General features: G+C 51.2%; 10 protein-coding genes and 1 long non-coding RNA gene across 16 annotated transcripts; 5 read left to right on the top strand and 6 right to left on the bottom strand.

The window, feature by feature from the left end:
• The first annotated feature begins 11,006 nt into the window (after positions 1 to 11,006).
• On the top strand, positions 11,007 to 18,450 carry LOC150043632 (sulfotransferase 2A1-like). 2 transcript variants are annotated; one of them, XM_090322110.1, is made up of 6 exons: positions 11,007 to 11,142; positions 12,996 to 13,207; positions 14,846 to 14,972; positions 16,617 to 16,711; positions 17,119 to 17,296; positions 18,338 to 18,450. In XM_090322110.1, the coding sequence occupies exons 1-6, from the start codon at positions 11,007 to 11,009 to the stop codon at positions 18,448 to 18,450; spliced, it is 861 nt and encodes a 286-aa protein (XP_090178236.1). The 2 variants fall into 2 exon arrangements, with proteins under 2 accessions (XP_090178236.1, XP_090178237.1); XM_090322111.1 differs by lacking the exons at positions 16,617 to 16,711; positions 17,119 to 17,296.
• A 2,769-nt stretch (positions 18,451 to 21,219) lies between these two features.
• Positions 21,220 to 26,854, bottom strand: LOC150043631 (sulfotransferase 2A1-like). Its single transcript, XM_090322687.1, has 6 exons — positions 26,675 to 26,854; positions 24,804 to 25,015; positions 23,800 to 23,926; positions 23,252 to 23,346; positions 22,491 to 22,668; positions 21,220 to 21,414 (listed from the first exon to the last, which is right to left on the bottom strand). The coding sequence occupies exons 1-6, from the start codon at positions 26,823 to 26,825 to the stop codon at positions 21,302 to 21,304; spliced, it is 876 nt and encodes a 291-aa protein (XP_090178813.1). The 5' UTR covers positions 26,826 to 26,854; the 3' UTR covers positions 21,220 to 21,301.
• A 9,866-nt stretch (positions 26,855 to 36,720) lies between these two features.
• Positions 36,721 to 37,477, bottom strand: LOC150043630 (binder of sperm protein homolog 2-like). The gene is made up of 2 exons (XM_090322507.1): positions 37,318 to 37,477; positions 36,721 to 36,872 (listed from the first exon to the last, which is right to left on the bottom strand). The coding sequence occupies exons 1-2, from the start codon at positions 37,475 to 37,477 to the stop codon at positions 36,721 to 36,723; spliced, it is 312 nt and encodes a 103-aa protein (XP_090178633.1).
• A 3,307-nt stretch (positions 37,478 to 40,784) lies between these two features.
• LOC150043629 (binder of sperm protein homolog 1-like) lies at positions 40,785 to 46,322 on the bottom strand. The gene is made up of 5 exons (XM_090322506.1): positions 46,253 to 46,322; positions 44,273 to 44,293; positions 42,295 to 42,324; positions 41,687 to 41,818; positions 40,785 to 40,938 (listed from the first exon to the last, which is right to left on the bottom strand). Exons 1-5 carry the CDS (start codon positions 46,320 to 46,322, stop codon positions 40,799 to 40,801), a joined length of 393 nt encoding a protein of 130 aa, XP_090178632.1. The 3' UTR covers positions 40,785 to 40,798.
• Positions 46,323 to 52,366: 6,044 nt separating this feature from the next.
• On the top strand, positions 52,367 to 56,854 carry Elspbp1 (epididymal sperm binding protein 1). Its single transcript, XM_090322297.1, has 5 exons — positions 52,367 to 52,433; positions 53,685 to 53,846; positions 55,260 to 55,406; positions 56,229 to 56,387; positions 56,674 to 56,854. Exons 1-5 carry the CDS (start codon positions 52,367 to 52,369, stop codon positions 56,829 to 56,831), a joined length of 693 nt encoding a protein of 230 aa, XP_090178423.1. The 3' UTR covers positions 56,832 to 56,854.
• Positions 56,855 to 59,008: 2,154 nt separating this feature from the next.
• On the bottom strand, positions 59,009 to 109,019 carry LOC150043623 (calcium-binding protein 5-like). Of its 3 annotated transcripts, none has more exons than XM_090322070.1 (6): positions 108,957 to 109,019; positions 107,593 to 107,623; positions 106,948 to 107,091; positions 59,909 to 60,018; positions 59,529 to 59,676; positions 59,009 to 59,034 (listed from the first exon to the last, which is right to left on the bottom strand). In XM_090322070.1, exons 1-6 carry the CDS (start codon positions 109,017 to 109,019, stop codon positions 59,009 to 59,011), a joined length of 522 nt encoding a protein of 173 aa, XP_090178196.1. The 3 variants fall into 3 exon arrangements, with proteins under 3 accessions (XP_090178196.1, XP_090178197.1, XP_090178198.1); XM_090322071.1 differs by having other exon boundaries at positions 107,593 to 107,620; XM_090322072.1 differs by lacking the exons at positions 107,593 to 107,623; positions 108,957 to 109,019 and having other exon boundaries at positions 106,957 to 107,083.
• Positions 60,659 to 83,870, top strand: LOC150043627 (cytosolic phospholipase A2 gamma-like). Its single transcript, XM_090321921.1, has 19 exons — positions 60,659 to 60,677; positions 63,424 to 63,561; positions 67,249 to 67,272; positions 68,527 to 68,708; positions 69,608 to 69,778; positions 69,962 to 70,098; positions 72,939 to 73,128; positions 74,077 to 74,197; positions 75,348 to 75,488; positions 76,193 to 76,246; positions 77,216 to 77,236; positions 77,689 to 77,742; positions 78,248 to 78,379; positions 79,115 to 79,312; positions 80,691 to 80,786; positions 81,195 to 81,358; positions 81,870 to 82,041; positions 82,702 to 82,852; positions 83,768 to 83,870. Exons 1-19 carry the CDS (start codon positions 60,659 to 60,661, stop codon positions 83,787 to 83,789), a joined length of 2,187 nt encoding a protein of 728 aa, XP_090178047.1. The 3' UTR covers positions 83,790 to 83,870.
• On the top strand, positions 85,489 to 88,884 carry LOC150043626 (calcium-binding protein 5). Of its 3 annotated transcripts, none has more exons than XM_090322067.1 (6): positions 85,489 to 85,551; positions 86,883 to 86,910; positions 87,412 to 87,555; positions 87,872 to 87,981; positions 88,216 to 88,363; positions 88,859 to 88,884. In XM_090322067.1, exons 1-6 carry the CDS (start codon positions 85,489 to 85,491, stop codon positions 88,882 to 88,884), a joined length of 519 nt encoding a protein of 172 aa, XP_090178193.1. The 3 variants fall into 3 exon arrangements, with proteins under 3 accessions (XP_090178193.1, XP_090178192.1, XP_090178195.1); XM_090322066.1 differs by having other exon boundaries at positions 86,880 to 86,910; XM_090322069.1 differs by lacking the exons at positions 85,489 to 85,551; positions 86,883 to 86,910 and having other exon boundaries at positions 87,408 to 87,546.
• LOC150043625 (epididymal sperm-binding protein 1-like) lies at positions 91,024 to 92,930 on the bottom strand. The gene is made up of 4 exons (XM_090322701.1): positions 92,891 to 92,930; positions 92,283 to 92,429; positions 91,469 to 91,627; positions 91,024 to 91,181 (listed from the first exon to the last, which is right to left on the bottom strand). The coding sequence occupies exons 1-4, from the start codon at positions 92,928 to 92,930 to the stop codon at positions 91,024 to 91,026; spliced, it is 504 nt and encodes a 167-aa protein (XP_090178827.1).
• On the top strand, positions 105,898 to 106,704 carry LOC150043624 (uncharacterized). The gene is made up of 3 exons (XR_016533421.1): positions 105,898 to 106,039; positions 106,131 to 106,213; positions 106,558 to 106,704. It is a non-coding gene; the product is annotated as an uncharacterized LOC150043624 (long non-coding RNA).
• Positions 109,020 to 110,359: 1,340 nt separating the features above from the next.
• On the bottom strand, positions 110,360 to 126,273 carry LOC150043622 (cytosolic phospholipase A2 gamma-like). The gene is made up of 17 exons (XM_090322505.1): positions 126,210 to 126,273; positions 124,976 to 125,087; positions 124,656 to 124,792; positions 121,660 to 121,849; positions 120,307 to 120,427; positions 119,010 to 119,150; positions 118,253 to 118,306; positions 117,444 to 117,506; positions 117,260 to 117,280; positions 116,788 to 116,841; positions 116,143 to 116,382; positions 115,151 to 115,420; positions 113,720 to 113,815; positions 113,149 to 113,312; positions 112,468 to 112,639; positions 111,658 to 111,808; positions 110,360 to 110,748 (listed from the first exon to the last, which is right to left on the bottom strand). Exons 1-17 carry the CDS (start codon positions 126,224 to 126,226, stop codon positions 110,727 to 110,729), a joined length of 2,025 nt encoding a protein of 674 aa, XP_090178631.1. The 5' UTR covers positions 126,227 to 126,273; the 3' UTR covers positions 110,360 to 110,726.
• Positions 126,274 to 129,785: the final 3,512 nt, after the last annotated feature.

Here is a 129,785-nt window from a genome sequence, read left to right as displayed (position 1 = left end):
GATCTGATCGTTCCATGCTAACTGCACGAACCCCCCTGTTGTTCTTTTAGGTGGGGGGCTGTGAGCAGGTGTACTGCAGGCTGAGCTTAGCATTTTGCCATTGCTAGCCAGTTGCTGTACTGCTTGAACCACACTGCCAATCCAACCCCTCCCTCTCCTCCTCATCCTCCTTCTCCCACTCCTCCTCCTCTTTATTCTTTTTCTTCCTCTTCCTCCTCTTCTTCTTCCTCTTTCTCTTCTTCCACTTCCACTTCTTCTTCTTCCTCCCATTCTTCCTGTCCTCCTCCCACACCTTCTTCTTCTTTCCTCTTGTTGTTCTGCGAGGAGCTGACATTTGATGAACACAGATCATCCTTTGAATGATTTCACATTTGTCCAATAAAATCCGAGGACAGTCACTCTGTTCATGTCCTTTATCATCCAATTAGTTACACAATGAAATGCAAAACTTTAATCATTGGCTTCGCCACCTAGCATGACATTACAGACTCAGCCATCACTCACCCAGTGGCAGTGGCAGAGCCTGGAACAAGAGCTGCACACACAGGGCTCCGCCATGGCACAGGGCTATGTGTGGTACCAGGGCATTCCTTCAGGTTCTGGATTTCAATCCTGAAGTCCTAACAGCAGTCCATGAGTCGTTCGTGGTGAAAGACGAGGACATCATCACGGTGACCTACCCCAAATCAGGTGAGCAGACGGGGCCCCGGCTGTGCGGGAAGGCCAGGCCTGTGCCCACTCCCATCTGCCTCCCACCTGGGTGCGAGTCAGAGCCCGTTATTGAAGACCTGTGGCCCCGAGGCAGAGCGCCAGCCTTCAGCACAGAAGCTCAGGGATGGCGCTCAGGCTCTGGGCAAGCTCTAAAATTGCCACCAATTTTTGAAAAGGAGTTTGGGAAGTGCCCCATGGTATATTAGCATAAAAAGTGACTTATAGTATTGGAGAAGAGGCATGATTCCAAATAAAAGACTCATCTGGGCCATACCTGGGACCTGGAAAACTTGGGGTACATCCAAGGAGCAGGCAGAGCAGGCCTGGAATCCCGGGGTTCAGGTGTGAGGAGCACTGGGAAGGGGTCGAGCACCCATGATACCCCAAGGTTCATGAGCAAACAAGTCTAGGGGATTGCACCAGGCAGGGACATGTGGGCACTCTGCCTGGGGTGGGCAGGCAGGGGAACCCAGGACTTCAACTGGGGGACAAAGTCCTGGGTGATCTGGGCAGGTATTTATTCACTGCACCGGGTTCAGAGTCAGGTCACCGGTGCCAGATCCCCTGACACTGAAACAATGCGATGTGACTTTGCTTTTTTCTTTCTTCTTTTATGTCAGTCCTGGAGCTGGAAGTAAGAGCATGGTCACTGTTTCTGTGGGTTTTTTTTTTTGCCTAGGGTGGCCCTCTGCCACTAGATCTACAGGGTTTGTTTGTTAGTTTTTGGTGGCTCACTGGAGATAAGAGTCTCCAAGCCTGTATTGCCTGGACTGGCTTCCAACCTTGATCCTCAGATCTCAGCCTCCTCAGTAGCAGGGAGGGCAGGCATGAGCCATGGGTGTTGGCTTCAAATACAGTGTGCTTAGTCTTTGAGTGCATCCAGTCCATGTGTCAGGGATTATCTGGCCATGATCCACAGGTTTGAATGGAGTTGGTATAGAGAATCCCAACCTCATGAAGGAGTCTCAGGCCCTGCCATTTCTTTGAGTATATATTATTTATGTATACATTCCATAGTGCTGAAACATACATAACATAAACCTTACCGCTGCAAATTTTGCCAAGGATACAATCTGGTGGGGATCAGTAGTGTTAAGTTTACTTTATTCACAGCTCACCAAACACCTGTATTTTGACATGTAAATCTGCACTGTTCACAACAACTAATTATTGATTTCCTTTGTTATGTGGGAAATGGAAATGTACTATTGTTTTTTTTTAATTTGGTGCCAATCCTGGGGCTTGAACTCAGGGCCTTGATCACTGTCCGTGGGCTTTCTCAAGACTGGTGCTCTACCACTTAAATCACAGCACCACTTCCAGCTTTTCTGTGTATGAACCTGGGTCTTCGTGCATGCTAGGCAATTACTCTACCAATAGGCCAAACTCCAGGCTCAAAATGTATTATTATTGTAATGTGAAAAATGGATTGTTGCAATGGAATTTCTGGATTTCCATTACAGCTTGGGCTTAGAGCCCATCCCTTCCCCCTGCTTCCCTCTGCCACTGTTTACCCAGACTTAACACCCTTCCCCTGCCATTCCTTTACCCAGTCTAAGGCTGTATCTTGAGACATCTTGGTGCCCACAACCACATGCATCTGGTCTATAGATAAAGAAGTATGCGATTTACAGTGTGAACCCCCTATGAGATTTGCAGTGTGAAGTCCCAGCCTGTTTGTGGGCTTCTTTAAGAACCACATGTGCACTGCACCCCGTCATCCGGACCAGGGCATCGCTCGTCCTGGTCATCAGCTCCTTCCCTGCTCTGCACTCTTCTAACAACCCCAGCGTGTCCTGAGTGGTCTCACAGTTTCTCCACCTCTGCACCCACTACACCTTGCCATCTGCTCTGCCTCCCACAATCTCATCTTGAGGATGTTGGCAGATCGGGGGCCTTGTGCCTGAATGCAATCACACACAACTTCTTTTATCATTCATGCAACTCAGAAAGCAAAATGTTGAGAACTAGCCAGGCGTGGTGGCTCATGCCTGGAATCCTAGCTACTCAAGATGCTGATATCTGAGGATCAAGGTTCAAAGCCAGCCTGGCCAAAAGGACCTAAGACTCTTATCCCCAATTAACCTGTAGAAAACAGGAAGTGTGGCTTGGCTCCAGGGTAGGGAGGTAGCCTTGAGCTGAAGAACTCATGCACACCACCCAGGCTGAGTTCAAGCCCCATGACCCAACCCCCAAAGAAGTTGGGGATCTAGAGGAGCATGGGTCTGAGCAGTCAGCATTTTCAGCTCTGAGTAATACTCCGTTTTGGTTTCTCAACCTGTTTTGGAGTCGGCAGCCATTTCTCTGTGTATGTTTGGGTTGAACCCACCTGTGAGCACTTCCTGAAATCCCTTCAGCTCACCCCCTGGCTCTGGATTCTTGACACATGTCACTTGCAGTGAGTCCTGGGTTCTCAGCCCTCTCCCAGTGCTCCTCATACACAATTCAATCCCTGGGATTCTGGGCCTGGTCTGCCAGCTCCTTGAATGTACCCCAAGATTTCCAGTTCCCAGCTCTGGCCCCAGGTGATTCTTCAATTGGGAATCATGCCTCTTCTCCAAATAACCTAAAGGCATTTATTTTCACATTAATGCACCATGGAGCACCTCCCAAACACCTCTTTAAAAAATTGGTGGCAATCCTGGAGTTTGCCCAAGCGAGAGCGCTGTCCCTGAGCTTCTGTGCTGAAGGCTGGCGCTGTCTCAGGGCCACAGGTCTTCAATAACAGGCTCTGACTCGCACCCAGGTGGGAGCCAGATGGGGGTGGGCACAGGCCTGGCCTTCCCCGAATAGCCTGGGTCCTGTCCGCTCACCTGATTTGGGGTAGGTCACCATGCTGATGTCCTCGTCCTTCACCACGAACGTCTCGTGGACTGCTTTTATGACTTCAGGGTTGAAATTCAGAACCGGGAAAGGAATGCCCTGGTACCACACATAGTCCTGTGCCATGGCGGAGCCCTGTGTGTCCAGCTCTTGTTCAGGTTCTGCCACTGCCACTAGGCTGATGGTGGCTGAGTTTGTAGTGTCTTCCTGGATGGGGAAATCAATCATTAACATTTTCTATTCCATTGTATAACTAAATTAATAATAAACAGGGAAAACCCATATGATTTCTCTTGGCATTTTCACTGTACAATTGGGAAATAATTCAGAGAGCAATCAGTACTCATCTGATCTCCAGTGTCTGGTACCCATCCAAAAAAACAAGAGGAAACAGGCTTCAGTACTTGATTACATTTGTTTTTAATGCACCAAACCTTTGTTTTGATAAGAGGTCAGATATCAAAAAATTTGCAGAGAGGGAGGACTGGACTTCTACCCCAGTGCTCTTAACTCAATCCACTATGATCACTCAGAAGTCTTTGCCAAGCCAAGTGTCCTCATCTCTTCCCATCTCCCCATCCAACTCTTCCCCAAGTCTTTCTTCACTTCCAAGGCCAAGGTCAGTGGGTTGTGGGCAATACCTACTCCAACAATGCCCTTTAATCCTGAGATGGAACACAGCAGGAGCTCTGGTATTCTCCTGTAGTTCAGGTCGGGGAATGTGACTCCTTCATGAGATTGGGGTTCTTTACACAAACCCCATTGAAACCTGTGGATCATGGCCAGATAATCCTAGACATATGGACGGCATGCACAAAAAGACTAAGCACACTGTATTTGAAGCCAACAACCATGGCTCATGCCTGTCTTCCCTGTTGAGAGGTTGGAACATGAGGATCAAGGATGGAAACCAGCCAGAGAGGATAGTCCAAGAGAGTTATCTCCCAAACGCCCTACCCCCAAACCAAGTGGGGTGACTGTGGATGAAGTGGTAGAAGGTCAGCCAAGAATGGAAACACAGGAACAGTTTACAGGCCCTGAGTTAAAATTCCAGGAATGGTAGGAAGAAGAAGAAGCAGAAGGAGGAGGAGGAGGAGAAGGAGGAGGAGGAGGAGGAGGAGGAGGAGGAGGAGGAGGAGGAGGAGGAGGAGGAATAGGAATTGAAACTGAAGAGTGCAACGTTGTTGGTTCTGAGTCATGGAATCTGACCCCTCGGCCTGACTCTGAACGCAGGTGCAGTGAATGATCTCCTGACTCCCTTTCTACTCTGGAGAGAGGTCCCAGGTTGTCCTGGCTGCCCCCACACAGTGCACACACGACCATGGCGCAATGCTACCTAGATTTGTTGGCTCATCACAGAATTGGACTCATGTTTTGTGAACTGTCCTTTCCTGTCTTACCTTACTCCCTGTACACAATCTCCCTATTTATTTATTAACATATTTTCTTGGTGTGCAACTTCTGGGACTTGATTTCGTGTCCTAGGTGTTGTCCCTGAGCGTGTGAACTCAAAGCTGTCACTCACCCACTTGGAGACACAGTTTCACTTGCAGTTTTCAGGTAGTTATTTGGAGATAGGAATGTAAAGGGCTGTTCTGGTGGGATGGCTTCAAACCACAATCCTCACATCTCAGCCTCCTGAGTCGCTGGGATTATACAAGGCAGCCTCTGATGTCTACCCTCTTCAAATATTTTTACCAAATGACTCTTAAATCTATGGTTAGCAAAGGCAAGCCAGCCTCTGATTTCCTTTATTTTCCAGATAAACACTGCAGGTGTGTCTAGACAAGGCTTTGTACCTCCATTGTTTCATTTCTGGTAATAATTTGATCCTAGGATTTCTGGGAAATGTTTGACAAATAATACACAACCAAAAAACTCGCAGACACTGTGTTGTTTGAGAGCAAGTTTCTACAACTTTCTAAACAAGAGTGTGAGAAATTATGGGAATGTTGTGTTTTTTTAAATTCTCTCCTTTCTCCCTCTCATGTGATTTATGTCATCAGAAATCCTAAAGATGTTCTCATATCTGGTTATTATTTCTGGAGTTCTACAAATCTGACTAAGAAACCAGAGTCACTGGAACAATACTTTGAATGGTTCTTGCATGGAAATGATGAGTGGGTTGTGAAGAGGGCAGAAAAGGATATAAATTTGTTGTAGAACCTGTGCCAGGTTAATCTTTAAATCTCACCATCTGGGGGTGCATTGCTTCCTTCTCCCAGAATTCATATTTCCTGAAGGCAGCAGCAGACTTTAACATGATGGAAGTTCCCAAGTTTCAGAGCCATGTGCCTTGGGTCCAGGCTTAGAGCTGACACTGGAACAGCTACTCAGCTGTGGAATGTATGGCTCTCACCCAACTTGCCCTAGGCCTGGGCGCTGTCCCTGAGCTTCTGTGCTGAAGGCTGGCGGCCAGGTCTTCAATAATTGGCTTTGACTGGCACCCAGGTGGGAGGCAGATGGGAGTGGGTACAGGCCTGGCCTTTCCTACAAAGCCCGGGCCCTGTCTGCTCACCTGATCTGGGGTAGGTCACTGTGATGATGTCCTCATCCTTCACCACGAACGTCTCATGGACTGCTGTTAGGTCTTCAGGGTTGAAATCCAGAACCTGAAGGAATGCCCTGGAACCACCCATAGCCCTGTGCCATGGCAGAGCCCTGTGTGTGCAGCTCTTGGTCCAGAGTCTGCCACTGCCACTGGGCTGGTGGTGGTCGAGTTTGTAATGTCATGCTAGGTGGTGAAGCCGATGATTAAAGTTTTGCATTTCATTGTATAACTAATTGGATGATAAAGAACATAAAGAGAGTGACTGTCCTTGGGATTTAATTGGACAACAGTGGAATGATTCAAAGGATGCTCTGTGTTCATCAGATGTCAGTTCCTAGCAACACCAAAGAGGAAACAAGAAGTAGGAGGAGGCAGGGGATGGAGGGAGAAGCAGGGTAAGGAGGAGGGGCAGGAGTAGAAGGAGGAGAAGGAGAGGAAGAGGAGGGAGATGAGGAGGAAGAGGAAGAGGGAGAAGAAGAAAAGAAGAAGGAGAAAGAAGAGGAGGAGGAGGCATAAGAGAGGGAGGAGGAAGAAGGGGAGGTGGAGGTGGAAGAGGGGAGAGATGGAACTGAAAGTGTGGTTCAAGTAGTACACCAACTGGCTAGCAAGGCCGAAATTCTAAGCTCAGCCTGCAGTGCACCTGCTCACAGCCCCCAACCTAAAACAACAACAGGGGTTTGTGCAGAGAGCATGGAACGATCAGATTGCCATGGAGAACACGGGGACAGCTCACCCTGCTGGCTGCTCTAGCTGGCCCCATCTTTCCATGATTCTTGCCTTTGGGTGGCTTGGCCAAATCCTCCCCCCTCCCCACGCCCCAGCTCCCTGTCTCCCCTTTCTTCACTGTGCTCTCTCAGGACTCATGGTTCACACAGAGGACGTTTCCAGTCCACCAGTCACCCTGGGAAGGCGCCAGCCATGCTTGCCTTTGCAGGAGTGCTGCATGGCTGGGAGACAGGTCCCCAGTGCCCATCCCCGGGCAGTGTGCTGAGCACCTGCTTGGTGGGTGTTTCCATTTGTTGGACTCAAGGGTGGGAGCTGTCCCGCGTGGAAGGAGCAGACAGCAACCCTGGGGATGAATGGAAGGAAGGAACCCTTTCCACAGAACATCAGCAAAGCCTCGGGCAGCCTCCTGTGGTGAGGGGCCACTGTCCTCCCACAAGGGACCAACTCCTGGCCTTCCAGTAAGGTCCCCTCTGCACAGCACAACACAAAGGCATGATTGTCAGAGCCCAGTTCCATTGCCTTGTTTATTTCAGCAAGAACACACTCGGGTCCCTTGGTGTGGGTCACTGCATGGGGCTGTCACTGGCCCTGGTGATTGAATCAGAGGAGCAAGGGCAAGATGGAGACCTCCAGATTTGAGTGACAGCTTTATGTCATGATCCCCTCCCCAGAGGCCCTACCGGGTCTGGGCTGGGCTGAAGTGGTTCTTCAGTCCCCCATGACGCCTTGAGGCCATGGAGAAATGTTAGCAGCAGATGTGACCAGAGCAGGAAAGCACCTTCCCTTCATGTCCTCTCAATGTCCAAGTATACACTATAACATTTTTACCAAATAGAATTAAATGCTTGTGTGTGTGTGTAAACATTACAGGTCCTCTATCATACTGAAATGTCTCTGTGTGCATGTGGGTAGATGTGTATTTGGAAGAGTTCTTATATAATAGAGCTGAATATGCCTGCATATATGTGCAAATGGGTACCTGTGTATTTGATAGTTCTTATATAATAAATATGTGTGGCTTCACCAAGTAACTGACAGATCTTCTCCACTGTGTTCCTCGCGTGCTAAGGGGAGAAAAATGGGGAGGCCACGAGTATGAGAGGAAGATAACACGAGTGAGTCTCTGGAGGAGGAACAGGAAGAGAGGGGAGGACAGCAGAAGGAATTGGCAACAGAAAGGATGAAAGGATGAGTGGCATGTGGGATGAACTCGTGGCTCAGTGGGTACAACACCAGCCAAAGAGCAGTGTCAGGAGCTGAGTTCAAGACTCCACCTCAAAACTCAAATAAACAAGAGGAGGGGCCGGGAGTGTGGCCTGCCTGCTCAAAGCACTTGGTTCCCCTGTAAACTACCACATGCACAGAAGAAGCTGGACATGGCCCTCTGACTAAAAGAGCAGAGGGCTAGTCTTGAGCAAAAATGTCCAAGACACTACTAGACCCTGAGTTCAAATCCCTGCACTGAAAAACAACAATTAAAAAACATGACAGTAAGAAAGGAAAGGATGATGAGTGGAATAGAGGAAAGAATGAAACTAACATAATGGAGATTCTTGACAGTATGAGATAGACCGTGTGTGTGTGTGTGTGTGTGTGTGTGTGTGTGTGTGTGTGGTGAGTGGAGTGTGGAAAATCCTTCATTACCTTTTTCATCTCTCATAACAGACCACCAGCACGTTCTCCTTTTCCTTCATGGACATCCAGCCTCACACGTGATCAAACCAGGACCCGTAGCCACTGCAGGGGACAGCGGGGCACCATGAAAAGTCCCCACCATTCCCCTAGCCCTGTATCATGGCACACATGGTTTTGGTCCCTGTCACCTTCAGCAGGTGACACTCAGAAATAAAGCCTCTTCTTGAGGGTGTAAAGAGAGAGCCTGGGGACCAGGACTTGGTTTCCAAACAATTTCCCCTGTGGAGCAGCCTTTGCCCCAGGGGAGGCAGCTCACCTAGAGGCAGCACCCACTCCTCTCCCCAGGACATGGAGCCCGAGGCCCCTCACAGAACCCAAGCTGAGCGCCTTGCAAGCTTCCCTGGCCCTGAGCCATACTTTCCATAGCTGAGTAGTCGTTCCAGTGTCAGCTCTAAGCCTAGACCCATGGCACATGGCTCAGGAGCCTGGGAACTTCCATCATGGTAAAGTTGGCTGCTGCCTTTAGCACAAGTGAATTCTAGGATGAGGAAGCACTGAACCCCAGATGGTGAGGTTTATGATAAAACCTGGTCCAGGGCCTACAGCAACTTTATATCCTTTATGCCCTCTACACAACACACTCACCATTTCCTTGCAAGAAGCAGTCAAAAAATTGTTCTAGTGACTCTGGTTTCTTAGTGAGATTTGTACAACTCCGGAAATAATAACCAGATATAAGAACATTTTTAGGATTTCTGATGACATAGATCACCTGAAAGGGAGAAAGGAGAGAATTCAACAAACAAAGACAATTCCATCCTGTCTCACATTCTTGGTGTTCAGGAAATTGTGGAATCTTGGTGTCAAACATCACAGTATCTGTTGGTCTTTTGGTTGTGTATTATTTTGGTAGTTGCCTTCCAGAGTTTCCAGGATCAAATCATAGCAGAAATGAAACAATGATGTAGAAAGCCTTGTCTAAACACATCTGCAGTATTTATCTGGAAAATAAAGGAAATCAGAGGCTGGCTTTCCTTTGCTAACCATAGATTTAGGAATCACTTGGTAAAAGTATTTGAAGAGGGTAGATATCAGAGGCTGTCTTGTATAATCCCAGCTACTCAGGAGGCTGAGATGTGAGGATTATGGTTTAAAGCCATCCCAGGCAGAATAGCCCATTACATTCCTATCTCCAATGAACTACCTGAAAACTGCAAGTAAATCTGTGACTCCGAGTGGTTGAATGACAGCGTTGAGATCACAAGCACAGGGACAGCAGCTAGGACACGAGATCATGTCCCAGAATTGGCACCAAAAGAAAATATGTTCATAAATCCATAAATAGGGAGATTGTGTACAGGGAGTAAGGTAAGACAGGAAAGGACAGTTCACAAAACATGAGTCCAATTCTGTGAGCTTCGTGAGCCAACAAATCTAGGTAGCATTGCACCATGGTCGTGTGTGCACTGTGTGGGCAGCCAGGACTACCTGGGACCTCTCTCCAGAGTAGAAAGGGAGTCAGGAGATCATTCACTGCACCTGCATTCAGAGTCAGGCCGAGGGGTCAGATCCCAACAACGTTGTACTCTGCAGTTTTAGTTTTTTGTTTTTGTCATTCCTGGAATTTGAACTCAGATCTTGTGCACTGTTCCTGTGTTTCCCTGCTCTGGCTGACCTTTATTGCTTCCTCCACAGTTCCCCAGCTTGGTCTGGGGCTGGAGGGGTATTTGGTGGTTCATTGGAGATAAGTCTCTTGGTCTGTCCTCTCTGGCTGGTTTCCAACTTTGATTCTCATGTCCCAACCGCTCCGCAGGGATGATAGGCATGAGCCATGGTTGTTGGCTTCAAATACAGTGTGGTTAGCATTTTAGTGCATCCAGTCCATGAGTCAGGGATTATCTGGCATGATCCACAGGTTTGAACGGGGTTTGTGTAGAGAACCCCAACCTCATGAAGGATTCTCAGGCCCCGCCATGAACTACAGGAGGACAATGCCAGATCTCCTGCTGTGTTCCATCTCAGGATTAAAGGGCATTGTTGGAGTAGGTATTGTCCACGACCCACTGACCTTGGCCTTGGAAGTGAAGAAAGACTTGGGGAAGAGTGGATGGGGAAGTGGGAAGAGATGAGGACACTTGGCTTGGCAAAGATGTCTGAGTGATCATAGTGGATTGAGTTAAGAGCACTGGGGTAGAAGTCCAGTCCTCCCTCTCTGCAAATTTTTTGATATCTGACCTCTTATCAAAACAAAGGTTTGGTGCATTAAAAACAAATGTAATCAAGTACTGAAGCCTGTTTCCTCTTGTTTTTTTGGATGGGTACCAGACACTGGAGATCAGATGAGTACTGATTGCTCTCTGAATTATTTCCCAATTGTACAGTGAAAATGCCAAGAGAAATCATATGGGTTTTCCCTGTTTATTATTAATTTAGTTATACAATGGAATAGAAAATGTTAATGATTGATTTCCCCATCCAGAAAGACACTACAAACTCAGCCACCACCAGCCCAGTGGCAGTGGCAGAGCCTGGACAAGAGCTGGACACACAGGGCTCCAACATGGCACAGGACTATGTGTGGTACCAGGGCATTCCTTTCCCGGTTCTGAATTTCAACCCTGAAGTCATAAAAGCAGTCCACGAGACGTTTGTGGTGAAGGACGAGGACATCATCACGGTGACCTACCCCAAATCAGGTGAGCATAAGGGGCCTGAGCTGTGCAGGCAAGGCCAAGCCTGTGCCCACCCCCATCTGGCTCCCACCTGGATGCGAGTCAGAGCCCGTTATTGAGGACCTGTGGCCCCGAGGCAGAGAGCCAGCCTTCAGCACAGAAGCTCAGGGACAGCGCTCTCGCTTGGGCAAACTCCAGGATTGCCACCAATTTTTAAAGAGGTGTTTGGGAGGTGCTCCATGGCATATTAATGTGAAAATAAATGCCTTTAGGTTATTTGGAGAAGAGGCATGATTCCCAATAGAAGAATCACCTGGGGCCAGAGCTGGGAACTGGAAATCTTGGGGTACATTCAAGGAGCTGGCAGACCAGGCCCAGAATCCCAGGGATTGCAATGTGTGTGAGGAGCACTGGGAGAGGGCTGAGAACCCAGGACTCACTGCAAGTGACATGTGCCGAGAACCCAGAGCCAGGGGGTGAGCTGAAGGGATTTCAGGAAGTGCTCACAGGTGGGTTCAACCCAAACATACACAGAGAAATGGCTGCCGACTCCAAAACAGGTTGAGAAACCAAAACGGAGTATTACTCAGAGCTGAAAATGCTGACTGCTCAGACCCATGCTCCTCTAGATCCCCAACTTCTTTGGGGGTTGGGTCATGGGGCTTGAACTCAGCCTGGGTGGTGTGCATGAGTTCTTCAGCTCAAGGCTACCTCCCTACCCTGGAGCCAAGCCACACTTCCTGTTTTCTAGAGGTTAATTGGGGATAAGAGTCTTAGGTCCTTTTGGCCAGGCTGGCTTTGAACCTTGATCCTCAGATATCAGCATCTTGAGTAGCTAGGATTCCAGGCATGAGCCACCACGCCTGGCTAGTTCTCAACATTTTGCCTTCTGAGTTGCATGAATGATAAAAGAAGTTGTGTGTGATTGCATTCAGGAACAAGGCCCCCAATCTGCCAACATCCTCAAGATGAGATTGTGGGAGGCAGAGCAGATGGCAAGGTGTAGTGGGTGCAGAGGTGGAGAAACTGTGAGACCACTCAGGACACGCTGGGGATGTTAGAAGAGTGTGGAGCAGGGAAGGAGCTGATGACCAGGACGATGCCCTGGTCCGGATGTCGGGGTGCAGTGCACATGTGGTTCTTAAAGAAGCCCACAAACAGGCTGGGACTTCACACTGCAAATCTCATAGGGGGTTCACACTGTAAATCGCATACTTCTTTATCTATAGACCAGATGCTTGTGGTTGTGGGCACCAAGATGTCTCAAGATACAGCCTTAGACTGGGTAAAGGAATGGCAGGAGAAGGGTGTTAAGTCTGGGTAAACAGTGGCAGAGGGACGCAGGGGGAAGGGATGGGCTCTAAGCCCAAGCTGTAATGGAAATCCAGAAATTCCATTACAACAATCCATTTTTCACATTACAATAATAATACATTTTAATCCTGGAGTTTGGCCTATTGGTAGAGTACTTGCCTGGCATGCATGAAGGCCCAGGTTCATACACAGAAAAGCTGGAAGTGGTGCTGTGATTTAAGTGGTAGAGCACCAGTCTTGAGAAAGCCCAAGGACAGTGCTCAGGCCCTGAGTCCAAGGCCCAGGACTGGCACAGAATTAAAAAAAAAGTACACTTTCCATTTCCCACATAACAAAGGAAATCAATATTTAGTTGTTATGAACAGTGCAGATTTATAATATGTCAAAATACAGGTGTTTAGTGAGCTGTGAATAAAATAAACTTTACTGATCACCACCAGATTGTATGTTTGACCAATTTTGCATAGGGAAGGTTTATATTATGTATGTTTAGCACTATGGAATATATACATAAATAGTACATAGTCAGAATGAGTAATGTTTGCTTTTCTCTCTGTCCCCAGGAACCCATTGGTTGATTGAGATTCTCTCTCTGATTCACACCAAGGGTGATCCCAAGTGGATTAGATCTGTGACTACATATAATCGCTCCCCATGGATGGAGGGTGTAGGTGGATATAAAGCATTACTGGACAGGAAGGAGGGCCCCCCCCTCATCTCCTCACATCTCCCCATCCAACTCTTCCCCAAGTCTTTCTTCACTTCCAAGGCCAAGGTCAGTGGGCCGTGGACAACACCTACTCCAACAATGCCCTTTAATCCTGAGATGGAACACAGCAGGAGATCTGGCATTGTCCTCCTGTAGTTCATGGCGGGGTCTGAGACTCTTTCATGAGGTTGGGGTTCTCTACACAAACCCCGTTCAAACCTGTGGATCATGGCCAGATAATCCCTGACACATGGACTGGATGCACTCAAAGACTAAGCACACTGTATTTGAAGCCAACACCCATGGCTCATGCCTGCCCTCCCTGCTACTGAGGAGGCTGAGATCTGAGGATCAAGGTTGGAAGCCGCCCAGGCAGGATGGGCTTGGGGACTCATCTCCAGTGAACCAGCAAAAAGAAAAACAGAAGTGGATTTGTGACTCTAGTGGTAGAGGTCCAGCCTGAGCAAGAAAACACAGGGACAGGCCCTGAGTTCAAGCTCTAGGACTGAGAACAGAAAAAGAAAGAAAGAAAGAAAGAAAGAAAGAAAGAAAGAAAGAAAGAAAGAAAGAAAGAAAGAAAGAAAGGAAGAAAGAAGGAAAGAAAGAAAGAAGGAAAGAAAGAAAGAAAAAGAAAGGTGACATTGTATTGTGTGTTCGCATGTGGCACTGTCCCCTGACTCTGATTGTGGGTGCAGTGAGTAAACCCCTGGGGACTCTGTCCAGATCACACCAGCATCTCTGTCCTATGAGATTGCAGGTCCCCTGCCTGCCCACACCAGTCAGTGCACACACCTCTGTGATCTAATGGTAACTACACTTGTTTGGTCCTGAACATGACCGTAATGGGCTCATGTGCTGTGAACTCTGCTGATTGTGTTATTTCATCCCCCCTTCCCTCCAGTTTCAATGGGTTTTGTTTTGTTTTATAATGTCTTGGGAGGATTTTTTTTGGGTGGTCTTGGGGTTTAAACTCTGGGCCTGGGTCCTGTTGCCGAGCTTCTCAACTCAATGTTTGCACTCTACCACTTTGAGCTACAACATCACTTCCAGTTTTCTGGTGATTAATTGGAGATGAGTCTCCCAGATTTTCATGTCCAGCCTGGCTTTGAACTGCTATTCTCAGATCTCATCCTCCTCAGTTGCTAAGATTACAGTTGTGAGCCACCATTTATTTGCACACAGACTATGTTTTGATTTTGGTTTTGGTTTTGTGTCACGCCTGAGGCTTGAACTCAGGGCTTCGGTGCTCTCCCTGAGCTTTTGTGTTCAAAGCTGTCACTCCACCACTTTGAGTCACAGATCAACTTGTGGTATTCAGATAGCTAGAGCTTAGGCTGGCTTCAAACCACAATCCTCAGATCTCAGCCTCCTGAGTAGCTGGGATTACAGACGAGAGCCACCAACACAAACTTCTTCAGACATTTTCAGTAAACAACTCCTCAATCTAAGGCCAGCAAAGACTAACCCGTGTCTGCTGTCTTCTGCATGTAGACAAATATTGCAGATGTGTTTAGGCAAGCCACTGTACCTCCTCTGATTCATTCCTGGAAAATGATTTGATCACAAGAACTTGGAAAGTGTTTGACCAAGTAATACACAACCCCAAACCCCACAGGTAATTGGCGGTTTCACAGCAACATTCTAGGATTTCTCTGAACACAAACGTGGGAAAATATGGGAATTTTTCTCCTTTCTCCCTTTCAGGTGATCTATGTCACCAGAAACCCGAAGGATGTTCTTATATCTGGTTATCATTTCTGGAGTTCTGCAAATCTGACTAAGAAACCAGAGTCACTGGAACAGTACTTTGAATGGTTCTTGCAAGGACATGGTGAGTGGGTTGTGAAGAGGGGAGAAAAGGATATAAATTTGTTGTAGGACTTGGCCAGGTTTATCTTTAAACCTCACCATCCGGGGGTGCAGGGCTTCCTCATCCTCGAATTCACATGTGCTGAAGGCAGCAGCAGACTTGGCCTTGATGAAGCTCCCATGGCTTCTGAGCCCCTGGAGCTTCCATAGCATGCAGGGCCCGCCCCCTCTTGAGAGCTGCTGGCCACAGTGGTGACTGACAGCTCCTCACTGGCTCCCAGACCACCAACCCCGACTCTCCTGTAGGTTTATACTGAGATTGTATTTCAGAGTTTGTGGCTTGAATTTGGGGTCCCTCTGTGTCTACAGAAGTGCTGGGTCATTCCTCCTGCTTGCAGTTGTGTCCTGTGTCCACAGTGTTGTCAGGTTCCATGGCCTGAGTTGTGTGAGAGGGGTGGGGACCCCTCCTCTGTGCTTTCTTGCCCTCATCCTCTGCTGTGTCAGGCCCTGTGGATGTGGCCTCACCACCAGTGGAGGTGCTTGCTGAACTGCTTCTCCCTAACTCAACATCTCTGACCTCTGGGATTACAGTGCAGCCTGGCAGCTCACGCTTATCATCTCAGCCACTCAGGAGCTGAGAGGGAGGGTCACAGCTGGAAGGCAACCTGGGGGAGGAGAGAACATGAGGTTGTCATCCCCAGTTCATCATCAGAAGCAGGAGGAGGAGGGGTGGCTCTAGGGGTCAAGTCCAGCCTTGGGCATAAACCTCAGTGATTATGCCCAGGCCCTGACTTCCGGTGCAGAAAACTCTACCCATCAGTCTGACTGTGATCGATGGATGGTGACTCATCAAGATCAGAGAGGGAATCGAATTCCAATAGCATTTCCGTGTCACAATGTGTTCCGGCAGAATATACTAAACCGATGCTTCTAGACTGAGTGGCCTGGTGTCGTGGGCAGGGGTGCTGAGGCCCCTTGTGTGCCATGGGTCTAGGTTTAGACCTGCCACTGGATTTCTACTCAACTGTGGAAATTATTGCTCTCGGCCAGCGTGTCCTGCAAGGCGCTCACCGTGGGTTCTGTGAGGGGTCTCGGGGCTCGATGTCCTGGGAAGAGGAGTGGGTGCTGCCTCTGGGTGAGCTGCCTCACCTGGGGCAAAGGCTGCTCCACAAAACCAATAACAACAAAAAGACACTTTGAAAAGTCATGTCTCGCCTCCATGGTGATCTCGCTGGTTTCTGTAGCGAAGATCCTTTTCATTTTGCCTGGCATTACTTCAGAAATGCATTGTACCTCTCTGCCAGTGGGAAGTGACTGGTTTCGAATATCACAGAGAGGTTAATTACCCTGATTTGCCAAAGCAGACGTGATGGGTATTTCCTTAAGTCTCAAGTATTAGAGTGTAAATAGAGGCAGGACTTTTTTTTTGCATTTTTTATTGTAATTAGTAAAAGGGTTACATGATATTTGCCAGATAGAAGGTGCATTAATTCACGTACATTGATACCCTTTCACATGTCTTGGTACCCATTTCCCTCCCCCCCTGAGGCAGGACTTATATCTGAGTCTCACCTGCTGAAGGTGTCAGGGACAAAGCCATCTGTGTCAGGACACAGAGCTGGGGGAATGGTGGGGACTTTTCATGGTGCCATCCTGTCCCATGCAGTGCCTTATGGGTCCTGGTTTGATCACGTGCGAGGCTGGATGTCCATGAAGGAAAAGGAGAACGTGCTGGTGGTCAGTTATGAGGAGATGAAAAAGGTAATGAAGGATTTTCCACACAGCCCTTCCCACCCAGCCCTCCTCACCCCTTTTGCCCTCTTCCCTTTTACTCCTGTTCTTTCCCAAGGACACACACACACACACACACACACACACACACACACACACACACAGTCCATCTCCCACTCTGTCAGATTTTCCATCACATTGTGTGTCACCCCTCCCTCCTCTTCTCTTTCTCTTGTATTTTTGTGTTGAGGAAATGCCTTGACCTCATTTCATGACAATTGGCTCTTGAGCCTGTGCTCTACCACGGAGCCACGCCTCCAACTCCATTCTGCTGCCACTTCCTGCTGCTGTCCTCCATTCTCCTCCTGCCCCTCCTCCTGAGACCCACTCCCTGTCATCTCTCTGTTGTACCTGGGACCCCGTTTTTCTTTCATTAGGACCCAAGGAACACGGTGGAGAAGATCTGTCAGTTCCTGGGGAAGGCGCTGGAGCCTGCAGAGCTGGACTTGGTCGTGGAGAACAGTTCCTTCCAGAACATGAAGGACAACATGCTGGGCAACCTCAGCCAGGTGCCCGAGGAGTTTGTGTCCGCCACCATCAAAATCCCCAGGAAAGGTCAGGAGTCGTCTGGGTAAGGATTGTCTGTCCGCCTGGCTCCGGAAGTCCAGTGCTTCAGCCACAGGCTCAGGGCCATGGCTCAGCCAAGGACTGGCTGGTGGTTCCCTTCCTGCTTCTGCCAAAGAAAAAGTAGATTGGAAGTGGAGCTGTGGCTCTAGTCAAATAGAGCCAACCGTCAGCAAAAGAAGCTCAAGGTCAGCACCCCAGTCCCTCAGCTCAAGCCTTCAACTTACAGGCAAACAAACAGAGAAGTCAGTAATCAGATAGCAATCAGACCAGAAAAGAAAACAAAGTTTGACTTCCAGCACACCTCTCCTCCTAGCTACCAGGAAGCTGAGAGCTGAGGATCCTAGTTCAAAGGCAGCCCAGGTTGAGAATGTCCATGAGACGCCTTGTCTTCATTAACCACCGAAAAAAGAGAAAATGGAGCTGTGGCTCCAATGGCAGAGCACCAGGCTTGAGCAGAAAATAATTCCCAAGCACCATCCATGGCATCAGTTCACGCTCCCTTAAGTACACATGCACACATGCACACACATTTAACTCTAGTATATAAGACGATCACATACACATGCACATACACAAACACACATGGATGCACACATGCACAGACATTTTCAACTCTATTATAACTACCAACTGCACATACACATGCATGCAGCAATGCATGTTCATTATATAAGAACTCTGTGTGCATACACACACACACACACACACACACACACACACACACACACACACTTAGTTCTGTAGTATATAGAAGCACTATGGCGGGCTCGGGGACACTGCGGTGACAGTAGTCCTCTGAGTCTGAACTTCTGGACCCCCCCTCACCTTGGGCATGAACGCGGCCCATGGTGGCTGAAGTCAGAACTTCAAGGAGAGCACTAGACATGGAGCAAGGTTGATGTGGAGTTCATGTTCTGGGGAGATCTGTGGCTTCACCCCCGGGGCAGGCAGAGGGCCAAGGGGACATGAGTGGACAGTGCTTTCCTGCCTTGGTCACATCTGATGTCAGTGTGTCTCCATGGCCTACAGGCATCGTGGGGGACTGGAAGAACAACTTCAGCCCAGCCCAGACCCAGGCCTTTGAGGAAATATTCCGGGAGAAGATGGCGGGACTTCCTTTGGAGCTGTTCCCCTGGGACTGAGTCCACTGAGTCACTGGCTTGGGGATCATGGCAGAAAGCTGTCACTCAGATCTGGAGGTCTGGATCTTGCCCTTGTTCCTCTGATTCAATCACCAGGACCAGTGACAGCCCCATGCAGTGACCCACACCAAGGAACCCGAGTGTGTTTTTGCTGGATGTGTTCAATCATGACCCGGATTGCACTTCAGAGTGGGAAAAATCCCAGCTGTCCCTCTGTGGTGTATCATCTTCACACATTTCCCCTGCACTTGTTAGTTTCCTCCCGGTATAACTGAAAAACCAATCGTGTGCACATTTCCAGGTTAGACATGTAGCTAGGTGCCGGTTTTTCTCGCCCATCATCATATTTACTCAGGAGGCTGAGATCTGAGGATCAGGATTCACAGCCAGCCCAGGAAGGAAAGTTCATCAGACTCTTCTCTGCAATTAATTGCTAACAAGATGGAAGGAGAGCAGTTTCTCAAGTGGGAGAGTACTAACCGTTAGTGAAAAATAAAGGAAAGTCCCCAGAACTAGAGTCAGGTCTAAGGACCGGCACACACACAGGTAAGCACACACAATGTTCAGGTCTTGTGTGTTAGTTCAGTAGGCTTCTTTGCCATAGCTTAGTATGCTCCTTTCTCAGGACCTAGCAGGCACCTTCCCAGAGAGCTCATCCTGAAGCCTAAGTTCAAGGCTTACACTGTCTGGTAAATTCTTAGATGACGGGTTGGCCTGAGGTGGAGGATTTCAGGTTTAGCAAGTTATTCAGTCCATGCCACACAGACGCACCTATGCCATTGTGCCATGGACAGTGGCCTCACCCTTCTGCAGGTTTGCCCTCCCCAGGGCAGCTAGTGTCCCAAGATTCATCCATGGGTATCCAATGCGTGCATCGCTTTTCACTTTAATTCTCTTGATTTCCAAAAGTCACACCCTGTGGAAAAAAAACAGGCAGCGAGTGTGGCCTGGTGGTAGAGTGCTCACCAAACATACACGAAGCCCTGGGTTCACTTCCTCATAGTGGGGCTCAGGGACAGTGCCCAGGCCCTGAATTCAAAGCCCAGGACTGGCAAAAAAAAAAAAGATTTAAAGCAAAATGCTCACATAGAAATGGCTGCCAAACGTGAATCCATCTTAGGGAAGAAATGGGATAGTGTGTTGATTGCCAGTGCAGAACACTCAGACTCTAAAGGCAGTGGGGAACTCGGTGGGAAAAGTCCTGTGGTCTGTTTTCCCTTCGTGCTGGGGAGCCCGTGTGCAGAGCTCTGTGAACAGGCCCTGGCACACAGCCTTCTAGAAGGATCACAGGGGACCTGGGCGAGAAAGCATTATTCCTTCATCACCCGCCTCAGGAGTCAGAATGGCCCTTGGCACTTGGCCACCTGGTTTACCAGTCCAGGGCTGGTGCGGAGCCAACTCCTCAGCTGTTCATGTGCACAGCCCCGGAGGCTGGCCATGAGGTCCAGGTGTGCGGCGCCATGCCCCACCCAGTTATTGTTTTGTGATTGTTTTGCACTGCTGAGATTGAATCCAAGGCCTGTGCATGCTGGGAGACTGTTCTGCCTCCGCAGTGACTCCTAAGCCCTTTGTTCTTTCTTATCATTGGTGCCAGTCATGGGTTTGATCTCAGGGCCTTTATGCTGTCCTTGAGCTCTTTTGCTCAAGGCTCTTGCCTCCAATTATCTGTCCACCAAAAATCTAGGAGGTGTGCTGTGGCTTAAGTGGCAGAGCACTGGTCTTGAGCTAAAGAGCTCAGGGAGAGTTCTCATGCTTGTAGGTTCAAGCCCCAGAACTGGCACCAATAAATAAATAAGGGAAAGAAAAGGAAGGGAAGAAAAAGAAAGAAAGAGCACTTATTTAATAGTTACTGAGTATGGATCTTAGACTTGGGGAAGATTTGGACGGGGTGGTTGGAGATGAGACAGCGAGGCCCTCCTTTATGTCTTTTTTTTTTTTTTGCCAGTCCTGAGGACTGAACTCAGGGCCTGAGCACTATGATTTTTCTATGTATATTATATATATCTATGTATATAATATACATAGATATATATCTATATGTATATATATACATAGAAAAGTACTTTCAGCTTTTCTATGTATATGATACTACTGAGGAATCGAATCTGGGTCTTTGTGCATGCTAGGCAAGTATTCTACCACTAGGCCACATACCCGGCCCCTCCATGTCTTTGGGGACCAATGTAGTCTGAACACAGATAGGCTCTCCTTTGGCTCCCCATTTGTATGACTGAGACCCAGGGTCTCAACCAGCTAGCTGATTCTTGGAGACAGAAGGAAACCTGAAGGCCACTTATTTATTTATTTATTTATTTATTTCCTCCCCCCTTCTCCTCCTCCCCCTTCTTGTCCTCTTCCCCCTCCCCCTCCTCCTCTTCCTCCTTCTTCTTCTCCTCCTCCTCCTTCTCCTCTTCTTCTTCTGCTTCTGCTTCTTCTTGCCAGTCAGTCCTGGGGTTTGAACTCAAAGTCTGGGCACTATCCCTGAACTTCTTTGCTCCAGGCTAACACTTTGCCACTTTGAGCCACAGCACCACTTTCGGTTTTCTGGTGGTTAATTGGTGATAAGAATCTCACAGACTTTCCTGCCTGGATTGCCTTGAACCTCATTCATCACATCTCAGCCTTCTGGGAAAAGTTAGGAGGGCAGGCATGAGCCACCAGGCCTTGGCTTTTTACGCTTTGCTGATAGCTAGGATACTATAAATGGAAGAATGGCGCCATCAGGATTTATTTAGACAAATAATCAAAAGACGAACATGAAAACTCGAGCCGTGTGAAACAAGTGACAGATTTATTTTCTGATCCCAAGGGGTGCAGGTCTTCATCTCCAGTAACAGAGACAAGTCTGGACTTAGTCCCAAGGGCACAGCTCTGGGGGAAGTCCCGCCATCTTCTCCTGGACTATTTTGTCCAAGGCTTCTGCCTGGGTGACGGTGAGGTGGTTTTTCCAGTCCCCCACAATGCCTGGAGGCCGTGAAGAAACACTGACTTCACACAGAATGGTGGGTATGCAGGGACCAGCCAACCAACCCTGCCCCACAACTGTCCAGGACTCTGGAGTCAGAGCGAACTGCAGCTAGGACCTATCTGTGGGTGTGGTGTGCATGTGTGAATGCATATATGTGTATGTGTTGGTATGTATGCATGCGTGTATACACTTGTCTGCATGTGTGCTCATGCAAGTTACTGGATATAGTCCTATTTGTGTGTGTGCAACTGTGTGTGTGTCTGTGTGTGCATGCCACTACTGGGCCTTGGTACTTTCTTTGAATTTTTTTTTGTCAGTCGTGGGGCTTGAACTCAGGGTCTGGGTGCTGTCCCTGAGCCCTTTCAGCTCAAGGCTACAGTCCTACCCATTGAGCCATAGCGCTACTTTCAGTTTTCTGGTGGTTAATTGGAGATAAGAGTCTCATGGACTTTAGTGCCTGGGTTAGCTTTGAACTGTGATCCTCAGATCTCAGCCGCCTGAGTAACTAAGATTACAAGCATGAGTCACCGCGCCCAGCTTTCTTTGAACTTTTTTTGAGACTGGTCCTCTGCCACTTCTGGCTTTTGCTGGTGAATTTCCCAGCTGTTCAGATTATTCATAATGTGCAAAGAGTTTAAAGCTGTAAAGACAATGGTTAGACAGACAGTGGAAGAAATAAGGCATTCTGAGATCAATAAATAAAAATGTCTAAGAAGTACACGGAGCCAGCTGGAAGCTATTGGCTTCTACCTGTCATCCTTTCTACCCAGAAGGCTGAGATGATGGATCAAACCTTGATCCAGTTCTGGGCAAGAAAAGACCATGAGATTCTGCTCTCTAATGAACCACCAAGACTCAAGAAGTAGAGTTGTGACTCAAGTGGTAGAGCATCAACCTTGAACAAGCATTTAGGAAAGAGCTCAAGGAGGGTTCTCAGGCCCTCGTTGGAATCCCAGGATGAACATATACATTAAACAGTAAACATATAAAGCCTTATTCACAAAGCAATGATCTGTGAAGAATTCCCTTCCCCATGTTTCACAGACGTTTAAAGCACAGCAATTGCACAAACCTTTCCTGGTGATTAAGACTCCAGCATGAAAGAAAGTCTCCTGCAGCTGGCTATAATTGGACATCTTGTTTTCCTTCATGGCCTGGAAGGAACTGTTCTCCAGGACCAAGTCCAGCTGTTCGGGCTCCAGCGACTTCCCCAGGAACCGACAGATCTTCTCCACAGTGCCCCTTGTGTCCTGTGAGAAGGAAAAGCAGGAGAAGGGGACCACAGAGCAGCTCTCAGAAGGAGGGAGCTGTGGAAGAGGACAAGGGGGGCACACAGCCAAGTGCAAGGACAGACTTGGGTGATGGAGGCTGAGCGGGTGCAGGGAGGGAGGAAGGGATGGCAACCGGAAAGGAAAGAGGACCGGAAGGATTTAATCCAAGCACAGAGCACATGGATGTCATTTTACGGTCAGTGGCTGTATAACCAGAGCCCAGGGCCTGGAGACTTACCAGACCTAGTAGAAGGCTTTTGGACAATCTTCACTTGAAAATTTGACAGTTATCAGCAGGAAGATCAATCTCATTTCAGAACAATACACGTGTTTCTTACTGTCTTTGTGTGTCTGTGCGTCTGTGTGTGAGTTTGTTAGTGTGTGGGCGCTGGTTGTGTGGATGAAATCATCGTCTGGGTTCTGTCCCTGAGCCTGGGTACTCAAGGCTGGCACTTTACCACTTGAGCCACAACTCCACTTGTGACACCGCTGTGGGGAGTGGGGTCCATGAGAAGGGGAGACGCGGTGGTGGTGGTGAGGTGGGTGGAACCGTGGTCCTTACCTTCTTCAGTGCCTCATAGCTGAGCAGCAGCACATTCTCCCTGTCTCTCATGGACATCCAGCCCTGTACATGCGTAAACCATGGCCCATATGGCACTGCAGGGGGGCGGGGTGGAGTGGGGGGACAGGAGTGAGTGATCAGCTCCTGGACATCCAAATGAGGTCTCGATGTCCATACATTTCCCCTGTCCCCATCAGCTTCTCCAGGAAGAAATCCTGAAGACAATCTTGAACGGATATACAGGGCACCAGTGACTCACACCCATCATTCTCACTACTCAGGAGGCTGAGCTCTGAGGATCATGGTTCAGTGTGTGAGAGAGACTCTTACTTCCAACAACCAGTAAACAAGATGGAATTGGGGTGGTGTGGCTCGAGGGGTAGATCTCTAGCTTAGAGTTCAAATCCTAAAGGAAAGTTCCCAGGCACAGAGCTTAAGCTGGAGAACCAACCCCCACTACCACACACACACACACACACACACACACACACACACACACACACACACACACACGATGTTCAGATAGCCTGGCTTCACAAACCACCCACCTCGGCCTTCCACGAACCATTCATAATACTCCTGCAGAGACTGTGGATTCTTCATGTACTTTGATCCTCTCAGGAAATAATAGCTAGACACAAGGACATCCTTTGGGTTTCTGATGATGTAGATCAGCTTGAAGAGAAAAAGGAGAAATAGAGGCCATTATTACCATTGTTCGCTCAGCGAGGTCTCCAACTCTGCTCAGTCAAGTTCTACTCGATAGAGTGAACCTCAAAGCATCAGTAATGTGCTCAGTGTCTTACTAGCACACCACTTATTTATGTTTTGGTAGATGTCAGTCCTGGGACTTGAACTCCCAGCCTGGGCACCATCCCTGAGCTTTGATGCTCACAGCTAGTGCTCTACCATTGAGCACTAGCTTTTGATTCCTGGGAAATAAGTGTCTCGTGGACTTTCCTGCCTGGGCTTTCAACCACATCCTCAGATCTCAGCCCTCTGTGCAACTAGGATTACAGGCGTGCACCATAGTGACGCCTGATGGCGTCGAGTTTGAAGAACTGGTAGGCAAGTACTTCTGTACAGAGGAGATTAGCAAGTTCGCGTTGGTTTTGGAACACTGGCCTCCAGTTCCTCTGTGAGGGCCCATCTGCACTGGACCACAGCTTGGGCCTGCTGACTGTCGCTAATGAATGCCACAACAGGCCCATGGTGAATGGCTGAAGGCACATGCAGTGAGGCCCGGTCCCCAGGACAGGAAGCTTAAAAAGCACCGACTGAGTCGGTGACTCACACCTGTCATCACAGCTACTCGGGATGCTGAGATCTGAAGAGGGTGGTTCAAGGCCAGTCTGAGCAGGAAACTCTGAGAGACTCTTGCCTCCAGTTAGCCACCCATGTCTGGCAGTGGAGCTGTGACTCAGACAGGTGGAGCGCTAGCCTTCAGTGCAAAAGCTCGGGGACAGCGCCCAGGCCCTGAGAACTGACGCCACAAGAGAAAAAGAAAAAGAAAAAGCATGGACTGGAAATTTATTCAGAATCAAAACCTGACCTTAGCTTTGGAAGTGAAGAAAGACTTGGGGAAGACATGGATGGGGAGGTGGGAGGTGAGGAGGCGGGGGCCCTCCTTCCTGTCTTTTATACGTTTGAATCCAGGTTCAGTCTCGATCCACGGGGATCGTTCCCAGATGGGCACAGAACGGATCCAGTCCAGATCACCCCGGCTCTCAATGAGACACAGGATCTCAATCATCCAGTTGGTTCCTGAGACACAAGGAAGCACGGCTGTCACTTGTTTCTATCTGAACTGCACGAGAAACATGATGGTAAAACACACATAGGATAAACCTTATTGTCACCTTTGTTAAAGTATCTGTGTGTGTGTGTGTGTGTGTGTGTGTGTGTGTCCTCATACTGAGGCTTGAACTCAGAGTCTATGTGCTGTCCCTGAGCTTTTCTTCTCAAAATTGGCGCTCTACTACTTGAGCCCCAGCTCCACGTCCTGGTTTTTGGTGGTTCGTTGGAGAGAAGAGTGTCACAGGTGCTGTTGCCTGGGCTGGCTTTGAACCTTAGTACTCAGATCTCAGCCTCCTGAGAAGCTAAGATGACAGGTGTGGGCCACAGTGCCTTCCCAGCACAATATTTTTATACCTATAAATCCACGCTGTCCACACGTGTGTAGCTGCCCCTCTCTCCTGTCCAGATCGCCACAGCTCCCTGGTCTCTTCTAGCACTGCGGTGGCTGTGGGCCTTGCACAGGGTGTAAGTCACACACCATTTTTCTCTTCCTCATTACTTCAAATGGCAAAATGTCCTCCATTCTTACCATAGCATGGAATGAGTGTTCTGCATTGACAGCATAATGTTCCTTATATTCCCGGAGACCTGTTTGGATTAAGCAGCTATTTCTGGGTGGATATTTGGGTTTAATCCACGTCATATGGGTTCCTAAAATCTCTTCGGTGCGTGGCCCTGGCTCCTGATCTCCGGCCATGTCCCTCGTCCCGTGCTCAGTGCTCCCATCCCGCCCCATCCCGCTCTGCTTCACACGCCAGCCCTGGATTCCTGGCCTGTTCTGACAATTCCTTGTGTGTACTGGAGGCTTTCCCGGTCCCATGTCCTGCCTACAATGAATCCTTTTTTATTGTGCCAGTCCCTGAGCTTGAACTCAGTGCCTGGATGCTTCTCAAAACAAAGCAAAACCAAACCAATGTACACAATACCTGACATATGAAAAAGTAACCACTATGGAAAGAAGTGTAGAATTTGTCTGAAGTGGATCCCCAAATGGTAGGTGTATAACTTTAAAAATGTTCACAAAAATAAAATACCAGATATCAAACTTCCCCCCATATGTATGCACTGAGAAAGCCAGCATGCCCCACACATGCCAGTCTCCAGTTTAGCTCCGTATTAAACACAACCCCGATTAAAAACACCTGGACTGTAGGTGGCGTGTGCACTTGTGCTGATAGTGCAAGTTACTGGTCCCAGCATGTATGTGGAGGGATGACACTGGCCTGGGCCGTGGGCCACGTGACACTGGGGTCCTTGGGGACAATTGCTGAAAGATCATTTTGAAATATGAAAGAAACCAATTAGGGCATGAAAAGTTTATGTCTAAAAAGAAGAAACCAGATGCAATGCTTCTATGAGATCTGTCGCATTCAGCCCCTCCTCCCCCCCCCTACTCCCAGGAAGTCACAAATACCTAATTCTGCCACAGACCCCACACTACTGAGTTTCTCCAATCCCTTTCCCAGCCCACAATGCACACAGGAATCCCTGTGACATGGCCTGTTGAGGTCCTCTTCTGTGAAGGGACAGAAAGAAATGAGCTACTACTCCATCTCCACCCAGAAGGCTGGAGGGAGTGGGCACAGGCCTAGCCTGTCCCCTGCAGCCTGGGCCCCGTCTGGTCACCTGATTTGGGGTAGGTCACTGTGATGATGTCGTCGTCCTTCACCTCGAATGTCTCATGGGCTGCTTTGATGACTTCAAGGTTGTACTCCACCTTAGGGAAAGGAATGCCCTCGTACCACAGGTAGTCCTGTGCCATGGCTGAGCCTGGCATGCCTGGCCCTTGGTTGCTGCCACTGGGGCTATGGCGGCAGCGTCTGGAGGGTGAAGGCGATCAATCATTAACTTTCATCATTTCATTGTGAAATTAGGCAACTTGCCAACAACGGCGAGCTGGTTTCATTCCGTGGAGGCTTGTGAGTAAGATTAATTCCAGTAGAAGAGCCAGGCTTCTGCACAAGCAGGGAGCTCAGAGCCCAGTGCGAATCTGGGGGAACTCTGCCCAGCTGTGCGCATGGCAGGAGAGGTTAAGAAAATGGCCATGAGTCCTCACGCTGCCGTGTCTCCTGATTTCCCCTCCTTCCTCCGGGATCTCACCATGACACTGGACTCGTGGATCTCTGTATCTTCTTGGGGTCCTGAGGGGAGAGAGTTTCTGTTTTGTTGTTGTTTTTGTCTGACGTGAGGCTCGAACTCTGGGCCTGGCTGCTGTCCCTGAGCTCTTCAGCTCAAGGCTACCACCCTACCCCTTGAGCCACAATGCCACTTCCTTTTTTTCGAGTGGTTAATTGGAGACGAGAGTCTCATGGACTTTAAGTGGGCTTGGCTTTGAACCGCGATCCTCAGATCTCAGCCTCCTGAGAAACGAGGATGACAGGCGTGAGCCACTGCACTGACTGGCAAAGAGGGTTCCTCACACTTCCTTTGCTTGTCTTGACCTGGACAGGTTGGAGAAACACCAAATAATTCATTCATATCACTGGGAGTGCGTGTGTGTGTGTGTGTGTGTGTGTGTGTGCCAGTGCAAGGCTTGAACTTTAGTCCTGGTTCTTGTTGCTGACCTCTTTTGCTTAAGGATACTGCTCTCCCATTTTGAGCCATGATGCCACATCTGGCTTTCTGCTGGTTCCTTAGCAACAAGCGTCCTCGGATCTCAGCCGCCAGAGTAGCTGGGCGGACAGGCCTAAGCCCAATGCTGGCTTCACTTGGCTGTGAGAGCAGAGTCACTGTCCTCCCGATCTCCCGTGGGCATTTCCTCAAGGTAGACAGTGCTCATGGAGGTTGACAGCCAGCAGCAACTGGCTGTGACACTGCGCTGGGCTGACAGTCCCCAGGTGTCAGACTTGCCCCCACCACTCCACCCACACTTTACAGCAGGTGGACAGGAAGACACTGAGTCCCCGCTGCCCGCAGCTGGGAAAGTCTCAGAGAGAGATGGAGAGGGGAGGCATGCGTGCATTGGTCCATTCATTCACCAGTTCTGGACAGCCCCTCCCCCTCCCCCTCTCCACCCCCTCCCCCCTGCCCTCTGCACTTCTTCCACTCCAGGACAGCAAACACCACTTCCTCCGGAACGTCCTCCTTGTCACTTTAACCTACCGTAGAGCTCTCAAAACCTTTTTGTTGTTCCTGTCTCGAGGTTTGATCGCTAAGTGTTTGTGCTCATGGCTGGCGCTCTACCACTGGACCACAGGTCTTTAATAATGAGCTACTATCCTGTCCCCACTGGGGAGGCAGATAGGAGTGGGGCACAGGTCTGGTCTTCTCCACACAGCTGCAGCCCCGTCTGCTCACCTGGCTTCTGATCTTTGGCCCATTTCCCTGGGCTTAGGGCTCCCCTCCCGCCCCATCCTGCTCTGCTTCACATGCCAGCCCTGGATTCCTGGCCTGCTCTGTCTGCCAGGTCCTTGTGTCTACTAGAGGCTTTCCACTTCCCAGCTACTTCCCACAATGAATTATTTTTCTTATTGTGTCAGTCCTGGGGCTCGAACTCAGGGCCTGGTTACTTCTCAAAAAGCGAAGCAAAACGGAACAGAAATAATCAAATGAAATGTACTCATTACCTGTCATATGAAATAGTTACCACTCTGTTCCATGTGATAGGTTTTGCTGAGGTTTGGCAGAGTAAGTAAGCAAGCCAATCAAGTACAAGGTCCTGTGTTCAAATCCCAGTGTTGCCTCTTCCTCCCAAAAGGAAGTAATTGAAAAGTTACATCCTATAGTGTTTTGCATGTAGTAAATAAAAGTATAATTTTTTTCTAAATATGCCCACAAATCCTAGACATAAAACTTTTAAAATATTGAGACATTGAACTTTTAAACTATAGAGTGCTTGCTTAGCATGCACCAAGACCTAGGTTTAATTCCTCGGTATCACATACACAGAAAAAGCCAGAAGTTGTGCTGTGGCTCAAGTGGTAGAGTGCAAGCCTTGAAGAAAGCTCAAGGACAGTGCCTAGGCCCTGAGTTCACACCCTCGGACTGGCAAAAAATAATATTGAGGAAAATAAAAAAACCTTCCCCTATATGTATTGGCTTAGAAAGCCAGCATGTCTCATATGCTAGCTTCCAATTTATCTCAAGTATTAAACCCGATACTGGGACTGCAGGTGGTACATTCGCGTGAGCTGATGGTCTGAAACATTCGACCCAACATGTATGTGTAGGGGGTAACACTGAACAAGATGGTTGGCCCTGAGAAATGGGCAATGTGTCATTGAAATCCTTGGGTACAACTGCTAATAGATCATTTAAAAATATTAAATAAATAATTACATTCAAATTTTATATTTAGAATGAAAAACTGAATGTGATTCTTCTATGGGATCTGTTCATTCACCTTCCCTCACTCCCCGGCCCTCTGGCAATCACAATACCTAATCCTGCCATAGGCCCAACACCACCACTTTTTTCCAACACCTTCCAGGCCCACAATGCACACAGGAATCCCTTTTAAATGGGCTGCCAAGGTCCTTCTCAATGAAGGGAAAGAAAGAAATGAGCTACTACTGTGAATACCTCATTTTAAATATAGCTTATAGAAAGCTATTTCGTCTCAGCAACCTCTAAATCAAGTGATCAGTCTAATTCTGACCACAGATGTTAAATCTCACTCCCCCCAAAGCTGCACCTATCTACAGCCTCCAGCTGCATTGGCGCAATGCTGTATTCCCTGGCATGACCACGAAGGTACCCTCCCTGGGCTACGTCCACTGGCAGCTGCAGAAGACCTCTCCCCCCACCCCGTTCCCGCCCCAGCCCTAATGGCTCCAGGAGTGACTTTTCGAAATTGCTTATAAGGCTAATGGAAATTTTAGTTTCTGTGAATCAGCTTGCTTGCTTGCAAAACTGCCTTGTCAATTGCATTGGTCTGCCCTTGGTTCTGAGATGTCCTTGGGAGTCGAGGACAGGATAGCCACCAGCTGGCTAATAAAACTCCTTTGCCAACTTTAACCATATCTCCATGGACTTCTGGACTCTGAATTGCTAAACAGGCGACCCTGCTGTAGTCCAAGAAAAGATCCGTGCAGTTGTTCAAAATTCAACGTTGTATCTAATTTCCAGTTTGAAGTAAAATATTGCTCTTCATGGCATCAAATCAAATCTTGGCAACACCTTGGTAAAATAGGCTAAAGTTATAGGTTCCTGGCTAGGTGATTTCACTGCCCCGGAGTCATCCTGAAAAAGTTACAGAGGGTGGATCTTTGCCCATCAACCTCTGCCCCCTTTAAGACCATTTTTGGAAAAATGAGGCAGAATTGATGAAAGGACAAGGCATGTGAAATAGTGGTAACAAGTGTGCAAGTGTGGAGCCCACACTTTCTCGAGATGGTCACAAGGCCCAAGCCTTCTATTTTGCCTATGAGCTCCTGGCCTTATCAAAAAGAAATACAATTATGTCATATAGATTGATATGTATCTATGACATACAAACTCTCAGCTTAATTTTAATTTTGTTCTTAAATGTATGTGCCAGTGATTGTATATAGATTCCATTCTTGAATACTTGTGAAACTTGACAATTGGAAGATGATGTAAAAAAAATTCAGTGTTAATAAAATCTTTTAATTAAAAAAAATTAGAACAGGCAGTAGACACATGAAGAGATGTTGAACATCTCTGGCCATAAAAGAAATACAAATCATAGGGCTGGGAGTTTGGCCTCGTGGTTGAGTGCTTGCCTAGCATGCACGAAGACCCAGGTTCAATTCCTTGGTACCACATACATCGAAAAGCCAGAAGTGGTGCTGTGGCTTAAGTGGTAAAGCTCTAGCCTTGAGAAAGTTCAAGGACAATGTTCAGGCCCTGAGTTCAAGCCCCTGGACTGGCAAAAAAAAAAAGAAAGAAATACAAATCAAAACAACAACAGCAAAAGAAGTATGCATTAATAAAACATGTCACCCTGGCTACAGCTGTCCTACAAACCAGCAGGGTCTCGGCCTGCCACGCCTATGCAATGCGTCCTTAACCAACCCAACAGGAGGTGTGAGAATCTATGGAAGCCGGGGGGGGGAGACACCTCCACAGCCCAGGTGAGATCCAGCCCATCTCTTCTGGAGGCGAAAGTTGAAAGTAGACAGGCTCCAGACTCCATCACTCACAACTGCTTCCTGGTGGATGACTGCTTTGGATCCACTGAAATTAAGATTTCTCTACTCCTACAGCTGTACAGGTTCAAGGCGACTCCAGCATGTCAAGCTCTGTCTACCTCGCCAAACATCTTCCTCCTCTGAGTTGACTCTATGGACAACTCTGGCCAGTCTTGGGCACTTTGAGGCACAGGGAACTGGAGAAATCCACTCTATCGTCATGACCTTGGTTGGCTCTGCTTCCTTCTGGGTGTGAGCTTAGAAGTCACAGTGCCACCAGACTTGGCCCCTGATCATCTTTTTCTCTCCCCAGCAGCTTGTGGGTGGAGTCAAAGTAATTGACTTTGAGGCAATTCTGAGCTAACCTGGTTCCGGAAGCCAAAGGGCTGGGGCAGGGGTGGGGAGAGACAATTTTAAACTCCAGTCACAAAGAGAAACATTAGTAAAGAAAGTCAGAAAGAACATTAGTTAAAGGAATTGGGGGAACAAAAAATTGGTTTCCTCTGGATGAGAAAGGATCTGAAATTCAAGGATCATCTTAAAATGTTTGTTCTGCAGTTAAAAGGGAGGAAGACAAAGTCCAGAAAGTTTGAGTATGGAGCAAATCGTGTGAGTAGGTCTTAAAAGGCAGAGTTTGAGAGTAAAGTTGTCATGTAATTAGGTTGGCTGTGATATAAATAGGGTCAGGATTGGTGCACTGATGTGGAACTATTTTTTATGTCTGCAGGATGGTGATGCTTTGATGCAGGTACAAACTGAATACCTAGGACCCAATTATCAATGATTTGATATGGGAATAAAACCAGTGGGGAATGTGAGGACTCAGTTTTAGATAGAGCTTAAAGAAAGCCATTTTTGTCTCAGCAACTTCCATCCTAGGTCCTCAGCCCTTTCCCCTAAATTGAGTGGTCAGGCCACACATGTCTGAAACTTCATGTAACGCCAGCTTCCAGCTGCATTGGGGGAAGTCTGAATAGTAAAGTCAATGAATCATTAACTTTCTTCATTTCATTGTAAAATTAACCAGCTTGCCAGCAATGGCTAGCTGGCTTCCTTCAAGGGCAGCCTGTGATTAACTGAGATTGAATCCAGTGGAAGAGCCCTGGCTTCTGCACGAGCAGCGAGCTTGGAGTACAGTGTGTGCCAAGGCGAATTCTGATTTGTTGTGCACATGGCTGGAGAGATTAGGAAAATTACCAAAGGTCCCCATTCTGCATTTTCCTTCTGATTCCTTCTGCTTCCTCCCGGATCTCAGCCATAAACCTGGTGTCATCGATCTCCACGACTCCTCAGGCTCCTGAGGGCAGAGAGTGTTTCTTACACTTCCTTTCCTTGTCCTGAGCTAGTCAGGTTGGAGAAACACCAAATAATTCACTCATCACTGGGATGGTGTGTGTGTGTGTGTGTGTGTGTGTGTGTGTGTGTGTGTGTGTGTGTGTGTGTGCATGTGAACTTCAGTCCTGGTCCTTGTTGCTGACCTCTTTTGCTTAAGGATAGTGCTCTACTATTTTGAGCCATGATGCCACTACCAGCTTTTTGGTGGCTCATTGGAGACAAGAATCTCATGGACTTTTCCACCAGGGCTGGCTTCAAACCACCACCCTCAGATCTCAGCTTCCCAAGTAGCTGGAAGATAGGTGTAAGCTCAGTGCTTGGCTTTGTGAGAGCCCCAAATCCAAGCTGTGAAATCCCAAATGGGTTGGGAGTTTGGATGTCTTCTCCCAATATACTCTCAGGATGCAGAGAGTTTCCTGGATAGACCAGTCACTCCTGGGTAAAAAGAAGGGCCAGGTGGTGGTGGCTCATGCTTATAATCCTAGCTACTCAGGAGGCTGAGATCTGAGGATCAAGGTTCAAAGCAAGCCTGGGCACAAAAAGACCTGAGACTCTTATCTCCAATTAACCTCTAGAAAATGAGAAGTGGGCTTGGCTCAAGGGTAGAGCAGTAGCCTTAAGCTGAAGAGCTCAGGGACAGTGCCCAGGCCGAGTTCAAACCCCATGACCCTCAAAAAAGAAAGAAAGAAAGAAAGAAAGAATAAAGAACAAAAAAGGTTCATCTGTATTATATAATTTGGTTTCAATGCTGTTCTACATTTAGATACAAATTGTGAGGAGTAAACATTGTTCTGAGAGCCTAAGTTTATAAAGTCTGGATTCTGGTGCAGTGATTCCAACATATAAAGAAAAACTATGCTATTTGAGTTCAAAGGTTTTCTAAGAGCTAACTCACTGCAAGAAAAGAAGACAGATCTGTTTTCCTCTCAGGTGGCCTGGTAGCTTTGAAAAGGGGTTTGGGGAAGAAAAATTATCCCAAATACTTGTTTCAAAGTGGAAAAGGGGAAAATTTGTGCTAAGATCCTTCAGATAAACCTTTTTCCGGTAAAATGCTACATTTTTACTTGAATGCTAATTTGGCAAGTCCTTCTCCAATCAGCTTCTGAAAGGAGCCTCTCAGCAACCACAACAGGATTTCATGTAGGCTTCATTTGTCTTCACTTTGGGTTCAATAAATAACACAACTTCTCTAACAATTATACATGATGAGTAGTTTGAAGCATGGGGCTAATTAACAAACATGTACCAATCATCTGTCCTTCATGTGGGCCTGCTTACTGAAATCCCTTCCGTGCTTGGCCCTGGCTCCTTATCTCCAGCCTGTTTCTCTTGTCCTGGGCTCGGTGCTCCCCTCCCGCCCCATCCGGCTGCTGATTCACAAGCCAGGCCCTGGATTCCCGGCCTGCTCTGCCAGTTCCTTGTGTGTACTGGAGGCTTTCCACTTCCCAACTACTGCCACAATGATTGGCTTTTATTTTTGTGCTACTCTTGGAGCTTGACTCCAGTGCCTGGGTGCTTTCCAAAACAAAAACAAACAAAAATAAACGCCCCAATGTACTCATGAACTGACTTATAAAATGGCAATCTCTCGGGGCCAGGAGTTTGGCCTCGTGGTAGAGTGCTTGACTCACGTGCACGAAGACCCAGGTTCCATTCCTCGGAACCACATACATAGAAAAAAGCCTGAAATGGTGCGGTGGGCTCAAGTGATAGAGTTCTAGCCTTGAGAAAGGTCAGGCCCTGAGAAAAAAAGAAATGTACTCATTACCTTATGTGATTGTAAACCCTCCCCCACGTTGTCATCTTTACAATAAATATACTTAAAAAACGGTAATCTCTCTATACAACAGTGGACATTTGGATCTAGCTGTAGAGTACCAGCTGAATAAGCAAGCTAAGCGAGTACAAGTCCCTGAGTTCAAATCTTAGTACTGCCCCCCCACAAAAATAAATAATTGAAAAGTGACACCCTTAATTGTTATACCAACTAAAAAGCAAGGGGATATAGCTAAAGAATGCCCACAAGTGCTAGATGTAGAACTTTGAAAATACTGAGAAACATGAAATACCTGAATAAATAGCTCCCTCCTCCCCCATATGCATGGACTGAGAAAGCCCGCAGGGCCCATTGGCCAAGCCTCCTGTTTAGCTTCACTGGTAAGTACAACCCCAATTAAAACGCCTGGACTGCAGGTTTTCATGTGCACATGCGCTGGCTGGCCTCATTCAAAGATGGCCTGGGATTCCTGAGGGTTAACTCTGGGGAGGAGCGGAGGCCACTAGGGAGCAGCCAGCATGGAGCCCAGAGCTTGTCAAGGTGAACGGCGCTATGCTGTGCACATGGCTGTAGAGGTTAAGGAAACTGCCAAGAGGCCTCTGCTCCAGGATCTCACCCAAGATCTCCTGTGACGTGGGTCTTCATGGCTCCTCAAGCTCCTGTGGGCAGGGAGAGTTTCTCAGACTTCTTGGCTTTGTCCTGACATTGTAGGTTTGAGAAGCAACTACTTTGGTAGCATCATACCCCAAACTGTGTGTGTGTGTGTGTGTGTGTGTGTGTGTGTGTGTGTGTGTTTATGCTGGGATTGAACTCAGGACCTGGGCATTATTATTATTATTATTATTATTTTGCTCATAGCTAGTGGTCTACCATTTTGAGCCACAGCACCATTTCCGGTTTTCTCATGGTTCATTGGCCATAAATGTCTCGTAGGCTTTCCTGCCCTGGCTGACTTCCTGACGACTGCAATCCTCTGATCTCAGCCTCCTGACTAGCTAGGATGATAGGTGTGAGCCACCAGTGCCCGGCCACATTAGGACAATAGGAAAAGTGACCTGTCACTTACTGTCAGATTATGAGGACATGTCCACATTCTGCGTGAAAGACAGGTGGGGGTTGCTGGTTAGTCTCAGGGCACTAAGGCCAGAGGAATCAGGGACAAGAAGGCATGATAAACAGCCACCAGGAATTCAGAGACAGTGTATTTGGGGATGCAGAGGCAGCTCTCTGCTTTGCTTTAGACACATGCTCCTTCCTTCACTGGCTGCAGTAAAAGCTTAGGAAAAGGAAAAGAGCCAAGAGTGGCTTTCTCCATCTGACCTCGCCTGCTGGCCCCCAAGTCATTAATTCATGTGTTTTGAAGATGGAGCAAGAACAGCATCAAGACAGACATAAATCCTGGAAAAGCAAATGTTGGGGAGGGCGAGGAAAGGATTGCTACTGGCACAAAAGACTTCTTTCGAGAATTTGTATTTATTTATTTACTTATTTTGCTGTTGGTCCTGGGGCTTGAAATCTGGGCCTGGGCCTCCTGAGCAGCTGGGAGGATGGGTGTCAGCCCATCGAGTCTGGCGGTAGGACGGTGTCTGGAGAGGCGGCGGAGGAATCTTCAACTTCTGACTCTTCAAAACCACCTGGATTATCTAAGTACTGTGGAGGAAAGAGGGAGATTAGAAGAGCGGATCTGTCTCTGTGCTCTGTGTGCTATCCTCCTCTTCCTCGTGGAGGAAGCCTGCTCAGTGCCCTCAGGTGCTCCTTAGCACGGGGCCCTGGGACAGGAAGGGGAACATTCAAGACCAGCAGTCTGCAAGAGGTGAAAATGTTTCTCCTTTTCAAGTTAAATATTCTATTACTGACTGTGGGGTTTTTTTTTACATGAGTAATTGGTGTGGCTTTTGTAAATCAAGAGCATTAAAGTGAACGCATACCCGTGGATGAATCTTGGGACGCTAGCTGCCCTGGGGAAGGGAAACCTGCAGCAGGGCGTGACCATTGTCCACGGCTCGTGCCGACTTCGTGCCACTGTGGCACAATGGCACAGGTGCATCTGTGTGGCATGGACTGAATAATTTACTAAGCCTGAAATCTTCTACCTCAGGCCAACCCATCATCTAAGAATTCACCAGACAGTCTAAGCCTTGAACTTCCATCCATCCATCCGTCCATCTATCCATCCATCCATTACCCATGCATAATCTATCCATCCATCCACTCACTATCTATCTATCCATTATCCAGCACACACTCATCATCTACCCATGCATTCATTGATAAAGCATCCACTCACCAAACATTCATCATCTATCTGCCATCCAGCATCCATCCATCCATTATCCATCTGTTCATCACCCATACACCCTATCCATCCATCCATCATCCATCCACCATCCATCCATCCATCCATCCACCTATCCACCCACAGTACTCCCTAATTCCACGGTGATAAAAGCCCCCGCCTTGCTCAGCACTCACTGATGAGGAGAACATTGCTTCCATTTCTTCTCCTGGTTGTAGTTGTGTGACAGTGAACACCAGCTCCGGCCGAGGACGTAGCCAGTCTTGGTGCAATTGTAGAAGGTTTTTTTTTTGAAGGTGAAGGGGAAAACACACTCTGGAGGATCTGAGGGGCGAGGTGGGGGGGCACAAGGTCATACAAGGTCATCCCCGGGCACCACTGCCCAACTCTCACACCACCAAGCTTTTCCTACCCCATTGGTTTCCAAGTGAGAGCTTGAATCAAGTAGGAAACAACACCATTCTGAGACCTGAATACCGGCATCCAGCAGCTCCACCAACGCCTAGGGTTCTAGGTATCCAACACACCTTTGTAAGATTGTCACTTTTGTGTATGTGATGGTCCTGGGGCTTGAACTCAGGGCCTGGGCATTCTCCCAAGCTTTTTCACTCAAGACTTATGCTCTACCAATTGAGCCACAGACCCACTTCCAGCCTTTTGGCAGTTCATTGGAGAATTGTGTGGGCCCCGCTGCCCAGGCTGGCTTGGAACTCTGACCCTCCGCTCTCAGGCTGGCAGAGCTGGGACGGCAGCGGGCGTGCATGCTCACCTTGGGCCGTGCAATAGCGCCACTTGCCTTGGAAGCTGCTGTTCAGAGAGCACCAGGCGTAGTCGCTGTGGATGAAGGTGCAGCTGTAGTGTACGCTGCTCCCATAGCTAAAGGGGAAGACGCAGGAGGCATCGGAAATCACTGCCGGGACAGAACACATGCCCACTGCAGAGCGAGCTCACAGAGACACCCCACGGCCAGCCTGGAGGTCCTCACTCGCATGTACACAACACACAGCCTTGCCAGTTAGTGAGGAACTCCAAGTTCTTAAGCCACAAGTGGCTTGGCACTGGTGACCTGTAAACCCCAGTTACTCAGGAGGTTGAGCTCCAGAAGATCCTGAGGCTCCAGACTCTAAGCCAGCCCAGGCCAAGATGTCTAAGGAGATTCCATCCTCCATCAATTAGCCAGCAAACAACCACAACAAAGCCTGGTTGGAGATGTGGCTCAAAGGGTTAAATGCCAGTTGCAGCAAGCAAGTAGAACAAGCTCTGGTAGTGGCAAGAAAAAGCAGTGGGGGCTGCAAGTGTCACTCAAGTAGCAGAGTGCTCAAGCCTAGTAAATATAAGGCCCTGAGTTCAAATCCTGATTCCACCAAAGGAAATCAATGAGCAAAGAGGGGGAAAAAAAAGCAGATATGATAGCTGATGTTTGCTGCAGTGGAGATGAGATGTTCTTTTTCCTTCCAGGTCCTGGGGTGTGAACTCGAGGCATGAGTGCTGTCCCTGAGCTTTTGTGGTCAAGACTGGTGCTCTACCACTTGAACCACATCCCCGCTTACAACTTTTTGGTGGCTCATTGGAGAGAAGTGTCTCGCAGACCTTCCTGCCTGGTCTCCCTTTGAACTGTGGCCCTCAGATTTCAGCTTCCTGAGTAGCAGGGATTATAAACGGGAGGACCAGTGCCTGGCTCTCAAAGGCTTTGATTGGAGCCTAGACTGGGGCACAGTCAGGGAACAAAGTCATTTGTCCCATGGTCCCCAAGCCCTGAGGGCACCTCCGGACTGGGACCCAGTGCTTGCCCCACACTCTGCTGTGCCATTTGCAGAACAAATCCTCCATCATTGATTTCCAGACTGGGTCAGCCTCTCCCCCTGCTCTGGACTCTTCTCCCTCCCTCCCAGCCTCCCTCCCTGCTTCCCTCCCCGTCTCCCTCCTGGTCTCTCTAGCAGTCTCACCTTGGTTCAGTCCCCATAGCCCACTAGCCAGCAATACCCAGACCGCTGGATGGCCCATCATCTCCAAGGACCTGAAAGTGGCACACTGTGGCCAGCCTGGGCTCCAGCTGATATATAGCCCCCTCCCCTCTCCACCCCTCCTTCTGACCTGTCACATGTCCCCGCTCCCCAGAAATGCCTCTGGCTTCCAGTGTCACAGTGCTTAAACACCACAACATCAAAAAGAAAAAAAAGAAAAACAGCACACAACAGAAAAATAAAACAGCCCTAGGCGGCATCAGTGGCTCACGCCTGGAATCCCAGCCGCTCAGGAAGCTGAGATCTGAGGATTGTGGTTCAAAGCCAGCCCAGGCAGAAAAGTCAAGGAGACTCTTATCTCCAATGGCCACCAGAAATGCCAGAAGTGGAGCTGTGGCTCAAGTGGTAGAGCTCCAGCCTTGAGCATAAAAAGCTCCAGGACAGCATCCAGGCCCAAAGTTCTAGTCCCAGGAAAGGCACCAAAAAAGACAAACAGAGCTGGGCTGGGACCATAGCCTAGTGGTAGAATGCTTGCCTAGCTTGCAGGAAGCCCTGGGTTCCATTCTCTGGTGCCATGTACACAGAAAAAGCCGGAAGTGGTGCTGTGGCTCAAGTGGCAGAGCGCTAGCCCTGAGCAAAAAGTGTCCAAGGGGGGCCAGGGGTTTGGCCTAGTAGTAGCATGCTTGCATAGCATGCATGAAGACCTGGGTTCGATTCCTTGATACCACATACATAGAAAAAATCCAGAAGTGGTGCTGAGGCTGAAGTGGTAGAGCTCTAGCCTTGAGAAAGTCCAAGGACAGTGCTCAGGCCCTGAGCTCAAGCCCAGGACTGGCAAAAAAAAATATTTAAAAAAAAAGTGTCCAAGAACAGTGCCCAGGCCCTGCGTTCAAGCCCAGGAGTAGCAAGAAAGAAAGAAAGAAAGAAAGAAAGAAAGAAAGAAAGAAAGAAAGAAAGAAAGAAAGAAGAAAAGCACATCTCCCAGCACTGACTGCCGGGTTGTGGGCCTGGGCTCTTCTGCTCAAGGCTAGTGCTCTAGCACTTGCAGCCATAGCTCCATTTCCTGTGCTTTGGTGGTTCACTAGGGATGGGTCTTCTAGACTTTTCCTGCCCCAGCTGGCCTCGAACCTTGATCCTCAGATCTTTGCCTCCTGTGCAGCTGGGATTACAGGTGTGAGCCACTAGAAACATTATTATTGTTATTATTATTACAAATTATTATTAATATTTAGTGTGTTTTATGTGTTTCTCCCCCCCCCCCCCCGCAGATAAAGATTTTTCCTGCTAGCCGTTGACTCTTGAGAAGGCAGTGGGGAGCTCGGTGGGAAGAGTCCTGTGGTCTGTTTTCCCTTCGTGCTGGGGAGCCCGTGTGCAGAGCTCTGTGAACAGGCCCTGGAACACAGCCTTCTAGAAGGATCACAGCGGACCTGGGCGAGAAAGCATTATTCCTTCATCACCCGGCCCAGGAGTCAGAATGGCCCTTGGCACTTGGCCACCAATGCCTCAGCTGTTCATGTACACAGCCCTTGAGGCTGGCCCTGAGGTCCTGGCACGGTGGCGGTGGGGAGGGGGGACAGGGTGCATTGCCTTGGTTTTTGTTTGATGATTGTTTTGCACTGCTGAGATTGACCGCAAGACCTGTGCATGCTGGGAAAATGTTCCACCTCTTCAGCCACAGCTCAGCCCTTTGCTATTTATTTATTTATTTATTTATTGGTGCCCATTGTGGGCCTGAACTCCAGGCCTGGGCGCTGTCCCTGAGCGCTTTTGTTCGAGGCTAGCACTCCACCACTTTGAGCTGCAGCTGCGCTCGGGGCTTTTTGGTGAATCTGTGGAGGTGAGAGGCCCACAGACTCTCCTGCTGGGGCTGGCTTCGAACCAGGAGCCTCAGATCTCAGCCTCCGGAGTAGCTGGGTTTACAGGTGTGAGCCCTGTGCCTGGCTTCATGTCCCTTGAGAGCTGAGTCACTGTCCTAGGTGTGCCTGTCCTTCTCATCTCCTCTGGGCACAGGAGAGAGTACCCCTGGGAGTTGACAACCAGAGTGCCAACAGGCAGTGGCATGTTGCTGCGGTGACAGTCCCTGAGATGTCAGTCTCTGGGGTGACAGCAGCTGTGACTCCATGGCCCCACCCACCCATTGCAGACAGCCAGCCTCCTCACCTCCATCCACCCTGCCTGGAAAGAACAAAGAACCAACAAGAGGAGAAGCCTTCCTTCCTCTCCTCCTTCCTTCCTTCCTTCACTGGTTTATTCCAGGCAACCCCCAGCCCCATCCCGCCTGGCCCCTCAGCAGTATTTCCACACCAGGTCCCGGTTGTAGTCGGGGGTCAGCGAACACCACTTCCTCCCGAACACCTCGCCGTCCTCCGTGCACTCCCGGTAGATCACGCGCCGGTACCAGAAGGGGAACGCACAGGGCGCGAAGTCTGTATGGGAGGGGGGGAGTGGGGGAGAGTGTCTGAGCAGCATGCATGTGCACGCCCACATGCACGCACGATGCATGGCGGGCTCCATGCATGCATGTGCATGCACACTCACACGTGCCTGCATACGCACACACATATGTCAGCGCCAGTGAGAGGGTTGAGGGCCTGCCATTGCCCGGCTGTGGGAGCCACACAATTATGTTGTTTGCAGGAACATGAGTGGAATGTGATCTTGTCATAGGGGGAAAAAGTAAGCCAAGCTCAAAAGAAAAGAAAAGTCAGATACTGCACATTTTCACTCCCAGGTGTAACCTGGGTCTAAAATAACAACAATAATAACAATGGCAATAATAATGTAAAACAGGGACTAAGGAAAAAAAATCCAGGTTCTGGTGGCTCACGTCTGTCATCCTAGCTACTCAGGAAGCTGAGATCTGAGGATCATAGTTCAAAGCCAGCCTCGGCAGGAAAGTCTGTGAGACTTTCACCACATGGAATCACCAAAAAACCAGAAGTGGAGCTGTGGTTCGAGGGGTAGCGTACCAGTCTCAGCACTAAAACTCAAGGCCAGCACCCAGGCTCTGAGTTCAAGCCCCAGGACCTGGCACACAGCAACAACATAAAAACTGCCCCCGGAGTAGCCGCAGTGCGTGGCCTTGGAATGGCCTCTGGCTTGTGATGTCTTGTGTCTCTCCCCAGAAGACCACTGCAGAGATGGACAAAGCCCGGGCTCCCTTGGGCCACTCACCTGACAGAGCACAGTACTTCCAGTACCCAGCAAATGTGGTGTTCAGTGAGCACCACTTGTGCTTAAAGTTGAGTTTCACGCAGTCATAGTACTTTTCTTTTCTGTACCAGAAAGGGAAGACGCACTCGCCATCTGTGGAACACAGACTTGTCTCCATCTTTACCCAGAGCTGCCTCCACCCCGCTCCTGCCCAGGCTCTGCCCACCACAGGGCCCCCAGGGGAGCGTGGAGGGGACCACCTCGAATTCAGAGTTATCTTGGTGCCAGTCCTGGGGTTTGAACTGGAAGCATGGGTACTGGCCCTAAGCTTCTTCTGCTCAAGGCTGATGCTCTACCACTTGAACCACATCTCCACTTCTGCTTTTCTGGTGGTTTATTGACGATAAGAGTCTCATGGATTCTCCTCCCCCTGGGCTGGTTTTGAACTTCAGTCCCCAGATCCCAGCCTCCAGGGTGGCTGGGATACCAGGGGAGAACATTTTTTAAAAAGGGTCCGGGGGGGCGGGGGAGATAGCTAGAAAGTAAATTGCTAATTTTCCCATCTCTTTACACAATAAAAAAAAAAAAGAGAACATGCATTAGCCGTGAAATTTTTCTGATCAACTTGCCTTCTCTCTCTGGATATTTAATGGCAGAATCTGGAAAATAAAATTGGTGAAGTCTATTTTTACTGTGTGGTCTTAGGTATTGTCATAGGTTCTGATCTAAAATGACATACAAAAAGAAAAAGCGTGAGGAAAATGCAGTGTTACTGGGCTGTGCCAGGAACATATCATTATGTTTTATTTGCCTGAATTGGTTTCATTCTGGGTTTTTTGTTTTTGCCAGTCCTGGGGCTTGAACTCAGGGCCTGAGCACTACTGTCCTTGGGCTTTCTCAAGGCTAGAACTCTACCACTTGAGCCACAGCATCATTTGCAGCCTTTTCTATGGATGTGGTACTGAGGAATCAAACCCAGGTCTTCGTGCATGCTAGGCAAGCACTCTACCACTAAACCAAACTCCCAGCCCTGGTTTTGGTTTTGTATTCTTCAAGTTGGTTTTGCTACTTTATATAAAACCTTCACATGTATGAATGCTTTCATCTCCAAATACTTTTGGCTGTTTATGTAAAATAGAGTATTTCACCTTTGCTAAATAGGTACTCTAATGTTATTTGGTCTACAGGAAAAAAAAATTAGTGATCATTATATACTTTAGTTTCTATCTAGCCACAAAGCTGTGCTGTCTTTCAAAAACATCTCACTTTTTGCTAGTGCTCCTAAAGTCTAGAATCATAAAATATTTTTACCTGTTCAATAAGGTTACAGACCAGTTTCTTCCTATACTGTCATAAAGGTGAGCCTAGAAATAGACATGCAAGGCTGGAGATTCGCTTAGATCTTTTCATAATATTCTAGTTTCTTCCTATACTGTCATAAATGAGCCTAGAAATAGACATGCAAGGCTGGGAGTTTCGCTTAGTGGTAGAATGCTTGCCTAGCATACACGGAGACCCAGGTTCAATTCCTCAGTACCACATACATGGAAAAAATTCAAGCGTTGAGAAACCCCAAAGGTAGTGCTCAGGCCCTGAGTTAAACCCCAGGACCGGCAGAAAAAAAATAGATGTACAAAGCTTATACTTTATTTTTGTGCCAATCCTAGGGCTTGAACGCAGGGCTTGAGTATTGTCCTTGCGCTTTGTGCTCAAGACTAGCGCTCTACCCCTTGATCCAGAGCTCTACTTCTGGCTTTTTGGTGGTTAACTGGAGGTAAACATCCGATAGACTTTTCTGCCCAGACTGGCTTTAAACTGTGATCCTCGGATCTCAGCCTTCTGAGAAGCTGAGATGACAGGCATGAGCCCCTAATACCTTGACTGATTATCTGTTTCTTTCTGAGAAACAGATATCAGTCAAGGTATTAGGGGCTCATGCCTGTCATCTCAGCTTCTAGAAGGCTGAGATCCGAGGATCACAGTTTAAAGCAGTTGGGCAGAAAGTCTATCGATGTTTACCTCCAGTTAACCACCAAAAGCAGAAGTAGAGCTCTGGATCAAGGGTAGAGCGCTAGTCTTGAGCACAAAGCGCAAGGACAATACATTCAAGCCTGCGTTCAAGCCCTAGGATTGAAAAATAAAGTATAAGCTATAGTACATCTTTTTTCTTTTTGCCAGGTCCTGGGGACTTAACTCAGGGCCTGAGCACTGCCTTTGGGCTTTCCTCAACGCTCTGACCACTCTTCTTTCCATGTATGTGGCTACTGAGAATTGAACCTGGGGGGCTGGGGGGGAGGGTAATGGGTACCAAGACATGTGAAAGGGTATCAATGTATGTGAATTAATGCACCTTCTATCTGGCAAATATCATGTAACCCTTTTACTAATTACAATAAAAAATTTAAAAATATATAAAAAAAAATAAAAAGAAATTGAACCTGGGTCTTTGTGCATGCTAGGCAAGCACTTTACCACTAGGCCAAATTCCCGGCTCCAGGAAGTATGATTTTTTTTTTTATCAGGGTAAGAACTAATGCAATGAGTGGTTACTTTATTACATTTAAAAAGACATTTAAATAAGAGTTTTGTTTAAAGAAATCAACTCACCTATGGTTGGTAGATAATCATCTGAAAGAAACAAAGTTAAATAACTAGTTATTTCACTACATTTGATCTTTCAAATAACGGAAGGGGGGAGAAGTGGGGGGTGGGGAATGGAAGATGCACTCTAACCCCTAAACTGACATGTGAATGGAAATGCTTTTGCACAAATGCTTCAGGATAACTATGAAATAGAAAGAGTCAAACAATCTAACCTAATTCCATTCTAGTCCAGAAATTGTGCAAAAGCCCCTACCCCCACCCCCTTTATTTTTGGCCAGTCCTGGGGCTTGTACCCTGAGGTCTGGACCCTGTCTCTGAACTTCTTTTCCTCAAGGCTAGGGCTCTAATACTTGAGCCACCGCGTTACTTCTAGCTTTTTAAAGTGATTTATTGGAGATAAGAGTCTCCTTGGGCTTTCCCACCCAGGCTTGCTTCTCAGCCTCCTCTGAGTAGCTAAGATTACAGCTGTGAGCTACAGGTGCCCCCTTTTGTAGGACTTTTTAATTCACTCTAGTTGTAATGAGACTCACAGAAGCTTCTTAAGAAACCTAGCTTGATCTGATTGACAAGATTGGGGCTGGAGGGGTGAGAGACTCTGGGGAGATTTTCAAGATCCAGCAAGGGCTGAACGCAGACCCAGACATCTGGCCAGACCATCTGGGTCTGCAGACACAATGCGGACAGAAGCACAGTGTGCATTCTCGGAGCTGGGCACCACACTTTCACATACTCTGCTTTTCACACATGTTTGAAAAGTCTTGTCAGGTGCTAGTGGCTCAAGCCTGTCATCCTAGCTGCCAGGATTGTGGTTCAAGGCCAGCGGAGGCAGCAAAGCTGTCTAGACTCCCATCTCCAAAATAACCGGCAGAAAGCCAGGCTGAAGGTGTGGCTTAAGGGGTAGAGAGAAAGTAAGAGCAAGAGACAGAGACAGAGACAGACAGACAGAGACAGAGAGAGACAGACTATCTTTTTTGTTGTTGTTCAGTCTTGGGGTTTGAACTCTGGTCTTGGGCATTGTCCCTGAACTCTTCAGCTCAAGGCTACCACCCTACCCTTGAGCCACAGCGCTACTTCCTGTTTTCTAGAGGTTAATTAGAGATAACAGTCTCACGGACTTTAGTGCCCGGGCTAGCTTTGAACCTTGATCCTCAGATCTCAGCCTCCTGAGTAACTAGGATTATGGGTGTGAGCCACCACACCTGGCTGGCAGAGACTATATAATAGCCAAATTTAAAAAAAAAAAAGGGATGCGTAGAGAAATAACACCTGTTGAAACTATTGCCAGAAGAGACCACAATGCAAGCCCTTGTACCATTAACATATGCTAATAAAAATGTTATTTTCTTCTTTTAAAAAAAAAGCATACAGTAGAAATCCTAGCTGATAGAAAAGTAATGACCAAAGACTTGAGAACATCTATTGCTTCCCTCTTCTGTCTTTCATTTCTGAAACGACTTCCATCGACACTGTAATTTTTATTTCTTTGTAAATGCACACGTCTTGCCGAGCACTTAAAAAACACAATGTGAGATTATTGCCCTCATTCCTTCTATAGGAAATCGTTCACTCAGAGGTGCACAATCCTTATCAAAATCACTAAGGCTAGTCCCCAGGCTTCCGTCCCACTTGATAATGGGCCCCTTAGAATTATTCGAGCCAATGTGACTGTAGTCAAGGAATAAGGATGAGCTGACAGGACACCCATTTTCCCTCACCATTAGGACGTTAGGGCTTCTCTTATGGCCCCCCAGGACTATGGAGCCCCCTGACGCCTGCCTGTGTCACATTCCAGTAGCTGTTATAGCCATGCCCGCTCCTTCTGCTTCCTTTGCTGAGTTTCCCCCAGGGTTGTGGCCTATCTTGAGGGGATGGGGCATCTTCTCCTTTCTGAGGGGCAGCCCAGAGGCCCCGTCAAGCCCAGGACCACCAGCCCTGAGCCTCATCTTCAGCACTATTCCCCCAGCACCCTGGCCCGGGCCTCACCTTCGTACTGCTGTCCCAGCATGCAGGGCAGCAGGCAGGTCCACAGCCATGGGAAACCCCTGGGTGCCATGGCCCTGGCGTGGGTGCTCAGCCACTGGCCCTGGAGTCTTGAAGACCAACCACACAGCCTCTGTCTCCTCCCCTCGCCCTTACTCCAGCCTCCTTCCTGTAGCCCCCCTTTCCTCTTCCCATGTCTTCTCCTCTCCTTCACTCTCCTCCCTCTCGTCATGTCCTCTTCTTGATCCTCTACCCACTTCTGCTAACTCAACTCCATCTTCTCTTCCATAACCTTCTACCTTCCACTCCCTTCCCTCCCCTCCATGAACTCTTTCCTTCCCCTTCCCTTCTCTCCCTTGCCCTCCTTTCCCTACATTCTTCTTCCTCTCTTTGCACCCCCATCTACGATCTCCCGCCCCCCCCCATGTTCCCTCAGTCTCAGGAGACATCACTTGAAAACTCAAAGGAGCACTGCCTGGAGACACGCAGTTCTGTCTCAGATCCTTTGAAGTAGAGAACCGGGCTGTCATTACTCAGCCAGAACCAGGCCCGCTGGAGACCAGGGCCTCCCAGACGCCCCCGCTGAGCCTCCACCCACCCTGACTGGTTTATGGCGTCCCAGGAGGGTCAGGACCCATGGTGGACTTCCCCTGAGGTGATGATGCCCGCCGAGCCTGCACTGACCCTGGCCAGGGAGCCTCGGGGTGGCTGCCATCTTCCCCCAGGCTGGCCCTTCCCAGTCAAGCTGCAGATGTGTGAGCACGACTTCAAAGCAAGAGAGAGAGAGAGAGAGAGAGAGAGAGAGAGAGAGAGAGAGAGAGAGAGAGAGAGAGAGAGAGAGAGAGAGAGAGAGAGAGAGAGAGAGAGAGAGAGCGCGTGAGAGAGCACCCTGGGGCCAAGAAGGATTCTTCTTCTAAAGGTATAGAAATCTGGTGTGTGTGGGGGTGCTGTGAGAAATTGGGTCATGGGTTCTAGACTTTCTGGTAGAATAGACAGTACTCAAAATATCTATCTACATCTACATCTATATTTATATAGATAGAGCGATATATATTAAGATACATCTATATATTTCACAATAGGTCTATATTTAAAAGGAAAAAAGAAACCAGTATGAATTGATTTTTCATTTATTTTTCTTTCAGTCCTGGGTTTGAGCTCAGGGCCTGAGCACTGTCCTTGGACTTTCTCAAGGCTATGGTTCTACCACTTGAGCCTCAGCACCCCTTCCAGCTTTTTCTATATATGTGGTAGTGAGGAATCAAACTCAGGTCTTAGTGCATGCTAGGCAAGCACTTTACCACTAGGCCAAACTCCTGGCCCTGTAATTGATTTGTGTGTGTGTGTGGGGGGGGTCATGTGGCTTGAACTCTGGGCCTGGGCACTGGCCCTGAGCTCTTCAGCTCAAGGCACCACCCTGCCCCTTGTGTCACAGCCCCATTTTCTGTTTTCTAGTGATTAGTGATTAGTGAATAATTGGAGATAAAACTCTCACATTCTTTAGTGCCCGGGCTGGCTTTGAACCTCGATCCTCAGATCTCAGCCTCCTGAGTAACTAGAATTACAGGTGTGAGACACTGCACCCAGCTGTAATTGATTTTTTTTAGATATAATTGTATTGCTGTTATTAAGGTGTGGACAGAAGGGCAGCCATCTCTCAAATCAGGTCATGAGGACATTCTCACGTGCGCGTGCACGTGCCAGTCCTGGGGCTTCAGGGCTTGGGCACTATCCCTGAGCTTTTCATTCAAGGTTGTTACTCTACCGCTTGAGCCACAGCTACTCCTCTGACAACTTGGTATTTCACTGGAGTCGAGTCTCATAGACTTTCCTGCCCAGGACTGGCTTCGAACCTCAATCCTCAGATCTCAGGCTCCTGAGTAGCTGGGGTTACAGGCGTGAGTGGCTGAAAAAGGGGAGGGGCCGGAGGGGGCAGATTCCTTTTCTTGTTAAGACAACAAGGAGTCGGTGATGACTGGAGATTATTTGGACAATGCCATGGTGTGGGAATGTGTGTGGGGCTCAGGTTTGGGGAGGAAGGCAAGAAGGACGGGGCTGGAGGATTGATTGGCCTCTGACGTTTCTTGCTATTGGAGTCAGGTCCTCATGTGTCCTACGGCCACCGTTCTGAGGTGAGCGCAGGGCCCCTAGTGTGGGCAGGAAGGAAGCTGAGATTCCCAAGAGATCTTCCTGAGACTCTGGCCTTGTCCCTTCAAATGGGGGCCAACATTTCTAGTAAAGAAGGGGTGTGTGTGTGTGTGTGTGTGTGCCCATGCGTGTGTCTCCTGCGGTCCTCTTGTGTGTGCATGTGTGTGTCTCATGTGGTCATATTGCATGTGAGCACGCCTGCGTGTGTCCCATGCAGTCATCTTGTATGCACACATGCAGGTGTCCCATGGGGTCCTTTCACATTTGTGTGTCTCATGCCGTCATCGGGCGTGTGTGTGCATGCATGTGTCCTATGAACCGAGTTTTCCTGTGACACTTCCTGGGACAGAAATCCTGTCTGCATTCTTTGGATTCTCACCAGTGTCTGGCAGACGGTAGAGCTCTGGAAGCTACTGGATGGGTGATGGCAGGATGAACTGCAATGGATGGAGGGTTGGATGGATGGATGGAAGATAGATAGTGGAAGATGGATGAAATCATAGGTGAATAGAAGGAGGGAGGAGGGAGGCATGAAAGGTGCATGGATGGAAGTTTGAAGGTTAGATGATGGGTACATGCTTAATGGATGAATGATGACTGGATGGATGGATGGTGGATGGTGGATGGATGATGGAGGAATGATGGATAGTGGATGGATGATAGATGATACATGATGGATGGATGATAGATGAATGATGGAGGGATGATGGATGATGGGTGGATGGATGATGGATGGTGGATGGATGGTGGATGGTGGATGGATGATGAATGGTGGATGGTGGATGATGGATGATAGATGATGGATGGTGGATGGTGGAAGATGTGTGATGGATGGTGGATGATGGATGATGGATGGTGGATGGATGGTGGATGATGGATGGTGGATGGTGGATGATGGATGGTGGATGATGGATGATGGATGGTGGATGATGGAAGATGTGTGATGGATGGTGGATGATGGATGATGGATGGTGGATGGATGGTGGATGATGGATGGTGGATGGTGGATGATGGATGGTGGATGATGGATGATGGATGGTGGATGATGGATGATGGATGGTGGATGGTGGAAGATGTGTGATGGATGGTGGATGGTGGATGGTGGATGATGGATGGTGGATGATGGATGATGGATGGTGGATGATGGATGATGGATGGTGGATGGTGGAAGATGTGTGATGGATGGTGGATGATGGATGATGGATGGTGGATGGATGGTGGATGATGGATGATGGATGGTGGATGGATGGTGGATGATGGATGATGGATGGTGGATGGATGGTGGATGATGGATGGTGGATGGTGGATGATGGATGGTGGATGATGGATGATGGATGGTGGATGATGGATGATGGATGGTGGATGGATGGTGGATGATGGATGATGGATGGTGGATGGATGGTGGATGATGGATGGTGGATGGTGGATGGTGGATGGTGGATGATGGATGATGGATGGTGGATGGATGATGGAGGAATGATGGATAGTGGATGGATGATGGATGATGCATGATGGATGGATGATAGATGAATGATGGAGGGATGATGGATGATGGGTGGATGGATGATGGATGGAGGATGATGGATGGTGGATGGATGGTGGATGGTGGATGGATGATGAATGGTGGTTGGTGGATGATGGATGATGGATGGTGGATTATAGATAATGGATTATGGATGATGGATGGTGGATGATGGATGGTGGATGGTGGATGATGGATGGATGATAGATGATGGATGGTGGATGATCAGCATGGATGGATAGAAGGTTGGAAGGCTGAATAGATGGAGTATATGTTTTATATACTATATATTACATGATATATATCTATTATCTACCATGTATGCGTCATTGGGCTCATGTGGCAGAAGTGGCAGTTGTGCAAAGTTATTGGACCTGAAGGAGGCAGATGTGTTCAGCAGAAGCTCCGAGATGCTGTGGAGAGGCTGGAGCCATGTGCTCAGGCCAGGCCAGAGGCCTGAGGGAGGCGTGGTCTACAGGTGGAACCAGCCTTGTGGAGCTCCCTGGAGTTCCCAATGGAGTCCCAAGCTCCCGAAGTGCACAGTCGCTAACCCAGAGTCCTTGGCGTCACATCCAGTCTCATCTATTTCGTGACCTTCCTCTCAACGTGCTTTTTAACAATGATTTATCAGTCAGCCCAAGTTTTCTGTCAATCCACTCATGGCTTGTGTCTCTTGCCCCGCCTTGCTCGGCTCTTGGTGCATGGGTCTTTGAAGTGAATGGCACATGAGCTGCGGTTCCACATACTCAGGGCCTTTGTATTTGCTCCTCCGTCCTCTTGGAGACAGCGTGCTCCCCACTCCTCCTTCCCATGCTCCTCCCTGTTTGCGCCTTTGTGCCATGCAGGGAATTTATGCAAGCATGAAAAAGGTGATACTGAGGGAGCGTGGAGAACACTAGTCATTATTCTGATCAAGTCCTGGGTGTTCACAGAAGCTCTTCTGGGGGCGGTTCCAGGCAATTAGCAGGCCAGCCAGGCAGCCATGTCTGGAACACTGGGGCGAGGCCCAAGTTATCTTGAGAGTAGGGACATCTAAGCGCCTGAGCACCCTGTGCCCTGAGCCTGGGGTTGACTGGGGCTGGCACCTGGCCCACGTACACAGTAGTACATTGTTGGTTGATAAAAGGGGAGCTGTGGCCTTGGGGAGCATGACAGGCAGACATGGGTGTGATATCACACAAGAAAATGATTAAAAAACAAAACCAAACCAGATCCTATGACAACTGTCACACATGTTCTCTCAGATACAAATGTTACTTCTAAAAGATCGATGAGCAGGGTGTCACCAACTTACATCAGTAATCCTAGCCACTGGGAGGGGGAGGGTCTGCAAGATGGTGGTTCAAGGTCAGCCTGGGCACAAAAAAGTCTGCTCGACTCATGTCTAAACTAACCAGCAAAAACAAAAACAAAACAAAACACCCAGGGGCCGGGAGTTTTGCCTAGTGGTAGAGTGCTTGCCTAGCATGCACAAAGACCCAGGTTTGATGCCTCGGTACCACATATATAGAAAAAGCCAGAGATACGGCTGTAGCTCAAGTGCTGGAGCTCTAGCCTTGAGAAAGCCCAAGGACGGTGCTCAGGCCCTGAGTTCAAGCCTAGGATTGGCAAAAATAAATGTATTTTGAAATTGTGTTGATTCTCTTCTCTACCTTAGTGATTGTTTGTTATTGTATTCTGGACTTTTCTAAACACGGTTGCTTCTTGGCAGCCTCTTCCATGTGTAAGTATGTTCTTCACTCTTACTCTCCAGTCCAGCCTTTATCAACCTACCTGTCAATCACTCCTCCACCCATCCCTCCAGATAGCCATCGATGAAGCCTTATATCTACCTATCTTCCATCCACTCAACTGTCCACCCACCCTCCCACCCATCACCCATCCATCCATCCACTCCTCATCCATCTACCCATCCACTCATTATCCATCCACCCATCACTCATCACCCATCCATCCATCCATCCATCCATCAACCATCTATCCCACCTTCCCATCCATCCATCAACCATCTATCCCATCTACCCATCCATCATCTATCCATCCAACTTTCTATCTATTCAGCCACCCAATCTTCTTTCCATCCACCCATCCATCCACCACCCACCATCCATCCGTCTATCCAACCTTCCATCTATTCAGCCATCCACCCATTCATCCATCATCTATCCATTCATCCATCAACCATTTACCATCTACCCACCCATCCTCCATTCATCCAAATTTCCATCTATTCAGCCATCCAACTTTCTAATCCATCCATAATATATTATATATTATCATATGTATGCACAGATATTATACATAGACATGCCATAACGTATGTGTCCTGCAAAAAAAATACTTTTTAGTTGTCTTGGATAGAACCCCGGAAGGTAGTGGCAAAGAAATGGAACATGACAAAGCAAAGCTTCATTGTTCCCTCAGTGTATTGGGCAGAGGCAGCGAGGATGCAGCACTGCAGCTATGTGCTGGGGTGGACGGCCTTCCTTCTCCACATCTACCAGGCTGGTGGCGGTGAGTAGGAGAGTGGGGGAGGCAGTCTGGAAGGTGGGAAAACTGCAACTGTGCCCATCAAAATCTCTGGGTGCACAGAGGTTGGAGAAACCTCAGATTCCCACGACCCCCCTCCGCCACCACTGTGGTTTATACACCAGGATCTGAGATCCGGGTCAAGTCATGCTGTAAGCACGAGGTGTGTGGATGCAGACTCAGCCACACGAAGGCAGGGCACAAGCAGGACCAAGGTCAAGGGGGCATGCATACTAAGGTCAAAGAGAAGTGAAGAGTAGGAGGCCAAGCATGAAAGCAGCCACATGTTTGAGACCCAGGGGTGGGAAACACTGGGTTATTTAAGATTTTTTTTTTTTAATGCCTGTCCTGGGGCTCGAACTCAGGGCCTAGGTGCTGACCCACAGCTCCACTTCCAGCTTTTTGGTGGTTCATTGGAGATGTCTTTAAAGAGTTTCCTGCCTGCGCTGGCTTCCAACTGCGGTCCTCACATGGGAGTCTCCGGAGGCTGGAACTGCAGCTGTGGGCACCAGTGCCTCGCTATTTGGGGGCTCTTAATTGTGCTGGCTCATTGGTTAGGCGGAGAGGGAGGTCTGACCTCTCCTCTCTCTGCTAGCCCTCCCCTGGCCTCACGTGGTCACACAACCCACAGCTGGCCTGCAGGCAGAGCAGGTGGTGAACTGGCAGAGGAACCCACCATATTGGGAACTCAAGTCCATGGGGGCTCGTATTGGAGGTGCCAGAGGGGGAAGGAGGTGCCAGAGTGGGGGGACTTCCCACATGTCCTGCACCCATGTCAGTCATGTGGGTGATGTCATTCCACACCAAGAAACTGGGGTGGGGGGGCCAGAGACATCAGTTAGTGACTCTCATGGTATACGAAGGTTTTTCTCAACACTCTTGACCCAAATCTAAACCTTTTCAGGGGGAAGGAGTGAGCTAGATCCCTGGTGATTAGATAGATAGATACAGACAGATGAATGATAGTATAACCTAGATCTAGGGCCTTGAGCCTCTACCCTTGAGCCAACCCCCCAGCTCTTTTGATTCCTATTATGATGATGATGATGATGATGATGATGATGATTAAAGATTTGGTGACATTTGCCTGTCATTCTAGCTGTGGGGAGATCTCTCTCCTGGCTAGGTTGGGTAAAAGGGAGACTTTCTCCTGACTCTAATGGGAATAAACAAAGAGCTGGAGGATTGGCTCTGGAGGTGGGCAAATGGGGAATGGCTGGTGACTGTGGCCCTCAGCCCCCGCCCCCTCCTGTGTTTCAGAGAAGCAGGAGACCTGCATCTTCCCCTTCATCTACAAGGGCTCCGCCTTCTTCACCTGCATCCAGACCAATAGCTTCTTCCCGTGGTGCTCCACCAGGGCGGTGTACGATGGCAGGTGGAAGTACTGCACGGTGGAAGGTGAGTGGGCTCGTACCAGGACACCGGGACCTCCCCGGCTGGGTCCCCCACGGCCTGCAGGGAAAGCAGGGTTTCCCAGTGTGAGCAGGAGCCATGCTCCATGGAGCACTGAGTGCGAATACAGAAGGGGCGTCTGTGGCTCAGGCCAGTCATCTCAGCCACTCAGGAGGCTGAGGTCGGAGGATGGAGGCGCGATGCCATCCCGGGGAAGGAAAGTCGGTGAGACTCTCAGCTGTGGCTTCCGTGGTGGAGCGCCAGCCTTGAATGGAAAAGGGGAGAGAAATGAGGCCCTGAGTGAGGTGTGGGCGTGGCCTGTGGACCTGAGTCTGGCCTTGGAGGTGGGGCGTGCCTGGGGCGTGGGCGTGGCCTTTGCGGGTATGGGCCGGCTTGTGACGTGACTGCTGGCGTGGGCGGGGCCTTGCAGGTGTGGGTGGGGCCTTGAGGGTGTGGGCGGGGCCTGTGGAACTGACACAAGCCTTGGGGGTGGGGCGTGCCTGTGGCGTGGGGCAAGTCCTTTGCAGGTGTGGGCGTGACCTGTGGAAGTGAGACAAGCCTTGGGGCGGGGCGTGCCTGTGGCCTGGGGCGAGGACTGTAGCGTGAACTTGCGGGTGTGGGCGGGGGCCTTGGTGTGGGCAGGGTCTTGTCGGTGTGGGCGGGGCCTGTGGGTGGAGCGGGACCCTGTGGATGTGGGCGGGCCTTGGCGTGGGAGGGGCCTGTATCGATGTGGGTGGTGCCTTGCCGGTGTGGGCGAGGCCTGTGAGGGGAGGGGCCTTGCGGCTGAGGGGCAGAGCCTGCAGAGTTGGGGCCTTGACGTGGGCGGGGCCTTCCGGGTGTGGGCGGGGCCTGTGGAGCTGATACAAGCCTTGGGGGTGGGGTGTGCCTGTGGCCTGTGGCATGACCTTGCGGGTGTGGGTGCAGCCTTGCCTGGGCGGGGCCTTGTTTGCGGACGGGGCCCGTGGCCTGGGCGGGGCCTTGGGGGTGTGGGCGGGGCATGTGGGTGGAGCAGGGCCTTGCGGATGTGTGCGGGGCCTTGTCGGTGTGGGCGAGGCCTGTTGTGTGGGTGGGGCCTGGGAGGGGCGAGGCCTTGCGGCTGAGGGGCGGGGTCTTCGGAGGCGGGGCCTCGACGCGGGCGGGGCCTCGACGCGGGCGGGGCCTTGCGGGTGTGGGCGGGGCCTGTAGAACTGACACAAGCCTTGGGGGTGGGGCGTGCCTGTGGCCTGTGGCGTCACCTTGCGGGTGTGGGCAGTGCCTTGCCATGGGCGGGGCCTCGCGGGTGTGGGCGGGGCCTTGCGTGTATGGGCGGGGCCTGTGGGTGGAGCAGGGCCTTGCAGGTGTGGGCGGGGCTTGTGGGTGGGGCGGGGCCTGCGAAGGCAGTCTGAGTCCCGAGGCCGAGCCCCGCCCCGCCCGGCACAGATTACCCGCGCTGCATCTTCCCCTTCGTCTTCCGCGGGAAGCCATATGACAGCTGCACGTTTGAAGGGAGCCTGATGCGGAGGGCCTGGTGCTCCGTCACCTCCAGCTTCGACCAGAGGCACCAGTGGAAGTACTGCGAGACCAACGGTAAGCACCGGGGTCGGTGCGTGGGGACCGCGGGGCCGGCATTAAGCACCCAGGAGGAGCCGGCGTAAGTACTGCGAATCCCGCAGCCTCAGGAGCCAGGACGGGGAAGTGTTGATGGCGGTTCGAAGCCAGCCCGGGCAGGAAAATCCGCGAGACCGCCATCTCCAGTGAGCACCAGGAAGCTGGAAGTGGCGCTGTGGCCCAGGGGCTCGCCAGCTCAAAGACGGCGCCCCGGCCGCGAGTTCAAGCCCCGGCATTGGCACCCACGGGCGCGCGCATGCGCAGGCACACACACACACACACACACACACACACACACACACACAAACACATGCGCACACATGCACACGCACACACGAACACACACACACGCACATGCGCACGCACACATGAGCATGCACACACGCACACACACACGCACACATGCGCACGCACACACGAACACACACACGCATGCACACGACACACATGCACACGCACGCACACACGCACGCACACACCCGCACACACCCGCACACCAGCACACACGCACACGCACACACGAACACACACACGCATGCACACGACACACACGCACACGCACGCACACACGCGCGCACACACCCGCACACCCCCGCACACCAGCACACACGCACACGCACACACGAACACACACACGCATGCACATGCACACACACGCACACACATGCACACACACATGCACACACACGCACCACACACACACGCACACACACACACGCAACACACGCACACCCATGCGCGCACGCGAGGCCGCCAGGCCCGTCCCCTCCTCCTGACGCGGCCTCCCCTGGTCGTTCGCAGAGTACGGCGGCAACTCCTTCAGCAGGCCCTGCATCTTCCCCTCCACCTACAGAAACAGCGTGGTCTCCGAGTGCATCGAGAACGAGGACAGCAAGCTCTGGTGCCCGACCACCGAGAACATGGACCAGGACGGCAAGTGGAGCGTCTGCGCCGACACCAGTAATCGGGGCTCGGGGCTGGGGGCCCAGGGAGGGGCGCCGGGGACCTGGGCACAGCCTGGACTCTAGACTCGGACTCGGGGCTCACGGGGGGGGGGGGGGGGCATGACTAGGATTGGCTTGAGCTGCAGGTGAAAATACAATATCACACACACGAGGCATCGCCAGGTGCTGGGGTCTCACACCTGTCACCCAGCTACTCAGGAGCTGAGATGTGAGGGTCCTGACCCCTCTTTGCTGCTTAATGGCCTTCATCCTGTCCCCTTCTCCTTCTTCTCTCCCCGAAGGAATTTCTGCCTTATCGCCGGGCTTCCCCTGCCACTTTCCGTTCAACTATAAAAACAAGAATTATTTTAACTGCACCAAGATAGGGTCGAAACAGAAGCGCCTTTGGTGTGCCACATCCTACAACTACGACCAGGACCACACGTGGGTGTACTGCTGACCCCCAGTGGGCCCCGAGCAGCCTGGAAGGTGAGGGGTGCGGGGTGGGGAAGATTGGAGATTAGGAGGAGGCAGGCGGGGTCCAACCTGATGAACAGCTGAGATGAAAGAGGGGCGGGGAGGTTAATTGCTAAGACAGGTACCATGGCCCGTGCCTGTAATCCCAGCACTTAAGTGGCCAAGGTGGGAGGGAAGCCATAGGGAATTGGGACTTCACTGGCAAGGGGAGAGATGAGGTAAAGGGAAAGTTTTGTTTTTGTTTTGTTTTTGTGCTGAGGCTGGGGCTTGAACTCCAGGTCTCACTTGCTATATATATATATATATATATATATATATATGTGTGTGTGTGTGTGTGTGTGTGTGTGTGTGTGTATATATATATATATATATATATATATATATATATATATATATATATATATGCATGTACACTCAAGGCAGTCGCTCTACCACTTGAGCCACATTTCCACTTTTGGCTTTTAGTTGGTCCATGGGAGATAAGAGTCTCTGGGTTTTCCTGCCTGGGCTGGTTTTGAACCACAAATCTCAGCCTCCTGAGTAGCTGGGATGACAGGCACGAGCCATGATGCCACGCTAAGTGTCACTTTTTATTTCTAATTGAAGCCTGGCTCCTGGTTGTTCTTTCAGACAGAAGCCAGTCTTGGGAGAAGGCTGCCCCCCCGCCCCGGGACTGGCACCTGTGCCTTCTGGGCCTAGATGGTCACCTTTAGAAACACCCGGTTGTCACCATATGGCATCACCGGGTCTTCTGAGAAGAGCAGAGGGAAACAGGGCACTGACACCCAGAAAACAGCTCCTGCCCCACCCCTGTGTCCACCTCGCTGCTTCCTTGAAGAAGACCCGGCCTAGGGGCAGCATGGACGCTGCAGGGTTCGGGAAGAAGAAGCCTGACCTGGGGTAGAGCATGGTCAGCACCTAAGCAGGTCACAGATGAATAAATAAGTAAGCATCGAGCATGTGTGCCCCCATCTCCACGCGTGAACCTGGACCCGAGTGGAGACAGAGAAGCTCCTGTGTGATTTCTCTCCTTCCACGGCCCTGGGAGGCCAGAGGCCAGGAGGCTGTCCAAGTGGCCATACCAGGATGGCAGAGGTGGAGGCTGTAGCCTCCCTGCTGGATGGACAGAAGGACAGGCTGGGGCCCACCCCAGAGGAGGGAGAGAGACCCTCCCTCCCTCCCTCCCTCCTCTCTCTGTCTCTGTCTCCATCTGTCAATCTCTGTCTCTGTTTATCCATCTGTCCGGCATTCTCTGCCTGCCTCCGTATGGTGTGTGTGTCTCTCTCGTGATATTTGTAGAGAATTCATGCCCCGGGATCAGCTTGCTCTAAACCTTTATAATCCAGGCTGTGATTTAATCCAGCCCCCGCCCACCATATCTCACACCAAGATGATGTGGAGGTCAAAAGGGAAAAACGGATTTATTCCTGGAAGGCAGTGTGATGACCTTGGACACCCCTCCCCCCAGGACACTGTGCTGAGTGCTGAGACCCCGGGGTCTCCCACACAGCTAGGAAAACGCCCCGGTGCTGCAGCCACGCTCCCAGCCCTTTCCCTTTTGGGTTTGTTTTGTTTTGGAGAGAGTTTTGCTACCTTTGCCAGGGCTGGTTTCACCTCACGATCGTCCTTTCCCTGCCTCCCGAGCCGCTGGGACTACAGGCTGGAACCACTATCCCCAGTGGAGCACTGTCCACCTGCCCTGCCACACCCCAGCGTGTCTAGATTCCCACTGCCGGATCTGTGGCCTATGTGGCCCCCACTCCACTCCTACCACGACAGAACCTGGGGGATCAGAGGTTGAAGCTGGCAAGAGAAGGGCAGACTGTGTGATGGAAGTGTCGGGGGCAAATTGCCCCAAAGTTCCCCACACGGCCTCCTTCCGCGCCAACCTCCAAGCAGCTGGGGCATGTGTGGGGTTTAGGATGAGGAAGGAAAGACACCATCGCACTTTAGAAGTTGGGGGACGGCTCTGGTCCTTCAGGACCTTCCATATATTCCATGCACACTCTCTCCCTCGGCATCCAATCCTGGCCACAAGCACCTGCTTACAATCTCACCTCAGTCCACACTACCGCCAGGCCCCTCCCCCTCCCCCATCTTTGGGGTCCTCCCTCAGCCTGCTTGTCACACTGCTTAAGAGAGGGGGCTTCTGGGAGCTCTTCAGCGGGACATCATCTTCACAAACTCTGCAGGTGAGGCAGGGCGCGGGGGACAGGCAAGGTGGGGTGGGGGTGCTTCCTTGCACAAAACCCAAGAATGTTAGGGCCAGGGACCCACGCAGAAAGTGCTTCTCAAAGCTGCCTCCCAACCCTGAAGGCTCACTTGGAGAAAAAAAAACAAAAAACAAGGATGGGGCCTGGTGTCTCCAGCCTGTCATGCTAGCTACTCAGGAGGCTGAGATCTGAGGATCAAGGTTCAAAGCCAGCCTGGGCACTGAAGACTGTGAGACTCTTAGCTCCAATTAATCACTAGAAAACCAGAAGTGGTGCTGTGGCTCAGTGGTAGAGCACCGGCCTTGAGCTGATGAGCTTGGGGACAGCGCCCAGGACAAGAGTTTGAGCCCCAGGACAGGTGCACATGCACTCGCATGCTCCCCCCCCCACACACACAGGGACTGGGTGACTTGTGACATGACACGGGAGTTACAAGTGAATTCTGGGTCATTTCACCCTGAGATCACCTTCGAAGTCCACGGTGCCGTCGCCGTTAATGTCGGCCTCCCGGACCACCTCGGCGATCTCTCGGGGGGTCAGCTTCTCCCCCAGCAGCCTCTGCATGGCCTGCTGCAGCTCCCCCAGCGTGATCTCCCCGTCTCCGTTGGCGTCGAACTGGACACAGGCCAAAGGGCTGGGCTAGGAGCAGCGGCAGAGGCGGCCCCGAGTTCAAGCTCCAGGGCCAGCACACAAAACAAACCAATAGCAGTGGCCAAGCGCTAGGAGAGGTGGGGCGTGGTGACGCACACGTGTGCGTGCACACAGACGCGTGCACTCCTACACCCCACACACCTGTGTACACACACGCAGCACACGCACTCACATGCCTGCACACATGCCTGCTCACCTCCTTGAAGGCATCCCGCATCTCCTGGACGCCCATCATGCCGGCTGTCTCTGCCAGCAGCTTGGGTGTCATCAACTCCACACAGTCCTCAAAGTCCATGCGGCCACCCACTGGGGACAGCAGAGGCAACGTGAGAGGGGCTCTGGGCCTCGGTCTCCTGTGCCCTCCATCTGCCCTTCATGGGGACCAATCCTGGGGTTTGAACTCAGAGGCCTGAGCACTGTCCCTGCGCCTTTATGCTCAAGCCTGGCGCTCTACCACTGGATCCACAGCTTCACTCCCGGCATTTTTTTGTTTTGGGTGGTTCCGTGGGGAGAAGAGTCTCACAGCCTTGGACCTCAATCATCAGATCTCTGTCTGGGGTTACAGCTGGGATTACAGGGGTGCGTGCTGGCGCCCGACCTTCACCAGCGCCCAGGTGAGGGTGGGAGGGTGTCCAGGCCAGGGTGTGGGTGGGCCCAGCCTAGTGCCCACCCCCCATGCCCATCAGCCTAGTACCCACCGTCCCCCCCTCCCCCGTGTCTGTGCTCTGCAGGTGGCTCACCTGTACCGGAAGCAGAGTCAGATCCAGAACCAGCTAGACTCTGACTCCAACTCCGACGTGAACCCCGAGGATTTCTACTAAGCTCAGGCTGCTCGGCATTAGCCTGGGCCTGGTGCCCATTTTCCCGTGCCCTCAGTAAACCACTGCTAGTCACCTGCAGTGTCCCCTCACTTCTTCCAGAACCTTCCACCTCTGCCGCTTGGGACATGGGGGCCCTGTCCTCCCGTGAGTGTGAACTCACAGTCCAGCTCAGGGTGGGTGAATCTACCTAGTTTGTAGTTAAGCCTCTTGGTACAAGGGAGAGGAATCATCTGGAAAAGCTTGTTTCCCCATGATGGCATCTCTGGGGCCTGCCCTGGCCTCCATCCATCTGCTGATGGGAAGGCAGATGGGAGTGGGGAGATGGGGGGCTTGTGGGGTTCCCCCAGCCTAGCCATCACCTCACACCTTATTCTCACTTAACACATGGGGCACTGACTGAGGCCCAGGGAGTAGCCAGGATTTGGTGTGGCCACAGATGCTACAGCCAGCTCCCTGTTCCACAGGGAGAGGTCACGTGATCCATTGTGTGGGGGTGATGGACAGGGTGGATGCGCCGTGGTGAAGCTGGTGGTGTGGATGAGGGGCCTAAGGAAGTATACCCGCTGATCACACTACATTCTAAAATGAATTCTATGACAAGGCCTCTCCCAAAGGCTCCCGGGAAATGATGGGAAGTGATCCCATCACTTGATTAAATCTGCCCCATTCCACGGAAAGCTGGGGGATGGGGAGCCACCTTATCTGCAAGTACTTGCTTGCTGGCCCAGCCTTTGGTCTAGCTGGAGGTAGACTGAGATTTGTCCCCAGTTGGTAACCTCAGGTTGGGATGGGCCCTGTCCTCCCCTCCTGGCTGCTGGAGATAGAGGTGGAGTCACAGCCGCTTCCTGGAAGTGAGATTCTGGAGGACGGACGTCCTGTCCTCCTCTTCCTTAGCCCTTATCAGCACCTGCCAGAGAGTGACTGAGCTGCTCTGGGCACTTTTTTTTTTTACCAGTCCTGGGTCTTGAACTCAGGGCCTGACCACTGTCCTTGGGCTTTCTCAAGGCTAGTGTTCTACCACTAGAGCCACAGCACCACTTCTAGCCTTTTTCTATGTATGCAGTACCAAGGAATTGAGCCTGGGTCTTCATGCATGCTAGGCAAGCACTCTACCACTAAGCCAAACTCCCAGCCCCTGGGCACTTTATTTTTCCTGTCAGTTGTGAGGCTTGAACTAGAAGCCTGGGTGCTATGGCTGAGCCCTCTCATTCAAGTCTAGTGCCACTTTGAGTCACAGCTCTATGTCCAGTTTTCTGGTGGTTAATTGGAGATGAGAGTTTCAAGGACTTTCTTGCCTAGCTTTGAAGCACAGTCCTCAGATCTCAGCCTCCTGAGTAGCTAGGATTACAGATCTCAGCTACCAGCTCCTGGTATACCTTGTCTTTTTTTTCTCTGCCTTTTCTGCCATTTTGGCGGTAAAAAAAATCTAGTGGGTTTTGGTTCTGGTTCTGGCCAATGGAGGGATGGCACTTCTTGCCCAATGGATATCCTTGCCTGAGATTCGATTCCAACCGAGGCCAAGGCCACTTTCCTCGGGTCCTGATTGTAAAGCCACATCCATATCTGAAATAAGAAGCCAAACTGATGGCTTCCCAGCAGGGGGAATATCCTCTCCTTTGGGGTTTGGAGAAAGCTAAGACTAGGGCCCAGAGCTGGTTGCACACAGTGTGTCCTGGAAAACTGAGCTTGGTGGAAGAAATCACTGCAACATGGCTGGCACTAAGGGGCTGGCTTCCAGGTGTGTGGCCACAGGTGTGAGTGACATGGGGTATTGTGTGATTTTAGAAGCACAAGTGGGTTCCATGGGCTTGCCATTTTGGGGGGCTGTCTGTGCTTGAAATGGTTGGCACCTGGGCCTCTGGTCCCCTTCCTGTAAAACCAAACTCCAAGATAGACTTGGGCCAGCTGGGTAGGGGGGTCCACTGGGCCTTTCTATCTTTTGCCACCTCTAGTGCCTCCTGTTGTGTGTGGGAGAATTCATTGGCTGGCAGACTAAAGCCAAAAGGGGAAAAGTTTAATTCACCCAAGATGAGACAGTGATAAGGTTTCCTGGTTTATTTACTTACTTTGTGTGTGTGTGTGTGTGTGTGTGTGTGTGTGTGTGCACGTGTGTGTGCTAGTCCTGGGGCATGAAATCAAGGCCTGGGCACTGACCCTGAGCTTTTTCTTTTTCCACTCAAGGCTAGTACTCTCCCACTTGCCACAGCTCCACTTCTGGCTTTTTTGATGGCTTGTGGAAGATGAGTCTAGGGAATAAACAAAAACTTCCAACTTCACTTTTGCCTGTTGTTGATTTAAAAAATCGCTAGTTTTCTGGGTAGGCAGGGCATTGCATGGCTGTCATGCCAGCAACATGGAGAGTGGAGATAGGGAGGTTGCAGTGTAATGCCAGCCCTGGGCAAAAAAAAGAAGAAAAAAAACAAGAACTTATCTGCAAAACAAGTGGAAACAGGATTGGGGCATAGCTTGGGTAATTTGCTTTTGAGCATGACTGAGAGGCCTGGAGTTCAAGTTCTGGGCTGGAAAAACAGTTTATACTTGAGTAACACCTGAACAATGTGCCCATAGATTTCCTGTGAACCACAAGTCTGTAATCCTTTCTTGGAAACTGATACCATTTCCATTTGTCAATATTTGTTCTAAACAAGCAGGCTTCCCTAACTTCTCTCCTTACCCTTCAAGAGTGTGGGGGCGGGGAGGGAGTGAGAGGGTGCCTGAGTTTGAACCTAGGGCCCTGGGCTGGCACTCTACCACTTGAACTGTACCGCCATTTAATAGCTTCATTTCTTTTGTTGGTTCATTGGAGAAAATGAATCTCAGACTTTCCTTCTGGGACTGGCTTCAAACTAAAATCCTGAGGTCTCAACCTCCTGTGTAGCTGGGATTACAGGTGTGAACCAGGCGCCTGACTCCAATGATGGTTTTAAATGTAGGGGCATCGTGATTGCCCTGAACATCCGGGAGTGGCGGGACAGCTGGCAGATCATTCCAAATCACATGGACAGTCACTCCCGGAGCGCCCTTGCTGGCGAGAAGAGGAGCAGAACCTCTCTCCCCCAGGGCTTGTGTGCCAAGGAAGGGGGGCGGGCAGGCAGGCAGAGACCCCCAATTCCCCAGCTCTTCCCAGCATCCTGTTTAGTGGCATCTGGTGGCTTGAAGCCCATGAGCGTTGACAACCCTAATGCCCTTACTAGGCAGAGTTGACAGCTTTTGGCACAGGTAGCCCCAGTCACTGTCCCCAACACACAACAGGAGGCAGGAGAGGTGGCGAAAGAAAGGCCCAGTGGACCCCTCACTCATCCACCCCAAATCTATCTTGGAAGTTGGTTTTACAGGAAGGGGACCAGAGGCCCAGGTTATCTTGGTCCCCATCTTTTGCATAAGTTACTTCTGATGGTTGGCAAACTTGCCGGTGGTCAAGGCCCTTTCCTTATCTTAAAGTTCTGGTTTCTCAGTGAGTTGCCAGCAACTTTCCAGCTGAGCCTTGGGTGTAGTTGCCCTGTTCTAATTGTTCAGGGATTTCTCGAGAAAGTCCTCATTTTGGGGGCTTGAACTCTGGGCCTAGGTGTTGTCCCAGAGCTCTTCAGCTCAAGGTTATTGCCCTATCCTTGAGCCAGGCCCCATTTCCCATTTTCTAGAGGTTAATTGGAGATAAGTCTCAGATCCTCTTGTGCCCGGGCTGGCTTTGAACCATGAAACTCGGATCTCAGTCTCCTGAGTAGCTAAGATTACAGGCATGAGCCCTCCATGCCTGGCTAGAGAAAGTTCTCTTTGACTGTGGATTCACTTTAAATCGTTGGTGTGGGATGATTGACCCAGGGAGTGCAGGAAGGGAAGGTTCAGAAAATGGAGGTGAGCACCAGGATTCTCTCGTGACAAATTAAAAAAAAAAAGCACCTATTAGGTGTCCAAGGTGGCAGAATCATGGTGACATTTCCATACATGAATCCGTTGTCCCATGCTCAGAGATCAGGCTTCCTCACAGCCTTCTTCCTTAAAACAATTCCAGCAGACACCAGTGACACCCCTGTCGTCCCAGTTACTCAAAAGACTGAGATCTAAGAATGGTGGTTCAAATCCAGCCCAGGTAGGAAAGTCTGTAAGCCTCATCTCCAATGAACTGCCAAAACAAAAAGTGGAGCCAGAGCTCAAATGGCAGAGCACTAAAAAGTGCTCCAGAGAACAAAACAAAAAACAACTCAGACAGCACCTAGGCCCTGAGTTCAAACCCCATAACAAAAACGACCAATAGGTTTCATTGTCCTGTTTTCATACACAAATATAAATCTCTGTGCCCATATGTAAATATGGACCTCTCTTACCCCTGCTTTGGCCTTCTCCCTTTCCCTTTATCTTCCCCCAACAGGCCGCAGTTACAATCATGCTTATATATCTACAGATCTAGATAGATATTTCCACGTATCTAGATAAGTGTAAGCATTACTATGTATGTCTTTTAGGTCTAGATTTTACAAATGACTGAATCTATGCAGTGTTTGGCTTTATCTCACTCATGATAATGATCTGTGGTATCCATTTTCCTGCCAATAACAAAACTTCCCTCTCTTTATGGCTGTGTGATATTCCAAGGTATAGTTGTCCCATTTTGAGAAAGAGATTCTTCCCCCGTCATTCCTCCTCTCCTGTCTGGACCTGACAAACCTGGTCATAACAGCAGATGAGATAAATGCAAAGGAAGAGGTGGATGGTAGATGGGGAGCTTGGAAACCTCCAGAAGTCAGGTGTGGCTTGTGTCCCCTGACCCTGGCATGGTGAGGAAACCATCATGTGCAAAGCTGTGGGACAGACCAATGCTTTCTCCTGTAACACAAACATTTCCATGCTGAGTTTGGGCCAGAATAAGGAGGAAGAGAGAGAAGAGGGAAGAAAGAGAGGTCACAGAATAAACGTCTAAGAAGAAAGGCCAGATATGGTGATGCACTCAGGAGGCAGAGGCAAGAGGATCATGAGTTCCAGGGCAGTCTCCCCGCACCACTCACCCCCCACCCCAAAAAAGGAGAGAGCCCTTGGGTGAAGGGGGAAAATGCATGCTGTATTGATGATTCCCTGCCATGTGCTGGCAGCTCCTGGTCAGGTTCCACATTGTTCTAGTTGGACACCGCAGTCGTCTTTTTTCATCCTGTTTCCCCAATGGAGTTGAACTGAAATTCAGGGGGCTGGTGGGCCAGCTTGCTGGTGCATGCCCACTTGTTCTCAGGGTTGCACTGCAGACAGGAAAACAAAGTGGAGGCACAGAGAGGTGGCAGGAGAGGAGGAGGATGAGGAAGGAGGAGGTAGGAGGACAGAGGAACACAAGGTACTGAATGCTTCCAAAATCACACAAGTATACAACAGACCCTTACAATCCATCAGTGTAGTTTCAAAGAAGCCACCATCGAGGATCAACTGTGCATGCGCAGTAATGCAGATGCTTGATTGACGGTTCCCAGAATGCCACCCAACCTTCAAAATATGCTTATCTCTTCAATTAACCACACAGTATGCCCTGTTGGGGCTTGTATTGTGTGTGTGTGTGTGTGTGTGTGTGTGTGTGTGTGTGTGTGTGTACGTGCTCAACAGACTCAGGGCTTGAACTCAGAGCCTGGGCTCTGTCCCTGAGCTTCCTCACCCAAAGCCAGCACTCTGCTATTTGAGCCACATCTCTGGACTTCTGGAGAGTCTCATGGACTATCCTGTCAAGCTGGCCTTGAACTACAATCTTCAGATCTCAGCCTCCTGTAGCCTAGCTTTTATCTTCCTATTTGGACACGATTTTCTCCAGCATAGGCAGCTTTTCCAAAAATCAAAGGCAGGGAAATGTGTAGCAGATCACACAATTTAAACCAATTTCTGGCAACTCAGAATTGACAGTGCACCCATGGATACCTGACAGGTGTGGTTTGGAAATTGGATTTTTTTTAACCTCCCTTGGTCAAAACCACATGAAATAAATTTCTGGTGTGGGGCAGACTTCCTGGATTGGCAGGCAAATTTGAATGGAAGAGGTGAAGAGACGTGACATGGAGAAGTGGAACAGAAAAAGTGTGATGAAGAGTCAGGTACCAGGAGCTCATGCCTATAATCCCAGCTACTCGGGAGCCTGAAATCTGAGGATCACAGTTCCAAGCCAGCCTGGGCAGAAAAGTCTGTTATACTCTTATCTCCAGTGAACCAAAAGTGTTGCTGTGACTCAAAGTAAGTGGTAGAGCACTGGCCTTGAGAAAACAAAAACAAACAAACAGAAAAACAAGAAAACAAGAGCTTACGGACAATACCCAAGCCCCAAGTTTGCCCCATAACCACTCCCCCTCAAAAAAAAAAAAAAAACCCACCAGCAACATCAGTTTGATGTGCCAGATGTTGCCAATTGTTGTGGTTGGCACTCAGAATTAAATCCAAGGCTGTGTCTTTTAAACACACAGATATAAGGTAGATGCTTTCCAGGAGCTAGACCCACTGAGGACACCATGTCAGGGAACCACACCCAAAGGCCCAACTTGTGCCAGAGGTGATAAGGAAAAAAAAAAAAGCTAATCTTTCACCACTTCTCCCCCTCCCCAGAGGCTGGGTTCCAGGCTACTTCCTTTAAATCTCCTATATAAACTGCACTTGACAGGGCTGGCCCGCTCACCTGAAGGGACCCACGCCTTAGCGCCCCACCAGACCGTGCTCCTGGTTGCTCCTTTGTATCTCTGCCCCACTCCGCCTCACTCAGGACTGCAGGGGGACCCCCAGCATCGTAAGTAACCAAATCTCCTCATCAAAATTCCCCTGGCCTCTTTTGTCATTGGCGATCTGATGTAAGCACAGACTTCAGGCAGTGGGTCCCCTGGTGGGGAAGGAGGGGGGTGGGCTTGGGTGCCAGCTAAATGGATCAAGATGATTCTGGAGGTGCCATTCTCAACAGGTACTGCTATAGGAATGGATGGCAGGATAAATGGATAAAGGCCAGGGCCAGGAACTTGGCCTAGAGGTAGAGTGCTTGCCTAGCGTGCACGAAGATCTGGGTTTGATTCCTTGGTACCACATACATAGAAAAAAAAGCCAGAAATGGTGCTGAGGCTCAAGTGGTAGAGCTCTACCCTTGAGGAAAAGAACCCAAGGACAGTGCTCAGGCCCTGAGTCCAAACCCAGGACTGTCAATAAAATTTTAAAAATAGGATAAAGGCCGTCATAAAATATGGGTTTCTTCTTCTTTTGTTCGTGGAACTTGAACTCAGACCTCATGGTTCCCGCTTAGCTTTTTTTGTGCTCTAGGCACAAGTCTTGTGTGAGCCACAAGTCCCGCTTGTGGCATTTTGGTGGCTCACTGGAGATCAGAGTCCCATGGACTTTCCTGTCTGGGGAGGCTGTGAACCATGCTTCTCAGGTCTCACCCTCCTGAGCTACTGGGACTACAGGCATGAGCACCAGCGCTCAGCAGGATGTGTGTTGGGGGGTGGGGATCCTTTGCCCCCTGCTACTCACCTATGATGGATGGTAACTCCTTCCCCAGAGTTAATTCTGTCCTGCAGAATGCTGGCTCTTTCATCTGGCCTCTCCCAGAGAAGGGGGAAGAGCACTGAGGAGACTGAATACCTGGGAAGCTTGGAGATGTCCCACTGTCAGCTCCCTTGCCCCCAGCCAGTCTCTTAGCAGTGACCCCCAGGACATTGGGCCATCCCAAGCTCTGACAAAGATGAAGAGCTTCACTATAGACTAATCGGTTGGAGGGCAGGAATCACAGCCAACCCTAGAAGTTCTGTTCTCCATCGAATCAGGCCTAGGGGGTGGGGGACAAAGAGAAGGGCACACAGCTGGACTGGATGATCTGCTCAGTATTGGCCATTGTCCCTTAGCTTAGCCTTGATCCCTGAGACAGCCATAAGACCAGGGATAAATTAGAGGGGACCTAGGACCTCTGAATGGGGAGAGAGGTCAGGTGACAAGAATGACACCACAGCTAATCCAAACCCAGGAAACCAGACAGCCAGTTCTTCCATGGGGTTTCCAGAAAGCAAGCCCAAGGCCTCCTTCTGTTCTCCCTCACCCCAGGCCGCCACTCGGGGCTGGGCCAAGCTGAAGGGTTACCTGCTTTGTTGCAGCCAGGAAGGGCAACGATTAAACTACGATAAGCCGAAGAGATTGGGAAGCCACAAGCCTATCCCCCAAATCACTGATGTCCACATATACAAGGTGAGCCACATGTGTGACCTCAGTTTTTACAGCCATAGCTGGGGGGGGGGAGGGAGGGGGCTCCGGAATTTGAACTCAAGGCCTGGACGCTGTCCCTGAGCTTTTCACTCAAGGCTTGCGCTCTACCACTTGAGCCATACCTCCACGTCTGGCTTTTGGCTGGTTAACTGGAGATAAAAGTCTCATGGACTTTCCTGCCAGGGCTTACATGGAACCTAATACTCAAATCTCAGCCTCTTGAGTCGCTGGGATTCCAGGCATGAGACACTGGCTCCCCACTTGCCTAATTTTTTTTTTTTGCCAGTCCTGGGCTTGAGCTCAGGGCCTGAGCACTGTCCTTGGACTTTCTCAAGGCTAGAGCTCTACCACTTGAGCCTCAGCACCACTTCCGGCTTTTTTCTATGCATGTGGTACCTAGGAATCGAACCCAGGTCTTCATGCATGCGAGGCAAGCACTTTAACCACTAGGCAAACTCTCGCCCCATTGCCTAATTTTTTTTAAAGGTGGTGAAGTGGGGTTTGAACTCAGAGCCTCATGCTCACTACACAGGTGCTTTACTGCTCAGCCACACTCGGGCCATTTTGGCACTGGTTATTCTTTTGTGGGTCATGGAGCTTGAACTCTGGGCCTGGGCACTGCTCCTGAGCTCTTCAGCTCAAGGCTCCCTCCCTACCCCTTGAGCCAAGCCCCACTTCCTGTTTTCTAAAGGTTAATTGAAGATAGGACTTTCCGATTCTTTTGGGCCCTGGCTGGCTTTGAACCTTGATCCCCAGATCTCAACCTCCTGAGTAGCTAGGATGACAGGCGTGAGCCACCGCACCTGGCTGGTTTTGCCTGGGCTGCTCTCCAAATAGGATTCTCTCCCGCCCACCCCCGGCCTCCCAAATGGCGCCCCTAGACAGCAGGCACAGCTGCCTCTCACTGCACACTGTCTTGTTTCTGCTTTGCCTTGGGAAGTTCTCAAGATGGCCTCACTCTGGAGGGACGTGAAAAAGAGAAGGCATGTGTGGAGACACGCAGCCACCGGGTGTTGGCAGCTTTGAAATGTAATGGCATCCAGGCCACTCAGGTAAGGGATAGGGGAAGATATCCTGGGGGTTCCCCTATCGTTCCCCAGGATCTGAAGCCTCAGTTGAGCCAAGGGAGGGCAGGGAGCACAGCCAAAGCATGCAGGACTCTGTCCTGAGCACGGCCTGGGAGATCCTAGACTCTCACGTGGGTCCTTCTCACTGTCTCCCTTTCGAATGCCCAGGCTCCCGCCGTCGCCCTGCTGGGCTCGGGTGGCGGAATGCGGGCACACATCGCCTTTCTCGGGGTCCTGAGTGAGTTGGAAGATCTCGGCCTATTAGACGCCATCATGTACCTGGCCGGGGTCTCAGGCTCCACCTGGTAAGTGCTGAGTTTCCAGAGCTGAAAGTGAAGAGTATTTTCCTAACCTCAAACTGACCGTGAGCCAGGCACCAGTAACTCACGCCTGCAAACCCCAGCTTCTCAGGAGGCTGAGGTCTGAGGATCATAGTTCAAAGCCAGCCCATGGGCAGGTAAGTCCAAGAGACTCTTATTGCCAGTGGACCACCAGAGAGCCAGGAAGTGGAGCTGTAGTTCAAGTGGTAGAGTTGCCAGCTTTGAACCAAAACTCAGGGACAATACCCAGGGCCTGAGTTCAAGCCTAGCCTGCCAAAAAAGCAGGAAGGAAGGAAGGAAGGAAGGAGGCAGGCAGGGAGGGAGGGAGGGAGGGAGGGAGCGAGCGATGGAGGGATACCAAATGACTGATATCCCTTCTGCTTCCTTTTTTAGTAAATATACATATATTAGTAAATCTATATTAGTAATCGTGTGTGTGTGCGTGTGTGTGCGTGTGTGTGTGTGTGTGTGTGTGTGTGTGTGTGTGTGTGTTGAGATAAATAGTCTTGTGGACTTTCCTGCCGAGGGTGGCCATAAACCTCAGTCTTCCGATCTCAGCCTCCTGAGGTGCTGGGATGACAGGCGTGAGCCCAGCTCTCAGCACGGCCTTCCTTCTTAACTACCAGTGTAGAGGCAGGAGCCACTGGAGGGACGGAATCGTATGATTCCAGATTGCTCCCTAATGTTTGGAGCTGAGGTGGCTCTGCCAACCTCCATGACCCCAGAAAACTGCAGGAGTGCCTGTGTCCAGAGCCACCTCGCCCCTCAGGTTTGAGTTTCTTCTGCTCTTTCTACCATTATCTCTGTGAACCATTAACCTCACCCAACTCAAAAGTCAGATGTGCCAAGATTGATTAGCAATGTCTGCCCTGGGTGTGGATTCGATTCACAGGCGGGGAAGACCTTTGGCCCCTGTTATCCTGGGACTTTGGAATGGGGATATATCTTTAGTAGGCTGAATTGAAACACCATGTCCCCAAGCCTGGAATTGTGTTCCAATCAGCTAGACAGACAGTGAACTCAACCCAGGGAAGGCCAAGACTCCAAGAGGTCAGCTAGGGTTCCTGTGCTTTGTAGCAGACTCCCCCCTGACACAAGAAAGAGGGGGTACGGGGAGTGCCTGGTTCCTGGAAGAGCTCCTCCGTGCCTCCTGGTGGTGATGATAATGGCAGGGACACACTTGGTTCTAAAAAAGGCAACAATCTTGGTTGAGGAGCTGCTAAATGGTTTCAGGAGGGGAGATAGTCACACAAAGTTGAAATCAAGTCCAGACATCCCCCCATCTCCAGGGGAGGACAGCAAAAGGAGCTGGAGCTGCAGTCCAGTCCCCAGTGACAGGGATTGAGGCCACCATGTCTGGGTCACAAAACCACTCAAGCTGGGCACTGTAGCTCGTGCCTGTAATCCCAGCTACATCTCAGCAGGTTGATATATGAGGATCATGGTTCAAGGCCAATAGGGTAGGAAAATCCCTGAGACACTTACCTCTACTAAACTATCACAGGAAAGGGGGAAAAAAGCTAGAAGTGGAGCTGAGGCTCAAGTGGCTAAAGCACCAGCCTTAAATGAAGAAGCTCATAGACAGTACCCAGGCCCCAGGATTCACACACACACACACACACACACACACACACACACACACACACACACACACGGCAGGCCTTCAACCCAATAGTTTTATTCAGTTCCTGGAGCCATCTTCTGTCTGTCTGTGTGTGATTTTAGAAGCCCACAGCTGTTTCTTTGGCTTCTGCTGCTTCTAGACTGGAACTTAAATTCAGAACTATTCCAGATTCTTGATGTTTAATTGCAGGCAAGAATCTCAGGGACATCCCTGCCGGGACTGGCTTTGAACTGTGATCTCAGCCTGCTGAGTGGCTGGGATTACGGGTGCTAGGATTACAGGGAGGAGCTGTGGACGCCTGGCTTTGCCAGCTGTGATTTTACTGACCAGTACAAACGTAAACAGCACTCCGTAGGCAGTCACTGGAGTTTCCAAAATCCTTGTGCACCTTCTACATAGGGTGCGGCAAGAGAGTCCGTTAGAAGCCTTGTTCTCAGCCGCCCCCCCCCACCATACCCCGACAAATACAGCAATGGTGGACCAACTGGAAACAAGCCCTGTTCAGCTTCTGTCCTTCCTGTGTGAGGCCGGGAAAGTTGCTCAACCACTCTGGGCCTCTCTAAAATGGAGGGTGAGCTTTCCTTCTTTTTTTTTTTTTGCCAGTCCTGGGCTTTAACTCAAGACCTGAGCAATATCCTTGGGTTTTCTCAGGGCTAGTGCTCCACCATTTGAGCCACAGCACCACTTGTGGTTTTTTCTATGTATGTGGTGCCTAGGAATCAAACCCAGGTCTTTGTGCATGCTAGGCAAGCACTCTACCACTAGGCCACACTCCCAGCCCCCAGCTTCCCCCTCTCTATCTTGGTTGGCTGTGAAGACCAGGTGATGATCACATCTCTTTTATTATCTTTTATTTGTCATATCTCTTGTCTAGAAAAATAGCAACAAAAACTTGGCTCTTAAGAGTCATTCATTCTGGCTTTGCTCTCTCTTTCCCCTCTGCTTATAAAATGGAAGACTCATTCTGGCTTCAGTCCTCCTCTGACTTTTATTGTAAATTGAGTTAATTCATGTCCTCATGCTGCTTCCCTTTCCTGACCTCCTCCTTCCACACCTCTGATCTCCTTCTGAGAGTAAAAGAAGCTCTCACACTTGTGAGTCTATTTCTCAGCCCAGGGCAGACATTACTATTCAGTCTGGACACATTTTCCAGGCAGAAATAATCACATCGACCTCCCCATACTTTCTCCCCTCCCCCCAGGGCCATGTCTTCATTTTACAGCAGCCATGGGGACATCGCCCAGGTCGAGATGGATCTGAAACAGCGATTTGAGCAGCAGGAGTGGAATTGGCCAGACAGCCTGCAGAAAGCCGTCAAGTCATCCAGATTCACTAATTACTCTCTCACTGACTTCTGGGCTTACCTAGTTGTCTCCAGACAGAGCCGCGAGGTAAGTTACTCCTGGCTGAGCAGGCCTGGCTGAGGTCTTCACCACCATTTCCCTTGAAGACGCCCCCTAAGCATCTGGCTTACAATGTTCTCTCTTTTCCTTCCCAGTCTCTCTCTTCTCTTCCTCTCTCTGATCTCTCAGTTTTGTTTTGTTTTGTCAGCCCTTCGGCTTGAGCTCTAGGCCTAGACGCTGTCCCTGAGTTCTTTGTTTTCAAGGCTAGTGCTCTACCACTGTGAGCCACAGTTTCCCTTCTGGTTTCCTGGTGGCTCATTGGAGCTATGAGGTTGTGCAAGGAGGTGGGGTTGACGTTAAGCTTTTATTGTGTCTGAGCAAGGAGACAAAGATTATGTTAGATTGCCAGAGGGAAGGTGACTCCAGGTTCGGGCAGAAAATGGTAAATATACACAAGAATAATTGACTGTCTTATGGTTAGAGGGCAGAGGGGAGCGATCTGCTTCCAAGGTTTCAAGCTAACGATTGATGGATGCATTCATTTTTGCTAGTCTGGATCACTGCCTCTTAGCTTTTTTTTTTTCTCAAGGCTAGCACTCTACCACTTGAGCACTTGAGCCACAGGCCCATTTCCAGCTTTTTGTGTGTATGTCGTGCTGAGGAATCGAACACGGGGCTTCATGCATGCTAGGCAAGCACTCTACCACTAGGCCATCCCTCAAGCTTTTTAATGTTCACACAGCCCTATATCTGTCTTGCCTTGACTGTTCTGCCTTCTCAGGATGCAGTTCTCAAAGCCTTCTGCCATTCCAACCTCTTAACCCTTTCCTGGTCTCACAGCCAGGCCTCAGACTTCCCTACAGGGTAGGCCCACAATGGAATGGTTAAGGCCAGACGTAGGTCAGACTGCCCCGCCCGCATCAAGCATGTCCAGCCAAGCATGTGCTGGGATTGTAGAGTGGAGGTCAGCCCCTCACTCCTCATCTCCTTCCACAGTTCCAGGACTCCTGCCTGTCCAGCCTGCAGGAAGACGTAGAGGCAGGGAAGCTGCCCTACCCCATATTTGCAGCCATTGATAATGACCTTCAGGATGAATGGGTGAAGGAAAAAACCAAGTGTAAGTGAAAATCTGGAGAGGGCCCGGGAGGAAAGGAGGAGGGGGTAGGCAAGAGTATGTGCTGACTGTCCCGTGAGGGAGCCAGGAGAAAGACGAGTCCCAGAAATCACCGAAGGATACAGGCTGAGGGTGTTTGCATTGACAGAAGTACAAGATGGTGTGCTTGAGAGACAGCCCAAAGTGTGTGTGTGTGTGTGTGTGTGTGTGTGTGTGTGTGTGTGTGTGTGTGTGCTGGGACTTGAATTCAGACTCTGGGCACTGTCCCTGTGCTTTAATGCTCAAGGCCGATACTCTATCACTTGAGCCACAGCTCTACTTCCAGCTTTTTGCTGGATCATTGGTGATAGAGTCTTATGGAGCCAGGCATGGTGGCTCACGTTTGTAACCCTAGCTGCTGGGAAAGCTGAGATCTGAGGATCAAGGTTCAAAGCCAGCCTGGACACTAAAGAACGTTAGACTCTTATCTCCAATGAACCTCTAGAAAATGGGAAGCAAGGCTGTGGCTCCAGGGCTATGGCAGCAGGCTTGGGCTGAAGAGCTCAGGGACAGTGCCCAGGCCCAGAGTTCAAGCCCCATGACAAAAAAAAAATGTCTTATAGACTTTCCTGCCTAGGCTGGTCTTGAACCATGATCCTTAGATCTAAGCCTCTAAGTAGATAGGATGACAGGCATTGAACCCCAACACCTAGCTGCCCTACTCATTTTTTAAGCCATCTTCCTGCATATTTCCAGTAACCTGCTGGAAAGTGAATGAGCTCCAGCAAGGTGATGAAAGGCGTTTGGCAGTTGGGAGAGGAGATACCTAGATTATTATTGTTATTAATTATTATTTTTTGGTTCGGTCTTGAGGCTTGAACTCTGGGCACTGCCCCTGAGCTCTTCAGCTCATGGCTACAGCCCTACCACTTAAGCTACTTGCTCTACTTCCGGTGGTTCATTGGAGGTAGGAGTCTCATAGACTTTTCTGCCTCAGCTGGCTTTGAACCACGATCCTTAGATCTCAGCCCCCTGATTAGCAAGGATTGAAGGAGTGAGCCACTGGCGCCTGGCTCCACATTATTTTTGAGACACACAGGCTGTCACAATTCCATCTTCCTGAGTACCTGCTGTGATTCTGAGCTCCTGCTTATACTAACTAACCCTCCCCCAGATTCCTGGTTCGAGTTCACTCCTCACCATGCTGGCTACCCCGCCCTTGGGGCCTATATCCCCATCACCCAGTTTGGAAGCAAGTTCCAGAATGGAAAGCTGAGTACACCTGAGTGTGAACGAGACCTTTCCTTCCTGAGAGGTCAGTACTGAGATCAGACGGGGTGCCGTGGGGGCGGGAAATAGAGGTGTCCACATCCTTTCTCTCCTCCACCCACACTAAAGGTCCAGCTCTACACAGGTCCTTCATTGCTAAGGTAGAGAACCTTCCAATTCCTCAGTCTCCCCAAGGCCTCCTTGATGTGACTTTTATTTATTTATTTACTTACTTACTTTTGATTGGTTGTAGGGATTGAACTCCGGGCCTGGACGCTGTCCCTGAGCTCTTCAGCTCAAGGCTAGCACTCTACCACTTGAGTGGTTAATTGGAGATAAGAGTCTCCCAGTCTTTTGTGCCAGGGCTGACATTGAACCACAACCCTCAGATCTCAACCTCCTGAGTAGCTAGGTTTACAGGCATGAGCCACCACGCCCAGCTTGATGTGACTTTATGTATTTATTTATTTATGCATTTATTGGTGTCAGTCCAGTGGCTCAATCTCTGGGTCTGGGTGCTGTCTCTCTGAGCTCATTTTTGCTCAAAGCTACCAAACTCCACCATTGGAGTCACAGCTCCACTTCTGGATTTTTTTTTCGTGATTAATCAAAGATGAGTCTCACAGACTTTTCCTGCCTGGACTGGCTTTGAACCAATGACCATGATCCTCACTTCACAGCCTCTTGAGTAGCTAGGATCACAGGCATAAACCGATAGAGCTTTCGTGTTTATTTCTGTTTTCTCTGCAGGTTTATGGGGAAGTGCTGTAGCTAATTCAAATGAAAATAAGAAATTTATATGGGGTGAGTCTTGGGAAAAGAGAAAGCAGCACCTAGAGAGATTTGGTGCCAAGAATGTTGCCATATCCCATACCTGGCAGAAGAGGGTCTCTTTCCTGCCTTAGTTGGAGCAGCCATGAGGGATGTGTGGTGGCCCAGAGTACAGGCTTGTGGTGGCAGATCATGGGAATTCTGTCTCTTCTGCTTGGTTCCTTAACCTCTCCGTACTTCTGTCTCTGCACAGAGAGATAACAAGTAGTGATTCTGAGAATTTGGTGACTTAGTTCCTCCATGGCTTGTATTGGACAGAGCCCAGGAGATAAGAATACTAACTGGTAGATTCAAGGTGCTTGGACTGCAGCCTGGCACAAGTAATAGCTCATTGAATGCTAACTTAGTAATACTAACCACTGGGAAGAGCTGACACACTTAGCTGTTTGCTGGTGAAGGGATACTTCCTTGTGGACCTCATGTACCCTTTCTCTTCCTTTGCCTTTCCATTCTTTTCCCCTTCTCTCTCCTCTCTTTTCCCTTTCCCCTCTCTTCTCCACCCTCCCCCACTTGCCTACTGAGACAGAATCTCATTCTTCTAGCCCAGGCTGGCCTCAAACTCACCATCCTCCTGCTTCAGCTTCCTGAGTGCTGGGATTAAAGGCATGCACTACCACACTTGCTTTAGCATTGTTCTTCCGTCTGTTTCATCTCGCTCCCTCCTGGCCCCCACTTCCCTCGTGGATGTGCCTCAGCTCGCTCTCTTGACTTTGCAGTGATTGCCGATTCTCGTGGTATAAATGTGGCTGCCGCTGACCATTTCGAGTTCACAGGGGCAGGTCCACTCAAGGCAGGGTGGGAAGAAAAGCCCAAGGTTAGGTCATAGAGCCACGAGATCAATATATTTGGCTAGAGGTGTTTGTAGTTATTGGAATATTGGGGTGCATGGTTTGGGGGCTGTTCTGTGCACCTCAACGTTCTCGTGCCTCCCTTCTCTTGCAGATGAGATTTCTAAACTGAAAGGTAAGTTGTGACCATCAAGTCGGTCCTGAAACGGTAAGTGTCCCAAGCCAGCCACTGTCCTCTCAGTGTCCCTGGAGGCCACTCACAGTGCTGTCTGCTGCCCCCCAAATGGTGGTCCTGCTTCTCACCCTGTGTGCACAGACACAGCTCTGACATGGGCCATTGTCTTTGATGGAGGCAAGGCGGGGGAAAGGGGTGGTGCAGGGAGCCCTGTGCCCTCTTCACAGGACCACGCTAATTATCCCAGGAGCAGCTTGGCCAAACAACACAATCACCTACCTTAAAAATAGCCACTGCCAATAAGTCAATCCAAGGCCAGGCAGCATGGTGGGCGGCTGCACCCACTCTGAGTTCTCATTCCTGGTGCACGCTCTGCCCCTCAGCCTCTTTGTGAGTTTGGGTCATTGTGAAAATGACTGATGGAAAGGGATTTGTTTGTTTGTTTTGGACAGGTCTGAAACGCAAAGATGATGTAAATACAAGAAGAGCTTTATACAGCAGCCCAGGTTGGGAAAGGACCCGGGCTCTCCCTGCTCAGTCTCCCTAGTGACAGGGTTCCCCAGATGCAAACAGGACGGGAGTGAGGGGGGAATGGGTCAAGGGTGAGAGGAGGAGGAGAGGAGGGGAAAGGTGGGAAGGGGTTTGAGGGGAAAAGGGGTGAGAGGAAGAGGAAGATGTTGGGCAGGGTTGAGGAGTGGAGGGGAAGCCTGGGCAGGGGTGAGGGGAAGAAGGAAATGTTGGCAGGGGTGAGGGCTGGAGGGGAACCTGGGCAGGGGTGAGTGCCCAGCCTGGTTCTGAGAGCTCTGATCTACTCGGGGGAGGTTGCTAGATTCTGGTCTTGGCCAAGACATTACTGGGCTGGGAGGAGGCAGCCTTCTTGGCCACTTCCCTACACTGTTTCAGATGGAGCCAGGTGGAGTATGCCCCAGGATGTGCCCAGAGCAGGTACAAGGGTGCAGATGTGCTGGACTCCTCCTGTCCTCACATGGAGAACCTCTTCTGTCTGATCAGGGATGGATAGAGAAGAGCCTGACCTGGAAAGTTTGCTCCTGGACATGCTGATGGCTTACATAGAAGACCCAAAGGCCCCAGGCCTGGAGGAGAAGCTCCAGGCTCTGAAGCAGGCCCTGGAGGCTGACACAGGTTTGTGCACTGGCCTGAGATCATGGAGGCTGAGGGGCGGGGGGCAATGGAGATGGCAGGGGAAGGAAGGCATGGTCTGAGGGTGACCCAAAGAGAAAGCATAAATACCAAAACAGAGGGCTGGGGGCGTGGCTGGGGTGTGGCTTATGCCCACTGGCCTTTTCGAAAAATCCTCCACATCTCTGCCTCCTGAGTAGCTGAGATTACATGCCTGAGGCCCTCAGCCTGGCTGATTTTTTTCTTTAAATTTGTGGAGCATCCTTAGTCAAAGCCATATATAATTGACCTGTGACTAAGGTGGGCTTGCTGCATTGGTTTTAGACCATGGTTGCTACATCTTAGCCATACCAGAGCTGTGTGACCTCTGGCAATGTGACTTCACTTCTCTGTGCCCCTATAGTTCTCCACCTGTAAATGGGAAAGAACCCAGAGACCCTTCTGGAAAGGTGGCCATGAAGCTAGCTGCTGAAAAGTGGGTGGGGCCTGTGTGCCCACTGGAGCTGCTCCATGGGAGAGTCTAGAGGCCAAGGGGCAGGCAGGGGAGAGAGCAAGTCCAGAGTGGGAAGGAAACTTCCACGCTAGGGTCACCAGCAGGCAGAGGGAAGTGGTGGTGGGAAGAGGGCCTGAGGAAGAGCTGGGGCGTCATGGAAGATGAAGGAGAGCAGGCTGGGTGAAGGTTGGAGGGGGTGACTGGATCCCAGTCCATCCCCAACCATCTGGGTTTCTTGGGGACAGAGGTGTACGGACCTGTGTGCAGGGAACTGGAGGAGACGATCCCAAAGTGGAAGGCCATGTCTGAGGAGGAGCAAAGCCAGTTCCTGTGGTTCCTGGCAGACTCACTCACGTTGCAAACACAGCCTGAGGAGACTTTGCAAATGCAGCCTGAGGAGACTGTTGAATACAGTCTGATGTCTGTGGGCTCTTCCATGTTGGGTGAGTGCCCCACCCCCACCATCCTCCTCCCTCCCCTCCCCCAGCCCCTAGCCCTGTGGGGGAGGGGAGGCTGCTAGGGGTGACCACCTGTCCCCTTTAGTGTGTGCGCCATATTTGGACTTGAACTCATGGCTATCACTGAGCACTCTCGCTCAAGGCTAGCCCTCTACCACTTTGAGCCACAGCCACATATCCAGGTTTTTGGTGGTTCATTGGAAAGAAGAGTCTCATGGATTTTCCTGCCCAAGCTGGCTTTGAACCTCAATCCTGAGATCTCAGCCTCCAGAGTAGCTAGGATTACAGGCATGAGCCTCCAGGCCTCTGCCCAGCTCTATGTACCCACTGAGGCAGGCGCATACGAGGCCAGCCCCACTTGGGCCAAACTGATCGACAAAGGAGAGGGAAGTTTGGAGAGTGACTGGTCCAGATGACCAGATGACGGACAGCAGAGACAGCCTTTCCTGATGAGCACTGCCTGTCGTCCTCACCCCGCCCCTCCCAACCTCTGAGTCGCCCTTAAAAACCAGGCAAAGGCTCTGTGCCTGAGAAGACACACAGGCAAAGCTCTTCCTGCCAGCCAATGCCCACCGCTCCCTGCAGAAATACCAGTTGACTTTTCTGGGATCTGATTTCAGGAATGAGTCCAAAGTTTGTTGGATTTTTTTGCTTGTTTGTGTGTTTGGTGGCTCTGGGGTTTGAACTCAGGAAGAGTTCAGTGCTCTATCATTCCTAACCCTAACCCTGAATATCACTGACCCCACACCCCAGACTAACTGATATTTTCTCAGGGTCTAGGATGTGTCGTCTTGGGTCAAGGCTAGCTTGTCCTGAGGCCTCTTTTCTTGACACTCAGTTATCTGGTAACCATATCCCTGAACCTTCTGTACCCTTATCTTCCCCTCTACCCAGTCTTGCTCCCCAGTCCTCTTGGATTGGGGCCACTACTTTTTTCTTTTTCCTTTTTTTTTGCCAGTCCTGGGGCTTGAACTCAGGGGCTGGGCACTGTCCCTGTGCTCCTTTTGCTCAAGGCTAATGCTCTACCACTTAAGCCAGAGCACCACTTACTGCTTGTTTTTTCTGAATCGTTTATTGAGGATAAGAGTCTCACAGACTTCCCAAACTAAGATTCTCAGATCTCCACTCCTGAGTAGCTAGGATTGTTGGCATGAGCCACGCATTGCCCAGCTCAGGACCACATTCTTAAGTTACAATCAGATTATATTTTTCTACTTACAGGTGCCATGTCCACATCTAAGTTTTTCCCCACTCCCACCCCTGTATTTCAGAGATTTCCCCAAAGGCCTTGGGGTATGGGGTTGGGGGTTGAGGAGATATTTAACCCATGACACTCACCTTTGACCTCTCCATTCCTCCTCAGAAAGATTGTCACAGATGTCATCTTTTCTGAAAAAAACCACGATGTGCATTTTGAAATGGGAATGGGGGACAATTTACAACTTCCTCCATGCATCTGGTGAGGAATTCTTCTTCCTGTCAATGGTTTTAGATTGAGGCAGGGTCTTGGGGGCGTCTAGGCAGCAGGGCCCCTTTGATGGGCTTGAATGGAGTAACTTCTCTGAAGAGTGGGGTTGGTTAATAGAGACATGAGGCTTCATTGACATTGATTGATAGTGTCAGGAAAGACCCAGTCCCCAGAGAGTGGGTGGTTCCTGACCTTGGAGAAGTCCAAATCCCTGAAAGGTGGGTGGTTCCTGACCTTGGAGAGGCCTAAGCCCACCCCACACCCTACTTGTCTTACCACATTTCTGGCTGGGTAGGAAGCTGTTTGGCTCTGTTTGTGCACACAGCTGTTCATTTATATCCGGTCTCCAGTCTTAGCCCAGGACTTGGGGTGCAGAATCACCAAGATACTTCCTCTTAGGCTCCAAGAATGACAAGACGGTGGAGAAAATGTGCAGGCGGAATGTCATTCACTTGGTGGATGCTGGCTTGGCCATCAACAGTGCCTACCCCCTCGTCCTGCCCCCTGCACGAGACGTCCAGCTCATCCTCTCCTTCGACTTCAGTGCTGGTGACCCTTTTGAGGTAAGAGAGAACAGCCTGAGAAGGGCCTGGAGTGTTGAGCCTGGGTAGAGGAAGAGGCCAGTGGAGAGGTGGCGACTGGAAGCCCCAGAAAGCAAACCACTCATTGTCTGAAGGAGTCTTGATGCCAACACCCAATAGCCCAAACCTAAATCCAGCCAGCCAGGCTCTCCCTGGATGCCTCCTTCTGGCAGGAGTTGTGCCACTGTGGGGGTTCCACCTCTGTACCCATGGTAGTTTAGTTTATCTTTAATCAGTGTTGCCTACCACACTTCTCTGCTCCCTGGAAATGATCAGTCCCTGGTCCCCAGGCCCAGGCTTTGGACACTCAGCATTGTCCCACGAAACATGGGGGATGTGTTCTACTGTAAGAAACACAAACCCCATGTTACATCCCACCCTCCCCCGACTCTGCTGGGCATCTCAATTCTTTCCCTGAGCCTCTAGTAGGGGCTGCAGGCATCAGACTTGAGGGAGGACCCCTGGCTCAGGTCCTCATGGCCCCCTCTTGCAGACTGTTCTAGCCACGGCTGACTATTGTGAGCGGCATGGGATTCCCTTCCCCTCCGTGGACAAGGCTAAGCTGGAGAAATGTGCCACCACCCCTGACAGCTGCTACATCTTCAAAGGGGACACTGGACCCACTGTGATGCATTTCCCCCTCTTTAACTTGTGCAACTGTAAAGGTGAGGAGATACAGGAAGAAGAAATACAACACCTGCTATATAGAGCTGTATTCTACATCAGGGACATCTGGTCAACCTTCAACGTGTGATGGTCAAGAGAACAGAAAGTTTTCTACCTTCTATTTACACATATTTGGTCCCAGACCTATATATTTCTTCTGCCTATTGTTGTGTCCCTGCTCTTTAAGGGACTGTCTTGTACCCCCACAAAAATTTCGTATCTGGCCCCTTCCACCTGGGCATCTTCAAGTGTAAGGTTTCAAGTGAGTAGCTGAAAGCAGAGGCCCAGTCTCCATTGCAGGTGCTCCTCCCATCCCGTGCCTCCAGGCCCCTGTGGCCTCTGCCCCTCCAGACTCCTAGAGACCCCCAGGAGGAGATGAGCATGTCTAAGGTCACCTTTTATGTCATGTGTATTTCTGGACCACCTGCTGTGTCTATCATAGTTAACTGATTCTCAACAGACTATCATAGAAGTTAGGTTCACCCCTCAGGTGAGCTTGAGTTAGGAATGTAGAGCTAGAGTCACAATAGAAGTTTGATTTGCAAAGTACAGGCCAGCTGGATTTGGTCCTCAGAACTATTTGCAAGTCCCGGGTAGAAATGGACACCATTGGTCTGTACTCAGGAGACATTGTCTGTCCCACTTTAACTCTAATGTAGATGATATTGAGACTTGGAGAAAGAACTATGGCACGTTCAAAATCTCTGACACCTACTCGCTGGAGCTGGTGAAGGATCTCTTGGACAAAGCCAAAGAGAATGTGCGGATCAACAAGCAGATAATCCTTGACACCATCAAGGAGATGGTGGGGTAGGTGTGAGTCCCCAGTGGCTCTGATCCCTGTGCTCAAAATGAGGAGGGGTCATCTGTTCATCTGTCAAAGGAGAACTTGTTTGCTTGGATGTGTGTGTGTGTGTGTGTGAGTGTGTGTGTGTGTGTGTGTGCGCGCGCGCGTGTGCGCATGTGTGCTGTTCCTGGGGCTTGAACTCAGCACCTGAGGTTTTTTTTTTCTTTTTTGAAAAACTTCAACCTGACACTGTGCCACTCGAGCCACAGCTCCACTTGCAGCTTTTTGCTGGTTCACTGGAGATAGGGTTTCAAGGACTTTCCTGCCTGGTCTGGCTTTCAACTACAATGCTCGGCTCTTAGCCTTCTGAATAGCTAGAATGACAGGAATAAGCCACCAGCGCTGGGCTTCGTTTGCTCTTGTGCCAGTACTGAGGTTTGGGGTTTTGAACTCACAGAGCTTTGGGTTTGGGGTTTGGGTTTTCTCTTTTTGTTGTTGTTCAATACAGGAGCTCTTCCACTTGAGCCACACCTCCATGTTGGCTGATTCCTATTTCTCCACAGTAATGGGAGTTGAACTCAGAGCCTCACAGGTTTTACCACTCCAGCCATGGCCACAGTCACTGTAGATGTGGTTTTCACATAGGGTCTTAGCCCTTTGGGCTGTCTTGCTTTCAGCATCCTAAATTCAAGCCCCAGTTCCAACATGTACACACACACACACACACACACACACACACACACACACACACACACACACACACACAAACCAAGCAAAAGGACTTATTTATATATGAGTATGCGTGTATGTGTATGTGTGAGTGCAAATTGGTATGAGCATTTGCCTAGCATATTTGATTGACTTGGTTTCCTCCCCAGAACCATCCCCACCCCCAAAACGTCCTTTGAAGTTCTTTTTCTTCCTTTCTTCCTCCCCAGATCCTGCTCAGAGTCATCCTAACCCCTCCCAGCAGCAATGTAAGAGCATCTGGGCCCTGGAGCTCTGATTCAGACTTCCCATCCCCCTCCCAAGTCCAGACCCACCCCCTCCTCCCAAAGCCAGAGCCTCCTCCCTCTCCCAAACCCATCTGCCCTCCCAAACCCAGCTCCCCTCTCCCTTCAAAACCCAGAGCCCCTTCCTCCTCAAAAAACAAGACCCCTCCCCCACTCAGACTCCCCCAGCCCAGCTCCCCTCCTTCTCCCAAGTCCAGACTCTTCTCCCTCCCTCCCAAATCGAATACCACCCCATCCCCCAGTCCTACCTTCCTCTGCTGTCAGGATGCTGTGACAAGCTTGGTGAAAACCTAATTAAAGCTAGTTCATAATCTTCATTCCTCTGGAGATCTGTGGTGGTGTTTTCTTTTCATTCGCCTAGATTTCCCACCTGTGGAACTTACTAGCTTCATGCTGGACCGGCTTCAGTGCCCAGGCCATGTGCTTTTGTGCTGGCTGGCCATGGCTGCAGCCTGGCTGAGCTCCTGCTCCCACCACTCTGCTGCAGTGAGGGAATGAAACGGAGGAGTCAGAGTTGCACAGAATCAGGAGAAAAGATGTTCAAGACCCTTGGTCCAGAAAGTCGACTGTTATGAAGACACAGGCCGGAGCCCACCCCAGGCTCTGCTTCCTGTGTCACCACGTGACCCACGGCTCCCACCAAGGCCTCATCCAACATGAGGACCCTTGATAGGGTGGCTCCCTCAGACACTGAGCAGGGGTGTCTCCACAAGCTGTGTTAACCACCTCCTCGGGCAGCACCCCTGCTGGCCTCCCATGGAGTTCTACCTCAGAGAGGATCCAAGCTCCCAGCACTGAAACCATGTCCAGAGCACAGTACCCTCAGTACCACACCATACACTATACACCATGGCAATGTGGATCCTTCCAGAGACCCCCCCCACACCACATCACCCATCTGTGCTTCATCCCCTACCTTCCTCTGTCACCTCGCTCTTCCCTCTAAATCATCCAGGAAGACCAGCAGGGAAGCTGGGTTAGCAGTGGCTCACACCTCTAATCCCAGCTACTCTGAGGATCATGCCAGGCAGGAAAGTCCATGAGACTCTTAGCCCAGTGACCCACCAAAACATCAGAAGTAGAGCTGTGGCTCAACTGGTAGAGCACCAGACTTGAGTATAAAAGCTCAGGGACATAGGACCTGTACACATGTGTGCATGCACACACCACGCACACACACACACACACACACACACACACACACACACACACACACACCAGAAGAGAAGGGATGGGCAGGGAAGGGCAGACACACTCTCTACTTGGCTGAGGCAAGGCTCTTTGAGGCCAGAGGTAGGACCCTGTGCATCTTTTGTGGTCCAAAGGTTAGGCTGACAGGAGTGCTGGCTGCTGCAGGGAGGTGGGGGGATGGGGACGTGACTTCCCCCTAGCTCTAATCCCTATCATTTCAGTACAGGCTCCCCAATTCCATCCTGGGGATAAAAGATCTCCCAGCCCCACACTGGCTGCCCACCTCATCCTCCTTCCAGCCAGATGGGGAGGGCAGGGACACTGATCCCGCCCTGAGATTTCTCACCCAGCTGTCACAATTCTGCCACACACGGACCAGACAGCAAGTCCTGGAGAGGCCAGCAGGAAGGAAGGCTGGGCTGGACCGCAGCCTCCGCCCAGCTCGCCCGTCCTCCATGCAGACCCCCGTGGGCCCCGCCTGCATCTTCCTGCGGAAGGGCATTGCAGAGAAGCATCGGGTGAGGGGTCCGAGGGGGGGCAAGAGGAGGGGGAAAGGAGGGGGTTGTGATGGGGTCACCGTGGAGACTGGTATCATGAGCCGCCCATGGCCCTGCCATCCAGCCCAGCCCTGTGTTTTCTATTCCTTCAGAGCAACTCCCGAGGTTGGTGGTGACAGTTTTCCTCCCATTCTACTGGGGGGAAACTGATTCATGAAGTCTATGCTTTAAGTGTATGCACTGAGTAGCAGGGCAAAGTTGGTTTGCATCCCCCATGAGGCCTTCAGATCCCCCAAAAGGGAGAGGAAAAAGAAGAGAGAAGGGATGGTATGGGGGGACTGACAGGAAGGGAAGCTGGGGCCAGGCTCCCGGCACAAGGGAGACAGTGACAGAGACAGGAGGGCTACGCACCCAGGTCTTGTCTGCTATCCCGCCTCCTGGAAGGCGGAGATTGGAAGAGGGGTCACGGTTCGAGTCCAGCCGAGGCAAAACGTGAGCAAGATTACCAGCCTCCCCGCCATGTCTAAAACCTTAAGGGAGGGGTGCTGGGGACACCTTGCCTAGAAAAGAACCAAAGTGGGGAAAAGGTCTGGGGCATGGATCCCGTGGTAACATGCTTGTATAATAAGAAACTCTGATTCTATCTGAGGGAGGGCAAGGAAAGGAGAGAGGGAGTAAGGGAGGGAGGGAGAAAAGGAGGAGGGGAGGAAAGGAAGGGGAAGGAAGGAAGGCATGAAGAAAGCAAAGAATGAAGAAAGGAAGGAAGAAAAGAAGGAAGGAAGGAAGGGAGGGAGGGATCTGTAGAATTTCCTGGGGGGCAGTAGGCATGGAGCCCCCTGGAGCCTGAGGTGCCAGGGACAGGCAGAGCCCTGAGGACTGGAAGCTTCTGGAGGTTTCTGGATGCCATGTGCACTGAGGGCGGTGCCCTGGTAAGCAGATGGAGGCCACAGAACAGGCAGGGCACAGTGGGAAGAGCTCTGACCTGGCTGTCAGGACAGCTGGGGTCTCTGGCCGAGGCCTGGCCCTGGAAGAGGGTCTGCCATTTGCGAGGGACTGAGGATCCCATCAGCCGTCCCCTGCTGTGATGGACTTGGCCGCCTCCATCAACCCTGGGGAGGCCGTCTGGATGGGAGGACTGGATGCCATGGTGCCTTTGATCCACTCAGTGGGAAAGGCAGAGGGGGAGAGTGGGGACTCAGAGATGGGGGCGAGGAAATGACAGGAAGGGGGCTTGGGAGGGGACAGGTGGGGAGGGGCGTTGGCAGGTGGAAGGTACAAGAATGGCAGAAACAGGAAAAGGTGACCTGGGATTTCTGGTTCTCCATATTCCTCCCCTGCACTCTGTTCAGGAGAGACCTCTGGGACAAGATGAGATGGAAGGTAAGCCCCCTCCCCTCCCCGCCCCCACTCAGATCCTCCCTCCCTGTGCCATTCCCTGCTCCATCTGCCCTCTTCTCCGGGGAACTCTCCCACCCCTCTGCCTCTCTCTTCTCCCTTGCAGGTTTGTAGAGTTTGTTCCACAAAACTGCTTGATTTGCCAGTTGCTGGTGGCTCACGCCTGTCATCCTAGCTACGGAGGAGGCTGAGATCTGAGGATCACAGTTCAAAGCCAGCCTGGACAGGAAAGGCTATGAGACTCTTATATCCAGTGAACCACCGGGAAACCAGAAGTGGTGCTGTGGCTGCAGTGGTTAGAGCGCTGGCCTTGAGCTGAAGAGCTCAGGGACAGCGGCCAGGCCCAGAGTTCAAGCCCCATGAGCAACATAGGGGGTTTCAATTCAGCATGTCCATTTGTGAAGCATAATGCATCCTGAACAATGTCACCTCTTTTGTCATTGATTGTTTTAAGTGACTGCCACATTCTTGTCTGTGACCTTGCAGAGCTTCGGGAAGCATTTCTTGAGTTTGACAAGGACCGGGATGGCTTCATCTCCCACAAGGACTTGGGGAATCTCATGCGTATGATGGGTTACATGCCCACTGAGATGGAGCTCACGGAGCTAGGCCAGCAAATCCGCATGAACCGTGAGCGCTGGGGTGGGATAGGAGGCCGGGTGCCAGCACGCACCCCTGTAATCCCAGCTGTAACCCCAGACAGAGATCTGATGATTGAGGTCCAAGGCTGTGAGACTCTTCTCCCCACGGAACCACCCAAAACAAAAAAATGCCGGAAATGAAGCTGTGGATCCAGTGGTAGAGCGCCAGGCTTGAGCATAAAGGCGCAGGGACAGTGCTCAGGCCTCTGAGTTCAAACCCCAGGATTGGTCCCCATGAAGGGCAGATGGAGGGCACAGGAGACCGAGGCCCAGAGCCCCTCTCACGTTGCCTCTGCTGTCCCCAGTGGGTGGCCGCGTGGACTTTGAGGACTTTGTGGAGTTGATGACACCCAAGCTGCTGGCAGAGACAGCGGGCATGATGGGCGTCCAGGAGATGCGGGATGCCTTCAAGGAGGTGAGCAGGCATGTGTGCAGGCATGTGAGTGCGTGTGTGCTGCGTGTGTGTACACAGGTGTGTGGGGTGTAGGAGTGCACGTGTCTGTGTGCACGCACACGTGTGCGTCACCACGCCCCACCTCTCCTAGCGCTTGGCCACTGCTGTTGGTTTGTTTTGTGTGCTGGCCCTGGAGCTTGAACTCGGGGCCGCCTCTGCCGCTGCTCCTAGCCCAGCCCTTTGGCCTGTGTCCAGTTCGATGCCAACGGAGACGGGGAGATCACGCTGGGGGAGCTGCAGCAGGCCATGCAGAGGCTGCTGGGGGAGAAGCTGACCCCCCGAGAGATCGCCGAGGTGGTCCGGGAGGCCGATATTAACGGCGACGGCACCGTGGACTTCGAAGGTGATCTGAGGGTGAAATGACCCGGAATCCACTTGTAACTCCCGTGTCATGTCAAAAGTCACCCTGTCCCTGTGGGGGGGGGCATGCGAGTGCATGTGCACCTGTCCTGGGGCTCAAGGTCCTGGGCGCTGTCCCCAAGCTCATCAGCTCAAGGCCGGTGCTCTACCACTGAGCCACAGCACCACTTCTGGTTTTCTAGTGATTAATTGGAGCTAAGAGTCTCACAGTCTTCAGTGCCCAGGCTGGCTTTGAACCTTGATCCTCAGATCTCAGCCTCCTGAGTAGCTAGCATGACAGGCTGGAGACACCAGGCCCCATCCTTGTTTTTTGTTTTTTTTTTTCTCCAAGTGAGCCTTCAGGGTTGGGAGGCAGCTTTGAGAAGCACTTTCTGCGTGGGTCCCAGGCCCAAACATCCTTGGGTTTTGTGCAAGGAAGCATCCCCACCCCACCTTGCCTGTCACCCCCGCCCCGCCTCACCTGCAATGTTCTTTGCAGAGTTTGTGAAGATGATGTCCCGCTGAAGAGCTCCCAGAAGCCCCTCACCTAAGCAGTGTGACAAGCAGGCTGACGGAGGACCCCAAAGACAGGGGAGGGGGAGGGGCCTGGCGGTAGTGTGGACTGAGGTGAGACTGTAAGCAGATGCTTGTGGCCAGGATTGGATGCCGAGGGAGAGAGTGTGCATGGAATACATGGAAGGTCCTGAAGGACCAGAGCCGCCCCCCAACTTCTAAAGTGCGATGGTGTCTTTCCTTCCTCATCCTAAACCCCACACCTGCCCCAGCTGCTTGGAGGTTGGGGCAGAAGGAGGACATGAGGGGAACTTTGGGGCAATTTGCCCCTGACACTTCCATCACACAGTCTGCCCTTCTCTTGCCAGCTTCACCCTCTGATCCCCCAGGTTCTGTCGTGGTAGGAGTGGAGTGGGGGCCACATCGGCCACAGATCCGGCAGTGGGAATCTAGACACGCTGGGGTGTGGCAGGCAGGTGGACAGTGTTCCACTGGGGATAGTGGTTCCAGCCTGTAGTCCCAGCGGCTCGGGAGGCAGGGAAAGGAGGATCGTGAGGTGAAGACCAGCCCTGGCAAAGGTAGCAAAACCCTCTCCAAAACAAAACAAACCCAAAAGGGAAAGGGCTGGGAGCGTGGCTGCAGCGCCGGGGCGTTTTCCTAGCTGTGTGGGAGACCCCGGGGTCTCAGCAGTGTCCTGGGGGGAGGGGTGTCCAAGGTCATCACACTGCCTTCCAGGAATAAATCCGTTTTTCCCTTTTGACCTCCACATCATCTTGGTGTGAGATATGGGGGGGGGGGGCTGGATTAAATCACAGCCTGGATTATAAAGGTTTAGAGCAAGCTGATCCCGGGGCATGAATTCTCTACAAATGTCACGAGAGAGACACACACACCATACGGAGGCAGGCAGAGAATGACGGACAGATGGATAGAGACAGAGATTGACAGATGGAGACAGAGACAGAGAGAGGAGGGAGGGAGGGAGGGTCTCTCTCCCTCCTCTGGGTTGGGCCCCAGCCTGTCCTTCTGTCCATCCAGCAGGGAGGCTACAGCCTCCACCTCTGCCATCCTGGTATGGCCACTTGGACAGCCTCCTGGCCTCTGGCCTCCCGGGCTGAGGAAGGACAGAAATCACACAGGAGCTTCTCTGTCCCCACTCGGGTCCAGGTTCACGCGTGGAGATGGGGCACACATGCTCGATGCTTACTTATTTATTCATCTGTGACCTGCTTAGGTGCTGACCATGCTCTACCCCAGGTCAGGCTTCTTCTTCCCCAACCCTGCAGCGTCCACGCTGCCCCTAGGCCGGGTCTTCTTCAAGGAAGCAGCGAGGTGGACACAGGGGTGGGGCAGGAGCTGTTTTCTGGGTGTCAGTGCCTTGTTTCCCTCTGCTCTTCTCAGAAGACCCGGTGATGCTATATGGTGACAACCGGGTGTTTCTAAAGGTGACCATCTAGGCCCAGAAGGCACAGGTGCCAGTTCCGGGGCGGGGGGGGGGAAGCCTTCTCCCAGGACTGGCTTCTCTCTGAAAGAACAACCAGGAGCCAGGCTTCAATTAGAAATAAAAAGTGACACTTAGCGTGGCATCATGGCTCGTGCCTGTCATCCCAGCTGCTCAGGAGCCTGAGATTTGTGGTTCAAAACCAGCCCAGGGAGGAAAACCCAGAGACTCTTATCTCCCATGGACCAACTAAAAGCCAAAAGTGGAAATGTGGCTCAAGTGGTAGAGCGACTGCCTTGAGTGTACATGCATATATATATATATATACATATATATATATACACACACACATACACATAAATATATATATATACATACACACATACACATAAAAATATATATATAGCAAGTGAGACCTGGAGTTCAAGCCCCAGCCTCAGCACAAAAACAAAACAAAAACAAAACTTTCCCTTTCCTCATCTCTCCCCTTGCCAGTGAAATCCCAATTCCCTATGGCTTCCCTCCCACCCTGGCCACTTAAGTGCTGGGATTACAGGCACGGGCCATGGTACCTGTCTTAGCAATTAACCTCCCCGCCCCTCTTTCATCTCAGCTGTTCATCAGGTTGGACCCCGTCTGCCTCCTCCTAATCTCCAATCTTCCCTGCACCGCACCCCTCACCTTCCAGGCTGCTCGGGGCCCACTGGGGGTCAGCAGTACACCCACGTGTGGTGCTGGTCGTAGTTGTAGGATGTGGCACACCAAAGACGCTTCTGTTTCGACCCTATCTTGGTGCAGTTAAAATAATTCTTGTTTTTATAGTTGAACGGAAAGTGGCAGGGGAAGCCCGGCGATAAGGCAGAAATTCCTTCGGGAAGAGAAGAAGGAGAAGGGGACAGGATGAAGGCCATTAAGCAGCAAAGAGGGGTCAGGACCCTCACATCTCAGCTCCTGAGTAGCTGGATGACAGGTTGAGACCCCAGCACCTGGCGATGCCTCGTGTGTGTGTGATATTGTATTTTCACCTGCAGCTCAAGCCAATCTTAGTCATGCCCCCCCCCCCCCCCCGTGATCCCCGAGTCCGAGTCTAGAGTCCAGGCTGTGCTCAGGTCCCCGGCGCCCCTCCCTGGGCCCCCGGCCCCGAGCCCCGATTACTGGTGTCGGCGCAGACGCTCCACTTGCCGTTCTGGTCCATGTTCTCGGTGGTCGGGCACCAGAGCTTGCTGTCCTCGTTCTCAATGCACTCGGAGACCACGCTGTTTCTGTAGGTGGAGGGGAAGAAGCAGGGCCTGCTGAAGGAGTTGCCGCCGTACCCTGCGAACGACCAGGGGAGGCGGCATCAGGAGGAGGGGACGGGCCTGGCGGCCTCGCGTACGCGCGCACAGGTGTGCGTGCGTGTGTGTGTGCGCGTGTGTGTGCATGTGTGTGCGTGTGTGTGCATGTGTGTGTGCGTGTGCGCGTGTGTGTGCATGTGTGCGCGTGTGTGTGCGCGCGTGTGTGCGTGCGTGTGCATGCGCGCCTATGTGGGCGTGTGTGTGCATGCGTGTGTGCGTGTGTGCGCGTGTGCATGTGTGTGCGTGAGTGTATGTGCATGTGTATGTGCATGTGTGTGCATGTGCACGTGTGTGTGTGCGTACGTGCGTGTGCATGTGTGCAGGAGTGTGCCTGTGTGTGTGCCTGTGCATGCCCGCGCCCATGGGTGCCAATGCCGAGGCTTGAACTCGCGGCCAGGGCGCTGTCCCTGAGCGGGTGCGCCACCACACCCTGGGCCACGGCTCCACTTCCGGCTTCCTGGTGCTCACTGGAGATGGCGGTCTCGCGGATTTTCCTGCCCGGGCTGGCTTCGAACCGCCATCAACACTTCCCCGTCCTGGCTCCTGACGCTGCGGGATTCGCAGTACTTACGCCCGCTCCTCCTGGGTACTTAACGCCGGCCCCCCGGTCCCCACGCACCGGCCCCGGTGCTTACCGTTGGTCTCGCAGTACTTCCACTGGTGCCTCTGGTCGAAGCTGGAGGTGACGGAGCACCAGGCCCTCCACATCAGGGTCCCTTCAAACGTGCAGTTGTCATATGGCTTCCCGCATAAGACGAAGGGGAAGATGCAGCGCGGGTAATCTGTGCCGGGCGGGGCGAGGCTGCACCTCGGGACTCTGGACTGCCTTCACAGGCCCCGCCCCAGCCACAGGCCCCGCCTCTCAGCCGCAAGGTACCGCCCCACACAGGCCCCGCCCACACCTGCAAGGCACCACCCACATCGACAAGGCCCCGCCCATGCCAAGGCCAGCCCACGCCAAGGCCCACCCACATCCTCAAGGCCCCGTTCCACCCACAGGCCCCTCCCACACCCACAAAGTCACATCACAGGCCACGCCCACACGGGCAAAGTCCACGCCCCAGGCATCCCCACCTCAAAGGCCTGTCTCAGTTCCACAGGCCCCGCCCACACCCGCAAGGCCCAGGCCACGCCTATAGTCACGTCAGAAACCACGCCCATATCTGCAAAGGCCACGCCCACACCCCAGGCACGCCCCACCTCCAAGGCCTGTCTCAGTTCCACAGGCCCCGCCCACACCCACCAGGCCACGCCCACACCGACAGGTCACTGGCCACGACCATAGGGCAAAGGCCACGCCCACACCCCAGGCACGCCCCACCTCCAAGGCCAGTCTCAGGTCCACAGGCCACGCCCACACCTCAGGGCCTCATTTCTCTCCCCTCTTCCATTCAAGGCTGAAGGTCCACCACCAGCCTGGTAGATGTGGAGAAGGAAGGCTGTCCACCCCAGCACATAGCTGCAGTGCTGCATCCTCGCTGCCTCTGCCCGATACACTGAGGGAACAATGAAGCTTTGCTTTCTCTTGTTCCATTTCTTTGCCACTACCTTCCGGGGTTCTATCCAAGACAACTAAAAAGTATTTTTTTTTTGCAGGACACATACATTATGGCATGTCTATGTATAATATCTGTGCATACATATGATAATATATAATATATTATGGATGGATTAGAAAGTTGGATGGCTGAATAGATGGAAGTTTGGATGAATGGAGGATGGGTGGATAGATGGTAAATGGTTGATGGATGAATGGATAGATGATGGATGGATGGGTGGATGGCTGAATAGATGGAAGGTTGGATAGACGGATGGATGGTGGGTGGTGGATGGATGGGTGGATGGAAAGAAGATTGGGTGGCTGAATAGATAGAAAGTTGGATGGATAGATGATGGATGGGTAGACGGGATAGATGGTTGATGGATGGATGGGAAGGTGGGATAGATGGTTGATGGATGGATGGATGGATGGATTGGTGATGGGTGGATGGATAATGAGTGGATGGGTAGATGGATGAGGAGTGGATGGATGGATGGGTGATGGGTGGGAGGGTGGGTGGACAGTTGAGTGGATGGAAGATAGGTGGATATAAGGCTTCATCGATGGCTATCTGGAGGGATGGGTGGAGGAGTGATTGGCAGGTAGGTTGATAAAGGCTGGACTGGAGAGTAAGACTGAAGAAAATTCTTACACATGGAAGAGGCTGCCAAGAAGCAGCCTACAATAACAAACTACAATAACAAACAATCACTAAGGTAGACTACAATAACAAACAATCACTAAGGTAGAGAAGAGAATCAACACATTTTCAAAATACATTTATCTTTGCCAATCCCAGGCTTGAACTCAGGGCCTGAGCACCGTCCTTGGGCTTTCTCAAGGCTAGAGCTCCAGCACTTGAGCTACAGCCGTACCTCTGGCTTTTTCTATATATGTGGTACCGAGGCATCAAACCTGGGTCTTCGTGCACGCTAGGCAAGCACTCTACCACTAGGCAAAACTCCCGGCCCCTAGGGTGTTTTGTTTTGTTTTTGTTTTTGCTGGTTAGTTTAGACATGAGTCGAGCAGACTTTTTTGTGCCCAGGCTGACCTTGAACCACCATCTTGCAGACCCTCCCCCTCCCAGTGGCTAGGATTACTGATGTAAGTTGGTGACACCCTGCTCATCGATCTTTTAGAAGTAACATTTGTATCTGAGAGAACATGTGTGACAGTTGTCATAGGATCTGGTTTGGTTTTGTTTTTTAATCATTTTCTTGTGTGATATCACACCCATGTCTGCCTGTCATGCTCCCCAAGGCCACAGCTCCCCTTTTATCAACCAACAATGTACTACTGTGTACGTGGGCCAGGTGCCAGCCCCAGTCAACCCCAGGCTCAGGGCACAGGGTGCTCAGGCGCTTAGATGTCCCTACTCTCAAGATAACTTGGGCTTCGCCCCAGTGTTCCAGACACGGCTGCCTGGCTGGCCTGCTAATTGCCTGGAACCGCCCCCAGAAGAGCTTCTGTGAACGCCCAGGACTTGATCAGAATAGTGACTGGTGTTCTCCACGCTCCCTCAGTATCACCTTTTCATGCTTGCATAAATTCCCTGCATGGCACAAAGGCCCAAACAGGGAGGAGCATGGGAAGGAGGAGTGGGGAGCACGCTGTCTCCAAAGGGACAGAGGAGCAAATACAAAGGCCCTGTGGTATGTGGAACCGCAGCTCATGTGCCATTCACTTCAAAGACCCATGCACCAAGAGCCGAGCAAGGCGGGGCAAGAGACACAAGCCATGAGTGGATTGACAGAAAACTTGGGCTGACCGATAACTCATTGTTAAAAAGCGCGTTGAGAGGAAGGTCACGAAATAGACGAGATTGGATGTGACGCCAAGGACTCTGCGTTAGCGACTGTGCACTTTGGGAGCGTGGGACTGCATTGAGAACTCCAGGGAGCTCCACAAGGCTGGTTCCACCTGTAGACCACGCCTCCCTCAGGCCTCTGGCCTGGCCTGAGAACATGGCTCCAGCTTCTCCACAGCATCTCAGAGTTCTCCTGAACACATCTGCCTCCTTCAGGTCCAATCACTTTGCACACTGCCACTTCTGCCACATGAGCCCAATGATGCATACATAGTAGATAATATATATATACATATCATGTAATACATAGTATATAATACATATACTCCATCTATTCAGCCTTCCAACCTTCTATCCATCCATGCTGATCATCCACCATCCATCATCTATCATCCATCCATCATCCACCATCCATCATCCATCAACCACCTTCCACCACCTACTATCCACCATCCATCATCTATCATCCATCCACCATCCATCATCTACGATCTAACATCCACCATCCACCTTCCATCATCCATCATCCACCATCCATCATCCATCAACCACCATCCACCATCCATCATCCATAATCCATTATCTGTAATCCACCATCCACCATCCACCATCCATCATCCACATCCACCATCCACCATCCACAATCCACCATCCACATCCATCATCCACCATCCACCATCCACCATCCACCATCCACCATCCACATCCACTATCCACATCCACCATCCACCATCCACCATCCATCCACCATCCATCATCCATCATCCATCCACCATGCACCATCCACCATCCATCCACCATCCACCATCCACCATCCACCATCCACATCCACCATCCACCATCCACCATCCATCCACCACCCACCATCCACCATCCACCATCCATCATCCATCAACTATCATCCACCATCCAACATCCACCACCCATCATCCATCATCCACCATCCACCATCCATCATCCATCATCCACCATCCACCATCCATCATCCATCATCCACCATCCACCATCCATCATCCATCATCCACCATCCACCAGTCAACATCCATCATCTATCATCCATCCACCATCCACCATCCACCATCCACTATCTAACATCCACCATCCACCAAACATCATCCATCATCCACCATACATCATCCATCAACCACCATCCACCATCCATCCATCATCCACCATCCACCATCCATCCACCATCCACCATCCACCATCCACTATCCACATCCACCATCCACCATCCACCATCCATCCATCATCCACCATCCACCATCCATCCACCATCCACCATCCACCATCCATCCACCATCCACCATCCATCCACCATCCACCATCCACCATCCACCATCCATCATCCATCATCTATCATCCACCATCCACCATCCACCATCCATCATCCAACATCCACCGTCCACCAGCCTCTATCCATCATCTATCATCCATCCACCATCCACCATCCACTATCTAACATCCACCATCCACCAAACATCATCCAACATCCACCATCCATCATCCATCAACCACCATCCACCATCCATCATCCACCATCCACCATCCACCATCCATCATCCATCCACCATCCACCATCCATCACCCATCATCCATCATCCACCATCCGTCCACCATCCACCATCCACCATCCACCATCCATCATCCACCATCCATCATCCATCATCCACCATCCACCAGCCACCATCCATCATCTATCATCCATCCACCATCCACCATTCACCATCCACTATCTAACATCCACCATCCACCAAACATCATCCATCATCCACCATTCATCATCCATCAATCACCATTCACCATCCATCATCCACCATCCACCATCCACCATCCATCCACCATCCACCATCCATCCACCATCCACCATCCACCATCCATCCACCATCCACCATCCACCACCCATCCACCATCCACCATCCAGCATCCATCATCCATCCACCATCCACCATCCATCCACCATCCACCATCCATCCACCATCCACCATCCACCATCCACCATCCATCATCCATCATCCACCATCCACCATCCACCATCCATCATCCATCCACCATCCACCATCCACCATCCATCCACCATCCACCATCCATCCACCATCCACCATCCACCATCCACCATCCATCATCCATCCACCATCCACCATCCATCCACCATCCACCATCCACCATCCACCATCCATCCACCATCCACCATCCATCCACCATCCACCAGCCACCATCCACCATCTACCATCCACCATCCATCATCCATCATCTATCATCCACCATCCACCATCCACCATCCATCATCCATCATCCACCATCCACCAGCCTCTATCCATCATCTCTCATCCATCCACCATCCACCATCCACTATCTAACATCCACCATCCACCAAACATCATCCAACATCCACCATCCATCATCCATCAACCACCATCCACCATCCATCATCCACCATCCACCATCCACCATCCATCATCCATCCACCATCCACCATCCACCATCCATCACCCATCATCCATCATCCACCATCCGTCCACCATCCACCATCCACCATCCACCATCCATCATCCACCATCCACCATCCACATCCACCATCCACCATCCACCCTCCACCCTCCATCATCCACCATCCACCATCTACCATCCACATCCACCATCCACCAAACACCATCCACCATCCAGCATCCACATCCACCACCCACCATCCATCATCCATCCACCATCCACCATCCACCATTCATCCTCCATCATCCACCATCCACCATCCACCATCCACCATCCATCATCCACCATCCACATCCTCCATCCACCATCCACCATCCACCATCCAGATCCACCATCCACCCTCCACCCTCCACCCTCCACCCTCCACCATCCACATCCACCATCCACCATCCACATCCACCAGCCACCATCCACCATCCACCAGCCACCATCCACCATCCACCATCCACCATCCACATCCACCATCCACCATCCACCATCCACCATCCACATCCACCATCCACATCCACCCTCCACCCTCCACCATCCACCATCCACATCCACCATCCACCATCCACCATCCACATCCACCATCCACCATCCACCATCCACATTCACCATCCAACATCCACCATGCACCATCCACCATCCACCATTCACATCCACCATCCACATCCACCATCCACCATCTACAATCCACCATCCATCATCCACCATCCACATCCACCATCCACCATCCACCATCCACCATCCACCCTCCACATCCACCCTCCACCCTCCGTCCTCCGCCATCCGCCATCCGCCATCCGCCATCCGCCATCCACATCCGCCATCCACCATCCACCATCCACATCCACCATCCACCATCCACCATCCACCATCCACATCCACCATCCACCATCCACCATCCACCATCCACATTCACCATCCCCATCCACCATCCAACATCCACCATCCACCATCCATCATCCATCATCTATCATCCACCATCCACGATCCACCATTCATCATCCATCATCCACCATCCACCAGCCTCTGTCCATCATCTATCATCCATCCACCATCCACCATCCACTATCTAACATCCACCATCCACCAAACATCATCCAACATCCACCATCCATCATCCATCAACCACCATCCACCATCCATCGTCCACCATCCACCATCCACCATCCACCAGCCATCATCCATCATCCACCATCCACCAGACTCTATCCATCATCTATCATCCATCCACCATCCACCATCCACTATCTAACATCCACCATCCACCAAACATCATCCAACATCCACCATCCATCATCTATCAACCACCATCCACCATCCATCATCCACCATCCACCATCCACCATCCATCATCCATCCACCATCCACCATCCACCATCCATCACCCATCATCCATCATCCACCATCCGTCCACCATCCACCATCCACCATCCACCATCCATCATCCACCATCCACCATCCACATCCACCATCCACCATCCACCATCCACATCCACCCTCCACCCTCCACCCTCGACCCTCCACCCTCCACCCTCCACCATCCACATCCACCATCCACCATCCACATCCACCAGCCACCATCCACCATCCACCATCCACCATCCATCATCCATCCACCATCCACCATCCACCATCCATCCACCATCCACCATCCACCATCCACCATCCATCATCCATCCACCATCCACCATCCATCCACCATCCACCAGCCACCATCCACCATCTACCATCCACCATCCATCATCCATCATCTATCATCCACCATCCACCATCCACCATCCATCATCCATCATCCACCATCCACCAGCCTCTATCCATCATCTCTCATCCATCCACCATCCACCATCCACTATCTAACATCCACCATCCACCAAACATCATCCAACATCCACCATCCATCATCCATCAACCACCATCCACCATCCATCATCCACCATCCACCATCCACCATCCATCATCCATCCACCATCCACCATCCACCATCCATCACCCATCATCCATCATCCACCATCCGTCCACCATCCACCATCCACCATCCACCATCCATCATCCACCATCCACCATCCACATCCACCATCCACCATCCACCCTCCACCCTCCATCATCCACCATCCACCATCTACCATCCACATCCACCATCCACCAAACACCATCCACCATCCAGCCTCCACATCCACCACCCACCATCCATCATCCATCCACCATCCACCATCCACCATTCATCCTCCATCATCCACCATCCACCATCCACCATCCACCATCCATCATCCACCATCCACATCCACCATCCACATCCACCATCCGCATCCACCATCCGCATCCACCATCCACATCCTCCATCCACCATCCACCATCCACCATCCAGATCCACCATCCACCCTCCACCCTCCACCCTCCACCCTCCACCATCCACATCCACCAGCCACCATCCACCATCCACCAGCCACCATCGACCATCCACCATCCACCATCCACCATCCACATCCACCATCCACCATCCACCATCCACCATCCACATCCACCATCCACATCCACCCTCCACCCTCCACCATCCACCATCCACATCCACCATCCACTATCCACCATCCACATCCACCATCCACCATCCACCATCCACATTCACCATCCAACATCCACCATGCACCATCCACCATCCACCATTCACATCCACCATCCACATCCACCATCCACCATCTACAATCCACCATCCATCATCCACCATCCACATCCACCATCCACCATCCACCATCCACCATCCACCCTCCACATCCACCCTCCACCCTCCACCCTCCACCCTCCGTCCTCCGCCATCCGCCATCCGCCATCCGCCATCCGCCATCCGCTATCCACATCCGCCATCCACCATCCACCATCCACATCCACCATCCACCATCCACCATCCACATCCACCATCCACCATCCACCATCCACCATCCACATTCACCATCCCCATCCACCATCCAACATCCACCATCCACCATCCATCATCCATCATCTATCATCCACCATCCACGATCCACCATTCATCATCCATCATCCACCATCCACCAGCCTCTGTCCATCATCTATCATCCATCCACCATCCACCATCCACTATCTAACATCCACCATCAACCAAACATCATCCAACATCCACCATCCATCATCCATCAACCACCATCCACCATCCATCGTCCACCATCCACCATCCACCATCCACCATCCATCATCCATCATCCACCATCCACCAGACTCTATCCATCATCTATCATCCATCCACCATCCACCATCCACTATCTAACATCCACCATCCACCAAACATCATCCAACATCCACCATCCATCATCTATCAACCACCATCCACCATCCATCATTCACCATCCACCATCCACCATCCATCATCCATCCACCATCCACCATCCATCACCCATCATCCATCATCCACCATCCGTCCACCATCCACCATCCACCATCCACCATCCATCATCCACCATCCACCATCCACATCCACCATCCACCATCCACCATCCACATCCACCCTCCACCCTCCACCCTCCACCCTCCACCCTCCACCATCCACATCCACCATCCACCATCCACATCCACCAGCCACCATCCACCATCCACCATCCACCATCCACCATCCACCATCCACATCCACCATCCACATCCACCCTCCACCCTCCACCATCCACCATCCACATCCACCATCCACCATCCACCATCCACATCCACCATCCACCATCCACCATCCACATTCACCATCCAACATCCACCATGCACCATCCACCATCCACCATCCAAATCCACCATCCACATCCACCCTCCACCATCCACCATCCACCATCCATCATCCACATCCACCATCCACCATCCACATCCACCATCCACCATCCATCATCCACCATCCACATCCACCATCCACCATCCACCATCCACCATCCACCATCCACACTCCACATCCACCCTCCACCCTCCACCCTCCACCCTCCGTCCTCCGCCATCCGCCATCCGCCATCCACATCCGCCATCCACCATCCACCATCCACATCCACCATCCACCATCCACCATCCACCATCCACATCCACCATCCACCATCCACCATCCACATTCACCATCCCCATCCACCATCCACCATCCAACATCCACCATCCATCATCCATCATGTATCATCCACCATCCACCATCCACCTTTCATCATCCAATATCCACCATCCACCAGCCTCTGTCCATCATCTATCATCCATCCACCATCCACCATCCACTATCTAACATCCACCATCCACCAAACATCATCCAACATCCACCATCCATCATCCATCAACCACCATCCACCATCCATCATCCACCATCCACCATCCACCATCCATCATCCATCCACCATCCACCATCCACCATCCATCACCCATCATCCATCATCCACCATCCGTCCACCATCCACCATCCACCATCCACCATCCATCATCCACCATCCACCATCCACATCCACCATCCACCATCCACCCTCCACCCTCCATCATCCACCATCCACCATCTACCATCCACATCCACCATCCACCAAACACCATCCACCATCCACCATCCACCATCCACATCCACCATCCACATCCACCATCCACCATCCACCGTCCACATCCACATCCACCATCCACATCCTCCTTCCACCATCCACCATCCACCATCCACATCCACCATCCACATCCACCCTCCACCATCCACCCTCCACCATCCACCATCCACATCCACCATCCACCATCCACCATCCACATTCACCATCCAACATCCACCATCCACCATCCACCATCCACATCCACCATCCACATCCACCCTCCACCATCCACCCTCCACCATCCATCATCCACATCCACCATCCACCATCCACATCCACCATCCACCATCCATCATCCACCATCCACATCCACCATCCACCATCCACCATCCACCCTCCACATCCCCCACCCTCCACCCTCCACCCTCCGTCCTCCGCCATCCGCCATCCGCCATTCGCCATCCACATCCGCCATCCACATTCGCCATCCACCATCCACCATCCACATCCACCATCCACCATCCACCATCCACCATCCATATCCACCATCCACCATCCACCATCCACCATCCACATTCACCATCCACATCCACCATCCACCATCCACCATCCACCATCCATCATCCATCATCTATCATCCACCATCCACCATCCACCATTCATCATCCATCATCCACCATCCACCAGCCTCTATCCATCATCTATCATCCATCCACCATCCACCATCCACTATCTAACATCCACCATCCACCAAACATCATCCACCATCCACCATCCATCATCCATCAACCACCATCCACCATCCATCATCCACCATCCACCATCCACCATCCATCATCCATCATCCACCATCCACCAGAGTCTATCCATCATCTATCATCCATCCACCATCCACCATCCACTATCTAACATCCACCATCCACCAAACATCATCCAACATCCACCATCCATCATCCATCAACCACCATCCACCATCCATCATCCACCATCCACCATCCACCATCCACCATCCACATCCACCATCCACCATCCACCATCCACCATCCACATTCACCATCCACCATCCACCATCCACCATCCACCATCCACATCCACCATCCACATCCACCCTCCGCCCTCCGCCATCCGCCATCCACATCCGCCATCCACATCCGCCATCCACCATCCGCCATCCACCATCCACATCCACCATCCACCATCCACCATCCACCATCCACATTCACCATCCACATCCACCATCCACCATCCACCATCCACCCTCCACCATCCACCCTCCACATCCACCCTCCACATCCACCCTCCACCCTCCACCCTCCACCCTCCACCCTCCACCATCCACATCCACCATCCACCATCCACCATCCACCATCCACTATCCGCCGTCCACCGTCCACCGTCCACGGTCCATCGTCCATCAAGCATCATCCACCATCCACCATCCACCATCCACCATCCACTATCCACATCCACCATCCACCATCCATCATCCACCATCCACCATCCATCATCCATCATCCATCAACCACCATCCACCATCCACCATCCATCATCCATCATCCACTATCCACTATCCACCATCCACCATCCACCATCCATCATCCAGCATCCACCATCAATCATCCATCATCCACTATCCACATCCACCTTCCACCATCCACCATCCATCATCCAGCATCCACCATCCATCATCCATCATCCACTATCCACATCCACCTTCCACCATCCAGCATCCAGCATCCACAATCCACCATCCACCATCCACCATCCATCATCCATCATCCACCATCCACATCCACTACCACCATCCATCATCCACCATCCACCATCTATCATCCACCATCCACCATCCATCATCCATCATCCACCATCTATCATCCATCATCCACTATCCATCCTCCATCATCCATCATCCACCATCCACCATCCATTTACCATCCACCATTCATCATCTATCATCCATCGTCCACCATCCACCATCCATCATCCACCATCCACCATTTATCATCCATCATCCACCATCCATTATCCATCATCCACCATCCACCATCCATCATCTATCATCCATCATCCTCCATCCACCATCCATCCACCCATCATCCACCATCCATCATCCACCATCCATCATCCATCATCCATCCACTATCCATCATTCCTCCATCATCCATCCACCATCCATCATCCATCCATCCAGTCATCATTCATCCATTAAGCATGTACCCATCATCTAACCTTCAAACTTCCATCCATGCACCTTTCATGCCTCCCTCCCTCCCTCCTTCTATTCACCTATGATTTCATCCATCTTCCACTATCTATCTTCCATCCATCCATCCAACCCTCCATCCATTCCAGTTCATCCTGCCATCACCCATCCAATAGCTTCCAGAGCTCTACCGTCTGCCAGACACTGGTGAGAATCCAAAGAATGCAGACAGGATTTCTGTCCCAGGAAGTGTCACAGGAAAACTCGGTACATAGGACACATGCATGCACACACACGCACGATGACGGCATGAGACACACAAATGTGAAAGGACCCCATGGGACACATGCATGTGTGCATACAAGATGACTGCATGGGACACACGCAGGCATGCTCACATGCAATATGACCACATGAGACACACACATGCATACACAAGATGACTGCAGGAGACACACGCATGGGCACACACACACACACACACACACACCCCTTCTTTACTAGAAATGTTGGCCCCCATTTGAAGGGACAAGGCCAGAGTCTCAGGAAGATCTCTTGGGAATCTCAGCTTCCTTCCTGTCCACACTAGGGGCCCTGCGCTCACCTCAGAACGGTGGCCGTAGGACACATGGGGCCCTGAGGACCTGACTCCAATAGCAAGAAACGCCAGAGGCCAATCAATCCTCCAGCCCCGTCCTTCTTGCCTTCCTCCCCAAACCTGAGCCCCACACACATTCCCACACCATGGCATTGTCCAAATAATCTCCAGTCATCACCGACTCCTTGTTGTCTTAACAAGAAAAGGAATCTGCTCCCTCCAGCCCCCTCCCCTTTTTCAGCCACTCACGCCTGTAACCCCAGCTACTCAGGAGCCTGAGATCTGAGGATTGAGGTTCGAAGCCAGTCCTGGGCAGGAAAGTCTATGAGAGTCAACTCCAGTGAAATACCGAATTGTCAGAGGAGTAGCTGTGGCTCAAGCGGTAGAGTAACAACCTTGAATGAAAAGCTCAGGGATAGCGCCCAAGCCCTGAGTTCAAACCCCAGGACTGGCACGTGCACGCGCACGTGAGAATGTCCTCATGACCTGATTTGAGAGATGGCTGCCCTTCTGTCCACACCTTAATATCAGCAATACAATTATATCTAAAAAAAATCAATTACATCTGGGTGCAGTGGCTCTCACCTGTAATTCTAGTTACTCAGGAGGCTGAGATCTGAGAATTGAGGGTCCTTGGGTCAGATAAGAGAGAAAAGCTGGGGGAAGACCCAGGCTGCAAGGGCCTAGAGGGGCAGCTCGGTCCCCTTCTTCTCCTGGAGGAGGGTCTTGTGGGGGGCAGGGGATGCATGCTGGGATGGATGGATGGATGGATAGATGAGGTCTAATCGTGGCCTGAGCTTGGCGGTCCAGACAGCATTTCTAGGTGACAATGCCCTGTGCTAAGCGGGCCATGCTGTCTGTTTGCCCAGTTGCTCCGAGGTGTGTTCTATGCTCTTCACCCCCTTGCAGAGCTCCCTGCCTCAGCCTCCCAGCCTGCCAGGACTGCAGGTGTGCACTGCCCCCCCCACCCAGCCATAGGGTTTGCGTAGAGCACGACCCGGGGGGCTGGGGCAGAGCACGTGTTCCACCTGTGGGCCCTTGTGGTCATGATCTCCTTCCTCCCCTCCCCTCTGCCTGTCCTCCCTCCCTCAGTCCCTGGTCCGGGAGCCGCTGTCCAGGCGCCGCCAGCTGCTCCGAGACAACTTCCTAGAGACTGAGGGCGAGTTCGTCTTCGCCACCTCCTTGGACACCAAGGACACAGAGCAGATCGCCGAGTTCCTGGAGCAGTCCGTGAAAGGTGGGGAGCATCTTCACACCCTCCCTCCCCACCCCTGCCCTAGCTGGCCCAGCCCCCAGGCATGGTGGCCCACACTCCATGTCCCCTGCAGACTCCTGCGAAGGACTCATGGTGAAGACGCTGGACGTGGACGCCACCTACGAGATCGCCAAGCGCTCCCACAACTGGCTCAAGGTGACCCCATGCTGCCAGCTCGAGGCCAGCGAGTGCCATGGCCACCTGGAGGGCTGGGGGGCTCTGGGTTTCCAGAGAAGTCCCTGTGGCCTCGCTCCAGCACCACCATGGGCCTACTGTGCAGTTCCCTCTGCATCTCCTGGACCTCCTGTAGGCGTGGGGCCCCATGGGGCCATGCTTGCCTCCCTTCCCCTCCTACCACTCGGCGATGGACCCCGGGGCCTGTGCCACTGCACACGCACCCCTCCCCAGCCCCACACCCGCCGGCCCCCGTGCCTGTCATCACTCTGCATCCTACTACCCCCCCCCCCCCGGCGGTGCCCTCACCCCTGTGCCCTCCCCAGCTGAAGAAAGACTACCTGGATGGCGTGGGGGACACCCTGGACCTCGTGGTGATCGGTGCCTACCTGGGCCGGGGGAAGCGGGCCGGCCGCTATGGGGGCTTCCTGCTGGCCGCCTACGATGAGGAGAGCGAGGAGCTGCAGGCCATCTGCAAGGTGCGGGGCTGGGCGCGTACTGCAGAAGTCGAGGGATGCGGTGTAGGCGCAGTGAGCTGCCAGGGTTCCCATTCTGCCCCTGCCTGCTGCGACAGTGGCCCAAGCCAAGTGCCAAGGGTCACCAGGCAGCACTAGGGAAGGTGGCTGGGCAACAGAACGCTGCCAGGTCTCCCCTCTCACTGCCTCCTCCCAGTCCAGCATTGTCGCTCAGCCGCCCCTCCCCACCCCAGCTCTCACGGTTCATGCGGATTTGCTGGCCCAGCTCCGTGAGCTCCATCTCAGTGGGCATGTAACCCATCATACGCATGAGATTCCCCAAGTCCTTGTGGGAGATGAAGCCATCCCGGTCCTTGTCAAACTCAAGAAATGCCTCCCGAAGCTCTGCAAGGTCACAGACAAGAATGTGGCAGTCACTTAAAACAATCAATGACAAAAGAGGTGACATTGTTCAGGATGCATTATGCTTCACAAATGGACATGCTGAATTGAAACCCCCTATGTTGCTCATTGGGCTTGAACTCTGGGCCTGGCCGCTGTCCCTGAGCTCTTCAGCTCAAGGCCAGCGCTCTAAACACTGGAGCCACAGTGCCACTTCTGGTTTCCTGGTGGTTCACTGGATATAAGAGTCTCATAGCCTTTCCTGTCCAGGCTGGCTTTGAACTGCGATCCTCAGATCTCAGCCTCCTCCGTAGCTAGGATGACAGGCATGAGCCACCAGCAACTGGCAAATCAAGCAGTTTTGTGGAACAAACTCTACAAACCTGCAAGGGAGAAGAGAGAGGCAGAGGGGTGGGAGAGTTCCCCGGAGAAGAGGGCAGATGGAGCAGGGAATGGCACAGGGAGGGAGGATCTGAGTGGGGGTGGGGAGGGGAGGGGGTTTACCTTCCATCTCATCTTGTCCCAGAGGTCTCTCCTGAACAGAGTGCAGGGGAGGAATATGGAGAACCAGAAATCCCAGGTCACCTTTTCCTGTTTCTGCCATTCTTGTACCTTCCACCTGCCAACGCCCCTCCCCACCTGTCCCCTCCCAAGCCCCCTTCCTGTCATTTCCTCGCCCCCATCTCTGAGTCCCCACTCTCCCCTCTGCCTTTCCCACTGAGTGGATCAAAGGCACCACGGCATCCAGTCCTCCCATCCAGACGGCCTCCCCAGGGTTGATGGAGGCGGCCAAGTCCATCACAGCAGGGGACGGCTGATGGGATCCTCAGTCCCTCGCAAATGGCAGACCCTCTTCCAGGGCCAGGCCTCGGCCAGAGACCCCAGCTGTCCTGACAGCCAGGTCAGAGCTCTTCCCACTGTGCCCTGCCTGTTCTGTGGCCTCCATCTGCTTACCAGGGCACCGCCCTCAGTGCACATGGCATCCAGAAACCTCCAGAAGCTTCCAGTCCTCAGGGCTCTGCCTGTCCCTGGCACCTCAGGCTCCAGGGGGCTCCATGCCTACTGCCCCCCAGGAAATTCTACAGATCCCTCCCTCCCTTCCTTCCTTCTTTCCTTCCTTCCTTTCTTCATTCTTTGCTTTCTTCATGCCTTCCTTCCTTCCCCTTCCTTTCCTCCCCTCCTCCTTCTCTCCCTCCCTCCCATACTCCCTCTCTCCTTTCCTTGCCCTCCCTCAGATAGAATCAGAGTTTCTTATTATACAAGCATGTTACCACGGGATCCATGCCCCACACCTTTTCCCCACTTTGGTTCTTTTCTAGGCAAGGTCTCCCCAGCACCCCTCCCTTAAGGTTTTAGACATGGCGGGGAGGCTGGTAATCTTGCTCATGTTTTGCCTTGGCTGGACTTGAAACGTGACCCCTCTCCCAATCCCCCCCTTCCAGGAGGCGGGATAGCAGACAGGACCTGGGTGCTTAGCCCTCCTGTCTCTGTCACTGGCTCCCTTGTGCCTGGAGCCTGGCCCCAGCTTCCCTTCCTGTCAGTCCCCCCATACCATCCCTTCTCTCTTCTTTTTCCTCTCCCTTTTGGGGGATCTGAAGGACTCATGGGGGATATAAACCAACTTAGCCCTGCTACTCAGTGCATACACTTAAAGCATAGACTTCATGAATCAGTTTCCCCCCCCACACACACACTAGAATGGGAGCAAATCCATCACCACCAACCTCGGGAGTTGCTCTGAAGGAATAGAAAACACAGGGCTGGGCTGGATGGCAGGGCCATGGGCGGCCCATGATACCAGTCTCCATGGTGACCCCATCACAACCCCCTCCTTTCCCCCTCCTCTTGCCCTCCCTCGGACCCCTCACCCGATGCTTCTCTGCAATGCCCTTCCGCAGGAAGATGCAGGCGGGGCCCACGGGGGTCTGCATGGAGGACGGGCGAGCTGGGCGGAGGCTGCGGTCCAGCCCAGCCTTCCTTCCTGCTGGCCTCTCCAGGCCTCGCTGTCTGGTCCGTGTGTGGCAGAATTGTGACAGCTGGGTGAGAAATCTCAGGGCGGGATCAGTACCCCTGGCCTCCCCATCTGGCTGGAAGGAGGATGAGGTGTGCAGCCAGTGTGGGGCTGGGAGATCTTTTATCCCCAGGATGGAATTGGGGAGCCTGTACTGAAATGATAGGGATTAGAGCTAGGGGGAAGTCACGTCCCCATCCCCCCACCTCCCTGCAGCAGCCAGCACTCCTGTCAGCCTAACCTTTGGACCACAAAAGATGCACAGGGTCCTACCTCTGGCCTCAAAGAGCCTTGCCTCAGCCAAGAGTGTGTCTGCCCTTCCCTGCCCATCCCTTCTCTTCTGGTGTGTGTGTGTGTGTGTGTGTGTGTGTGTGTGTGTGTGTGTGTGTGTGTGTGTGTGTGTGTGTGCGTGGTGTGTGCATGCACACATGTGTACAGGTCCTATGTCCCTGAGCTTTTATACTCAAGTCTGGTGCTCTACCAGTTGAGCCACAGCTCTACTTCTGATGTTTTGGTGGTTCACTGGGCTAAGAGTCTCATGGACTTTCCTGCCTGGCATGATCCTCAGAGTAGCTGGGATTAGAGGTGTGAGCCACTGCTAACCCAGCTTCCCTGCTGGTCTTCCTGGATGATTTAGAGGGAAGAGCGAGGTGACAGAGGAAGGTAGGGGATGAAGCACAGATGGGTGAGGCGGTGTGTGGGGGGGGTCTCTGGAAGGATCCACATTCCCATGGTGTATGGTGTGGTACTGAGGGTACTGTGCTCTGGACATGGTTTCAGTGCTGGGAGCTTGGATCCTCTCTGAGGTAGAACTCCATGGGAGGTCAGCAGGGGTGCTGCCCCAGGAGGTGGTTAACACAGCTTGTGGAGACACCCCTGCTCAGTGTCTGAGGGAGCCACCCTATCAAGGGTCCTCATGTTGGATGAGGCCTTGGTGGGAGCCGTGGGTCACGTGGTGACACAGGAAGCAGAGCCTGGGGTGGGCTCCGGCCTGTGCCTTCATAACAGTCGACTTTCTGGCCCAAGGGTCTTGAACATCCTTTCGTCTTGGTTCTGTGCAACTCTGACTCCTCCCTTTCAATCCCCCACTGCAGCAGAGTGGTGGGAGCAGGAGCTCAGCCAGGCTGCAGCCATGGCCAGCCAGCACAAAAGCACATGGCCTGGGCACTGAAGCCGGTCCAGCATGAAGCTAGTAAGTTCCACAGGTGGGAAATCTAGGCGAATGAAAAGAAAACACCACCACAGATCTCCAGAGGAATGAAGATTATGAACTAGCTTTAATTAGGTTTTCACCAAGCTTGTCACAGCATCCTGACAGCAGAGGAAGGTAGGACTGGGGGATGGGGTGGTATTCGATTTGGGAGGGAGGGAGAAGAGTCTGGACTTGGGAGAAGGAGGGGAGCTGGGCTGGGGGAGTCTGAGTGGGGGAGGGGTCTTGTTTTTTGAGGAGGAAGGGGCTCTGGGTTTTGAAGGGAGAGGGGAGCTGGGTTTGGGAGGGCAGATGGGTTTGGGAGAGGGAGGAGGCTCTGGCTTTGGGAGGAGAGAGGGGTCTGGACTTGGGAGGGAGATGGGGAGTCTGAATCAGAGCTCCAGGGCCCAGATGCTCTTACATTGCTGCTGGGAGGGGTTAGGATGACTCTGAGCAGGATCTGGGGAGGAAGAAAGGAAGAAAAAGAACTTCAAAGGACGTTTTGGGGGTGGGGATGGTTCTGGGGAGGAAACCAAGTCAATCAAATATGCTAGGCAAATGCTCATACCAATTTGCACTCACACATACACATACACGCATACTCATATATAAGTCCTTTTGCTTGGTTTGTGTGTGTGTGTGTGTGTGTGTGTGTGTGTGTGTGTGTGTGTGTGTGTGTGTACATGTTGGAACTGGGGCTTGAACTTACGATGCTGAAAGCAATACAGCCCAAAGGGCTAAGACCCTATGTGAAAACCACATCTACAGTGACTGTGGCCATGGCTGGAGTGGTAAAACCTGTGAGGCTCTGAGTTCAACTCCCATTACTGTGGAGAAATGGGAAGCAGCCAACATGGAGGTGTGGCTCAAGTGGAAGAGCTCCTGTATTGAACAACAACAAAAAGAGAAAACCCAAACCCCAAACCCAAAGCTCTGTGAGTTCAAAACCCCAAACCTCAGTACTAGGACAAGAGCAAACGAAGCCCAGCGCTGGTGGCTTATTCCTGTCATTCTAGCTATTCAGAAGGCTAAGAGCCGAGCATTGTAGTTGAAAGCCAGACCAGGCAGGAAAGTCCTTGAAACCCTATCTCCAATGAACCAGCAAAAAGCTGCAAGTGGAGCTGTGGCTCGAGTGGCACAGTGTCAGGTTGAAGTTTTTCAAAAAAGAAAAAAAAAACCCCTCAGGTCCTGAGTTCAAGTCCCAGGAACAGCACACATGCGCCCATGTACACACACACACACACACACACACACACACACACACACACACACACACATCCAAGCAAACAAGTTCTCCTTTGACAGATGAACAGATGACCCCTCCTCATTTTGAGCACAGGGATCAGAGCCACTGGGGACTCACACCTACCCCACCATCTCCTTGATGGTGTCAAGGATTATCTGCTTGTTGATCCGCACATTCTCTTTGGCTTTGTCCAAGAGATCCTTCACCAGCTCCAGCGAGTAGGTGTCAGAGATTTTGAACGTGCCATAGTTCTTTCTCCAAGTCTCAATATCATCTACATTAGAGTTAAAGTGGGACAGACAATGTCTCCTGAGTACAGACCAATGGTGTCCATTTCTACCCAGGACTTGCAAATAGTTCTGAGGACCAAATCCAGCTGGCCTGTACTTTGCAAATCAAACTTCTATTGTGACTCTAGCTCTACATTCCTAACTCAAGCTCACCTGAGGGGTGAACCTAACTTCTATGATAGTCTGTTGAGAATCAGTTAACTATGATAGACACAGCAGGTGGTCCAGAAATACACATGACATAAAAGGTGACCTTAGACATGCTCATCTCCTCCTGGGGGTCTCTAGGAATCTGGAGGGGCAGAGGCCACAGGGGCCTGGAGGCACGGGATGGGAGGAGGACCTGCAATGGAGACTGGGCCTCTGCTTTCAGCTACTCACTTGAAACCTTACACTTGAAGATGCCCAGGTGGAAGGGGCCAGATATGAAGTGTGTGGGAGAGTACAAGAATGTCCCTCAAACAGAGGTGACAACAACAGGCAGAAGAAACATATTTGGTCTGGGACCAAATATGTGTAAAAAAAAGGAAGAAATTTTTCTGCTCTTTTGACTGTCACACATTGAAGGTTGACCAGATGTCCCTGATGTAGAACACAGCTCTACAAGGCACCTGTTGTACTTTTTCTTTGTGTATCTCCTCACCTTTACAGTTGCACAAGTTAAAGAGGGGGAAATGCATCACAGTGGGCCCAGTGTCCCCTTTGAAGATGTAGCAGCTGTCAGGGGTGGTGGCACATTTCTCCAGCTTAGCCTTGTCCACAGGGGGGAATGGAATCCCATGCCGCTCACAATAGTCAGCCGTGGCTAGGACAGTCTGCAAGAGGGGGCCATGAGGACCTGAGCCAGGGGTCCTCCCTCAAGTCTGATGCCTGCAGCCCCTACTAGAGGCTCAGGAAAGAATTGAGATGCCCAGCAGAGTCGGGGGGGGTGGGATGGAACGTGGGGTTTGTGTTTCTTACAGTAGAACACATCCCCCATGTTCCATGGGACAATGCTGAGTGTCCAAAGCCTGGGCCTGGGGACCAGGGACTGATCATTTCCAGGGAGCAGAGAAGTGTGGTAGGCAACACTGACTAAAGACAAACTAAACTACCACGGGTACAGAGGTGGAACCCCCACAGTGGCACAACTCCTGCCAGAAGGAGGCATCCAGGGAGAGCCTGGCTGGCTGGATTTAGGTTTGGGCTATTGGGTGTTGGCATCAAGACTCCTTCAGACAATGAGGGGTTTGCTTTCTGGGGCTTCCAGTCGCCACCTCTCCACCGGCCTCTTCCTCTACCCAGGCTCAACACTCCAGGCCCTTCTCAGGCTGTTCTCTCTTACCTCAAAAGGGTCACCAGCACTGAAGTCGAAGGAGAGGATGAGCTGGACGTCTCGTGCAGGGGGCAGGACGAGGGGGTAGGCACTGTTGATGGCCAAGCCAGCATCCACCAAGTGAATGACATTCCGCCTGCACATTTTCTCCACCGTCTTGTCATTCTTGGAGCCTAAGAGGAAGTATCTTGGTGATTCTGCACCCCAAGTCCTGGGCTAAGACTGGAGACCGGATATAAATGAACAGCTGTGTGCACAAACAGAGCCAAACAGCTTCCTACCCAGCCAGAAATGTGGTAAGACAAGTAGGGTGTGGGGTGGGCTTAGGCCTCTCCAAGGTCAGGAACCACCCACCTTTCAGGGATTTGGACTTCTCCAAGGTCAGGAACCACCCACTCTCTGGGGACTGGGTCTTTCCTGACACTATCAATCAATGTCAATGAAGCCTCATGTCTCTGTTAACCAACTCCACCCTGTAGGGAAGCTATTCCATTCAGGCCCATCAAAGGGGCCCTATTGCCTCGACCTCCCAAGACCCTGCCTCAATCTAAAACCATTGACAGGAAGAAGAATTCCTCACCAGATGCATGGAGGAAGTTGTAAATTGTCCCCCATTCCCATTTCAAAATGCACATCATGGTTTTTGTCAGAAAAGATGAAGTGCTTAAAAATGTCCCTAAGGAGGAATGGAGAGGGCAAAGGTGAGTGACGTAGGTTAAATATCTCCTCAACCCCCCAACCCCAAACCCCAAGGCCTTTGGGGAAATCTGTGAAATACAGGGGTGGGAGTGGGAAAAACTTAGATGTGGACATGGCACGTGTAAGTAGAAAAATATAAGCTGATTGTAACTTAAGAATGTGGTCTTGAGCTGGGCAATGCGTGGCTCATGAAAACAATCATAGCTACTCAGGAGGTGGAGACCTAAGGATCTTAGTTTGGGAAGTCTGTGAGACTCTTATCCTCAATAAACGATTCAGAAAAGACAAGCAGGAACTGGTGCTGTGGCTTAAGTGGTAGAGCAGTAGCCTTGAGCAAAAGGAGCTCAGGGACAGTGCCCAGGCCCTGAGTTCAAGCCCCAGGACTGGCAAAAAAAAAAGAAAAAGAAAAAAGTAGTGGCCATAATCCAAGAGGACTGGGGAGCAAGACTGGGTAGTGGAGAAGAGTAGAGCACAGAACTGAGGGTTGAGGAAAGAGGCCTCAGGACAAGCCAGCCTTGACCCAAGACGACACATCCTAGACCCTGAGAAAATATCAGTTAGTCTGGGGTGTGGGGTCAATGATATTCAGGGTTAGGGTTAGGAATGATAGAGCACTGAACTCTTCCTGAGTTCAAACCCCAGAGCCACCAAACAATCATACAAGTAAAAAATCCAACAAACTTTGAACTCATTCCTGAAATCAGATCCCAGAAAAGTCCACTGGTATTTCTGCAGGGAGAGTTGGGCATTGGCTGGCAGTGTCTTCTCAGGCACAGGGCCTTTGCCTGGTTTTTAAGGGCGACTCAGAGGTTGGGAGGGGCGGGGTGAGGATGACAGGCAGTGCTCATCAGGAAAGGCTGTCTCTGCTGTCCGTCATCTGGTCATCTGGACCAGTCACTCTCCAAACTTCCCTCTCCTTTGTCGATCAGTTTGGCCCAAGTGGGGCTGGCCTCGTATGCACCTGCCTCAGTGGGTACATAGAGCTGGGCAGAGGCCTGGAGGCTCATGCCTGTAATCCTAGCTACTCTGGAGGCTGAGATCTCAGGATTGAGGTTCAAAGCCAGCTTGGGCAGGAAAATCCATGAGACTCTTCTTTCCAGTGAACCACCAAAAACCTGGATATGTGGCTGTGGCTCAAAGTCATAGAGGGCTAGCCTTGAGCGAGAGTGCTCAGTGATAGCCATGAGTTCAAGTCCAAATATGGCGCACACACAAAAGGGGACAGGTGGTCACCCCTAGCAGCCTCCCCTCCCCCACAGGGCTAGGGGCTGGGGGAGGGGAGGGAGGAGGATGGTGGGGATGGGACACTCACCCCACATGGAAGAGCCCACAGCCTTCAGACTGTATTCAACAGTCTCCTCAGGCTGTGTTTGCAATGTCACCACAGGCTGTTTTTGCAATGTCACCATAGACTGTTTTTGCAATGTCTCTTCAGGCTGCATTTGCAAAGTCTCCTCAGGCTGTGTTTGCAATGTGAGTGAGTCTCCCAAGAACCACAGGAACTCGCTTTGCTCCTCCTCAGGCATTGCCTTCCACTTTGGGATCGTCTCCTCCAGTTCCCTGCACACAGGTCCGTACACCTCTGTCCCCAAGAAACCCCGATGGTTGGGGACGGACTGGGATCCAGTCACCCCCTCCAACCTTCACCCAGCCTGCTCTCCTTCATCTTCCATGATGCCCCAGCTCTTCCTCCTGCCCCCTTCCCACTACCACTTCCCTCTGCCTGCTGGTGACCCTAGCGTGGAAGTTTCCTTCCCACTCTGGACTTGCTCTCTCCCCTGCCTGTCCCTTGGCCTCTAGACTCTCCCATGGAGCAGCTCCAGTGGGCACCCACTCTTCAGCAGCTAGCACCATGGCCACCTTTCTAGAAGGGTCTCTAGGTTCTTTCACATTTACAGGTGGAGAACTATATGGGCACAGAGAAGTGAAGTCACATTGCCAGAGGTCACACAGCTCTGGTATGGCTAAGATGTGGCAACCATGGTCTAAAACCGATGCAGCAAGCCCACCTTGGTCACAGGTCAATTGTATATGGCTTTCACTAAGGATGCTTAACAAATTAAAAAAAAGAAAAATCAGCCAGGCTGAGGGGCTGAGGCATGTAATCTCAGCTACTCAGGAGGCAGAGATGTGGAGGATTTTGAGAGAAGGCCAGTGGGCATAAGCCACACCCCAGCCACGCCCCCAGCCCTCTGTCTTGGTATTTATGCTTTCTCTTTGGGTCACCCTCAGACCATGCCTTCCTTCCCCTGCCATCTCCATTGCCCCCCACCCCCCAGCCTACAAGGGGGCCAGTGCACAAACCGGGGTCAGCCTCCAGGTCCTGCTTCAGAGCCTGGAGCTTCTCCTCCAGGCCTGAGGCCTTCGGGTCTTCTATGTAAGCTATCAGCATGTCCAGGAGCAAACTTTCCAGGTCAGGCTCTTCTCTATCCATCCCTGACCAGACAGAAGAGGTTCTCGACGAAAGGACAGGAGGAGGCCAGCACGACTGCACCCTGGTCCCTGCTATGGGCACATCCTGGGGCATCCTCCACCTGGCTCCATCTGAAACAGGCCTCAGCATAGGGAAGTGGCCAAAAAGGATTCCTCCTCCCAGGCCAGTACCGTCCTGGCCAAGACCAGCGTCCAGCAACCTTCCCCGAGTAGATCAGAGCTCTCAGAACCAGGCTGGGCACTCACCCCTGCCCAGGTTCCCTATCCATCCCTCACCCCCGGCAACATTTCCTTCTTCCCCTCACCCCTGCCCAGGCTTCCCCTCCACTCCTCACCCCTGCCCAACATCTTCCTCTTCCTCTCACCCCTTTTCCCCTCAAACCCTTTCCCAGCTTTCCCCTCCTCTCCTCCTCCTCTCACCCCTGACCCATTCCTCCCTCATTCCCTTCCTGTTTGCATCTGGGGAACCCTGTCACTAGGGAGACTGAGCAGGGAGAGCCCGGGTCCTTTCCCAACCTGAGCTGCTGTATAAAGCTCTTCTTGTATTTACATCATCTTTGCGTTTCAGTCCTGTACAAAACAAACAAACAAATCCCTTTCCATCAGTCATCTTCACAATGGCCCAAACTCACAAAGAGGCTGAGGGGCAGAGCGTGCACCAGGAATGAGAACTCAGAGCGGGTGCAGCCGCCCACCATGCTGCCTGGCCTTGGATTGACTTATTGGCAGTGGCTATTTTTAAGGTAGGTGATTGTGTTGTTTGGCCAAGCTGCTCCTGGGATAATTAGCGTGGTCCTGTGATGAGGGCACAGGGCTCCCTGCACCACCCCTTTCCCCCGCCTTGCCTCCATCAAAGACAATGGCCCATGTCAGAGCTGTGTCTGTGCACACAGGGTGAGAAGCAGGACCACCATTTGGGGGGCAGCAGACAGCACTGTGAGTGGCCTCCAGGGACACTGAGAGGACCCACTCGATGGTCACAACTTACCTTTCAGTTTAAAAATCTCATCTGCAAGAGAAGGGAGGCATGAGAACGTTGAGGTGCACAGAACAGACCCCAAACCACACACCCCAATATTCCAATAACTACAAACACCTCTAGCCAAATATATTGATCTCGTGGCTCTATGACCTAACCTTGGGCTTTTCTTCCCACCCTGCCTTGAGTGGACCTGCCCCTGTGAACTCGAAATGGTCAGCGGCAGCCACATTTATACCACGAGAATCGGCAATCACTGCAAAATCAAGAGAGCAAGCTGAGGCACATCCACGAGGGAAGTGGGGGCCAGGAGGGAGCGAGATGAAACAGATGGAAGAACAATGATAAAGCAAGTGTGGTAGTGCATGCCTTTAATCCCAGTACTCAGGAAGCTGAAGCAGGAGGATGGTGAGTTTGAGGCCAGCCTGGGCTAGAAGAATGAGATTCTGTCTCAGTAGGCAAGTGGGGGAGGGCGGAGAAGAGAGGGGAAAGGGAAAAGAGAGGAGAGAGAAGGGGAAAAGAAAGGAAAGGCAAAGGAAGAGAAAGGGTACATGAGGTCCACAAGGAAGTATCCCTTCACCAGCAAACAGCTAAGTGTGTCAGCTCTTCCCAGTGGTTAGTATTACTAAGTTAGCATTCAATGAGCTATTACTTGTGCCAGGCTGCAGTCCAAGCACCTTGAATCTACCAGTTATTTAGTGTTCTTATCTCCTGGGCTCTGTCCAATACAAGCCATGGAGGAACTAAGTCACCAAATTCTCACAATCACTACTTGTTATCTCTCTGTGCAGAGACAGAAGCACGGAGAGGTTAAGGAACCAAGCAGAAAAGACAGAATTCCTATGATCTTCCACCACAAGCCTGTACTCTGGGCCACCACACATCCCTCATGGCTGCTCCAACTAAGGCAGGAAAGAGACCCTCTTCTGCCAGGTATGGGATATGGCAACATTCTTGGCACCAGATCTCTCTAGGTGCTGCTTTTCTTTTCCCAAGACTCACCCGATATATATTTCTTATTTTCTTTTGAATTAGCTACAGCACTTCCCCATAAACCTGCAGAGAAAACAGAAATAAACACGAAAGCTCTATCGGTTTATGCCTGTGATCCCAGATACTCAAGAGGCTGTGAAGTGAGGATCATGGTCATTGGTTCAAAGCCAGTCCAGGCAGGAAAAGTCTGTGAGACTCATCTTTGATTAATCACGAAAAAAAAATCCAGAAGTGGAGCTGTGACTCTAATGGTAGAGTTTGGTAGCTTTGAGCAAAAAGGAGCTCAGAGAGACAGCACCCAGACCCAGAGATTGAGCCACTGGACTGACACCAATAAATGCATAAATAAATAAATACATAAAGTCACATCAAGCTGGGCGTGGTGGCTCATGCCTGTAAACCTAGCTACTCAGGAGGTTGAGAACTGAGGGTTGTGGTTCAATGTCAGCCCTGGCACAAAAGACTGGGAGACTCTTATCTCCAATTAACCACTCAAGTGGTAGAGTGCTAGCCTTGAGCTGAAGAGCTCAGGGACAGCGTCCAGGCCCGGAGTTCAATCCCTACAACCAATCAAAAGTAAGTAAGTAAATAAATAAATAAAAGTCACATCAAGGAGGACTTGGGAGACTGAGGAATTGGAAGGTTCTCTACCTCAGCAATGAAGGACCTGTGTAGAGCTGGACCTTTAGTGGGGGTGGAGGAGAGAAAGGATGTGGACACCTCTATTTCCCGCCCCCACGGCACCCCGTCTGATCTCAGTACTGACCTCTCAGGAAGGAAAGGTCTCGTTCACACTCAGGTGTACTCAGCTTTCCATTCTGGAACTTGCTTCCAAACTGGGTGATGGGGATATAGGCCCCAAGGGCGGGGTAGCCAGCATGGTGAGGAGTGAACTCGAACCAGGAATCTGGGGGAGGGTTAGTTAGTATAAGCAGGAGCTCAGAATCACAGCAGGTACTCAGGAAGATGGAATTGTGACAGCCTGTGTGTCTCAAAAATAATGTGGAGCCAGGCGCCAGTGGCTCACTCCTTCAATCCTTGCTAATCAGGGGGCTGAGATCTAAGGATCGTGGTTCAAAGCCAGCTGAGGCAGAAAAGTCTATGAGACTCCTACCTCCAATGAACCACCGGAAGTAGAGCAAGTAGCTTAAGTGGTAGGGCTGTAGCCATGAGCTGAAGAGCTCAGGGGCAGTGCCCAGAGTTCAAGCCTCAAGACCGAACCAAAAAATAATAATTAATAACAATAATAATCTAGGTATCTCCTCTCCCAACTGCCAAGCGCCTTTCATCAGCTTGCTGGAGCTCATTCACTTTCCAGCAGGTTACTGGAAATATGCAGGAAGATGGCTTAAAAAAAATGAGTAGGGCAGCTAGGTGTTGGGGTTCAACGCCTGTCATCCTATCTACTTAGAGGCTTAGATCTAAGGATCATGGTTCAAGACCAGCCTAGGCAGGAAAGTCTATAAGACATTTTTTTTTTGTCATGGGGCTTGAACTCTGGGCCTGGGCACTGTCCCTGAGCTCTTCAGCCCAAGCCTGCTGCCATAGCCCTGGGGCCACAGCCTTGCTTCCCATTTTCTAGAGGTTCATTGGAGATAAGAGTCTAACGTTCTTTAGTGTCCAGGCTGGCTTTGAACCTTGATCCTCAGATCTCAGCTTCCCCAGCAGCTAGGGTTACAGACGTGAGCCACCATGCCTGGCTCCATAAGACTCTATCACCAATGATCCAGCAAAAAGCTGGAAGTAGAGCTGTGGCTCAAGTGATAGAGTACCGGCCTTGAGTATTAAAGCACAGGGACAGTGCCCAGACTCTGAGTTCAAGACCCAGCACACACACACACACACACACACACACACACACACACACACACACACACACACACTTTGGGCTGTCTCTCAAGCACACCATCTTGTACTTCTGTCAATGCAAACACCCTCAGCCTGTATCCTTCGGTGATTTCTGGGACTCGTCTTTCTCCTGGCTCCCTCACGGGACAGTCAGCACATACTCTTGCCTACCCCCTCCTCCTTTCCTCCCGGGCCCTCTCCAGATTTTCACTTACACTTGGTTTTTTCCTTCACCCATTCATCCTGAAGGTCATTATCAATGGCTGCAAATATGGGGTAGGGCAGCTTCCCTGCCTCTACGTCTTCCTGCAGGCTGGACAGGCAGGAGTCCTGGAACTGTGGAAGGAGATGAGGAGTGAGGGGCTGACCTCCACTCTACAATCCCAGCACATGCTTGGCTGGACATGCTTGATGCGGGCGGGGCAGTCTGACCTACGTCTGGCCTTAACCATTCCATTGTGGGCCTACCCTGTAGGGAAGTCTGAGGCCTGGCTGTGAGACCAGGAAAGGGTTAAGAGGTTGGAATGGCAGAAGGCTTTGAGAACTGCATCCTGAGAAGGCAGAACAGTCAAGGCAAGACAGATATAGGGCTGTGTGAACATTAAAAAGCTTGAGGGATGGCCTAGTGGTAGAGTGCTTGCCTAGCATGCATGAAGCCCCGTGTTCGATTCCTCAGCACGACATACACACAAAAAGCTGGAAATGGGCCTGTGGCTCAAGTGCTCAAGTGGTAGAGTGCTAGCCTTGAGAAAAAAAAAAAGCTAAGAGGCAGTGATCCAGACTAGCAAAAATGAATGCATCCATCAATCGTTAGCTTGAAACCTTGGAAGTAAGATCGCTCCCCTCTGCCCTCTAACCATAAGACAGTCAATTATTCTTGTGTATATTTACCATTTTCTGCCTGCACCTGGAGTCACCTCCCCTCTGGAAATCTAACATAATCTTTGTCTCCTTGCTCAGACACAACAAAAGCTTAATTTCAACCCCACCTCCTTGCACAACCTCAGTCCTGAGGGAAGGCTGTGTAGACAGTCCTGGCTTGCTGAGATGGAGTCCAGCCTTTGCCTTTTTCCATTTTGCCTAACAAGGAGAGCAAGCTTAGGGTACACAAAGATGCCTGGGCAATGCCACTGCCCAGGACTAGGGTCTGTCTTCTCAAGTAACCTCAGAGAACTGAGATTGCCAGGCGCCAGTGGCTTACTCCTGTAGTCCTGGCTAGTCAGGAGGATGATATCTGAGGGTCATGATGGTTTGAAGCCAACCCAGGCAGGAGAGTCCTGTGAGGCTCATAGCTCCAATGAGCCACCAGGAAACCAGAAGGGAAACTGTGGCTCACAGTGGTAGAGCACTAGCCTTGAAAACAAAGAACTCAGGGACAGTGTCTAGGCCTAGAGCTCAAGCCGAAGGGCTGACAAAACAAAACAAAACTGAGAGATCAGAGAGAGGAAGAGAAGAGAGAGATGGGGAAGGAAAAGAGAGAACATTGTAAGCCAGATGCTTAGGGGGCGTCTTCAAGGGAAATGGTGGTGAAGACCTCAGCCAGGCCTGCTCAGCCAGGAGTAACTTACCTCGCGGCTCTGTCTGGAGACAACTAGGTAAGCCCAGAAGTCAGTGAGAGAGTAATTAGTGAATCTGGATGACTCGATGGCTTTCTGCAGGCTGTCTGACAAATTCCACTCCTGCTGCTCAAATCGCTGTTTCAGATCCATCTCGACCTGGGCGATGTCTCCATGGCTGCTGTAAAATGAGGACATGGCCCTGGGGGGAGGGGAGAAAGTATGGGGAGGTTGATGTGATTATTTCTGCCTGGAAAATGTGTCCAGACTGAATAGTAATGTCTGCCCTGGGCTGAGAATAGACTTACAAGTGTGAGAGCTTCTTTTACTCTCAGGAGATCAGAGGTATAGAAGGAGGAGGTCAGGAAAGGGAAGCAGCATGAGGACATGAATTAACTCCATTTACAATAAAAGTCAGAGGAGGACTGAAGCCAGAATGAGTCTTCCATTTTATAAGCAGAGGGGAAAGAGAGAGCAAAGCCAGAATGAATGACTCTTAAGAGCCAAGTTTTTGTTGCTATTTTTCTAGACAAGAGATATGACAAATAAAAGATAATAAAAGAGATGTGATCATCACCTGGTCTTCACAGCCAACCAAGATAGAGAGGGGGACGCTGGGGGCTGGGAGTGTGGCCTAGTGGTAGAATGCTTGCCTAGCATGCACAAAGACCTGGGTTTGATTCCTAGGCACCACATACATAGAAAAAACCACAAGTGGTGCTGTGGCTCAAATGGTGGAGCACTAGCCCTGAGAAAACCCAAGGATATTGCTCAGGTCTTGAGTTAAAGCCCAGGACTGGCAAAAAAAAAAAAAAAAGAGGGGAAGCTCACCCTCCATTTTAGAGAGGCCCAGAGTAGTTGAGCAACTTTCCCGGCCACACACAGGAAGGACAGAAGCTGAACAGGGCTTGTTTCCAGTTGGTCCACCATTGCTGTATTTGTCGGGGTGTGGTGGGGGGCCGCGGCTGAGAACAAGGCTTCTAACGGACTCTCTTGCCGCACCCTATGTAGGAGCTGCACAAGGATTTTGGAAACTCCAGTGACTGCCTACGGAGTGCTGTTTACGTTTGTACTGGTCAGTAAAATCACAGCTGGCAAAGCCAGGCGTCCACAGTTCCTCCCTGTAATCCTAGCACCCGTAATCCCAGCCACTCAGCAGGCTGAGATCAGAGGATCACAGTTCAAAGCCAGTCCCGGCAGGGATGTCCCTGAGATTCTTGCCTACAATTAAACATCAAGAATCTGGAATAGTTCTGAATTTAAGTTCCAGTCTAGAAGCAGCAGAAGCCAAAGAAACAGCTGTGGGCTTCTAAAATCACACACAGACGGACAGAGGATGGCTCCAGGAACTGAATAAAACTATTGGGTTGAAGGCCTGCCGTGTGTGTGTGTGTGTGTGTGTGTGTGTGTGTGTGTGTGTGTGTGTGTGTGTGTGTGTGTGAATCCTGGGGCCTGGGTACTGTCTATGAGCGTCTTCGTTTAAGGCTGGTGCTTTAGCCACTTGAGCCTCAACTCCACTTCTAGCTTTTTTCCCCCTTTCCTGTGATAGTTTAGTAGAGGTAAGTGTCTCAGGGATTTTCCTACCCTATTGGCCTTGAACCATGATCCTCATATCTCAACCTGCTGAGATGTAGCTGGGATTACAGGCATGAGCTACAGTGCCCAGCTTGAGTGGTTTTGTGACCCAGACATGGTGGCTTCAATCCCTGTCACTGGGGACTGGACTCCAGCTCCAGCTCCTTTTGCTGTCCTCCCCCTGGAGATGGGGGGATGTCTGGACTTGATTTCAACTTTGTGTGACTATCTCCCCTCCTGAAACCATTTAGCAGCTCCTCAACCAAGATTGTTGCCTTCTTTAGAACCAAGTGTGTCCCTGCCATTATCATCACCACCAGGAGGCACAGAGGAGCTCTTCCAGGAACCAGGCACTCCCCATACCCCCTCTTTCTTGTGCCAGGGGGGAGTCTGCTACAAAGCACAGGAACCCTAGCTGACCTCTTGGAGTCTTGGTCTTCCCTGGGTTGAGTTCACTGTCTGTCTAGCTGATTGGAACACAATTCCAGGCTTGGGGACATGGTGTTTCAATTCAGCCTACTAAAGATATATCCCCATTCCAAAGTCCCAGGATAACAGGGGCCAAAGGTCTTCCCCGCCTGTGAATCGAATCCACACCCAGGGCAGACATTGCTAATCAATCTTGGCACATCTGACTTTTGAGTTGGGTGAGGTTAATGGTTCACAGAGATAATGGTAGAAAGAGCAGAAGAAACTCAAACCTGAGGGGCGAGGTGGCTCTGGACACAGGCACTCCTGCAGTTTTCTGGGGTCATGGAGGTTGGCAGAGCCACCTCAGCTCCAAACATTAGGGAGCAATCTGGAATCATACGATTCCGTCCCTCCAGTGGCTCCTGCCTCTACACTGGTAGTTAAGAAGGAAGGCCGTGCTGAGAGCTGGGCTGAGATCGGAAGACTGAGGTTTATGGCCACCCTCGGCAGGAAAGTCCACAAGACTATTTATCTCAACACACACACACACACACACACACACACACACACACACACACACACACGATTACTAATATAGATTTACTAATATATGTATATTTACTAAAAAAGGAAGCGGAAAGGATATCAGTCATTTGGTATCCCTCCCTCACTCGCTCGCTTGCTCCCTCGCTCCCTCCCTCCCTCTCTTCCTTCCTTCCTTCCTTCTTTTTTGGCAGGCTAGGCTTGAACTCAGGCCCTGGGTATTGTCCTTGAGTTTTGGTTCAAAGCTGGCAACTCTACCACTTGAACTACAGCTCCACTTCCTGGCTCTCTGGTGGTCCACTGGCAATAAGAGTCTCCTGGACTTACCTGCCCATGGGCTGGCTTTGAACTATGATCCTCAGACCTCAGCCTCCTGAGAAGCTGGGGTTTGCAGGCGTGAGTTACTGGTGCCTGGCTCACGGTCAGTTTGAGGTTAGGAAAATACTCTTCACTTTCAGCTCCGGAAACTCAGCACTTACCAGGTGGAGCCTGAGACCCCGGCCAGGTACATGATGGCGTCTAATAGGCCGAGTTCTTCCAACTCACTCAGGACCCCGAGAAAGGCGATGTGTGCCCGCATTCCGCCACCCGAGCCCAGCAGGGCGACGGCGGGAGCCTGGGCATTCGAAAGGGAGACAGTGAGAAGGACCCACGTGAGAGTCTAGGATCTCCCAGGCCGTGCTCAGGACAGAGTCCTGCATGCTTTGGCTGTGCTCCCTGCCCTCCCTTGGCTCAACTGAGGCTTCAGATCCTGGGGAACGATAGGGGAACCCCCAGGATATCTTCCCCTATCCCTTACCTGAGTGGCCTGGATGCCATTACATTTCAAAGCTGCCAACACCCGGTGGCTGCGTGTCTCCACACATGCCTTCTCTTTTTCGCGTCCCTCCAGAGTGAGGCCATCTTGAGAACTTCCCAAGGCAAAGCAGAAACAAGACAGTGTGCAGTGAGAGGCAGCTGTGCCTGCTGTCTAGGGGCGCCATTTGGGAGGCCGGGGGCGGGCGGGAGAGAATCCTATTTGGAGAGCAGCCCAGGCAAAACCATGAGACCCCCAGCCCTTCTCAACCATGGGAAACTCCAGGGCCAGGCCAGCCAAGCAGAAAAGTCCACTGCACTCTGTCTCCAAATGTAGACCTGGGCCTGGCAGCCTCTGCCCGGTATCCCACCTAAGATGGGAGGCTTAAAATAGATGGGCTGAGGTCCAAAGGGTCAGCCAGGTGCGGTGGCTCACGCCTGTCATCCTAGCTACTCAGGAGGCTGAGATCTGGGGATCAAGGTTCAAAGCCAGCCAGGGCACAAAAGAATCGGAAAGTCCTATCTTCAATTAACCTTTAGAAAACAGGAAGTGGGGCTTGGCTCAAGGGGTAGGGAGGGAGCCTTGAGCTGAAGAGCTCAGGAGCAGTGCCCAGGCCCAGAGTTCAAGCTCCATGACCCACAAAAGAATAACCAGTGCCAAAATGGCCCGAGTGTGGCTGAGCAGTAAAGCACCTGTGTAGTGAGCATGAGGCTCTGAGTTCAAACCCCACTTCACCACCTTTAAAAAAAATTAGGCAATGGGGCCAAGAGTTTGGCCTAGTGGTAGCGGGCTTGCCTAGCATGCACAAAGACCCGGGTTCGATTCCTCGGTACCACATACATAGAAAAAAGCCGGAAGTGGTGCTGAGGCTCAAGTGGTAGAGCTCTAGCCTTGAGAAAGTCCAAGGATAGTGCTCAGGCCCTGAGCTCAAGCCCAGGATTGGCAAAAAAAAAAAAATTAGGCAAGTGGGGAGCCAGTGTCTCATGCCTGGAATCCCAGCGACTCAAGAGGCTGAGATTTGAGTATTAGGTTCCATGTAAGCAGGAAAGTCCATGAGACTTTTATCTCCAGTTAACCAGCCAAAAGCCAGACGTGGAGGTATGGCTCAAGTGGTAGAGCGCAAGCCTTGAGTGAAAAGCTCAGGGACAGCGTCCAGGCCTTGAGTTCAAATTCCGGAGCCCCCTCCCACCCCCCCACAGCTATGGCTATAAAAACTGAGGTCACACATGTGGCTCACCTTGTATATGTGGACATCAGTGATTTGGGGGATAGGCTTGTGGCTTCCCAATCTCTTCTGCTTATCGTAGTTTAATCGTTGCCCTTCCTGGCTGCAACAAAGCAGGTAACCCTTCAGCTTGACCCAGCCCCGAGTGGTGGCCTGGGGTGAGGGAGAACAGAAGGAGGCCTTGGGCTTGCTTTCTGGAAACCCCACGGAAGAACTGGCTGTCTGGTTTCCTGGGTTTGGATTAGCTGTGGTGTCATTCTTGTCACCTGACCTCTCTCCCCATTCAGAGGTCCTAGGTCCCCTCAAATTTATCCCTGGTCTTATGGCTGTCTCAGGGATCAAGGCTAAGCTAAGGGACAATGGCCAATACTGAGCAGATCATCCAGTCCAGCTGTGTGCCCTTCTCTTTGTCCCCTACCCCCCAGGCCTGATTTGATGGAGAACAGAACTTCTAGGGTTGGCTGTGATTCCTGCCCTCCAACCGATTAGTCTATAGTGAAGCTCTTCATCTTTGTCAGAGCTTGGGATGTCCCAATGTCCTGGGGGTCACTGCTAAGAGACAGGCTGGGGGCAAGGGAGCTGACAGTGGGACATCTCCAAGCTTCCCAGGTATTCAGTCTCCTCAGTGCTCTTCCCCCTTCTCTGGGAGAGGCCAGATGAAAGAGCCAGCATTCTGCAGGACAGAATTAACTCTGGGGAAGGAGTTACCATCCATCATAGGTGAGTAGCAGGGGGCAAAGGATCCCCACCCCCCAACACACATCCTGCTGAGCGCTGGTGCTCATGCCTGTAGTCCCAGTAGCTCAGGAGGCTGAGACCTGAGAAGCATGGTTCACAACCCCCCCAGACAGGAAAGTCCATGGGACTCTGATCTCCAGTGAGCCACCAAAATGCCACAAGCGGGACTTGTGGCTCACACAAGACTTGTGCCTAGAGCACAAAAAAAGCTAAGCGGGAACCATGAGGTCTGAGTTCAAGTTCCACAAACAAAAGAAGAAGAAACCCATATCTTATGACGGCCTTTATCCTATTTTTAAATTTTTACTGACGGTCCTGGGTTTGGACTCAGGGCCTGAGCACTGTCCTTGGATTCTTTTCCTCAAGGGTACAGCTCTACCACTTGAGCCTCAGCACCATTTCTGGCTTTTTTTTCTATGTATGTGGTACCAAGGAATCAATCCCAGGTCTTCGTGCATGGTAGGCAAGCACTCTACCACTAGGCCGAACTTCCAGCCCTGGCCTTTATCCTGTTTATCCTCCCATCCATTCCTATAGCAGTACCTGTTGAGAATGGCACCTCCAGAATCATCTTGATCCATTTAGCTGGCACCCAAGCCCGCCCCCCCCTTCCCCACCAGGGGACCCACTGCCTGAAGTCTGTGCTTGCATCAGATCGCCAATGACAGAACAGGCCAGGGGAATTTTGATGAGGAGATTTGGTTACTTACGATGCTGGGGTCCCCCTGCAGTCCTGAGTGAGGTGGAGTGGGGCAGAGATACAAAGGAGCAGCCAGGAGCACGGTCTGGTGGGGTGCTAAGGCGTGGCTCCCTTCAGGTGAGGGGGCCAGCCCTGTCAAGTGCAGTTTATATAGGAGATTTAAAGGAAGTAGCCTGGAACCCAGCCTCTGGGGAGGGGGAGAAGTGGTGAAAGATTAGCTTTTTTCTTTTCTTTTTCCTTATCACCTCTGGCACAAGTTGGGCCTTTGGGTGTGGTTCCCTGACATGGTGTCCTCAGTGGGTCTAGCTCGTGGAAAGCATCTACCTTATATCTGTGTGTTTAAAAGACACAGCCTTGGATTTAATTCTGAGTGTCAATCACAATTGGCAACATCTGGCACATCAAACTGATGTTGCTGGTGGGTTTTGTTTGTTTGTTTTTGTTTTTTTGGAGAGGGAGTGGTTATGGGGAAAACTTGGGGTTTGGGTATTGTCCCTAAGCTCTTGTTTTCTTGTTTTTCTGTTTGTTTGTTTTTGTTTTCTCAAGGCCAGTGCTCTACCACTTACTTTGAGTCACTTTTGGTTCACTGGAGATAAGAGTCTAACAGACTTTTCTGCTCAGGCTGGCTTGGAACTGTGATCCTCAGATTTCAGGCTCCCGAGTAGCTGGGATTATAGGCATGAGCTCCTGGCACCTGACTCTTCATCACACTTTTTCTGTTCCACTTCTCCATGTCACGTCTCTTCACCTCTTCCATTCAAATTTGCCTGCCAATCCAGGAAGTCTGCCCCACACCAGAAATTTATTTCATGTGGTTTTGACCAAGGGAGGTTAAAAAAAATCCAATTTCCAAACCACACCTGTCAGGTATCCATGGGTGCACTGTCAGTTCTGAGTTGCCAGAAATTGGTTTAAATTGTGTGATCTGCTACACATTTCCCTGCCTTTGATTTTTGGAAAAGCTGCCTATGCTGGAGAAAATCGTGTCCAAATAGGAAGATAAAAGGTAGGCTATAGGAGGCTGAGATCTGAAGATTATAGTTCAAGGCCAGCTTGACAGGATAGTCCATGAGACTCTCCAGAAGTCCAGAGATGTGGCTCAAATAGCAGAGTGCTAGCTTTGGGTGAGGAAGCTCAGGGACAGAGCCCAGGCTCTGAGTTCAAGCCCTCGGCCTGTTGAGCTCGTACACACACACACACACACACACACACACTAAATACAAGCCCCAACAGGGCATATTGTGTGGTTAATTGAAGAGATAAGCATATTTTGAAGGTTGGGTGGCATTCTGGGAACCGTCAATCAAGCATCTGCATTACTGCGCATGCACAGTTGATCCTCGATGGTGGCTTCTTTGAAACTACACTGATGGATTGTAAGGGTCTGTTGTATACTTGTGTGATTTTGGAAGCATTCAGTACCTTGTGTTCCTCTGTCCTCCTACCTCCTCCTTCCTCATCCTCCTCCTCTCCTGCCACCTCTCTGTGCCTCCACTTTGTTTTCCTGTCTGCAGTGCAACCCTGAGAACAAGTGGGCATGCACCAGCAAGCTGGCCCACCAGCCCCCTGAATTTCAGTTCAACTCCATTGGGGAAACAGGATGAAAAAAGACGACTGCGGTGTCCAACTAGAACAATGTGGAACCTGACCAGGAGCTGCCAGCACATGGCAGGGAATCATCAATACAGCATGCATTTTCCCCCTTCACCCAAGGGCTCTCTCCTTTTTTGGGGTGGGGGGTGAGTGGTGCGGGGAGACTGCCCTGGAACTCATGATCCTCTTGCCTCTGCCTCCTGAGTGCATCACCATATCTGGCCTTTCTTCTTAGACGTTTATTCTGTGACCTCTCTTTCTTCCCTCTTCTCTCTCTTCCTCCTTATTCTGGCCCAAACTCAGCATGGAAATGTTTGTGTTACAGGAGAAAGCATTGGTCTGTCCCACAGCTTTGCACATGATGGTTCCATCACCATGCCAGGGTCAGGGGACACAAGCCGCACCTGACTTCTGGAGGTTTCCAAGCTCCCCATCTACCATCCACCTCTTCCTTTGCATTTATCTCATCTGCTGTTATGACCAGGTTTGTCAGGTCCAGACAGGAGAGGAGGAATGACGGGGGAAGAATCTCTTTCTCAAAATGGGACAACTATACC

The sequence above is a fragment of the Megascapheus bottae genome, chromosome 31 (genome assembly GCF_031878675.1).
Source record: "Megascapheus bottae isolate mThoBot1 chromosome 31, mThoBot2.hap1, whole genome shotgun sequence".
Classification (NCBI taxonomy): Eukaryota; Metazoa; Chordata; class Mammalia; order Rodentia; family Geomyidae; genus Megascapheus; species Megascapheus bottae.
Note: the sequence above shows the minus strand (reverse complement) of the source record. Positions and strands in the feature narration are given on the sequence as shown.

Coding starts and splice junctions, on each gene's coding strand:
- LOC150043630 (XM_090322507.1), bottom strand. CDS start 37,477: ATGTGTTCTGTCCCGGCAGTGATTTCCGATGCCTCCTGCGTCTTCCCC. Junction 36,873..37,317: donor GCGCTATTGCACGGCCCAAG/GTGAGCATGCAC, acceptor CTCGCCCCTCAG/ATCCTCCAGAGTGTGTTTTC.
- LOC150043632 (XM_090322110.1), top strand. CDS start 11,007: ATGGCACAGGACTATGTGTGGTACCAGGGCATTCCTTTCCCGGTTCTG. Junction 16,712..17,118: donor GTTATGAGGAGATGAAAAAG/GTAATGAAGGAT, acceptor TTCTTTCATTAG/GACCCAAGGAACACGGTGGA. Junction 17,297..18,337: donor CATCAAAATCCCCAGGAAAG/GTCAGGAGTCGT, acceptor CATGGCCTACAG/GCATCGTGGGGGACTGGAAG.
- LOC150043622 (XM_090322505.1), bottom strand. Junction 124,793..124,975: donor ATGGCATCCAGGCCACTCAG/GTAAGGGATAGG, acceptor TCGAATGCCCAG/GCTCCCGCCGTCGCCCTGCT. Junction 112,640..113,148: donor GTGCTGGTGACCCTTTTGAG/GTAAGAGAGAAC, acceptor CCCCTCTTGCAG/ACTGTCCTAGCCACGGCTGA.
- LOC150043627 (XM_090321921.1), top strand. Junction 77,743..78,247: donor AGCTTTATACAGCAGCCCAG/GTTGGGAAAGGA, acceptor CTGTCTGATCAG/GGATGGATAGAGAAGAGCCT. Junction 81,359..81,869: donor GTGCTGGTGACCCTTTTGAG/GTAAGAGAGAAC, acceptor CCCCTCTTGCAG/ACTGTTCTAGCCACGGCTGA.
- LOC150043625 (XM_090322701.1), bottom strand. CDS start 92,930: ATGGTCGTGGCCAGTGACCTGTCGGTGTGGGCGTGGCCTG. Junction 92,430..92,890: donor GTCGGTGTGGGCGTGGCCTG/GTGGGTGTGGGC, acceptor CGCCCGGCACAG/ATTACCCGCGCTGCATCTTC. Junction 91,182..91,468: donor GAGCGTCTGCGCCGACACCA/GTAATCGGGGCT, acceptor CTCTTCCCGAAG/GAATTTCTGCCTTATCGCCG.
- Elspbp1 (XM_090322297.1), top strand. CDS start 52,367: ATGCAGCACTGCAGCTATGTGCTGGGGTGGACGGCCTTCCTTCTCCAC. Junction 53,847..55,259: donor GAAGTACTGCACGGTGGAAG/GTGAGTGGGCTC, acceptor CGCCCGGCACAG/ATTACCCGCGCTGCATCTTC. Junction 55,407..56,228: donor GAAGTACTGCGAGACCAACG/GTAAGCACCGGG, acceptor GGTCGTTCGCAG/AGTACGGCGGCAACTCCTTC.
- LOC150043631 (XM_090322687.1), bottom strand. CDS start 26,825: ATGCCAGGCTCAGCCATGGCACAGGACTACCTGTGGTACGAGGGCATT. Junction 22,669..23,251: donor GCTATGAGGCACTGAAGAAG/GTAAGGACCACG, acceptor TCCTTCTCACAG/GACACAAGGGGCACTGTGGA. Junction 21,415..22,490: donor AGTCTTAATCACCAGGAAAG/GTTTGTGCAATT, acceptor CACGGCCTCCAG/GCATTGTGGGGGACTGGAAA.
- LOC150043623 (XM_090322070.1), bottom strand. CDS start 109,019: ATGCAGACCCCCGTGGGCCCCGCCTGCATCTTCCTGCGGAAGGGCATT. Junction 60,019..106,947: donor CCAGCAAATCCGCATGAACC/GTGAGAGCTGGG, acceptor TGCTGTCCCCAG/TGGGTGGCCGCATGGACTTT. Junction 59,035..59,528: donor CGGCACCGTGGACTTCGAAG/GTGATCTCAGGG, acceptor CCTCACCTGCAG/AGTTTGTGAAGATGATGTCC.
- LOC150043626 (XM_090322066.1), top strand. CDS start 85,489: ATGCAGACCCCCGTGGGCCCCGCCTGCATCTTCCTGCGGAAGGGCATT. Junction 85,552..86,879: donor GCATTGCAGAGAAGCATCGG/GTGAGGGGTCCG, acceptor CACTCTGTTCAG/GAGAGACCTCTGGGACAAGA. Junction 86,911..87,411: donor GGGACAAGATGAGATGGAAG/GTAAGCCCCCTC, acceptor GTGACCTTGCAG/AGCTTCGGGAAGCATTTCTT.
- LOC150043629 (XM_090322506.1), bottom strand. CDS start 46,322: ATGGCACCCAGGGGTTTCCCATGGCTGTGGACCTGCCTGCTGCCCTGC. Junction 44,294..46,252: donor GCTGGGACAGCAGTACGAAG/GTGAGGCCCGGG, acceptor TGTTTCTTTCAG/ATGATTATCTACCAACCATA. Junction 41,819..42,294: donor TAAATATCCAGAGAGAGAAG/GCAAGTTGATCA, acceptor TGTGTTCCACAG/ATGGCGAGTGCGTCTTCCCT.